This window comes from Peromyscus californicus, unplaced genomic scaffold (assembly GCF_007827085.1).
Source record: "Peromyscus californicus insignis strain IS unplaced genomic scaffold, ASM782708v3 Scaffold_3__1_contigs__length_106647218, whole genome shotgun sequence".
NCBI classification, from domain to species: Eukaryota; Metazoa; Chordata; class Mammalia; order Rodentia; family Cricetidae; genus Peromyscus; species Peromyscus californicus.
The window spans coordinates 38,937,353-39,081,531 of NW_026294551.1; the positions used below are offsets into that span (position 1 = coordinate 38,937,353).

At 47.9% G+C, this 144,179-nt stretch overlaps 1 protein-coding gene across 5 annotated transcripts; it reads right to left on the minus strand.

Moving 5' to 3' along the window:
* Positions 1-19,955: 19,955 nt before the first annotated feature.
* Hnf1b (HNF1 homeobox B) lies at positions 19,956-73,664 on the minus strand. Of its 5 annotated transcripts, none has more exons than XM_052757344.1 (9): positions 73,321-73,664; positions 68,480-68,679; positions 63,091-63,277; positions 61,153-61,388; positions 43,092-43,252; positions 36,661-36,793; positions 32,329-32,523; positions 29,800-29,918; positions 19,956-20,890 (listed from the first exon to the last, which is right to left on the minus strand). In XM_052757344.1, the coding sequence occupies exons 1-9, from the start codon at positions 73,662-73,664 to the stop codon at positions 20,870-20,872; spliced, it is 1,596 nt and encodes a 531-aa protein (XP_052613304.1). In that variant the 3' UTR covers positions 19,956-20,869. The 5 variants fall into 5 exon arrangements, with proteins under 5 accessions (XP_052613304.1, XP_052613303.1, XP_052613302.1 ...); XM_052757343.1 differs by having other exon boundaries at positions 36,661-36,796; XM_052757342.1 differs by having other exon boundaries at positions 63,091-63,355.
* Positions 73,665-144,179: the final 70,515 nt, after the last annotated feature.

Sequence of the window (144,179 nt, forward strand, 5' to 3'; positions counted from 1 at the left end):
TATAAAGCTGTCCTTGCTACCCTTGGTGGGAATTTATATCCTTTGCCCCTCTGTTCCTGTTACCCTGTGTGTATGTGCTATATTTTCCACAGGCCTTTATGAGACAATTTTTATGGAGTAGGAATTGGAAGAAGCAAAGGATTTGGGGTAGGGTGTCAAACAGATTCAGATTAGGATCTCACTCAGTTCTTCTACTCAGTAGCTATGTGTGGCCTGTGTCAGTTTCTTTTAAGGTTTTTATTTTTATTCTTAATTATGTGTATATGTACACCTGTCTTTGTGTGGGTTTTTGCATGTGAGTGCAGTGCCCATGGAGGCCAGAAGAGGGTACAGATTGTTGCGTGCAGTTTGTGAACAGCCAGATGTGGGTTCTACAGACAGAACTCAGGTCCTCTGCAAGAACAGAGGAGCACTTCAGGCTGAGCCTCTTCCCACCCACCTGGGTTAGCTTCTTAACCTCTCTGTCTTAGTTTCCTGCTTAGTAAATTGGGGATCAAAGCTCCTATGTGTGGGAAGTCGTGAGGGTTAACAGTAATAAGGTTTGTCAGTTGCTTTATTAGTCTTTCTTATCTGGTGCTGTACCAGGTGATTATTTTAAAGTGAAGAAAACAGCATTCATCAGGGCTAAATACCTTAAGTACTTGGTAAGTTGGAGGAAGCATCACACTAGACTTCAGAATTCTGGAGTCATGCCTGCCTCATCCATGTTCCTTTCCTACCCTTAACTGCTTACACAGTCTTGAGCCAGGGAGCTGGAGAGATGGCTCAGTGGTTATGAGCACTTCCTGCTTTTCCACAGAACCCAAGGTTCACTCCCAGCTACACACCGGGCAGCTCACAACCACCTGGAATTCCAGCTTCAGGGGATCTGACACCCTCTTCTAGCAGCGTAGGTTCGTCTATGTATACACACACATACACATAAATAAAAATAAATCTTAAAAATAAAATTCTGAAGCAGTGATTTAATTTTTCCTCAACCTTTGTTTCTTGTGAGAGGGAATGATCACTAATCAGGACACTAACCACCTCACTGTTTATTATGACGGACCAAGATGAGGCGGTGTGTGGGAAGTGCTCTGCACGGAACACACTCTGAACATATGGGCAGTCACTCGAGTAGCCAGGATAGGATTTGGATCTAAAGTGCCAAAGCACTTGCTAGGATGCCATTATTAGCATCATTTTATACCAAGCCGGAAATCTGAGTTACGGTAGACGCTGTGAACACTTGAAAGGTTTTTGTCAAGTGTAATAATGTGAGTTGACTTTCTTGTTTTGATGACTGCTTTATGCTTATTCACAAACTATCTGTGTATATGCATAATCTTGAACTTTTTAATAACAGACTATTATACATATAAGAACAGCATATATAAATAAATACACCCAAGCTTCATAGAAGGCTAGCCGGGATTGCAAAGGAGCAATATTACTGACTTCACCCAGAGAGATACTTCAAAACATTTGTTTTTCAAAGAAATCATCGCCCCAGGGACAACATTACAGCATTGCAAGGAACAGGATCAAAGCTGGTTTGTGGAAAGAAATCCAAGGAACAAGGAAAAGCAAGAGCTGGCTCTCATCCTCCCAGCAAGCCCTCCTTGGGATGCAGCCTCTCCTCAACCCCAGGAGGGTCGAGCATGGGGTCAAGGAGTGGTGACCAGGTTAGCAACAAGGACAGCAGAGGGAGGGGACAAAAGAGCAGCGAGTAGACGCTGAGGGCCCAATGCCTGAGCATGTTTCTTTGCTGCAAGAGAATGGCCGGACAACGGCTCAAACTGTGAGAGAGGAGGGTGGAAAGGGAAGGGGGACAGCTAATGGATGAGGTGGCCCAGCAGGGGTCAGAGGTCATGAGGGCACCACAGTGAACTAATTGGCCACTCTGCATATTCACTTTCTGCATCTAGCCTACAGCTGGGTCCCGGGAGAAAGGCCCGGGAAGAGGCTGGCTTTATTATTTATGCTCCAGATGTGAGGCCAGCTCAACTGGTGCCCAGCAACCCTGGTGGAAAAGGGAGGCGGGAAGCCTTTCCTCCTCTCAGCACATGCTTTTCTGAGAGGGAGATGCTAACATCCCACTTCCTTCACCCTTTCATCCGTCATCATCATCACCACCTCCATAGGCCAGTTGGATGCCCCGAGAAACGTGGTAGTAGTACAGACCAGACAGGGGTATTGATCTTTTTTTTACTTGGAAGCTAGATGACCAGAGGTAAAACATACTGGATTTGAAAACTTGTGCAGACTGGTGTCATCAGACTCTAGCTGAGAGAGAGAGCCTGAGCTAGAATTTCAGCTATTAGCTCTGGAGCCTCAGAATAGTGCTTTGATTTTAATTTTTTAAATACCAGTTTTTTCTACTGTTTAAAAAAACAGGATTGTTTTGTGCATTAAGTGAGACAAATACACATAAAGTTAGAACACACTTCAATACGTGCTATCTCTTGCTGTTGCTTTAGAGCCCAATGAGATAAACCTTGGCAAAGGGAATATCAATTGTCTTGCCTTATATTGTCTGTGAACTGCCTGTCCCAAGGCAAAATCTCCATTCTTATTTCACAAGACTCCTGAGACTAGGAGAGAAACCTCAGAGTCCTTTCTAGGGTTTTGTGCGAACTTCATATAGACCAAACCATTTGGAACAGACCTTTTTTTTAACGAGGAATCGCTACAAGCCAAGAACTTAAAACTGGACCAGATGCATAGGTAGCAATGAGGAGCGGTGAGAAGTCCTTTGCTATTGTAGGGACTCAGCCATAAGGTCAGCTTACACTCAGTTAGGGATGGAGAGTGATCATAGGTCAGATAGAGGTTAGACAAGATGAGGTCTGAGTCTAAGAAGTTTTTAGCTGCTGTTCAACTTAATAAAACAGACTACCCATCTCTTCACAGAGACTACAAGCAGTTGTCCCTCAAGATCCACTGCCCACCAACTCTGAATACAGAGAGACAGAAATACAGAGACGTGCCAGCATGGCCATGAACATGGATCTCTATGGACCTCTTACTCATTATCCTCTATCACAGACATCATAGGTTCACAGAATGGAAACCCTAAGTTCCTACCTAACATTTAATTTGGAAGTTGCTTTTTGTCACAAGTTCTTCCCACTTCCCTTTGTTTACTTAATCATTCACTCATCACTCATTTATTTATTCTTGATGTCTACTTTCTTTTAACTTTTAAAAATGCCTATCTATCTATCTATCTATCTATCTATCTATCTATCTATCTATCTGTCTGTCTGTCTGTCTATGTGTATGAGTTTTTGTCTGCATGTATTCACTGGGGCCCATGGAGACCAGAAAAAGGTGCTGGATCCCTTGGAACTGGAGGTATAGACAGTTGTGGACCACCATGTGAGTGCTGGGTCCTCTGCAAGAGCAGAAAGTCCTCTTAATTATGGAGTCTTCTCTCTGGCCTTCTTTTTACTTTAAAAAAAATATAATAGAGTCCAATTTATGCTGTCCCTGTACTCGTGCTTACAGGGCCATACACTGGAGCGTGGCTGACCTTTTCTTTATGGGCTACACCCTTAAAGAAAACGGATTCCACATCCTCCAGAAGCCGTCAACTGTCACTAGTTCCTCAGGAGTAGGGACTGGCGAGCCCCTCCTCCTTCCACACTAGGACATTGACTGTGTGTGTGTGTGTGTGTGTGTGTGTGTGTGTGTGTGTGTGTGTGTGTGTGTATGCATACCTACAGGTATGTTCGTACCATAGTCCACATGTGGGCGTCAATTCTTTTGAGCCGGTTCTCTCTGACACCTTGTGTCATCAGAGGGTCCAGGGATTGAGCTCAGGTCATCGGCAAGAGCAGCTAAGTGCCCTTAACCACTGAGCCATCTCTTCAGCCCTTGTCTTTTAGGTAATACTACTTTTATCATAAGTTTTCACGTCATAAGCCAAATGTCATCTCCCTCCTTTTCCAAAACTGTCTTTGCTATTCTTTTGTTGTTGTTTGAGACAGAGCCTCACTATGTAGCTTTGGCTGGCCTGGAACTCACTAGATCAGGCTAGCCTCAAACTCAGAGATCAGCCTGCCTCTGCCTCTCTACCTCCCAAATGCCAGGATTAAAAGCAGGTGCCACCATGCCTGGCTTGTCTTTGGAATTCTTGTTCCCTTTTTTGTTTCATATTTTAAGATTAACTTGTAAGTTTTCTATATGCTGAAATCTCCAAGCTGAGATTTCTATTAGAATTACATTGAATTTATAAATTAATTTGTTTTTATAATAATGGATTGCTCCCCTTTTAAAAAGCCTTTTTATTAAATGTCCTTCAGTCAAGTTTTATAATTTTCTCAATTTCAGTGAACTCTTCTCTTAGTGGACCCAATGCTAACAACTTTCAGTCTTTGTGTATATAGTGGCAGGAAATTACAAAGATTACATTTTCTGCTTGTTTTGCTTAAGACTCCTTTGGATTTGGGGGAGAGGGATACTGTTCCTCAACTCAGCAGCCTTGCGCAACTGTTTTAATGGTTTTGATAGTTTGCCTATATATAACTCTTTGGTTCTGGGCAGAGATCTACAATATCTAGAACTCAGAGGATGCCAGAAGCTTACTAGGAAACAGCTGCTTGGCCAGGGGCTCGTGAGGTTAGGACTGCTGTCCCAGGACTGAGTAAATGGTCCTCCAGTCTCAGAACACTGTTTCTTTGAGAATTTTTACTGTGGAGTTGAAATTCAATTCCTTGCATGAAGGAATAAGAAGTCTCACGATCTTTTCGAACCTTAGCTGATGATGGAAAAGCCCTAAGAAGGGATCACAGACGACAACAGGGGGTAATGTTTCCCTCAGCTCAGCTTACGCACTCCTCGTTTAGTGGGGGTGGTCTTCTACCTTCTGCTGAATTGGCACAAAGCAACTCCCAGATGCCTCTGAGGCAGAGATTCCAGCTACCCCTATATTTATGACCCCTGCCTGTCTCACAAGGCATCCCTGCAGACCTAGGAACATTCCCCGACTCTGTCACGTGTTCTCAACATTTGCCCAATGCTTGTAATTCTGCCCGTGCCTTGTAGCGTTTATAAGAGCGGCGCTGTAGATATCTAGTTTGAGAATTCAATAGTAAGAGTTATAAACACTCACGTGGCACTGTGTGTCACACAGAGCACTTCCGAGCCTTTATCTGTGTTAATCCATCTCATTGTAACCATAGTTCTCTGTGGTTGATGCTGTGATGAGCTGTAGGTAAGAGAATGAGGTACATTGATAGTAATTAGTGAAGAGCACAAGCTAAAAGTGCCAGGGTCCAGCCTCAGTCCCTGGGCTCTTAGCCATTATGCTATGCTACCTCTAGTTGGGAAGTCTGCAACAGTGAATGTCCTCCGTGTGGGGTCTGCAGCCCTAGACCTGGTGACTCTAAGAAATATTCTTTATCATCTTGTTATAATTGTCATCTCGCCAGCCAGTGGTGGTGCACGCCTTTAATCCCAGCACTCGGGAGGCAAAGCCTGGTCTACAGAGTGAGTTCCAGGACAACCAGGGATGCACAGAGAAATCCTGTCTCAAACAAAATTTGTCATCTTAGAATTATCACATTTTTTTGTATTTTTGTTTTTATTGTTGCTTACTTTTTGAGACAGGCTCTCATGTAACCCATGCTGGCTTTGACTTCACCGTGTGAGATTGGCCTTGAACTCCTAGTCTCCTTGAACTCCTGCCTCTACTTCCCAGTGTTAGGATCATAACTGTGCCCTGGTTAAGAACAGTTCTTTTCCCTGAGGGCAGGGTCTTCTAGAAAGTTCTATTTCTTTAAAGATGAAGAAACAGACTTAGAATGTTAATGCTCTTGGCGTCACCTGGGGAGTGACTGTTCCAAGGTAGGAATCCATTTTCTGAGTGACCCTGTGACCATAAGCTTCATGCTCCCTATCACACACTTCCTCCTTCCTGAGCACATCTTTACAAGGGGCTGGGACACTCTTAGTGCTTTTTGCATGGGGTGGTGAAGGCACAGAAATTGAAGGTCCCTCTTTAGGGAAAAATTACATCATTACAGTCATGTAGCTGCATGCTAAGTCTAGAGCTGTTTTTCTTCTTCCTCTCTCTCTCTCTCTCTCTCTCTCTCTCTCTCTCTCTCTCTCTTTTCTTCCTTTCGTGTGTGTGTGTGTGTGTGTGTGTGTGTGTATCTCACGTGCATCAGATCCCCTGGAACTTACAGGCAGTTGTGAGTTATCCAGTGTGAGTGCTGGGAATCAAACTCAGGTCCTCTGGAAGAGCAGCAAGAGCTCTTAACTGCTGAGCCATCTCTCCAGCCACTAGGGCTGCTTTCAGTCCTTAAAATAAGAGTTCCTGAAAGGATGTATGTTTCATCAGCTGCTCAGGAGAAGTAGCTGGAGGGTAAGTATGGCTCTTGTCTGTCCTAAAACACATGCTTCTCTCTCTCTCTCTCTCTCTCTCTCTCTCTCTCTCTCTCTCTCTCTCTCTCTCTCTCTCCACCTCTCTTAAAGATTTATTATGTGTATGTGGCTGTATGAGTTTATGTGTACCATATGAGCTCAGGGACTGGAGTCATAGGCAGGTATAAGCTGCCTTATATGGGTGCTGGCAATTGAACCCAGGTGTCCTCTGGAAGAGCAGTGAGTGTCCTTAACCACTCAGCCATCTCTTCAGGATCTGTGCTGTTCTGCCACACCTTTCTCTGGCCTTTGCTTTTAGACCAAGCATCCATATTTGCTTTCAGAATAGAAGAGCACAATGTGGCTTCTGGAATGACCGGAATATGCAGGTTCTCATGCATGCTCACTTGTAGAACTCACAGACACCTGGCACATACGTTGTCATGTCCTGGGGAGTCCCTGCAAACGAGGGATCAGCAAGTGCATGCTGTAGTCACCATGTCTGGGTGTATTGGCAAGACCAGTCACACGTTACTTTGGAGGCAGGAGTTGCCTGTTCTCTCTGTCCTGAGCTCTGACTAGAGCAGTCTTCGCTAAGGTGTGGAGTCACATTTCCCATCAGGCCTGTCTCACACATTCCCCTGTCCTTGGATCAGCAGTGCAGGCTGCCGGGAATGCCTACCTCAGAGCAGGATTCCATGCTCAGGTCTGGCCTCCTGGCCAGCAGTCCTCCAGCAATGATGCCGGGGATGCTTTCTCAGGTCAAAAGGGAAAGCATTGTTGCTGCGCTGTGGCCAGGCAAACACATGGTTGACTTTGAAGTCTCAGGGGGGATTTGCTCAGGCTGGAGTTGGGAATCTGAAGGAGAGGCCTTGCTGTGTTTGTTAACTCCAACAACACGTGAGGCCTAGTGTGTTTGATGTCTCCGAAGAGCAGGAGGAGGGAGGTACACCCTGGGAGTCCTCTTAGAGGACTCTTTCCCTTGTGCTGAGCCTGCAGCCCCACCTAAGAGTGGGACACAGAGGAGGTCCAAGTCCAGAAGGGTTAATGGCAGACCTTTACTAGAAGGAATAATGGTTCCCTTCCTTCAAGCTGGTCTGTAGGAGTGTGGCTCAGGGTGAATGGCTGCTTTCCTTGGGCTCTGGAGGCATGAAGTGAGGAGAAGGATTAAGGGGAGACCTGAAATCAGGGAGGCCTCAGGCGGCAGCTGGGGCCATCAGGGGACAGACAGGGATCCGCTTTACTTGGAGGTCCGCACTTTTCAATCTCCTCTCTTTTCCCACCCCCTACCATTAGCCTCTCTGACTGTAGTGTCCCACTCCCTCTCTGCCATCATCATGGCAGCCTGAGTGGGGAGTTCACCCTTTTGCAGGACCTATCTTCAGTTTTCCTGCCCCACAAGGGCTAGGTAATGACCAGAAGCACTGCCAACAGCATTTAAATCAACAATAAGTAGGAGCCGGGCCAGAACAATGCTCCCACGGCTCTCTGGGCTTGTCCTAGGATTTCACCAGGTGCCAAAGCATGTTTACCACCTTTGCTTGTGGGAATGGGGCGAGAAGGAAAGCATTGTTATGAACGAGTTCAATGTCCCATACAGCAATTTAGCCAGGAATATCTCCACCCCCCTCCAACCCTCCCACCTGTGCATCCTAACCGTACACATTGCTACCAGATTCTCCCTCCCGCCCCCAATTCCAGGCTGCGCCCACCTGCCTACCCCTTTACCCAGATGCTGCAATTGAGAAAGGATTGTTTATGATAAGGCCTTGAGATCAGGAGTTATAAATCCTGTCCCGGACAGCTGCCCTATCTCTGTACTAAGTCTTGCCGAAAGGAGGCTCACCTGCTTGTGACCCATTCCCTGTTAACCGTGGTGCGCCCCCCCCCCCCCCAAAGCTCCCTGCAGCTCCTCTGCAAACACAGGACAATGGACAAATGGGAGTTAACCTGTCTCAACAGGTGTCATCTGGGCCTCACTTTCCTACAGGGTGATGGGAGGGTCATCCTCAGCCCACCCACCGTGGGCATTCCTGTGATTGTGAAGATCTATCTTCGAGCATGGTCTCTCCTCCTCCTGATATCTTTAGCCACAGGAGACTGAGTCCACCTCAGTAGATTTAAGGGTCCTCGCTTTGGCTACTGAATCTGAGTGAGCAGACAGCTACTGTGCTGTTTGTTACAGAAGCGACTCTGCTGTGGCACTTTTGCCATGGGGACTGGGTAGTGCCCACTACGGTGCATGTTTTCTGCATTAGCCTTCCCTACTAAGCTACAGGTTTCCTGAAGACATAAAGTCCAGTGTGTGTGTGTGTGTGTGTGTGTGTGTGTGTGTGTGTGTGTGTGTTTTTTGCTGAGGTCAAACCCAGAGTCTTGAGCATGCTAAGCAAGTGTTTCACCACTGAGCCATATCCCCCCAGCCTTAGACTATTTCTTATTCATTACTGAGTCCCTCTGCCCAGTGGACTGCACAGAATATAATTATATAAATGCTTATGACCAGGTGAATGCTGTTGTCTCGTTACCTGCAAGTGTTTGCTGAAGGCCTCTTCTGTGTAGGGACTCCACTAAACAGTAGGGACACACAGGTTAATGAGATACTGTTTTCATCCTCAAGGAGACCCTGTGGTACTTTATCTGCCTCAAGAGGAGGGAGCTGCCTGGGCCTGGGGGACCCGGGGAATCTGCTTTGATGGTCAGAAGCCTGGAGACTTGAGAACGTTGGCCTTTGAGTGAACTAACTTAGAGAAGATGCCCTCGAGTCAGAGACCTATTTACTCATCCCCAACCTCAGAACATACCAGAGTAGAGTTGATTTCAATATCATCTTCTCAAAAGTGTGCATAAAAGTCATTTCTGGGGATAGGAAAACGGCTCAGTGGTAAGAGCACTTTCTCTGCAAGCGTGAGGACCTGAGTTTGAATCTCCAGCACCCGTGTAAAACCTGGGGCATGGCTGTGTGTGTCAGTATCCTCAGCGCTGGAAAGCAGAGACTCACAGATCCCGGAGCTCCCCCTAGCTTCCCTGGATGAACCCCAGGTATAGTGAAAGATGAATTTCAAGGGAATACAGTGAAGGGTGACAGAGGAAGACATTCAACACCCTCCTCTGGCCTCTACACACACACACACACACACACACACACACACACACACACACGCGCGCGCGCGCGCACACGCACGCACGCACGCACACACACACCCTGAGTCATTTCTAATGTCTCTACTTGGGAAGAAATTGTCCAGTCTTTCCATCCAGGGAACAAAATAAGCGCCAGCCTGGTCTATATAGTTAGACTGTGTCTTAAACAGCAACAGCAACAACAAAAACAGAAACAACCCTCTGCAAACACACACAAACAGAAGAAACTAAATAAATAAAATTTGCTCCCCTGGGCTCTGGTTGCCACTGTCCCTGTCATTTGTGCCCATGTTGCCTTGTTTGGGCTTCCTGTTACTCGGAGGCCTTGGGAAGAAGGAAGAGGGAGGTGTCTCTCTGGAGCTCAGACCATCCCAAGGCATGCTTACCTCGCGTCTCATCAATGCGGAGAGTTGCTCTGGCCACTGAGAAGAGGGTGTATGTGACATTCCACCTGAGAACCTTGGAGGAAGAGGAAAGCAGCAGCCCCCCCAGGTGATGGAGAGCTGTCGCTGTACCAATGCCATCACTGCCCTGGGGGGACCTTTACAGTGTGAGGGGAAGCCTAGTGGTAGATCACATTTTCTGTGTGGCTCCTGAGGGAATGCCTACTTTTCAATGGGCCAAGACTCTAGGCCCTAGCGCCTTGGAAAACTGCAAACAAAATTTCTTTGAAGCTTTGTTGAATTTAAAGTGAATTTAAACTTTGGGTCTTCTACCATAATCCATCAGCTTGCTTTTACTTAAAAATACAGTTAATGACGACTTCGCTCTGGATCAAATGGGTGTTAGAGGAAGGGAAGCTGCTTTTCCTGTGACTTCTGTTTGGTTTTGTTTTGTTTTGGAGACAGGGTTTCTCTGTGTAGCCCTGGTTGTCCTGGAACTTGCTCTGTAGACCAGGCTGGCCTCCAACTCAGAGATCCACCTGCCTCTGCCTCCTGAGTGCTGGGATCAATTCCTGTGGCTTCTTGGAGCCCTTGGCTCACTGCCCTGTACCCTAGCTTGAGAATCTTGCCATTAGTGACATCAGGGCCAAGTCACATGCAGTATGTGTAGGAGTGGCACTCTCACGTGGGCCTCTAACAACCTGCATGGTCTGCACCTCTGCTCTCAAACCACTCTGAGACTTGGCCTGTGTCATCGTGGCCACACACTCCTCCAGCTGAAAACTACAGGAGTGTCTCTCTACCCGTGGGCTTATCCTGGTACGTTTAGCAGGGTATAGGAATCACGTGGCCAGGAACTCCATTCTCCAAAGGCCTGAGACAGTGACTCTAATCATTTTGGCTGGCTGGGTATGGTGGCACATGCCCGTAACCCCACCTATGCAGGAAGCTGAGACAGGAGGATCCCTTGAGCCCAAGAGTTCAACAACAGCTTAGGTAGCCTTATGAGACCTGCCTCAGTACATAATGAGTGAATGAATGAATGAATGAATGAAGAATGAATGAATGAACCTTTTTGGGGTCCTTTACAAGGAACGAGTAGGGCAGGTCAACAGCAAGTTGAGATCCAGAGGAGAGTTGAAACAGCTAAAGTGGATTCTGAATGGGATAATTTTCAAAAGGGTCTTGGGCTAGGGCTTGTCCCTGCAGCTACCTTGGTGGGCTTCTTTTTGTTGTTGTTGCTGTGTTTCGTGTTGTTTTGATTTTTGAGAGTTTGCCTGTGCAGCCTCTGCCTCTCCAGGGATGGAATTAAAGGCAGGCTGCCACCAGGCCTGGCTCCTCAGTAGGCTTCTTAACGCACCACTTTGTTTTTCCTGACATGACAGCTTTATATAGAGAAGGAAACTAGGAATCGAAACAGCATGCTTGCTCGGTTCTGAGGAAGTTTGCTATGGATTTAGTATTAATACATTTTTTGAAATACTAAATACTCATATGTGCATACAACCCATTCATTTATTAATTGACTCACTAATGCATATGCCTATCTGCTCAACAAGTCTCCACAGAGAACCTACTATGCAGCAGGCACCATGAGGTTGGAGAGGTAGTAAAAATGCCATGCTGTGGGGCTGGGGAGATGGCTCAGCGGTTAGAGCACTTGTTCCTCTTGCAGAGAACCTAGGTTCAATTCCCAGCACCCACATGATGGCTCACAGCTATCCCTAATTCCAGTTCCAGGGGATCCAATGCCTTCTTCTGACTTCAGTAGATACCAGGCACACATGTGGTACATATACATTATCTGCAGGCAAAACACTCATTCACATAAAATAAAAATAAGTAAATCTAAAAAAAAAGGTATGGTTTATATTCCCCTAAAAGTTTTAAGAGGCAGAATGAAATGGGTGGTCTCCAGGGAAATAGACAAAACTTTAGGCCACTGCTCCTGCCCCTGGCTATTCTGCTTAATAACATGGGTGCGCAGTGTGTAGGTCCCAGACTAAGTCAGGGGGAATGATAAGTGGTCCATGATTAACTGTACAAAGATTAAAAAAAAAAAAGTAAAGTTTCCTCCGAAGTTCCTCTGCCACCCCAGAGACCTTCAGTGTGTCTACACCCTTACAAATGAGACTTGTCTTTCCATTTTATTCTCTGTCAGAGCCAGGAAGCACCACAGTGCCCTCCACATCATACATAAAGAGCGTGGAGCCGGAGAGACGTGAGGACAGAGATGGAGTCTGAAAACAAGGGTGAGGACATGAGTCTTGACTCTACAGAAGGGCGCTGGGCTTCAGGCTGCCAGACAGACCCCTGTGGTTCTGGAGACTCTGGTCACCATCTCTTATCTCTCCTCCCTGTAGCGTGTGTAGATTGGACATCTTCAGGTGGTGAAACCTCTGGACTCTGGAACTCAGCTATGGACTTGCAAGACCGATGGGACAATGGAGGCAGAGGCTTTGGAATGTTTCCAAACAATCCACACCCTGTCCCCCTTTCCCCGAAACTACCAAGCTGACCAGTGACTTCCAAACCAGGGACTGGCATTGTTTGTATCTGCCTGATAAAGGATTGCCCACTCTGGCACACTTTACTTCATCTAAGCCCCTACTGTACTAAAGGAAATGCAACTGAATTTGGACTGAGTTTGGTTACCTGGCTACTTATGTGGAGAGTCACCTTCCTATGACATTAAGGCCTCCAGGAGGGCCACTGCAGTCCGTGCAGTCTGCTAATTCTACTGCAAGAAGGAATGTGTTTATTCTTCCAAGAGGTAAAGATTCCCCCACTCAAAATGACGCGGCCACATTGTGCAACCAGGAACCTTGGCTGTTGCTGATGTAAACAAGTGACCAGGGCAGGCTCACCCAGGGTCGGGTTCTACTTTTCCCAGAGGTGTTTCTTATGAATGGCTGTGTCCAGTGAAGCAATTTCCTGCCTTGTAAACTTCTGCCCACCAAACCACATCTCCTATCTATCACTGCCTGGCTCAGGGTCATAAAACAATTCCCCTCAAACCAATCAGAGCTTGATCGAGAGTCCTTGAATAGCAGGAAAATTACCTCTCCATCTGCACATGTAATGACACTTTGCAAGCGAGTGCTCTGCAGTTTCTGAATGTAAATATCATGCACCTTACACCAGGCCCTGACTCTGCTCACTTGAGATGTGGGGCCCATGATTCTCAGCCCTCGCTTGGGTTCACTCCACCAAGGCACCGGCTGGCTAGTGACCCATTCATTACCTTGACCTGAGGACCCCACAGCTGGGACAACACATTTCACTGTGTCAGATCATGATTTACAAGAGAAGTTCATGTAGGGGTACCAGGTCCATGGGGGTGGCTGTCAATATGGACATAAGAAAACAGGTCAAAACAATTTCAGGAGCCCTTTGGTTTGGACACGCACTTTGTAGCCTGTGATTCCTCAACCTGGAATGTCTCCACCATCCCTTGTCTTCCTGGTGGATTGTCACTCACTCTTCATGACACAGTCCATAATCTACCAAGGAACATTTTCTGCTTCCACCTAGGCAGGGCTTCCTCCAGTATGCCGCCACTGTACTTTCTAAAGTCTACACCTTCGCTCACTTGCCTGCTTCTCCAGCCAGCCTGGGATCTCCTTCAGAGCATCTTGGAATCGTCTGCTTCTACTGTAGTGCCTACTGGCTCAGAGTGAGTGGGCACAGCAGGGTCACAGAACGAGTGTGTGAATGAGCACCTAGGTAATTTGCATATTGAAGAGATATAGAGAATCTGCTATAGTCAGGGAATTAAGACCTGGGTTAAGCCGGGCGGTGGTGGCGCACGCCTTTAATCCCAGCACTCGGGAGGCAGAGCCAGGCGGATCTCTGTGAGTTCGAGGCCAGCCTGGGCTACCAAGTGAGTCCCAGGAAAGGCGCAAAACTACACAGAGAAACCCTGTCTCGAAAAACCAAAAAAAAAAAAAAAAAAAAAAAAAGACCTGGGTTAGGCTTGTAAACAAGGCATGACAGGCCCTCTTTCTTTAAGAGGTCTGGGATCTAGGGGCTGAAGAAATGGCTGGGTAGTTAAAGAGTACTTGCTGCTCTTCCAGAGGACCTGAGTTTGGTTCCCAGCACCCACATGGTGGCTCACCTTCTGCACATTTAAGCACGCAGGCAAAACAATCATATACAGATGAAATAAAATAAATATCTTAAAAAAAATTTTTAAAAGAAACCTGAGACCTAATCATCTTTTTGGAAATGGTAGCAATATTGGAAGGTGGAATTCAGAGAGAGGACCTGAGTAGGCGGAATCCTCCTTCTCCCCCTCCTCCCCCTCCTCCTTTTCCTCCTCTGAATTGCCTGAACCTCAAGGACCTGAGTAGGTGGAATCCTCTTTTTTCCCCTCCTCCCCCTCTTCTGCCTTCTTCCCCTCCCCCTTTTCCTCCTCTGAATTGCCTGAGCCTCAGGCTTAGAAGCTGATATGGATCTGAAAGAGGCCCATTTTTCTCTTTCGTTCTCTCCCTGGTTTTGACTTTCACTTTTGGAAGGTTGTAAGTAAGTCAGTTATTAATTGTCACAACTACAGTCGCCACCAAGTACCACCTAGTGCCACCATTTTCCTTTATCCTGTCTCCTCATCCCCATCTACAGAGCTAACCAGTGACCGACCGGCTCCTTGCTTTGACTCTCAGAAGCCCCTAGAGATTAGGGGGTGAGGATGTGTATTTGAGTCAGACTTCACGACAAACTTACACAAACACATTCAAAAGACTACCGCGTGCTGCTTACCATGTCCCAGGTGCCAGATGCCGGTGGCAAAAATGAACGAAACAGCACGTCTCTGCCTCACTGAGCTTGGATTCTAGCAGGGAAAGACACTGTGTGTGTGTGTGTGTGTGTGTGTGTGTGTGTGTGTGTGTGTGTGTGTGTGCAAATAGGGCCTAGCCATCACGACACCTCCCTTGGTCCTTAAAGTGCAATGGGATGCAAGAGCATATTCCAGGACACTTTCCTGTGATCCTGGAAATGAGTTTTATGCACTTGCATCTCATTTAATCTGCAGCCAACTCCCTTTTTCAGATGTTCAGCTGCCGCCCAGTGATCCCTTGGCTAATAAGTAACTCCCTAGCCTGAGATTATATATTTATATCTTTGGAACCGTTAGAGGTCAGATCCAGGGCCTAGTGCCCATTAGGCCAGCACCAACTACTGGACTACTCCAGAACAAGACTCAGCTCTATCATTGCCAGGCGGCATGCTTTTAATCCCAGCACTCAGGAGGCAGAGGCAGGCAGATCTCTGTGAGGTCAAGGCCAGCCTGGGCTACAGAGTGAGTTCTAGGACAGGCACAAAGCTACACAGAGAAACCCTGTCTCAAAAAACCAAAAAAAAAAAAAAAAAAAAAAAAAAAGCCTCAGCTCTCCGTGGCAGCAGTAAATGTTACCTAGAGGAACAGATGAGATGAATGGTTAACCCTAACCACTGCGACTGTCTGTTGTTCTGTCTCCATGATACAAACATGAGCAACGTCCTTGAGTTTTTCATTTACTTACTGATTTGAGCCACTTTCAAGTATTTTTGGCTCCTGAAAGATTCTTATAAAGATTAGGAAACAAGCATTTTTTCTTGTTATCAACCACGTTTTCTGAGGGAAAAAAAAAGTGAATCGTAAAACGTTTTACAAAAGAAATGAGCACCTTAGATTCTATTTCTGAGTTTGGAATTAAAATCTTTGAATGGGACTGACCTCCAAAAGCAGTGGCTTATAAACCTTGGACCTTTTTGAGTGCTAAGAAGAAAAAGGGTCTTTGCAAATGTGGTTAAGAAAGCTTAGCTCAGATAATATTATGAACCCCAAATATACTCAGATATATATATTTAAAATATGGAAGGAGGGAGATTGGACACAGAGGAGAAAGCAAGGTAATCACCGTGGGAGACTGGAGTTATGTGACCACAAGCCAAGGAATGCCAACAAGCCACTAGGCCCTGGAAGAGCATGGAATGGCGGCTTGCTTTGAGGGCCTCTGGGGAGAGAGGATGCCAGCCCAGCAGCTCTGATGTTGGACTTCCTGCCTCCACGTGGCTCACTCCCTGAGAGATGTGGGCACATGGTACGAGTTTGTAATCCCAGCTGCTCAGGAGCTAGAGGCGGTCAGATCACAAATTCGGCCCATTTTAGGTGACACAGTGAGACTTCATCTCAACAACAAACAACAATAACAAAACCCCCAAACTCAGGGACTGGGGATATAATTCAGTGCAGAGTGCTTGCCTTGAGTGCACAAGGCCCTAGGCTGGAGTCCCAGCAGAGCACCCCTTCCACCTAAAATGGTCTCCCCCGCCCCCCAAATGTGAGAGCAAAACTTTCTTTTTTCTTTTTTCTTTCTTTCTCTCTTTCTTCTTTCTTTCTTTCTTTCTTTCTTTCTTTCTTTCTTTCTTTCTTTCTTTCTTTCTTTCTTTCTTTCTTTCTTTCTTTTCTTTCCAAGCCATCATTTCACCTTTTTTGAAGCCATTGTTCTAATCCCTTGGAGGAGAAAGGGACAGGGGACACATCTTCAGCTGTCCCTTCAGCTGATCCTTTATTATCGTTTAATTTGTTTATTTATTGCATGGGTGTGCAAAACGGTCAGAGGAAAATTTTCAAGAGTTGGTTCTCTCCTTCAACCAGGTGGGTCCCAGGGGATTGAACTCAGGTCATCAGGCTTGGCGGCACGCACCCTTTCTGGCCGGGCCGCCTCACCAGCTATGCATGTGATTCTGAAGCACACACACAGAGCTCTCTCCCTGGTTGGATGGCCGGTGACGCCTATGTTGGAAGACAAAGGTAAAGAAAGTCCCATTCAGAAGTGGATTGCTCTCCTTTCTTTCTCAGCCGCCTTTCTTCTTTGACGTTATATGAAATATGTATATTTATTATGTTGATTATTCAGTTATTGTTGGCTCCGTCCCAGTCAAATGGAAGCTCCAGGGAGAAGTGGCCTTTGAGTGTGTTTGCGTGGACCTATGTGCAAGTGCCAGAAGACAGGGTCTCTTTCATAGCCTTGACTGTCCTGGAACTCACTATGTAGACCAGGGTGGCTTCAGATTCAGAGGTCTACATATCTCTGCCTCCCACATGCTTGGATTAAAGGTGTGTACCACCACACTGGGCTCCATTTTTTTTTAAAGATTATTTTTGTTTTATGTATATGTTTTGCCTACCTATATTTCTGTGCACTATGTTTGTGCCATTGGATCCCCTGGAACTGGAGCTACAGATGGTTGTGAGCTGCTATGTGGGCACTGGGAATTGAACTTGGGTCCTCTGGAAGAACAGCCAGTGCTCTTAACTGCTGAGCCATCTCTCTAGCTCCCATTTTATGAATTTGGAATACCTTGTATTATTTTATTACAGATGTGAGGACAATAGGACACAGGACAGAAATCTTCCTTTGGGAATTTAACAGTACATATAATGTGAGAAAAGAAAATACAATAGAAACATCTTTGACTTCTGTGGTGTGTTGGCATAAAAATACACAGGAAAGCCTTAGGAGACCAGCTTGGGTGACTCCGCTTTTGACATGGTCCCCTCTGTGTTTGCTCTGCTTGCTCTCCCTTAGAAAGTGTTTTTTCTCTCTACACCCAAGAAAAAGAGTTCATCCAGGTGTGTGTGTGAAGTCCTGCACACGCCAAGGATTCAGTTATAAAACAGTCATGTTGTAAGTCTCGGTAGACACCAGTATTTGCACAGTGGAATGACCCCTGCTCGCAGGAGGCAGAGGAGGGGACGAGAGAGGCAGAGACAGAAAGGGGGAGGGCGGAGACAGGGAGGATTAGTTTGGCTGATTGCTGTTTGTTACCAACAGCAGCCCTGTGGCGGGTTGGGAGGAACTGGGTCTCTGTCACCCTCCCTGCACAGTCTGCTCCTGACAATCGCTCATTTTCCAGAGTGGCTTTGGAGTCACTTAATCCCCGATTCAAAGGGCGCTATCGGCCAGCTTTGCCTCTAGCACAGCTGGCTCCTGCCTCCTCCTGACTTTGCCCCTTCCCGGCCCCCCACCCCATTTAAGGAATAGGGACAAGTTCCAGCCTCCTGGGGCTCTCCAGAGCCTCCCCTGTGTCCCATTTTATCTTCTTTCCCTGTGGGAGACGAAGACTTCCTGGTCAAGCCCTCTCTCCTTAGATTTGCTCTTCCTAAGCCTCACTTTACCACTTCATTTGCCTTATACCATAGAAACAAAAGCATTGGACCAAATACCCAGCACCACACAGGTGATTAGGAAATTTTGATTGACATCTGGAAGCATCAGCCCAGCCCAGGAAACTCTAGGAAGAAAGAATGCATACCAATGCATACCAATACAGTATGCACAGGTTTCAGAATCCCAGGACATTGACATTAGCCCTGTCACTCCTCAAAGGACCTTAAAAATCAGGCATGATTATTACCATTGCGGTTTTACATATGTCCATGCTGCTGATCTTAATCAAGGTATCTGGACTCCAAGAAGTATATCAAAGGCCTCCCCCCAGCTGTGAGTGGAAGGCTCAGGCTTTCAACTGCATTGTATTCTTATCCACCTGAATTCCGCAGCAAACAGGACAAGCTATCTGTACTTTGGGGGTGGGGGGGTGGGGTGGGGGAAGAGACGAGACAACCAGCTCAGAACACTTCAGTAGACTCCCAGGCAGGTTTTCATTTTCTACCTATGGATGTTAAAATGAAGAGGGTCTAACTCAGGATGCTCCCTAGTCCATGAGCGGGTCCTGGGAGAAAAAGAACCATCTGTGCTTGGTGGGTAAAGACAGAGAATGCTAGTACGTAAGGAAGGGATGTATGAGGTTTCTTCACATCTTCAGAGTGGACAGCTTCCACCTGGACCCCCATACAGTGGGTACCTTTCTCCCTCTTTCAGCTGGTGAAGGGGTGTTGGGAAGGGCCTGCTAGTGTTCCGGGGACTGTCAGTTGCCTGGGTGTCCCTTCTATATAGCTTGATTAATATAGGGTTTGGTTAAGAAAAGTTAAGACTGTGCCTAACTACACTCCCTCTTTCTCCTTATACAGATGACCTCCTGGATCAGTGTTCCCCAGACAGTGGGATCTGCCTACAGGGCTCCAGCCAAGGTTGAGGCTTCATGCCTTTATTCCTGGCTCTTTCTGGAACTGGACATGCCCTCTAAAAACTTTTTTTAAAAAGGTTTTATTTATGCGCGTGTACCTGCTTGTCTGTACATGCACGCAGTGCCCTCTGAGGTAAGAAGAGGGTGTTGAATCCCCTGGAGTTGTAGTTACAGGTGGTTGTGAGCAGCTTGATGCAGGAGCTAGGAACTGAAAGCCAGGCCCTCTGCATGAGCAGCAAGGGCTCTTAACAGCTGAGCCAGACCCTGGACATGTCCTTTTAGGTCACCTCGAGTAGTGCAAGGGAATCTTTGTTATCGATGTGTGTGCCCTGGCTTTGAACACACAGTAGGTCCTCAGCAAATTTCCCCAGCTCTCTGAGAACGGCCATCTTCTACTATATTGGGATATATGGAAACCCGCACCCAGGGACTGTCATCATAGTTTTCTTGCCTATACTTTCTCTGGGAAATACTTTGCTGGAAAGTAGAAAAAGCACAGGCCAGCAGGAATTGCTATAGGCAGACCTGAGGCCAGGGCAGGGTCCTTCCTCCCAAGTCAGCATTGAATTCCTTAGTATCCTCAACAGAGAAAGGACCAGGGAAGTGGAAGCATCCACAAGAGCCCCTTCTCCTGGGCCCAGATGGTCCTATGGGAGGGCAAGAAGCCTGGAATTAATGCTTAAAATGAAAATTTAGAAGTTCATCACTACATTTTTCTCCCTTTTTGTCTTTCTGACCACAAGTGACCCAGAATTGGCTCGATGACCTTGTCCCTGTGATGTCTTCATGGCCCAATGGCTGTTTCCCACATGAAGCATGAGAAAGCTAACATGAACACTCGAAGAAGACACAAGTGCAGGCCAACCCAGCAGATACACACTGTGTCTCCAGTGGACTCACTGGAAAATCTCAGAGACCAGGCCAGCGGTCCTGGGTGAAACCATAGCAGGGGAGGAGGTATGAGAAATGCGAGACTCTGCACAGTGACAAAATAAATCGCTTTAATGGGAGGCTTCCTGAGATGGCTGCCAGCCAGCTAGTGCCCCTGCCCTCAGATTTCTTGGAGGATCCACTGGCTGAGCCCCAGACCCACAGGAAGCTAGGGCATCATGCTGCCGCTACGTCCCACCCCTCTAGAGATCCAGAGGTGTGTCTTAACATCAGGAGAGCAGAGCTAGCTGGCAGTCTGTCCAAAGTATGCCATCCCTGTGGCCGGAGGGGTGGTGAAGAGATTCATTTCCCACTGTGGGTGTTTTCCCATGGTGGGGGGTGGAGTTGGGGGGGGGGACAAGTTACTCTTGGAATTTCAACTCTGACCTTTACAAAGAAAAGTGATAGACACTTTAGTATTATATACAGGGTGGGGGTAGATACCTGGAAGGGAAATTGCACTTAATTACAATAGTTTATAGTTTACACCCATTGGACAAATTTACTTCTTTAGAAGAAATCTTGAGATCATCTGGGACGGGAGAGGGATTCTGTCAGTATTTACAGGGTCTGGCTCAGTTCAATAGCACACATCCTCCTCGGTCCTCCTCGTCTCATTTCAGTAACAGATTCAAGTTTTTGCATCAGTTTGTTCGATGAAGGATTGCAGCGTAGACGCCACCGTTTTCTCACGTCCTGTTGCACCGTTTTGCACCAGCCACCACCTCTGGGAGAGACGAGAGCACTCGGCATCTCGGGAGAGGCATCGTGACAATACTGCAGAGAAGGGAAGCTAGGCTTCGGGCTGCACCGCTAGAGAGCAGGTTGTTCAAGGTGCCTGCAGGGTGTCAGGTAAGCAGGGACCTCTCCGGGGCTCCCTGGTGCTCGTCAGGTCACTGGGTCTTTCTATGACAGCTGCCCAGGGAGACTTGATGGTGTGGAAAATGGGGTCCTTGTTGCTGCACACAAAGTGAGTGGTTATGCAGGCATCACCAGGCTTGTAGTGGACACTGCAGAGGAAGAGAGAGAGAGAGAGAGGAGAAAGAGCTTAGCTGTGTGCATGCAGGCCATCAGTTTAGCTTCTCCAAGGGAGCTGACACCCAACTCAGCCAGCCAAGTCCCTGGAGGTGAGGGGCTGGAATGGGGTGGGCACTCAGCTGCATTGTGGTTGCTGAAGCATGTTCCCCTTAGGAAAGCTTTCCTGGGCACTTCTGAGGAAAGAAGCGCACAGCTGGAGACCCTGACATTGTCCTGATCTGCCGATGACCTTACCTCTGAAGTGGGGTTTTGTGAGAACGACATTTATACAGTGCTCAGGGAGATCACAAAGTAGCAGGGTGGTGAGCTCTAGGCCTCTTGTGGAAGTCTCTTCCTAAGACCTCTAAGAGCATGGCACCCTAGACCGCTACTTCCCAAACCTGGATGAACAACCAGGACAAGGATCCTGCTAATACATAGATCCATTTCTGGTTCTTAGGCCTGGGTTAGGCCTAGGAGTTTGCATTCGTAGTTTAAAAATTATTGACCTTTATTTGTTTGTGTGTGCATGCACTCACTGTGCACATGTGGAGGTCAGAGGACAACTTGCCTCAGTCAGTGCTCCCCTTCCACTATGTGAGTTCCATGATCAAACCCAGGCTGATGGGCTTGGTGGCAAGCTCCCTCACTGGCTGAGCCACCTTACCTGCCCCAGGAGTGAGCATTTCTAAGACACTCCTCGGGCTCTGCTGACACTGCTGATCTACCAGAAGCAGTAAGGCCATAAAGCAAGTGAGGAAATGCCCCTTTACTCAGAGTTTCCACCAGGGAGAGGGCTTTGGAAAGCCTAAGAACTTTCAAGGGTTGTTCCCATTAGGAAACGATACCAGAGGACTGGAAAAAGAAGCCACGCTGAGGGTGTTTGCTGCCACACATCTGGGTGGGCCTGGGAAGGCGACCCCAGAGCCGCCCTCTGGGAGGAGCCACAGGACCCATGTGAGGTAGCCTCCCCTTCCGGAGCTCAGGGCTTCCTTCCCTGGGATTATTTCAGAAAAGCACAGCTCTCCTTCCAGAGTCTGCCTTGGTCTCCTTCTCACCCTTTCGCTTTTGTTAGCACTGAAGGTTCTCCTCTCAGCCTAGCAGACCGTTCTCTCAGGATGCTCCCTTCAAACATGCATCACACTCGTGAACTCGTAGACACACAGGCCTATTACCCCATTCTTTTCTTACTAATCAGTGCTCTCAACGATCACCCCCATGAGGTCATCGCAATATCAGGACAGATTTTTTTTTAAAAAAAGCAAGGTTCAGAGTGAGCTGGGATGGTCCAATGGTTCAGAACCAGGAAGCCTGGAGCCAGCGCCTCGGGTTGCTTTTGGGTGACCTCCAGCATGTGTCAGGGGCTGAGAGCATTCTTCCTACTTAGCCTTTGTTCTCAGTCAAACAGCTCTTTGAGCTCCAGTTTCTTCCTCTGCAGAAGGGAAGCTACAGTGGGCTTGGCTGCGCTAGTGCAGGTGAAGCTGCCTCAGAGGTGTCTGCATGGTCGTTATTAATAATGTCCAGCGCGGGCCCCTTCCCTCAGTTCATGCTGCTCTTGAGGGCTCGTAAGAGTGGGCCTGAGCTATGCATTTGTGTGCGGAGCTGGTTTTCTGGTCCTCCTACATTCTTGAGGCCTTGGTCAGGATCTTCTGATACCCTTTGCCTCCTCCTCTTGCCTCTGCCCAACCCCCACTCTCCAGTCTCTTTACTTCCCACTCTCAGGTCCTCCCCTTTTCCTTCCAATTTTCAGATTTCAGGGGGAAGAGAGAGAAAATGGCTTGTGACCTCGCAGGTTTCAATAGAAGAGCAAACAAGAAGGGTAGATAAGGAGACGCCAGTGAGATTCTATGGCCTGTCATTAGGGATGGACTTCCCAGCTATCAGATGTTTGCTCACATAATAAAATGGTGGCAGAGCCCTAAATGTTGTCAAGGGAACTGGAATTATTTGCTCCCCTCAGAGTCTAAACATAAACATCTGATAAGGTGTGCACTGGGGTCCTAGCACACCCAGTTCCATGGGGGGCCTGGCCCAGAGGATCATTCTATGACCCTCTGTCTGAAAGGTGTGGTAGCTGAGGCCTTCATCTTCAGACGATTTGTTACATAATGGTGGTAGCTAATGCATACTGAGGTCCCATTGTGTGCAGACACTATATTTAGGGCTTTGCACACACAAACTTCTATCATCATTTTTTTTTAAACATTTATTTATTGCAAGTGTGCAGACATTCACAAGCCACAGCTTGTGTGTGTGGAGGTCAGAGGACACCTTGCAAAAGTCAGTTCTCCCTTTCTACCATGTGGGGATCTACTCAGGTCACTGGTCTTTGCCTACTGAGCCATCTTGATGGCCTCCAACTACCCTTCGAGGTAGGTGGCTGTTATTTATTCATTCAACCCATTACTGAGTGCCTGCTGTGTGTCCGGGGCACGCAACTGTGAACAGCACTGGCCTGTAATTTCACACAGTTTACATTCTAGTGAGTTTGAACAATATGCCACTAGACATCACATTATATCCTATGTCACCAGCTTTTAGGTGGAGATAAATACTCTTAGAAAACAAGCCTGGTAAGTCAGGCTGACTCGAGGGAAAGGGGGACATCATTTAGAGAGGTAGTGACATCTGAATTGAATCAAATGAGGGGACAGCATGTAAAGTCCCACAGGTTGTGTTCCAGGCAGAAGAGGCCAAATGCACAATACTGAGTGTGGTCACTTTCTGGCTGTTGTGAGTCCCTGGTTCCACTAAAGCCCAGTGAGCAAAGGAGGAGCAGAAAGAAGTATGGAGATAGTAGTAGTAGTAGTAGTAGTAGCAGTAGTAGTAGTAGTAGTAGCAGCAGCAGCAGCAGCAGCCTAATCACCCAGAGCCTTGTTGCAAGGAAAGCTATTGGGGAGTTTTGACAGGGGAAGGACATGCTTGATTTGTCTCCTGAAGAGATCCTCTGGCTGCTGCAATGAGACCACAGTGTTGTGTCCAAGAGTAGAAGTAGGCGTCAAGGGCCACTGAAAGAAATCAGCTAGAGACAGGAGAAGCCTGAGCTTGGGCTAAGATGGTGCCCACGGGAGTGGTGAGGAGTGTCAGATTTGGGATTTGCTCTAAAGGACTCCTAGTAGAACTTAACTAATGGGCAGGATGTGGAGTATGGAGAAAAGAATTAAGGTCTCTTATAAGAAAGGAGGGCAGTGGTTTTAGAAAGGGAATTGCAAAACAAAGAAGTAATCTGGGTAAGGAGAAATGGGGGCAAATGAAGAGTTCCTACTTTAGGTGGGCTCAATTTGAGAGGTGTGCTGCACATATTAGGCATGTATGCATCTCACTAAAGATAACACTGTCACCACACCCTCAGTGGGCAGGACTGCCTTGGAGAGAGATCACAGGTGCCATCAGTACATGCACTTGGCCCAAAGTCATGGCATTGGTGGTGTGAGCATTGATAAGAGGCCAAAGAGTGATCCTTGAGCTGCCCCCTCCCCAGTGCTCCAATGTTGAGAAGATGAGATGCCAGCTAAGGGCAGGAGAAGCACTGAGTGCTGCACGATGAGATGGTACCCCAAAACCCAAAGGGAAAAGGAGGGAGTGATGGGTTGTATATGGTATGGTACATGAAAGCAGCCACTGGATCCACAACATGGAGGTGGTAGTGATCTGGACATACTGGAGTATGAGGTTAGAAGCCATCCTGCACTGGTCTCAAGACTGAATTGGGAGTAAAGGGAGAGAGAAGATTGGTGATAACAAACAGCTCACTTCTATTGTTAATTTCCGTCAGGTTAATGTAGCTCTATTCAGGGAAAGTATTAATTATATTTACAGTTTTAGAGATGTGAGAACTACAGTCTACTTTGACGATAAGTAAAATGCATAAGGACTTACAATGGCAAAGCTTGCACATTTAGTCATGAGGTAAGATCACCGCCTCGGGGCTAGAGAGCTAGCTCAGAGGTTAACCTCAATTGCTGCTCTCACAAAGGACTGGAGTTCAGTTCCCAGTACCCACATGGCACTCATAACTATCTATAACTCCAGTCACAGGGAGATTAACACCTCTTTCTGGCCTCCTTGGGCACTATCTGTGCATGGTGCAGATACACACAGGCAAAACTCTAATACACATCAAACAAAAATAGATACACCTTTATAAAAAACAATCTGAGTGAGACTATAGGGGGAAATAAATGTTCTTGGTCATTTATAAACCTCTTTCTCATACTCTGGAGACATCCAGGGTCACTAGCAGGAGAAACCACATGTGACCCAGCTTCCATGGACTGGATGCTCCCTTGGGTCAAACACGGAGGGATACATTCTGCTGGGGTCTTCTTGTAGTCAGTCTTCATGATGATCCCACAAAAGAGATTTCACTGTATACAGAAGGAAACTGAGGCTTGACATACTCCCTGAGGGCATATGGGTAGAAGGCAGTAGAATCTTGAGTCTGGATCTGGCCAACTCCCAGGCTTAGCACTCCTAGCCACCAGAGCACTTTGCTTCCCTCACCCCAACAATGGAGAAGGTTTGACGAGAAGGGACAGTTGCAGAGAACTCAAAAGGAAGCGGCCCACCTTCCCTTGCCAGCACCTCTGGGGGCTTCTCTTGACCTCTCCATGAACTGGGAAGTCAGAGAGTGGGTAAAGAGAGCTATGGGAGCAGGAGTCAGCTCACAGCCTGCACACCCTGGGTGTGACTGAAGCCATTGCTTGTGTCGTCTCTGCTATACAGGAGCTCAGACACAAACCCTCTCAGAGCAGAATTCACAACACTCAAGAGTTGAAGAGGAAGAGACAGATCCTCTGGAAAGGACAGGTGGCAGAAGATGGCAGGGGCTAGAGAAGGACTCTGGGCAGCCTAGGATTCCTGAAACTCCATCCTGGAGGACCCCGAGGCAGGTCTGTAGTAGCAACAGTAAGTATTGGAATCAGACAGCTCCAAGTTCACAGTCGAGATTTAGCCTTATACATGCATAACCCTACGTGATTATTACGGTGCTTAAGCATGCATAGCTATCAGAAGCCAAGCATGGTGGCACATGCCTGTACACAGCACTTGGGGAGCAGAGGAAGGAAGATCGCTATAAAATTGATGCCAGACTTGTCAGTACAGCAACTTCCAAGGCAGTCGAAGATCCTTCCTCTTGGATCTAGGTTCCTAATCACTGTTCCCTTTCTGTGAACACATACACATGCTCTCTCCCATCTTCCAGGAGAACAGCAATTGGTTCAGAGTCCACCCAAAGCACTCGAACCATCATCTCATAATAAATAAATAAATAAATAAATAAATAAATAAATAAATAAATAAATAAATAGATCTTGGGGGTGAGTGCTGTAGAGTTATAATAAATTATTCATCTCCCTCTTCATCTTCGAGCCTTAGTTTTCTACATAAAAACATCTACCTTGCAGAAGGAGTAGGCGGGCTGGCGAGACAACACATGGTAGAACAGCAGCTTGAATGTTTGCTGGAAATTGGAGGTACTAAAAAGTACCAGTTCTGCATACATTCCCTCTTTTATCTATCTATCCATCCATCCATCCGTCTACCCATCCACTCACTGAACATTCACCAGGGCCCAAGCATTTGACAAAACACAAAAGGCTCAGGTACTCCTGAACCACTTGCGTTTTTTGCTAGAAGGTGGGAGAGAGAAAGGACCCATCTGTTAGCAGTGAGGGAAACGGTGATCTGGAGCCTAGACCCAGGAGGATGAACCTTCAGCAGAGATGGCCATAGTCTTGAGATATGTTGCTGCCAGGGCCTCCTATGACCACATATCGACCAAACACTGAGGTGGAGGCTGAAGAAGGCAGAAGGGGAGACAATGGCCTCATAAGGGAGCACAGAGAGAAGAAGAAATATAGAGGGAGATTCCCTCTGCACCTGACTATGCCCCTGACACCTTGCTAGGCACTTGTGAGACAGGGTAGGGCTTCCCCATTTATAAAGCAAGCAAAAGTCTTAGTGGGAAAAAACTGCCCAAGCCTGCACAGCAGGAGCTGGTAGAGTCAGAATTAACTCAGGTGTCCTGGCTTTTCCTACCACTATACAATACCTGTAGAACAGCACTGTCCAGGGTGTATCCCCATGACCCAGGCACGGCATGCCCTAGTTGCTAGTTCCACACACACATCAGCACATGGACTGTTCTGAGAAGCCTTCCCAGCAGCCTCTGTTTAACCTAGCAGTTCTTGTAACATGCTCGACCAAGGACCCATTCTCTCCCACATCTCACATGCCCTAACCCCTAGCAATGGTTCTGAAACCATCTCTCTCCTTTCTATATTCCTTCTTCTGCCAGTGCTCCTTTACAAGACCACTGTCTCCTCATGGAGAACAATACTTTAACACGAAGAAGGAAGAAAAGCCACCCAGGTCCCTGGTGCCTCAGGAACAGGGAGGGTGCAGACCATCATCGCTTCAGTCTGCCCTTTTCCATCCTTCCTTCTGCTTTGGTTTGAAGGAAGTGTTCTGTTTGGAACTAAGCACACATGTTTAATTTCTGCTCTGGTTCCTAACCACTTACAACCACAAAAGCATTGATGATGACTATGGGCATTTTCAAGAGAGAGGGCAGGGGTTTAAACAGAAACAGGATTTGGAGTCAAAGACTGAAGTCTGAGGGCTAAGTTCATCTGCATGACCTTGGGTAGTCACTTTCCATTCTGGGTTTCAGTTTATGTCTCTGAACTTAGAAGACCACAACAGAATGAAAATGATGAGATAATGTTCACCATAGAGAGGTATAAACCATAAAGCCATTACATTTTTCTTTTGAGACAATGCTCCTCCTGTCTCAGCCTGCTGTGTCCTGCTATTACAAGCATGGTACCATCATGCCCACCTGAGTATTTTTTAAAAATTCTTATTAGCATAATAAACATCTTCAACGTTGCAGAGACGAAGGTCTGGTCACTAATGGGATGTCCTGAAATATAGAGACAACTTCATAATAGGTCAAGGAAGCTGCTCATGCAACTTCAAGGTTGACTAGCCACTCTGCCCAGTGGAGGGCAGAAGCCACGTGGGGGCTGACGGCAGCATCTCTGGGAGCTTCTTGAAGCAGGTTAAGAGACTATTTCCTGGATCCAGAGGACTCGTTTCAACAAGCAAGCATCAAAGTCAATGTGGGAAAGACAGGGATAATTAATCACTGCCCTGTCTAGGGCTGCCCAAGCGGTAGATGGATTGATAAACCTTTAAAAGAGGAAGGTATTCCCAAGGAGGGCTGCTGCGCCTGGCTGCCCCCTGACTGAGATTGGTGAGCACAGATAAATGTTTTCCCTGATGGCTACAAGGAGTGGGAAATGGCACGGGAGTCAGGAGTCGAAGGGCAGGGCAACGGAGGGTTGTCTTTTAATCTTCTATTGGGTGAGAGAAGAGCGGCAGAGTGGGTCCCACACACCTCTCTTTCTACTTCCAATTCTGGAGCCCAGTGACCCAAGCTATGTGCTTAGCATCCAAGATATGCCAGGCACTCAATACACAGGACCTCGCCAAATCCTTGAAGGTACCACTGTCATTTTCAAGATGAAGAAATGAAAGCTCAAAGGAACCGGTAGAACGTGCCCTACTTCACTCTAGGGCAGTGGTTCTCAACCTTCCTAATGCTGTGGTGACCCTTGACTACAGTTCATGTTGTGGTGACCCCCAACCATAAAATCATTTCATTACTACCTCGTAACTGCACTTTTGCTACTGTTATGAACTGTAATATAAATATCTGAGACACAGGATATCTGATATGCGATCCCATTGAAAGGGTCATTCAACTCCCAAAGAGGTCGTGACCCACAGGTTGAGAACCACTGCTCTAGGGCTAGATGAAGATGAGGCAAGGAAAGAGTCAAGACTCCTGAGCCCATAAAAGAACACAATCAGACGCTTATAACAGTGGGTGAGGTGTGACTTATGGGGCTCAGGGGTGGGTGGGGGGGAGACGATCAACAAGATTAAACCTTGATGAGTGCTTCTGACATGAAGTTCAAGGTTGTCGCCTCCTTATCTAGCAATCGATGGAGGCCAAACAGTTCCCACAGTACACAGATCCTGGCTGCTGAAAGGTCTTATTGTGTTACTCTGGAATCTGCAACTGTGTTCAGACATCTTGTCCTGTTTACTAGTTCTCGGTGTCCCATCCAGCTGTCTGAGCTACAGCTCTCCCTATTGGCTGGTTGTCTTTAGTACTCCATCACCTCTTTGGGAGGTGGGAATTACTCATCCTCTGGGGTGATGACTAAACTGCCGGATCTCCCCACTTTCTGTGCACCAGGAAGTTGAATTTAAGTTTCTTAATAAATCATCAAATGGGCACAGACCTCTGAAAGAGTCACACTGTCTACTGGGGAACCCCCAAAGGGTTAGCACAATTCAGGTTAGTCCTCAGGCTTACAGTGCCTGGGGGTGGTACGGGCCCTAGATCAAGAGAATCAGTCCCAAGACCCCCGATTCACTTTTCTCTTTCCCCACTGACCACCTTTGCAAAGCTGGCCACTCAGTAGACATCCTGACCTTCCCATCCCATCCTGGAAAAACCCTTTCCATGGATCATCAACCATCCCAGTCAGGAATGCTCAATTCCGGTGTCTAACAGCGCTATGTCATCCAGACTCCAGTGACCCATCCAACTTCAGTCTTCACTTAATACTCTTGTTGGGGAGCAATGAGTCCTTTTGGCCTGTGGCCCATCTGCTTTGCCCTCTGACCTCAGGGATTCTCTTTAGCAGGTAACTGAAGAAGAATCTCCTAAGAATGAAACCACGGCTGAGTATATACTCACTCCTTTGGTACCTTGACAGTCTGAATCATCACATGTGCGTGCGCGCACACACACACACACACACACACACACACACACACACACACACACACACTCACCCTGGCCCCATCCTGTTGGCATTACCTGTTTACTGGAAGACATGCTGGTGAGGGTATTGATGCTACCGGTATCTGTGACCACCATCGCAGATGGAAACCGGGAGGTGTGAGAATACTGAGGGGGTTCCTGTTTATGTGCATACACTGGAGAGACAGAGAGAAGACAAACTCAATGTATACACACAGTCACAATGCCGCCATAAGCCACACTGCCGCTCCCATGTCTCCTATGGAGAAATCCTGGTTCTTTAATCAAGGTACATAATCTTGGCATTGTCTCCTCCCTCGTAAAATAAGGGTGATATCTATTGTAGGAAAACAATCATATTTAGACTGCTTTGAACTAAATATATATAGCCTTGTGCACACTTCTGTTTCCCTGACTTTGGGTGAAATACTAATAACCTAAGCCTCAACAAGCGACCGTGTGTATATGGAGTACACCGGGTGGCCAACACGAAGCATCTGCCCGGGGTGTGCTTACTGTTTCTGCCACAATTCAAACTCCAGGTTTCCTCCCAGAGTAGTAGACTGATGAACAAGAGTAATTAGATGCACATGTAATTAACTGTATAATTCTGGGCTATGCCAGCTTCACTACAATGATACCAAAGCCTTATGATGTCACAGAAATATGAAGGATAAACAAAAGGAGACTCGACTCAGTAAGACCTCCAGGAGCACGTGACCCGATATTTAGTTGTTTTAGTGCTTGCCCATCACATCTGGAACCTTGTGACTCATGTTGGCTATCTTTAAGAATCATGTGGATCCTAGGTCACCTGACTAATGAAAACATGTGGCATGCTTGGCCACGAGGGAGGGACCAGCATGTTCCCAAAACACGGACCCTACCAAGGAGGCCTCCCGTATGAAATGGAGGTGAAGGTCACTGGCTGCTGGTTATTTCCTGGTCTAGCCCCCTGGGCTCTCACTTCATGGCGAATCAGGTCTGCTGGGTCTGAGCAACCCCACGGGTCATGGTGAGCACCGTGATACTGTCCCACCCAGGCCTGTGAGGTGAGGAGGGAGCATACTGCCAGACTCTAGAGGAAGAAGAGGGAGGCACGTGTGGGTCCCAGACTCTGCTGCAGGCTGTGGCAGAGTTTTAAAAGCCAAAGAGATGTGATTGGAATGCAAGGTGCTGTTTAGAAACCAGCCCTGCAGGCCTGAGTCAGGACTGAGTCCCCAGGAGAGAAGGCTGAACTGCCATTCAACTTCAGACCGGTCACTTGTCAGCGGCAGCTGGAGGAACAGCTCAGATCCCCTTTGTCCTCCTTGCCTCTTAAGAGTGATTTAGTAAACACACTTGCATTTCTGCAATGCTTTATGCTTGTGAAAGGTAGGCCACCCAGATTTTTACTTCATGTTCATAATTACTCCATAAACACACTATTCCTGTTTTATGCATGAAGAAAATGAGATTCAGAGTAGCCAGTGGCTACACAGTTGTTTAAGACTAGTCTAGACTGGGTACTTCCTGAAGAAGGCAAGATGTCCATCTCCACTTCCATAATGTCTTCCTTAACTTGAAAACGGGGGCAATAGCCAGGCTTGGCCAGAATAGTGGATGCCTGAGATCAGCATGGAAGATGGGGGTTATGTAAATGTAGGGAGGCATAAAAGCCGAATGTGGGGACCCTCTGTGCAAAGGGCAGAGGCTCTAGGCTCCTTGACTTGGTAGAGGACAGATAATACTTTCCATGTCAGTTGATGGCTTTAGTGTTGGGTTTTTATGTTGTGTATATGCTCATGTATGTGTGGGTGTATACGCATATATGGGTGTGTGGGCATGTGTATATAGGCCAGAGGGTGATCTCAGTTATTGCTCCTCTGGTATGATCCATGTTGTTTCTTTGTGACAGGGTCTTTCACTGGCCTGAACTCACCAAGTATGCTAAGCTGTTGTCTAGTGAGCCCCAGGGATCTACCTGTCCCCACTCCCCAGAGTTGGGATTGTAGGCACATGTCACCATACCCAGACTTTTCACTTCTGGAGATCCAAGCTCAGGTTCTCATGCTTGTTCAACAAGCGCTTTACTGACTGAGCATTCTCTCTAGCCCTTGTCTGTTTTGTCCCCAACGCCAGGGATTGAACTCAGGACCTCATGCCTGTTAGGTGAGGGCTCTAGCACCGAGCTGTATCTCCACCCCAAGCTTCATGGTTTTCAATTAGAGATTTCCAGAGTGTGTAGGCTATGGGCACTTAAGACTCCAGAGAATCCATCTGTTTCAGACAGGCAAATAGACCACAAGCTGTATGCCAGCTCTGACCATCTGGGGATGCCTGCAAAGGTGATGCTTCAGGAACCCACTGTGGCTGATTGGTGAGATTTTTCAAGGGGCTAGGATGAGAAACTGCTCTGTGTGCTCCATGTGCTTTGCCAACTTCGATTGTAGGTCTACATTTTCCTCTGCAAACTTCCCCCTTAGAGTCTTGTGGCCAGAGAAGAGGACAGAAAAGTAAGAACACCACCCTAAGACCTGAGCTTGAGAAATTGCCTTCATTGCTGATAGATAAGGAAAACCAAGCTTGGCACGCTTGTGTCCTTACTGTGGGAGTTCTGTAGCTGAGTCACCGCAGCCATGAAGGGCTGCTGGGCCATGTGGCTGCCTGGGCTCTGCTGCATGAGGGGCTGCTGGTGAGGACTGTGCAGCTGTTGGGAGAACTGGACAGGCTGGAGAGCCGCCAGGCTGCTGGCCACACTGTTGATGACCGGAACACTCTGGGCTTGGGAGGTGTTGAGGCCTGTAGGAGCGAGAGAGAAAAGTCAGGAGTGGTACCAGGGATGAACAGACGTGACTGGGCAGCATCAGCTACAGATGGAGCCCTGCTCAGGGTGTATGTCACTGGGCTGAGCTTGTTAGAGAAGAGACTGTACGGAAAATGACTCTACAAACAAGGGAACTGAAACTTGGAGGGAGAAAACTTTCTGAAGCCTGAGAGTCTCTCCAAATCAGCCTATGACCTCCCAAATTCAGCTCCTTTGAGGTCACCAGAGCCCTGGGAAAGCTGACTTTGTTGGCCGGCTCCACCCATGCTGGACTATGAAAGGCCTGCCCTGGTGTCCTCTGGCACAGTTAAGGAGGTCCACGTTAGGTTATGGCTTATTACCCAGATCTGTCTTTCCAGTAGAGGGCAGCAGCATGCAGCAGCCCCCTCTGTCCTGCACATCCTGCTTCCCACCCCCTTCCTCCACCCCCACCACCTCAAGTCAAAGGAAACCAAACCTTCTTCACAGTCCTGGAAGGAAGGGGTCTAGGATATACAGTAGAGCCTGCAAGGCCCCTGGAAGAAATTGGACTGACTCTGTCGACAGCAGAGAGGGGAAGAAAACACCAGAACTTAGCCTGTCTCTGAAGTGGACATATGCTAGGGCTTTTGGTACTTGAAGAACTAGGTTGGAGGAGGAGGAAGCAGTAAGTTAAAATGTGACGGTAGGCCAGGCGGCGGTGGCGCATGCCTTTAATCCCAGCACTCGGAAGGCAGAGCCAGGTGGATCTCTGTGAGCTTGAGGCCAGCCTGGTCTACAGAGCGAGATCCAGGACAGGCACCAAAACTACACAGAGAAACCCTGTCTCAAAAAACAAAAAACAAAACAAAAAAGTGACAGTAGACCTGGCCTTCCTCTGTTCTGGGGACATGAGAACCTCTGTGCTTTGGTATCAGGTCTATATCCTGAGACCTCTTTTGAACTCCAGCCACTACTGCAAGGCCTGGGTCTCCTCGTCGCCATACTCTAGTTGTTCCCTGGCATGACTCTGGAGAAGACAAGACAGGATCGGAGTAGACACCAGAGGAGGAGGAGAGAGATCCCCGAGTCTCTGTCCCAGAGCTGCCAAAATTCCTTAGTCCTTACTTTCTGGGAAGTCCAGGGGTCAGGGGAATTGATGAAGAAGGGGATCCAGAAAAAGGCCTGTTGTAGGTAAGTGCAGAGGGGAGGTCTGGAGAGCCTTCCTGTTAGGGAGAACACTTGGAAAGCTTAAGCAAGATTGTGGGAAGTCCTCCAGGGAGACAGCACAGCCTTCAACAATTGCCCACTTGGAGCTCTAGCAGATATTGTTATCAGAAAGTTAAAAGGTGAGACCCTTGAGCAGAAAGGAAGAATAGATAACCCTCTTCCTGGCTCCCTGGGTGGGACTTGATGAGGCAAGGAATCTTCTGACCACCCTCAGAGTATCACTAGAATATTACTTCCTTGGAGGACTCAGCTTCTCCTCAAGTGTGCATATCACCTGAAACTCTGATACTCTATTTCAATTTCCCTCCTCTTATTGATGGCCTCTGGTTCCCAGGAAACCCAGTGAATTTTCTGTTTATCCAGGAGCCCATGCCTGCTCCTCTTGTAGGGAAATCTCTGCCCAGAAAAGAATATTAACCCATCTAGACTGGATGACATTGGAGGGCGCAGTTCAGAAACATGCCTAAGCCGTAGACCCAGAAAACCTCTTTAAGAAATATACATTCTTGCCGGGCGGTGGTGGCGCACGTCTTTAATCCCAGCACTTGGGAGGCAGAGCCAGGCGGATCTCTGTGAGTTCGAGGCCAGCCTGGGCTACCAAGGGAGTTCAAGGAAAGGCGCAAAGCTACACAGAGAAACCCTGTCTCAAAAAACCAAAAAAAAAAAAAAAAAAAAGAAATATACATTCTTGAGCCCCGCCCGAGACTCAAATGAGTCAGAACCTGCAGAGGTGGGGCCCAAGAATCTCATTTTCAACAGTCTGAGATCCCGCGTGCTTCTGTTTCAAGTCCGAGGACCTCTGAGGTCATCCTAGCTCCCCCAGTGTGTGTGACTCGTGGCCTTTTTATCCAGAAGAAGCAAAGATAACGAGGATTTGGCAGTGACAAGTCACTTGTCCAGAGTCCTGCAGTGCTGAAGGAGGGAACCTGTCCACACAAGAAAACAAGAAACCTCTCTCTAACTGGCTCTCCCTTAGAGGAGGGCACTGGGGCTCGGCCAAACTTCCTGGCAATCCTCACCCTGCTTTATGCTCTGTCTACCCCAGTGTACATGCGCACATGTGACTGAGGTCAGTGTGAACCCTGTCCACATGCTGCAGGAGGCACTGTGAGGAAGCTGAGATGCATGGGTGCACATGATGGGAAGGACCAACGTGGAAAACACAGAATGGCCCTAGGGAATGCTTTAGTTCAGACAGCACCCGAACTAATACAGTTGAGTGTGTGTCGTAGTCAAAGCTCGGTATGGGAAGAAAGAAAGTGGGGCAATTTGTGTATTATTTTGCTTGAAGAAATAAGGGAATAGATAGCTTACCCATTAAGCCTTTTTCTTTTCATGGTGTGTGTGTGTATGTGTGTGTGTGCATGTACATCTATAGGTCAGAGGACAATTTGCAGGAGTTGGTTCTCTCTACCTTTATGTGGGCTCTGGGGATTAAATTCAGACTTGGTGGCACACGAGCACTTGGACCTGCTGAGCCATCTCCCCCAAGCCCATGAACGCTTTAGGAAGGTAAGCAAGCTGGTTTTAGGCATCTCACTCTTTATCCAAGTCCTGGTGTTAGTCTGGTTGCCACAGTCCATGTACCAGAAGGGCCAGTGAAATGGAAGTGAAGTAATTTTTAACTTTGGAAATCTCCCATTTCCCTTCTGCAACAGTAAATGCAGAGTGTGCTTCCATCCCAGCAGCTAAGGACGGGGTGAGAGCTGCACACAAGTCATTCAATAAATCCCTGTGCTTTCGACGGTCCCTGCCCTGCTCTGCCCTCAAAGGAGGCGTAAGTCATTCTCTTACATGAGTCCAGCTCTTAGGAGACAGGAGGGGAGGGAAGCAAAATGCAGGAACAAGGTGAGGAAGGAGTCAGCATGGGGCCCTAAACACTGGGATGCCAAGAGGACCACAGGTCAGTGCAAAGTTAAAAAATTATGGCCGACATGCCACCTGCAGGTATCTCTGGATCCATCTGAGGATGATCTCCTCAGGTCACAAAGATGATTCTGAGAAGCAATGACTTTGCCGGAGTGGTCACAGTGAAGTGGAAAATGTCTAAACCCTCAGATATTCAGCAACAGTGAAGCTGAAGGGTTCAAACCCTCTGTTTTACAGCCTGCCTTCCCACAGCCAGCAACGGCCCACCTCTGACGGGGCAAGGCAAGGCTGGCTGCAGAACAAGAGCCTCCTTGAGCTAGAAGACCCCCCCCCCCATCTTCAGGCATGTGTTCAACAACCCACTTCTCTTTAAAATTCTGAAAGCTCAGAGATACTAGGTCAGTGGCCCCCTCTGGGTCCTCTGTATTTTTACAGGACTTGTCTATGACATGAAAGGACTTCTTCAGACACTCATCAAAGCCTTGCTCCATCCTCACCAACCCCAAGAGTTTCCTAGACAATACTCAGGGATAGGAATGGACAGGAAACACACGTAGAAGCCACAGTTATGAGAGGCCTTGCTTTCTAGATTTACAAGCATGTCTATATTCCTTATCACTGAATAATGTTAACAGCTCATTTTATAGATGAGGAAATCCAACCCCAGAAAGGTTTAGCAATTTGAACCAGCTGCCCATCTAGTAAAACGTGACCTGGGTTCAAAGCCATTGGAAAAATAGCTCCTGTGGGATAAATGTGGGAGAGACAGCGTAGAGGACAGAGAAAGAGCCACAGAAGTCAAATCAAATCTACAAGGGTGCTGAGCACAATTGAGCACATCTGTGACCCCAGCCATGAGGGAGAGTGAGGACGATGGCTACAGGTTCAAGGCCAGCTTGATAGTGATGCCCTGTCTTAGCCACCAGACCCTGAAAATCTTCTAAGGGGCGGAGGGGGGTGTCTCACAGGGGCCCTTGGTGCCTGTTCCTGTCGTGCTGATTTGTTTTTCATTTTTGTCCCTGCTCCCAGGTCTACTGGCCAAGAGTGGAACTTACTCTGTGCAATGGCCATGACTCCAGACAAGGGCGTCATGATGAGGTTTTGAGATTGCTGGGGATTGTGGTGGGAGAGGCTGTGGATATTCGTCAAGGTGCTGACGGGGGGCAGTCCTCCTCCTGAGACAGTGATCTGCTGGAGAGGGAAAAAGAAGATCGTCGTGAGTGTAGTTAAACCATGAAGGGCCGTTTCCGGAATGCATAACAACAAAAGTTAAGCAGCGGGGCAGACTGTTCTAGAAGCTGAGGGCAGAGCAGTGACAGTCAGGGCTCTGTCCTCATGGCGACTGTATTTGTCCTTTCTTTTGAGCTGCCAGCTTGCTTCAGGAATTCTTCTGTTCAAGTGTTACAGGACTGTTACCTGCTCACGATTCAGGTGCCCTCCGTCCTGGTTTCCTACCTTTTATGTCATTGAGGCTAGAGATGGGTGACTGCTAAAAATAAAACTGAGGCAATGCGCTAGGACTCCCCAGTGAGGGTAGACTAGGAACCAGGAAGGAGCACAGAGCACTCCCTCTGAACCCTGGTCATGCATCAGCTCACTGCAGTCCCAGGAGTTCTGACATGCCCATTTCCCAGATGAAAAACTGAGACCAAGACGAGATATGCAGACCTGCCTGAGATCCTGAAGCTAGGAAATGGTACACCTGTTCTTCAAGTCAGGATCAGTCTGACCTAGGATCCATTTTTTAAACTATTTTATAGGAGAATCTACTTCTGCCTCTCCCCACACTAATTAATTACTAAGAGTAGAGGGAGTTAAGATTTTTGTTTTTCCCCCAAATCTTCACCGTACTTTAAAATTGTTCTCCCCCTTCCTCCTCCTCCTCCATCTCCAGTCAAAGGGCCGATACCACTAACGGCAAGACAACCAAACCGCTCTCCATTGTCTTTCACCGTTACATTTTAAAGACAGATTCAGAGGTGAAAGGGACCAATTCTTGCATATGTATCTGCACATGACTGCTGTTTTTAATTCTTCTATTTGTCCCTACTAATATCTTCTCCTACTTTTCATCTTTCCAGGGGTTTCATTGTATAACAAGCATCAAATCCTACCAGGGGCTTGTCCTTGCTTTAACAAACGTGTCTAGAAGCTCACTGACGGGAACTTTCTCAATAGAACTAAATAAAAACCACTGCAAAAATGTGTTGTTTTGCAGGGTGGTGGTGGTGGCACATGCCTTTAATTTCAGCACTCGGGAGGCAGAGGCAGATGGATCTCAGTGAGTTCAAGGCCAGCCTGGTCTACAAAGTGAGTTCCAGGACAGCCAGGACTGTTACACAGAGAAACCCTGCCTAGAAAAACCAAAAAGTGTTGTTTTGACCCCGATATTAATCAGAAATATTTCTAATGTCCTCTTACTAGTTATAATCATATATAAAAATCAGTTTTACATACATACTTTTTCGTACTAGTTTACCATTCACAGTTTTGAAATAATTTCTAATTTTTGTTTGTGTCGAGATAAGGTTTTTCTACATAGCCCTGGCTGTCCTCGAACTCAGAGATCTGCCTGCCTCTGCCTCTCAAGTGCTAGGATTAAAGGCGTGAGCCACGACTGTCCAGCTCTAATTTTTTTTCTTAAGAAAAGACCATCTCTCCTCCTAAGCAGACCCAGGTATTGCTAGAGCACTAGGAAACCTGAAGATGGTCCATCACACACTCAGCTCCCTTACTTACATCTTTCTGTTTCCTAGAGTCCTTCAGATTCTAGGTCTCACACTAGTGCCTGGGAAGATGACAGCTCCTGCCCTGTCCTTCTGGCCAACCCTACACTTTCCAAGGTTAACTTGAAAAAGGAAGGAAGCAGGGTGAGTGGGATCTTGAACAGGTTTGTTTGTGTTTTTAAAATTAACATCAAGAAATAAGTTAGAGGTCACATGACCAACAAGGAATTTTGACCACATCAAACAAGAGAGAACCAGCCTGTTTGCTGGACTTGTTTTTCAAAATGTCAGAGTCATTAAAAAAAAAAAAAATCTGTGACCTGCCCTCAGACCAAATCCCTTGGGTAATACGGATTTTTGGAGAAAGTCATGGGACATAGGTCATCTCTGCCGCTGCACTTCAGTTTGATGGTGCCACACAAATGTGGGCGTCAGTGACAAGAAATGATTAGGTGTATAGCTTTACTATTGGTGAGCCACTTTCCCAGAAGTCCTCAGTCCATAATGACACAAACAGGGCAAGCATTATGATTTCTGTCCCGGGGTTACACATTAAGAAACTGGCCCTCAGAAGAGACATACAGATGAGCTGTGTGTCACTGGATAGTGAGCAAGGGAGCCGAGTTCAGTTACGTCTGGCTGGATTTTCAATCTCATCCACTTACTGTGCTTGGCAATCTTGGTCAAGTGACTTCCCACTCTAAGAAGCAGCCATTACTTTCCACTTGCTTCCAGGATGGACGGAAGCCAGAGGGTTGCCAAAGATACCATGATGACCCTTGACACAACAATATGGAGAGCCTGGATTATATAACACCTTTGGATATGGTAATTTCTTTATATGCCTGTAACATGTGAGGTTAGGTCTATCAGCCCTATCTTGCAGAGAAAGAAGGTAAAATTTAGAGAGTTTAAGAAATGTCTCTAAACTTTTTTTTTTAATAAAAAGAAACACCATAGCTGAACACAGGTGATCTGCTTCCAAGGTCTGACTTAATACTGCCAAAGTATTGTATGAGTTAAAATTAAAAAAAAAAAATCAGCATATACAAATTACAGCCTTGACTACTGAGGCTATTTTGGCACGGGGGAGGGCTCACTCCCAAACAGAGCTGTAAGCAATCTTTACACCAAGTCCGTCACACAGCATTATTTTTCCCATTTTGCAAGTGAAGACACTGGAGCTAAGCAATTCTTTGGACCCTACCATTGGTACATGTCAGAGCCAAGACTGCGCATTTGGAGTCCCTTGCCCATGCTCCTGTTTTATTCTCTCTCTCTCTCTCTCTCTCTCTCTCTCTCTCTCTCTCTCTCTCTCTCTCTCACACACACACACACACACACACACACACACACACACACACACACACAACACACACACACACACACACACACACACACACACACACATCCCGTGTTTGTGTATGTGTGCATGTATGTGTGGTGCCACTTGGTGTGACTTCAAGCACACACTCCACAGTGCAATTAATGTGTGTGGTCAGAGGACAACTTCAGACAATGGTTCTTGCCTTCTGCCTTGTTGGAGACAGGGTCTCCTGATGTTTGCCATTCTAACGCCAGGCTAGCTAGTTTGTCTGGCCTGCAAGCTTCCAGGGACTCTCTTGTTCCCTAACCCCATCTCCCTCCTGTCCTACTGTGTCCAGTGTTATGTGGGTCCTGGGGATCCACACTCGAGTCTTTATGCTTCTGCAGCAAGTGTGCCACCCTCTGAACCATCTCTCCAGTCCCATCACATCCTTTTCAGGCCATATTCCACTCTTGCATTGGTGGAACACGATCTGGGATGCACTCGTTATACATTAACAGAGAACAGGCTCTTGAGTTTGGGCACCCAGAAACAGTGACATAACATCTGAGCCAGGGTGTCGGAGACAAGTGAGAAGCTGGTCCCTGCAAACAAACTTGCAGATATTTGTTAACACTGAGGTGTGCTGTCTTGGTCAATCATCAATCTGATAGCACATTGCCCAGTGAGGCCAACGCGGGAAAAAAGCACAAGAACGTGTCTGCAGGCTGTATATGGAGCAGCCTGGACCTGGGCAGTATAGCTTTGCCTTAAGGAAGAGCAAGAGAGCTCAAAGAGAGACTCCAAAGACCTTTAAGTAGTACAAGATAAGACTTGGAATTGTATTTTATTTCGCTTTCTCAGTGCTAGGGACCTCATTCTTCTAGACAAAGCACCTCTACCATTGAGACATCCCCAACCCAGAACCTGGGAGTTTATTATTATTATTTTATTCTCTGTATATGAATATTTTGCCTGTATGTCTGTCTGTTCATCACATGAGTGCCTAGTGCCCATGGAGACCAGAAGATGGCATCAAATCCCATAGAACTGGGGTTACAGACAGTTGTGAGCCATTGTGTGGATGCTAGGACTTGAACTCTGGTACTCTGAAGAACAGCCAGTACTCTTAACCACTGAGTCGCCTGTCCAGCCCCACCTAGGAGCTCTTCGTCCATGGAGAGTAAAGACCTCTTCTGCAAACCTCCTCTTGCCGGGAAGCCTGTGTAATGCTTTAACCCTAACTTGTTTGTGTTTTTACAGGACTGTTAAGAAAGCATGAAGACTGAGGGCTGGAAAGATGGCTCAGGGGTTAAGAGCACTGGCTACTCTTCCAGGAGACCTGGGTTCAATTCCCAGCACCCACATGGCAGCTCACAACTGTCTGTAACTCCAGTCCTGGGGGTCCAATACACACATGGGTAGGCATTCACATAAAATAAAAATAAGGATTAAAAACATCAAAAGAGGGGTGGCCGTGGCACACGCCTTTAATCCCAGCACTCAGAAGGCAGAGCCAGGTAGATCTCTTGTGGGTTCGAGGTCAGCCTGGTCTAAAGAGCGAGATCCAGGACAGGCACCAAAACTACACAGAGAAACTCTGTCTTGAAAAACCATAAAACAAAACAAAACAAAACAAAAACAAAACCCAAAAAAACCACCACCACCTCCAACAACAACAACAAAACATCAAAAGAGAAAAGAAACTATAAAGACTTATATATATGCCTCTTATAAGCTAGCAGACACAAATTGTTGGGAGGGAGGGAGGGTCTCTCTTAGGGGGTGGGGAAGAGCACAGGAGGGCTGAGAAATGTTTCCCATCAGGTTGCCTCATCCTTTTTGTTTACAAAGACTCCCACTAGAGGCCAGCTCAGGTCTCCTGAAACTGGAGTTGTCCAGACCCGGGCCCCCCTTTCAAGACCTTCATGTTGTTTTTCTTCCAAGGAACTGGAGACTTGGTCAGCTGTGACTCACTCCTCCTGTGTTGCCTACACAGCACACACACGCCAAGGACTAAAACGGCAAGTGCTCCCTGCCACCCTCCAGCCCCCACCGGCCACGGGCCATGAGAGGTGGGGGTGGGGCAGACACCTTGCGGGAATGTGTGTAGCTCCACCTGCAGTGTGGAAGTCAGGGGCCCTAGCTCCTCCCTCCCAGGAAACAGAGCATGACCCAGAGAATAAAGTTTTCCATTTCCTACCCCCACAGTCGGTGTTGTAATATTCCTGTTGTCTCAAAAGCCCTCTTCCATGTCCTGTGTTGCCAAAGACATGAATTGGGGGGGAAATGGGTCTAGGAAGGCAGGGTGGGGGGGTATAAAGAGGGGTTCAGAGAAGATGGGGGGTGACAGGAATCAGAATACACTCTATACATGTATGAAATTGTCAAAGAACAAATTCATTAAAAGTTAAATTTATTAAAAAAAATTAGACCCGGGCGGTGGTGGCACACGCCTTTAATCCCAGCACTCGGGAGGCAGAGGCAGGCGGATCTCTGTGAGTTCGAGGCCAGCCTGGTCTACAGCGCGAGATCCAGGAAAGGCGCAAAGCTACACAGAGAAACCCTGTCTCGAAAAACAAAACAAAAAAAAAATTAGAATCTTGGAAATTCAAATGAACCCTACTGAGCAGGATACCGGCTCATCCAGGTGTGGGGCTGTGGCTAGAGCACAGAAAACTTCAATGAAAATGGTGTTCACACTGAAGGAACAGCACTACTATTCATGAAATATTTACGATGCTGAGTGTTTTCCTATGAGTTATCACACTTCCTCCACAACACTATTGCTGTTACCCCCATTTTATAGATGAGGAAAAGTGAGCCAAAGCAGTTCCGTAGTTTGCCCAAGGCTACACCACTATGAAGTGCCAGAGCTGAGATCTGAGAGGAGGCAATTGTACCTGTGGAGTCACTGTTTCTTACTCCAGGCACCACCCCACAGCACCTGCACCATTCTGTCTTCCTCTCCCTTCAGGAAACGTCTCCTGCTATCCACTACAACCTGATACTGTCCTCATCAGGACCAAAGGAGTTGGGGAAGGAGTCTGGGGGCTTGTTTCAAAGTGAGGTGCTCTCTGGGTTAAAAAAAAAAAATCTGGTTCTGGAGGCCTTGGAGGGAAGGATGAATGAACATTTTATCAACACGAATGTCATTTGGCAGCCCCAAAACAAACAGTGTCCCACCCGGCTCGCTCCTTTATGAGGCATTCAATCAATAAAATGAGAGCAGAGCTCTGTCAGATTTATTGGCTGGGTTCAAACTGAACACCTCTTCTACCCGCCAAAGGCTGGGTCACCAGTCTACCTTTCCGTTCCTGCTCTGGACAGCCCCCATTTTTCCCCCCGTGGGGCTACAATGGTTCATTGTTTGAGGCAGGCCTTGTGAGAAGTTGTATTTGTTTTGTCTCTTATCTTATCGGCTCCAGCGCTACAATGGCCCAGGTGTACTTACCATTTTACCATCAGGTGAGAGGAGACTGTGGCCTGGGTCCAGGCTGCCCGGGGAGACTTGCTGTAAAACTGACTGGCTGGTCACCATGGCACTGTTGCCATGGTGACTGATGGTTGAAGAGGAAGTGACCTCATTGTTCCCCTGCTGGCTGTAGCGCACTCCTGAAAACAACATGAACCCAACAGGAAACATTAGTGTCACCAGGGCCCCTGGACACTAAATCAGGGCCTCTTGTTTTCAGTGGTGGGTGACAAGAAAACAAAATTGTCTTCTCCTCCCCATCCACTCACAAGAACTCTCAGCTACCTTCCTCTGGGGCAAGGGTGGTGTGGCCTCTACTGTAACTATAGAATATAAAATCTCTGAAGGGAGGATGTTTTATCTTTTTGGTGATGAGCCTTAGCCTGTAATGGTTGAGCTGTCTCTCCAGCCCAGGGTAGGACACGTTGATTTATTTTGTTTTGTTCTTTGTTCAATTCCAGTGTTTTAGCAATGGACAGTCATTCAGTCAACTTCTGTTGGAGCATGGAAGGATAGAAAGGATGGATGGGTGGATGGAACGCAGGAGAAAGAGGGCTGAGCCTTCTCAAGAGCTGACCCTCTGAAGGCAGAGGCAGATCAGTCAAGGGTGGGACAGATTCCCTATCAATACAAGGAAGTTTTCTAACAAGAAGGGGCAGACTTTAGGGTGTAGAAACAGACACATGAGGGTTCAAATCCTGTCTGGGCTCTGCCCCTCTACCTCCTCTCATGAAATAGAATGCTTCCACTCCAGGGCTATTAGAGGATCGAAGACAACCTCTCTCCACCTCCCAGCATAATGCCAAACACCCGGGGACTGAGGTCAAAGATGTTTGGCAGGGTGAAGGGGGTAGTAGGATAGATCTCAAGACATGGATAAGAAGATTCTTGAATTCTGAGACTCCTAAGGTCAGACTCTAAGCACGGATGGAATGTTCTGGTAAAGAGCAGCTTCTAGAGGTTCCTGCTTTGGCAGACTGATTGATGCATCGCCCAGGAAGCAACTTGGCAGGAGGCCTGGCTGTCACTCTGCTGCTCTTTCCTTCTGAAGCATCTGGACTTCACTCCTATTCCACCTGCATGTTTTGACTCCCCGACCAGCTATTTACCTCCCCAAGATGCCCTGCTCCCGAGAGAGCGGTGATAACCCTGGGAGTCAGGTGTGTGCTCACCTCCCAGCCTGTCCTCATCATCGATTGGGTCTCAAGTCAAACAGTCCCTGGACTTAGCCTATTTAATTTGGCTGAAGGAAAAGGGCCAGCCCTCTGATGATCAAATATGGGTCACAGGGAGGCTTCTCCCCTACCACAAGCCACACAATTATTTATTTAAAAATAATTAACTAAGGATATCCATGGGAAACAAAAGCCTTCACAAGGGGTACCGTAAGAGCCCAGAGCTTCCCCTCAGAGGCTAGGCAGCACAGCCCAAGGTGGCAGCAGCTCACAGGCTTTAATTTTCCCCAAAGAACTTTGTTGTGTTGTAGCAGCTGTGCTAAGCACAGATGGGTCTCAGCACTTCCCTTTTAAGAGCTCTAGCTCTCCAAACTGGGAGTTAGAGGATCCCTGTTTTGATCACAGCTTTACCATCTCTGTCCTGGGTGAGCTCCAGCTTCCTTATCTAGAAGCTGGAGGATGATGTGCTACCCCAGGAGGGGACTGTCATCAGTGCAGGATGGAGGGAATTAGGCGAGAGGCTTGGTCAGCTCTGGGTCCATCTGTATCCCTTCCCCACTGATGCTTCTCTCATAGACATGACAGTCACTGGAGTTATCTTACAGGGGAAGGGGCAGGGGTGGGCAAGTATCATGTAATTGTCCACAGGTCACACACCAGGAATAGATGGCTCTTATTAGAGAAAAAAAAAAAAGACCCCTTGTCTTCGTATATTTCATGAATTTGGAAGAACATTTGAAATGGTAACGAAGGAGAAATGCAAAGTGTACAGGTTCTGGAGCTTGGTGACGTGGGCTTAAATCTTGGTTCCACCATGCCATAGCCATGGGGAGGTGATGTGCTCTCCCTGGACTTCAGTTTCCATACTGTTGACAATATCCACCCCACCCCCGTTAGGTCCCGGGCAAAGCACACAATGAATTAGTGGATGTGCAAGTCCTCCGGTCATGCTGGGCATAAAACGGTTGCTCCAAGTATCTCGCTCTCTACTTTTGGACCCTCTTCATCCAAATATCTGTAGGATGGCTGAGGTCACACAACTTTACTGAGCACCTATTCATCACTTAAACACTGTGCTGGGAAGCTTCATTAAGAAGTGAATGATCTTTCCTTCTTCCTTCAGTCACCATCCCTAGCTCTGGACATGGAGAGAGACGACAAGGCCTCTGGGTTAACCCTGAATTACTGAAGACACCAGATGAAGTGTCACAAAAGACCCAGATGAGAAATGGCTATGGCAGATCATGGCCACATGCCCTTCACTCACTACCTGGCCCAAGTCACTGATTAGTCATGTCCTCATCATGGACCCTATAAGCCACAGAAAGTAGGTCCAACAGCCAAGGTATCCATGCAAGGTATCAGGGTCCTGGATGCCACTGTTCCCTGGGCATCATGGGTTATTGCTGAATTCCCAACAACCTACAAAACAGACAGGTCACCTGGTTTCCACTCAGCAAGGCTGGCTAGAAGTGTCAAAAGCACGGAGGGTATATATAGCTCTTCACCTAGCTGTACCCCAAGATTTTTTTTTTCATGTGCGTGTGCGTGTACAAGCGGAAGCCAGAGGATCACCTTGAGTGACCTTGAGTATTTGTCCTCAGGCACCAACCAATCTTTTTTTTTTTTTTGAGAAGGTCTCTCACTAACCTGGATTGCATCAGGCATGCTGGGTTAGTCAGTCAGCAAGCCCCAGGAAGCTGCCCACCTCTGCTTCCCCAGCACTGGGATTACATGCCTGTATCACCATGCTCAGTTTTTGTATGGGGTCAGGGGAGGTAACTGGGAATAAAACTCAGGTCTTCATACTTGCAAGGCAAGTACTTCATGGACCACGTTACCTCTCTAGCCTCTCTGCTCAGACGACCCCTTGCTGGTTTCTGAAGGAACCCTAATACCCGTGACTAGCGTAATGGTCTTGTGTCTGCACTCTGCCTTATTTGAAATACATCATCCCTCACCACACTTCATGCAGTCATCTCAGGTCAGGTGGCTCTGCACTGCCTCTGTGCCTCGCCTATGCTGTTCCCTCTGTTTGGACAGTTTTTTTTTCCTGTAGTGTCTCTGGGACAATGTTCTTCCTTCACCCTATTACTTAGTGGTCCCAACCTCTGTGCTTCCAAGGCTCTAGGGAAGTGGTTCTCAGCCTTCCTATTGCTTTGACCCTTTAATACAGTTCCTCATGTTGTGGTGACCCCCAGACATAAAATAATTTTCGTGGCTACTTCATAACTGCAATTTTGCTACTGTTATGAATCGTAATGATATGCAGGATATCTGATACTCGATCCCTGTGAAAGGGTCATTGGGCCCCTAGAGGGGTCATGACCCAGAACTGATGCTCTGGAGATTCGACATCAGGAGCCGGCCTCGCTGTACTCTGATGTGTTTACTTTTCTCTCCCTCTCAAAGGAAGAGATGCCATACTCACTGTAGCTTCCTCAGGCTAGCAGAGCACTTGGCATTGTGCCTATTTACAGAATGAAGCAACGAAACCTCAGCTACTTTGAGGATCCATGTCCCAGATTAAGGAACAAGCAGAAAGAGAAAGTCGGGGCAGTTCTGTATTGATAGTGTAATTCTGTCCCAGGTCTGTTGGTAGGGGATCGCTGAAAAGTCACACAAATTTCACAGTTGAGAAGCACCAGATGAATTCAGAAATTTGCAGAAGGCTAAATGGGACCACACTGAATACAATAAAGAGCCCTGTGCATGCACACACGCCCCTCGAACATCTGCCAGCCGCCTTGGTCAGTCGAGAGCTGTAAGCCACATCCGTGCCCATCAGGAATCATAGTTCCCCCTGACTGCAGACAATCCTCTGTCCACCACTTCAGGATAATGACCTGCAACTCTTCTGACAGCCACTTCCTTAGGCAAACGTCAGGACCCTTTCCAAGCTCAAGTGCCACATTTATTGTTGGACAGCATTCGCGATCCTTTAACCATCCAGCGGCTGTAAAACTGCTAATGTTTCAATGGGAGGCTTATCGTTTTAAAATGTGTCACTGACGGTTTGATTTTTCCCACCAGCCCTGTCATGGTTCTTGTGCAATCTAGTGTGTGGTGTTTTTAGATGTCTGTGTTGGTTTACACAGGGCCAGCTGTGCCTTGTGTGTTCAGAGCCAACCCTGACTGCCTTACAGGAGACTCCACAGAAGAGCTGTTCAGGGTGTCCCTGACTACATAGGTGTGTCAGAAATCTATTTCAGGGCTCCCTCTCTATAGTAGCCCACCTCTCTAAGACCCTCAAAAAACAGCAAAGACTTCATTATGATTTTGGATCAATCAACTTTCTAGGCTTTGATTTTTTTTTTTTTTTTTTTTTTACTTTTTTTCCCCTGTAAAATGGACATAAAGACTTCCTCCCTCTGGTGACAGATAGTGGATTAATAAAATAATGTAAAAGAAGCACTGGGCTTTGCTAGGGGAACAAAATGAACAGAAGAGTAATGCCAACCAGGAAATCATGTCTGGAATTTTTCTTGTATTAGGAGAGAGAGGAGAGTGGGGACTCTTGGGTAATATGGGCTCAGCTTGTCTCTCGCATGGCCTTTGGCACTGAAGCCTGGGGGCTCCCTTTCCTGGGAGCTGTAAGCTGTACCCAGCACCTGATGGGATGCCTTCACCCTTGACATTTCATTCTGAAGCCAGCTCCTATTTGTGATAATGCAGGAATGTTCCTCCAGTTGGTGGACCTAGGCCAGCTCGAGTGAGCGCCCCAGCCACCAACAGAGTAAACATTACTCAACTGGCCAGGGCTCTGTCACACACATTTTTCCTCTGTGTTCCTAACCTCATGCAGAGCACAGCCCAAACCCATCGGGTCTGAAAACTAGATATCTGAACCGGGGTAGGAGGGAGCATGAGAAGGAGAGAGTTCTTCCAAAATGAAGCCATTATGTCCATAAATCATGCGCAGACAGAACTGAGTTTCTTACGCAGCCCCAACCTTGTACTGGGAAGGGGGAAGGGGGATGTTAAGCTAGTCTTAGTGGTCCAGCCCTGTGTCCTCATACCCCCCTCCCCCCACCTAAGCACCATTCACTTTTTCTGAGGACAGAGACAGAGAGATGGGCAGTCTGGTGAATTCCTCAGACACTCGTTTGCCATTAAAAGAATGTGAACAATTCCTGGGCTTAAAGTCAGGGACCCCAGAAACCAAAGCTTCCAAATGAATTAGCACTGCTGCCTCTGTTTCTCCATGGGCAGCAGCTGCCTCAGTTTCTCCGTGGGCAGCACAGGACTTTTACTGTTCTGAGTACTATCCCTAAGGATAAAGACCTGGGTTTGCACAGAGTTTAGGAGACTGAAATTCTGAAAGCCTACGAAGAGGAAACTGATGGAAAAGGCAAGCAATTTAAACACTAGGGCGGTCTCAGTTCTGGATCCTAAAGGCCTCAGGTAGGAGCCCCATTCATGGCATGAGAAACGCAGACAGGCCTGTGAGGACGGCAAACATTCTTGACTCAAGGGGTAAAACGTTGAGTGACACTTCAGGGAAGCCCACAAACTGGTTTTCTTATAAAAAAAAAAATCAAAGTAAATGCAAGCAGCAGGGAAAGAAAGAAAAGAAAGCGGCCAAGAGCGGGTACTCATGTGCATGGTGTCTTCAGACATAACCTACAGGTAAGGAGGGAAGAGGAATGGACACCCAAGTCCTTCCTTCCACAGGGTTGGCCTTAGGAGGTACGTCCCCACATCCTTGCCATATAGCTGGTTTCTACAAGCAAACACCAGGTGCTTTGCAAGATCACTTCAGCCTGGAGTCCAAGGCCACAGCCAAAAGAGCCTCCCTGGCACTGGAGCATTGATTGTCTCAGGCCTCATCCAGGAGAGTGTTTTATACCAGGCTTCTCAGTGGGCCACAGATGCCCATGGGACACAGAGGACAGCAGTTCTGAGGTGGTCACCTAGCTAGTCTCACATTCTGAAGCTGACCCCCTTTCCTCTTCCTTTTAATGCCCAAATGGATTCCTGATATGTTAAGTCACTTTATCATGACCCATGGATACTTTGAAACAATTTTATGGGTTGGCAGCCTTGTTTCTTGGCTGCATCTCTCATGAGAATGTATGTACCAGAGGGTAGGCTCTCGGCGTGGCGCCTGGCCTGTACCAGGTACCCAAGGATTTGCAGAAGTCAGTGAAAAACAATGACCTGACAGAGGGCTCCGTGAGAAGCCACTGCAGTATATCTGTATCCTCCAAGTCTCCTCCTTTTTCTGTAGTGAAGAAAGGCATATTGTTTAAGGACAGCAAAGGACAGGGAAGAAAAAATGAAAACACAATCCAAATAGAGGAAACATGACTGAGAGATATGAGCAATTTCATGTCAGAAGGCATCGGAGAGGAGTGGAGAGGGGTGTGTGGGATGCAGCAGGCTGCCTCTGCACCTGAGATCTCACCCTGGGCTTTATTTTGTGCTGAAATGGATGGGGTGTGTGTGTGTGTGTGTGTGTGTGTGTTGGGGACGGGGGGTCACTCCCTAGTCTTGCAGCCCAAGCATAACATCTGTTCTAAGGGGATGAGAGAAAGTGCTTTCACAATATAGCTTGACTGTTTCTAAAGTGAGGCTTAAAAGTGGTAACACATGCCCCGGGTCATCTTACTGCTTAGCAAGGAAGATTCGTGGGCCTTGTAGAGCTGTGAGATGACTATGTGTACACTTACCAAGTTAGAAATCCATCTGTGGTCCACTGGGTTGGTTTTTTGAGGTAAGGAAAAGGATCGGTTAATGGGCACTTACTGTGGCAACGTGAGTAATTTAAACACCCTTTTAAAAAAAGAAACTAAGGCAAAAAACCTAAGAAGGGTTAATGATGGACATCGTTAGTCTAATGCCGGGGGTTGGGGGGGCAGACAGTGTCCTGCTGCAGTCTGGCTCCTGGGGTCCCTGTTTTTTCTGAGAGGCTGCCTTTGCAGGCAGGGGTAATATGACTGCAACAAAGGCCCCCAGGTTTGGCTGACAGGGAGAATGCTGATGCTCCTAGTGGGCTGGGCAATGTGAGGAAGGCTATAAAGCCATCAGAAGACTGAGCCCCTGGGTGTCCACACAAAGTAAGGACCTATAAACAGACATCTGCATTGTGACTGAAGGGCTAATAAAGTTGCCTTAGAAAAGAGAGGTTTTTCCACTGTGGCCTATTCATAAGCAATCCCCCCCACTAGGAGGGAATACCCAGGGACAAGATCCTTTGAGGCCTGACAAGTTCTAGAGCTGCCTCCTTAATGGGGGTTTGCCCGGTCAAGCCCCAGCCTCTTCATCACTATCATTGAAACAGCTCCATCAGCAGCAGCAGCAGCACCACCATCACCATCATCATCATCATCACTATTATCATCATCAGCATCATGACCGATCAACGATGCTGATCACCCAGTAAACTTATGAGTGGATGCTGGATCCAGGGAGCACCAGGTATCAGACACTGAGACTTTGGCAGGTGGATGATGACTGGCTTCTAGCCTGCTCGGAGAAGAGGAGCACCAGGTGAGCACCTGGGGAACACCATCAGAGAATGGACAGTTGCTCAGGGCCTGGCAGATTTTCTTCTGTCTCTTCAGGCAGCTCAGGTGTACAGAGTCTAGGCCTCAGGTCACTCAGTGGAAACTCAGAAAGACCCAGTCTCACACTTTTCTTGTCCAAGGAATATTGGTTATAAAAGCATCTAAGTCAGTAGACCATGAAACTAACTAGTACAACTAAACTAAGTGAGTGGTCTAAATCAGTAGAAACCAAGCTAGGAGAATATGAAGGAGAAAGCCAGGCTGTGTTCTTCGAGAAGTTTCTGGAAACATTTAATGTTGGCACTATTTTGTGAACTGTAAATCTGAGATAAGAGATGGAGCATCAGGACATTGTTTTCAGAAAAAGGGAAGCTGGGCTTTAAATAATATTTACAGATGCCATAGGAAAACGAATGTTACGCTCAATTTAACTACAACGTGGAATAACAAACTTACAAGGCAGAACATTTATGCATTAAGCATTTGGTCAGGAACCTCTCCATAACAGATATATTCGATGCATAAGTAAGTAGAATGGTTTACCATGGTGCCAGGTCTAGCAGGGGGACAGTGAAGAGTCCAGTAGGGGCTTAGGTAGGGCTCAGCTCGGGGTGGGTTGGTTCCACCGCTCAGGCCTCCCTTTACTATGGGAACAAGGCAGAGCCTCTTGTGTTTTTCTTTGACAGGAAGGGATGCGAGCCCTAGAGTAGAATTCTACACAACAAAGAGGATAAGCTGCTCATTTCTGTTCCCATCTGTAAAATACCCAGAGCTCAAGGAAGTACTTACTTCGGCCCACTATACACACTGCAAGTATTGTCTGGAGAGTTCCTGTCCTGGCTGCACAAGTGTTCACCCAGGCTTCATGGCTGGCAGAGTCCAACAGTGTTGACCAAGAAGAGGATCCTGCCATGGACAAGGTTCCAAGGCACGGGCCTACAGACTGCCACTCAAAGGCCCCGGAAGCGTTAACCTCTGGCAGTTATAGGTGTCTTGTTTATACCCAGTATAAATCTGTTTATTGTGACTGGCCCCACCCAATCTGCTGATGTTGTAAAGCCCTAATGGTCCCTAATAAAGGTGGAAGGCTTCTAACAGCACAGAGTTCCTGAAACAGGGATGGAGTGAGGGAGAGAAAAAAAAAGAGGGAGGGAGACAGATGATGAGCCTAACAATAAAGCACCACAGTGGCAAAGCTCTCTCTGTATTTCAAACAGTAGAGTCTGTGGCCTCAATACTGGAAGTAACACACAGTCTCCAAGTCATGACAGGTTAGAATCCTCAATACATGTAATGATTTTCTTTCCAGCATTACTCCTGTTTGTTATCGGTTCTGGTCTCCTGCATCCAGGGCTCCTGACCCCAGGTGCCTCTTCTCTTCCAGTTGAGCAATGAACCACTGGATCACTGTCAACCCTTCAGAATGCTCCTGTTCTGTCTAGCCGAGTGACAGCCAACCCCTGGCTGTGCACCCAAGTGTCTTGGGCCATGTGTCACCCAAGTAGCACAGCACCTCAGCAATTTTGATTCTATAGGTTGTGTGTGAAGCTACCATGTCTATGTTTAATGAGCTCCCCAGATTACTGGGATGGGCTCTAGGAAGGAGATTTGAGAACCCCAGATTTTGCCGGTGTTTCAGTTTCATGGTTTTGGATGTCCAAAATGAAGACCAAAGTTTATAAAAACTGCAAAGCCACACCTTATCAAGAACCCAAGGAGATCTAGAGTTCTCCCTTGGTCAGCTCAGGAGCTCTACAAGGGCCCTGAATCTTCCTTGCCAAGCAGTAACATGACTTGGGGTATGTACTATCACTTTGAAGGCTCACAACAGCACTGTGTGGCATTAGGATCCCTATTGGGCCAAAGAAGCCAAGGAACTTATTTGAGAACACACTGCCAGGGAATGACAGTCAGTTCACATGAACTCTGTTGAGAGCTACACCTGGCTTCTAGGTCCATCCATCTCAGTGTGGTCCTAAGGAGGGGCTGTCTGCAAGCAGACAACCTCACGGCACCCCACATCACACAGACTCCTCTTGGAAAAGCCATTAAAGGCCTAGGCCATCTCCAAGATGTGCCTCCAACATGCAGAATATGCTACCCAAGAAACCTTGCTCTTGACATCTGTCCCCAGAGTACTAGAAGGATAAGGTCCTCCCAGCTGAGGACTCTGTAGCGACCAAAACTACTCACTGAGCTACTGTGGGAGCTGCTGAGTCAGAGCCCAGGGAAAGAGTGAGCTGGTGCTCAAGGTGAGTAAAGTGAGGCTTCCTGTGCTCACTGCGGGCTGGCGTCCACCCTCCCTTTCCTGCACTGCCTCTGCCTGAAGTTGGAGTCAGCTCCCCTTCTGGGAACAGAGGGCAGCAAGCTTCTCAGACACAGCCTCCCCTAGGAAAGCACCATCCCCTCCCTCAGGCTAGCAGCTTCCATAGCCTAATTACACACAAGCAATGCACACAAGTAGGGTGCTCACATCTGCTTTCATTAAAAGAGAAAGACGCCCCTGCTAGATACAGGAACCTTTTGGTCATCTGCTGCCCCTGACCTCCTAATGCACGGTCCTGAGCCCTTGTCCCACCATCTGTCCATGCACATCACAACCTCTTCTTGTTGATACTAAATGCCCATGAGGCTGAATACATCTTACAGATGTCACCCAACAGTCCTAGGGGAGATGAGACATTGTCTTACACCCACTATGTCACAAGAAACCAGCCTGAGTCGATTACAGACACCAAGATGAGCATCCAGTTTGGAAATACCCAAATTCTCTAAAAATCAAGATTGAACAAGATCTTCACTAGAGACAGGGAAATAAGAGGACCCCTCCCAAATAACAACAAACAAATCTTCTTTCGGATAAAGCCAGTCTCTGTGGGGAATAACAATAGCCACCATTTATACACCCTGCTATGTTGGGGTGTTTTGCCTATATACACATGCATCATACCGTTTCCTCCTCCAGCGCTTGTAGGTGGCTGTGCCCACTGTACACTGAGAAACTGAGGCTCAGATTCCAGAAGCTTGCCTAGGGTCACACAGAAATAAGTGACTAAGGTGAGGTTGGAATTTGGGTCTCCTCTGTGACCCATGGTTCTGTTGGGCCCACTGAATTTAGAAGAACTTGTAAAGATGTGTTAAACAGGATGGGTGGTGGTGGTGGTCAGTCAAAGGGAGGTTGGGAAACAGAGGGAGATGAGCTGCTAATGGAGTAGCACCAAGCTGCTCACTACAGGCAGTGAGGCCCCTGAGCCATCCCCTCTGCCAGCACCAAAATACAGAAACTTATCCCCCCCCCTTCCACCACCTGAGCCCCATTCGGAATATGCATTTTGACACATTCCAGGTAACAGACATGCACTTTAACATGGAGAAGCTTTAGAGCTGGTTTTCAACTCTTGGTGGCATACTGGGCTCACCTGGAAGGTTTTAGTAACTACTGAAGCCTGGCCTAGTTCCCTAGAGAATCTGACATAAAGGTGGTATTTGAGAGTTTGGTTGACCCAAGCAGCCTGCGTTCATATGATGTGTGAACCAAGAATGATATGTATATATGTGTGTACATATGTATACATCTACATATATGTGTGTATATATGTACAAATACACACACACATTTTTTTTTTAAATTATGTGTGTGAGTTTGTGAACCTGCCCACAGAGACCAGAAGTGTTGGATGCCCCTGGAGCTAGGGTTACAAGTGGCCATAAGCTGACTAACATGAGTCCTGGGAACTTAACTCAGGTCCTCTGGAAGAGTAGTACTCACTCTTAACCACTGAGCCATCTCTCCAGCCCTTGTTTTTTATGTTTTTAAATAGTTGAGGGAAAATCCAAAGGAGACTATGTCATGATATGTGAAAATAACATGAATTCAAATTTCAGATCCCATAAGGCTGTGTCGGGAGACAGTCACACACTCACTTGTGCACAGCCTATGGGTGCTTTTGTGCTACACAGGCAGGGTTGAGCGGCTGTGACTGAGGCCATATCGCTCGAGAAGCCTAAACCATTCACTTTTGGCTCTTTACTGAAAAAGTTGCCTGACTGTTCTAGGGGACCTGTGAACAGCCTGGGATCATTAGGAGTGAATGCTTCATTTGACTTTATTTTATTTATTCTATTAATATATAATATAAATATTATATGTAAATGTACACATATATGCTCACATATTTATGCACATTATGATATATGTACACACACACACACACACACACACACACACACATGCGCGTGCGCGCACATGCTTCCCCCGCTTGCTTCCACATTTGTGTTTTCACTTCCTGTTGAAAAGTGGGCAGAGGCATAAGGCCAGCTCTTATGCCTTCTCTTAAGCAGGTGCCTTCAAAGGCCCCTGCCCAGACCTCTGGCTCTCTCTGTACCTCTAGTACTTCATTCTCTCCAAGTTTCTGTTACTTCCCATCAAACATTTTACAAACAGATTCCAAGAGCACTTCTCCCAGAAGCCGCAGGCTGGACTCCATGCTTCCTGGCAGCTTCCTTCCTCTTCAGAGGGGATGGGAGTGGAAGGGGGTGGGGGTAGGGGAGGTAGCAAGGAGTCCTCAAATCCTCTGAGGATCCTTCGGAGGGATTAGACTTAGCCAGCGGGCTGCCTCAGTGGGTGATAGGAGTTCATCATCAGCTGGGGGTCCCTTTGTGCTGAGGCCAGAACCCACCAGTGCCTTGCCCTGTGTCTTTGTATGCAGACCAGGACTGGCCCCCTAGGGGGCTGACAGCAGAATGCCTGTAAGACTAGGCCTCTTAATCTCATTAATATCCTGATTGTCTTCCCCAATCTAGTGGTAGTTGATGGGGTGGTACCCACAAGGTAAAATGACCTTCAAATTCAGGAGATAAAATGACAGCTAGGGATTAAGTCCCTACGAAGCAGAACGTTGGGGCCCTGTCCACCTCTGAACCACTGGAGCGAGCCAGGATTCCAGGCAAGTCTCTCTCGGACTAAGGGACAATAGGGCTGCTTCATTCACTCTGGGAACCTTTGCTGCTGAGATGAATATTTTTTACAGCTGCCCTCATAAACCCCCCACCTCTTGTCTGCTGCCCAGGGAGGGGGTGGAGCTCCCAGAGGTGAGCTGAGGTGCCTACCCTGTCTCACAGGCCCCATTAAGTTGTTAAAGCTTTTAGTGCCCCAGACAGGGCCGAATGCAAGGGCAGTTCAAATCCCCACACAGATAGAGATGGGCTTGGGAAAGAGAGGCCAGCATTTCTTTCCACAGAATTCACCTTGTTCAGGGGCAGCAGCTGGGGAAGAAACAGTGAACCAGCTTGGCTCTCAGTCCTCGCCTTACCTCACCTTGGTGATCAGATGGGAATAGCAGACGTACAGAAGAAGGGTGTGTGTGTGTGTGTGTGTGTGTGTGTGTGTGTGTGTGTGTGTGTGTGTTCGTTCTCATGTTTAAAAGTTTTTAGTGTCTGCATAGAACAAATAAAGACAGATGGGCAGTGTACTACAGGTCAAAACCTGTCCCTGTCCCCTGCTGACTAACTCTATGAACTTGGGCAAATTACTCACATTCTAAACATTTTCACTTCCCTTAGTTGACAAACGGGGATATCAATCCAGACAGCACCCATCCTCCTATATTTTGGGGAAAGTTAAATGGGACAAAGCACTCAGGTGCCAGCCCAGGGTCTGGGACCAAGGAAGTGCTGAATCCACAGAGAACGTGATTTCTCATCTTCAGTCTTTCTTCTCTTGGGTATGGCTGAGGTCTCCTTGGGTAGGGTATCTTTTTGTGCCATGGAGAAGTGCAGCTATCCAGGCCATTTTTACCTTGACCAGGAATGAATCTGTTTTGCCTAAGCCATGGGTTAGAGTCCCACAGCCACTGGGGGATGCTGCAATGGGGGACTAAGAGAGAGACTGGAGGCACGACTCTGTGTTTCCAAGTTCTGACATATGTCACGGAAGTCTGGTCTGCTGGGCTGGGAAAGGAAGGGATAGAGTTCAAAGGCAGGAGAAAACAGCAGCCATGGAAACAGTATGTCCTTTCAGGCTGTGGCCCAGAGGCCCAAACTTATCCTAGGGAGGTGTCTTCTCCCTTCTGTGACTCACTGACTTCGTTGAAGAACAAGTACTCATTTCCTCCTGAAAAGATCATTTAGGAGAGAGGACATGTGTGGGAGAGCAAAGGCTGATGGGGACCGTGTGTCCCTCCCTTGCTTCCTTGCGGAGGTAGCCAGGTGACTTAAGACTGAACAAAGCCACCCAGATCAGGCTACAGATACCAGTCCTGGGCCAAGGCTAGCCCAGTTCCCATCCCACAACCACTTCCTCCTCCTCCGAGCCAATCAATACAAGTACCAGTCTCCAACCAGCTCCTTTTTCTTGCCACAGCCCTGCCCTCTGACCTTTTAGGGGCCTTTTCCTTGATTCAGCTCCAGAATGGAGGTAGAGGCCATCACTCCGGGTCTGCTCAATGGCCCCAGAATGGGTTGTCACAGGATCCTATAACCAGGGACAGCTCCTGCTGGCCAGAGCTGGAATGGGGAGGGCGACAGATAAAGGCCTTCCAGTCTGAAGATAAATGGCTGCCTGCAGCCCTGCTACAGTAACTTTAGGCCCCCAAGAAGAAGAGACAAAGGTTGCCCCTGTGACACTCACTGGAAAGACGAAGGCCCAGCAGCAGCAGCCAGGCTGGTTCAAAGCCCCAGCTTAATTGTCAATTAAGCATGCATAAGGGAGACAAAGCCGTGACAACCCCTGGCTGCATGCTGGTGTGTGATTGTAAAGGCCAAGAGGGGCAAGGCTGGAAACAGCTGATTCTGCTGACTATGTTTGCAGGGTACCTTGTAACCAACCGGCCGCTGACAGAGGCAAAGTGCCCCTCCTGCCATCCCTATTGTGTGGGACATTCCAGGACCAGGGTCACACTGTGGTCACCGTGGGCAAGTGGGGCACATGCAGTAAGCATGGCTGGGAAGGAAAGGGCTTGCTTAGGAAGAGGAGGCTCAGCTCTCCGGGAAGAGGATTCTGGGGGAAGTTTCCTCCTCTCTCTGGTGCTGCCAGACCTCCTCCTGGCTCAGGCGCTGAGGTTCAGAGAAGAGACAGTGCAGAGCAGGGTTCTGGGACCTTGAGGTCTGGTCCCTCCCCAGCTCAGCCTTGGAGACAGCCAGTGTCAGGGGCTGGGGAGATGGCTCAGGGGTAAAAATAAAGACCAGCGTTCGGAGCCCCAGCACCCACGTGAATGCTGGGCGGGCATAGGGTTTGTCTATCATTCTGCACATTGAGAGATGGATACAGGGATTCCTCAGAGTAAGAAAGCTACCTAGAGCAAATCTTACTAGTAAATCTAGCGAGCTCCGTGTTCAAGTGAGAGACCCTGCCTTACTACATAAGGTGGAGAGCCATCAAGAAAGACACTGGCCATCAACCTCCTGCTTCTCTCTTAGCCTCCTTTGTACTACATCTCAGGGGCTTAGGAGAATGTCTAACCCCATGGCTTAGACACCACACACACACACACACACACACACACACACACACACACACACACACACAGTGTTTATGCCCATACATATGTGATTACGCATACACACATATATGTACACACCATACACGTACATGCACATGAGCATGTGAGCAAGAGAGTAAGATATAGATAGATAGATAGATAGATAGATAGATAGATAGATAGATAGATAGACAGACAGATAGACAGATAGACAAACAGATAACCAGTGCTGATACTGGGTGTTGATTCCAAGTTTTAGGTTCCAAGTCAGCTACGGTTTTGGTGTGAGCAGGGACTGGGGAGGCCCCACTGTGGGGAGGGTACTGTGAGGGTCTGCAGCCCAGATTTGAGCACTGCTGTCTGATCAGCCCTGGGGGAAGTCCCAAGAGCCATTCTGACAGCCTCAGAAGGCCATGGAGGCTTCTAACTCCACCATCGCAGAGCACTGGTTACTTCTCTGCCAGTCCCAGGGTGAGAACGCATCTCACTACCTCTTAGGATTAATGTCCATGTGTGTGAAATTAAAAAGAAACCAGGTTCTTTTTGCCTGCCCTTGTTCCACTGCCTCATTTATCCTCTGCAATACTGAGATGCCGGGAGTGCTCTCACTGTGGTTTGCTGGGAAAGGTGGCTATTTACAGGTCCACCCATCTAATCCTCGCATGCACCCAGCATCCATTTGACGCACAGGAAACTCGAGACTTATGTGAATTAGTCACACGCATCACCTGTCTACTTAGAACTGAGGTTCAAAATGACACCCAGAGAATCCAGTACCTGGGCAGTCAAGGACTACCATGATGGACCTTGAGTGAAAAATGAAGGCCTAAACAGCCACTGAAAATATCCAGTGTCCTGTAAGAATACTACACCTGCCCCACATGACAGCCGTAGGATCTTTCTCTCCCTAGAAAAGACCCCCATGTCCCCAGGGATAACCTTGAATCCAAGCTGATACTGGAGACTCCATGTTGGTGAGAGGTCCTCCCTACAGGGTATAAATTCTAAGGATGCAGGGCCCTGTGTCCCAGTATTTTCCTTTCCCTCCCTGTTTAAACATACTGGCTAGGCACATACTCCATCACGGAGCTACGTCCCCAATTCATATTGCCAGGACCTGGTTAGCACTTAATGCATATTTATGTTGCAAGAACCAACAGGCTAGATGTCTATCTCTTTCTGGGCCTCAGTTTCTTTCTTTGAAGTTCTCCTGGGTTCTATCCTTCTCATAATTTTCACAAAGGTCCAGACTTTCGGGGCAGCCCAGAGACTCCATTTTCAGTGGACTGTACCCTTCGCAGATGCCCATCTGAGGCTGTCTCCTGCCCTTGTCCCCACCTCTGCTCTGTTTCTAATGCCCGGCCATGCTGCCCTAGCTCTCTGGCTCTCCAGCCAGGGCACAGAGAGCCTAAGCTACCGACCCTGTGGTGACCTTGGCACAACCCCAGCTTGTCAGAAAGCTGCTGGGCCTTTGTTTGGTTTGCGGGCTCCCTGACTTTGGTGTGGAGATCACAGGTCCCAGCACAATAGCCATTGTCTCCTCAACAATGATCCTTGCCCCCGACCACGCCCCCCACAGCTTCCAGATTTAGCTCCGCGGATCACCATGGTGGGCGAATGCTCCAGCCCTGCTCAGTACCGGCCATAAGCCATCCACCACCTACCCGCTGAACCTTGCTGTATTGCTGTAAAGGGGTTAAGTGACTCTGTGGTCAGGCCAACCCTTGCTCTCCTCACTGCCGCCAGCTTCTCTGCCTCTCATGAATAAGCCAATTTTCTTTTGGGGGTATCTGAGCCCTTCCTTACACTCAGAGCAGGGCCTAGAGAAACTCCAGCAAGGTCCCAGGTTCACGCTGGTCAATTTCAGGTCTCAAACTGTATCTCCTGTAAGTGGCAGGCTGGGAATAAATGTCTGCATATCACCCAGTTGGTACTCAGACCCTGACCTCATGATTTGGATTACCCAACATATGGGCCAGCTCCCAGCCCTTGGGCCTTTCCCATCAAAAAGGTAACTAGCAAGAGAGGGGAGGAAGGGACTTCAGAGGACAGTAGATTGTGACAATGGCTGGCTTTCCTTTCTCAAGCCTTTCCCCAGATCAGAAAGCAGCATTGTTTGGTAGGCATGGGTACCAAACAATTGTCTAGAAGCACCTCCTCGTTTCTGGTTAAGATGACTTTCTTAGGAGAATTAAGGCCCAGGAGAAGAAGGCATGGCTGACACTGCTTGGCAGATAGGAGTCCTTTCCCACGTGAGGATATAGGCTTCTAACTCAATACATTCAAACCCCACAGCAGAGACATTCTGATCTGGGCCAACATGGCACAACCTCTTTAGCCAGTCATCACAGAAGACCTCAAATGACAGACCCATCTTACTCCTGGCTCAGCACAACAGAGACTGCCATCTAAGTGGCCTTTCCCTACCAACCACTAGACTCCTCCTGTTGAAACTAGAGTGCCAGACAGGATACGGCCTGGCATGGCAGAGGATGGCCAGAATGCCGTTCTCCGTCATACTGACCAGTGATATGGCACTATGATCTCCCTGCCTGCAGCTTGGACCTGGCACTCCCAAAAGGCAGCCTCTTCTGGGGACAATCTGTGCGGCTGAGTCAGCAGCCACCCAGGGAGAATGAAGACAGAGACAGAAAGGGCAAAGGGCTCTTTGAGGGCCAAGCAGCTGAGCAAGGAGTGGGAGGAAACCTGACCAGAGGCACGCACTTCTCTTTCATGAGAATGTTCTAGCGATGGGAGGAAAGTGGGTCTGCGCCATCTCAAAGTTATAGGCTCCTCCGAAACACCAGGAACAGAACGAAGTTGTCGAGGACAGCAACAGTTGGTTCTGAGGCAGTGAGAGGCACTGTTCTCCACTTACCTGACAGCTTGTTGGGAGGAGAGGAGCTGGGCTGGTGGTGAGGGGAGCCATGGGTGAGCAGGGGGTTCAGGTTATGCGTCTGGTTGGAGCTATAGGCATCCATGGCCAGCTTCTGCCGGAATGCTTCCTCCTTCCGGCGGTTTGCGAACCAGTTGTAGACACGGACCTCTGTGACCAAGTTGGAGCCTAGGCCGTGGGCTTTGGAGGGGGAGACCCCTCGCTGCAAACATTCTGCCCTGCAAAGAACAGAGGGGAAGGACGGTGAGTGAGGGTGGCTGGGGGATTGCATGTGCTGGGCCCCAAACACACAGTCATAGTAGAGGCTGGGGAGAAGCCTGTCCAGAGAAAGGCCATCCTCACAGTATCTGAGAGGGCTGGAGGGAAGCTTTAGTGCAGGCTGTGAGCAAGCTATGTTACCTAGAAGTCTGAGCATAGGCCCCCTGTGTGTGGATGGGGCAGGCCAAGGATCAGCAATTTCAACAGAAGGCCCAGTGATCGGCGTCCTGACATCTTTACAGCCTCACAACAGAAGAGTTCTTCACTGACTCTGAGTCTCTTCCAGGCACTGTGAGAGACATCTGGGCTTTTGGGGGTTTGGATAACGCCCAAAGCAAAGGGTGCAGAGAACCTGATTCCACATTCATATTCTGGGGCAAAGAGCTAGCAGAGAGGGGCGGGGTCATTAAGGAGGCAGCCAGAGAGGGCAGGTCTCCGATTATGAGGGCCGATGAAACCCCCCCAGCACACTGTGAGCTACGCTCTTAGACACCACTTGATGGAAGAGCTTGTGTCAACCCAGGCTGCTTCCACACTGGGCTTCCCTGGCTCTGTCTTTTCACTGCCAAAGCTACTCAGCAGAGAGGCATAGCAAAGGCCCCACAGGCTTCTGCCAGAGCAAGGAGTGCATGTTCTAGAGAGTCAAAACTGGAATGAAAGAGAATAGAGAAAGAATGAAACCAAAAGGATTCTCTAAGGACTTCCAGTGCTTGCTTTAAAAAACAAACAAACAAACAAACAAACATACATCGTTGAGAAACAGAAAGGAGTCTGTTGGGTCTGTGTAGATGGAGCCGGCCAAAGAGATCCAACCAGCTCTTACTCTTCCGCTAAATTTCCTTAATTGTGTGCTTGAGACAGGGTCTCACTCTGAAGCCCGGATGGGCCTCAAACTCTCCATCTTCCTCCCTTTGCTTCCAGAGTGCTGGGATTACAGGTGTGTGCCACTATGGCAGTCATTCTCACAAAACCTATGTCAGGTCCCAGTTTCTTTCCAGTCGCATGGGGATATAATTAGTAGAGGCCAGAGCTAAGTGACAGTTTGGTGTTGACTGTATGGAGTGGAAACATCTCTCTCCAGCATCATATTTCCTGTCAGAGCTTTTAGAATATCTCCCCCAAAATAACCACTCATGGGAACAATGATTTAGTATTTCACAGAGGTGAGACTCCATGATTGACAAGTAACAATGCTATACAGGCCCCTTAAATGCTGGGTGTCTTGGATCTTTCTCTTTCTTCTTTTAAACATTCATTTGTGTGTGTGTGTGTGTGTGTGTGTGTGTGTGTGTGTGTGTGTTTGCATGCACACACTCACACCATAGGACATATGCTGAATTTAGAGGACATTTTGCAAGATTTGGTTCTCTCTCCATCATGTGGATTCTGGGGATCAAACTCAGGCAGTCAGGTTTGGCAGCAAATGCCTTTAACCCTCTGAGCCATCTTGCCAGTCCTCAGAGCTTTTAATATACTAAAATAAGCTGTGACTCCCGTGATGTGTCTCAAGCCTACTTATTAATAAGCTGAATTTGGGGTTCTGGAGAGCACACCCTGGGAGACCTTGATTTAGCCACACTTGGCTTGATAACTGATATCTCAGCGTCGCAGGACTGAGGGGATGAGCCTCCCCCGATGACTCCAGTGGGCTCCTGGCATTACCTGTTGCACTCCTCCACTAAGGCCTCCCTCTCCTCCTTGCTGGGATTCTTTTGCCGGTCGTAGGCCTGGTACAAAATTTGCTGGGATGCGGGCCCCCATTTGAACCGGTTACGGCGCATCTTCTTGTTGGCGGGCTCAGAGCAGGCATCCTCGGACTGCCCAGGCCCCTGGTTCTGTTGACTGAACTCTGGAAAGAGAAACAGCAGCTGATCCTGACTGCTTTTGTCTGTCATATTTCCAGAGCTCTGGACTGTCTGGTTGAACTCTGAAATGAGAAAGGAGTAGATTTGATAGAGCCTGCAGCCTTCACTCCACAGTCAGACAGACAGACAGACAGACAGACACAGACAGATGGGCCAAGGGACAAAGACCCCTTGATTCTTCTCCCTTAAGCTTTACAATCTGCTCTAATTTTATGTGGGAATAGAAAGGGGACACCTTATGGCGGACTCCTCCCTGCTCGTCTTGTGTGTGTTCCCAGCAAAGCCACCCTTTCCTTTCTTGAACAGAGTTTAGATGTAGACAAGACAGTGCTTTGACTCATTGACCTTCTGACATTAAGTGACACTCTGAGTCCTGAATGCTTGCATTTTTATTATCTATCTATCTATCTATCTATCTATCTATCTATCTATCTATCTATCTATTTTGAGAGAGGATTTCTCTGTGCGTCCCTGGCTGTCCTGGAACTCACTCTGTAGACCAGGCTGGCCTCAAACTCAGAGATTCTCCTGCCTCTGCTTCCATAGTGCTGGGATTAAAGGCATGTGCCACCAAGGCCCAGCTCTGAATGCTTGTATTTTGATGACAAGGGGATGATCCTAGTCAAGTCTCAGGCCTAGGGGGAGACTGTTCAAAGGTGTAATTTACACTTACCTATCATATTTAGAGGCAGTGTGTAGCCCTCCTGCTCTTTACTCTTATCTATCCTGGGCACCTGTATTCTAACAGTAGGTTCTTTGAAAACCATGAAACCCCAAACCTTTAAAATCATGCTTGGAAATAAACAGGGAGCTTTGTAACTTCAAAAGATGTTCCTTAGACTTCTAGCATGATTGCAAAGGCAATAATGTGTGTGTGTGTGTGTGTGTGTGTGTGTGTGTGTGTGTGTGTGTGTGTGTTGGGTGGTGTATGTGATATGTGTGTGTCGTGTGTATGTGATATGAGTGTCCTGTGTGTGTGGTGTATGCGTGTCCCAGGGAACCTTTAATGAGGGAGGTGGCTTGAGATGTGCCCACATAATTTGAAAGATGGAAGTGCAGAGTCCAAAACAGAGGCCCTTTCTAGGAATGACGCTGAAGGGGCTGGAGAAAGGTGGAAGGAAACACCAGGTTGTTACTTTCCAGGCCTGGACAGAGTAACCTTCAATCCATCTTCATCAAATGAGTGAAAGGTGGAGACAGCCTGGCCCGGTGGCAACATGTTGGCTTATATGGTTGGGATGAGGTTTGATATCTGTTTTATAAGAAGGGAACTATGTTGTCCTCTACCTCCTATCTGCATGGAGCAGGGTTCACAGAAGCGGGGGATATATAACAAATTCATTTTCTAGCCCCTACTCCCCATCTTCTGGACCTTGATGCTTTCCTTTCTCAGTTCCCAGGGTCCCTCGGAGTTCTCAGAGTGTCCAGCTACAACCTCTGGAGCTCTACAGTAACACCTCTGGGTGCACCATAATCTCAGACAACTGAACCACAGATCCACACTATTACACTACTTGGAACCCCCCCCCCCCCCCCACACACACACACAAAAACCCATCCTAGCATCTCCCTGTGTACCTGGGATTTTATGGCCGTGGGCTTCACTTCTATTTTGGCCCATCCCAAGGAAGTGGTGGGCATCTACCCAGCCTGGATTTAGGATCCCAGCTGCAGGTGGGGCTGCCTTTGCTTAGCCCGTGGCCAATGGCCAATTCAGAAGCAGCCTCCTAGGTGGGTGGATGGCTTCTGTCACAGAGCCTTTGATTTGAGATGGTCCTGGAGTCACCTTAGGGCTCTGTTTACACTGATGCCCACTGTGTTTCCAGAAACCAGAAACAGCCTCTGCTAAACATAGAAGCAGAAAATCACCAGCTTCCCTGGGATGATGTGGGAAGATGGTAGCTCTTCCCACGGCCAGATGCTTCCAGGGGTTTGCAGCCCTTACATCACTCACTCTTCACAGCAGCTCTCTATGTGCTGTTACTTAAGGGTGAAGGTGGAGACAGAAGTCCCCTGTGCACTGGGGGAGGGGACTATTTAATGTCTCCCCTGCTCCTCATGGGCTCTGGACCACCTCTGTAGACTCCCCTATGAGTAACGGGCAAAACCAGTGAGGATGACCCCAAGTGTCTGGGATCCATTTGAGATTTTTTCATTAGAAATGAACAGATGTCCCTGCTGTTCACAGGGAGTGGGCCACCTCTACAACGCAACACCCTCTACCTGTAACCCTCCACCTAATTCTCGCAGCCTTTCTAAGGGAGAGAGTGTCATTGCTTCCGACAGCAGATAAAGAAACTGGAGTTCAGAGTGGTTAGTGATGGGTCCAAAGTCACACGAGCCTAGGATGCTCTAGTGTTCCTAGCCACTAGTCTACGAATCCCCCAAACAGCAATGCTCCCCAAATCTGACTTAGGTGGAGGAGGCTTTTGCTACACACATGCCCCAATATGAAGCTGATCTTTGGGGAGACAGCAGCTGGCACAAGGTCTGAACCCAGAACATTTGTGGGCCAGTCAGGGCCTACAGGCCTCAGGGACCTGTCCTAGCCATATCAGTGTTGGAAGATCGAGACCCTGCAGGCCCTCCAGCTACCGACAACTCCCCTCCTCTTTCTTTCGAACTGAATGGAATAGAAAAGGTTTGGTACCCATTAAAATGACATCGGAATGTCATCCTAGGCTTGGGAGCTAGTCCAGCAAGTTCTATATGTATAGACAAGCCCTTGAATGGTACCATTCATTAGTTTAGTTTTTCATGGAACTTCTATGTACCATCTTATTTCCTTCTCCTCTTTCTCTTTCCACTCAACTCATTCATTTGATCTTCCTTTTATGTATCTCCCCAAGTTTTGTCTTATGCTGGTGTGTCTTTATCCTTTCAGACTTGATAAGAATGCTACCTCCTCCAGTAAGTCCTCCAGGATTTATTTCTCCAGGTGATATTGCAATCGCTCCACTGCCCAGTGCATGCCTTTTAAAGAGCACTTGGAAAAACAGCTGTCATTAATTACTCAAGCTTCTCAACTCCTTCAGGGGAGTATAAGTCCCCAGAGGCAAGACCTGTGTGCCTTACAGCCGACCATAGTGCCTGGGACATGACATGCATGATAATTATAGGGGGAGGGATATATCCTTAGGTTCTGCCTCCTGTAACTTCAAGGCAAAAACAACGATAACACGGAATAAAAGTGTCCCTTGCAGGTTGCCATCCACTTTAGTCAATGACCCCTTCTTGAGCATCCCGAAACTCTTTCTGGGACTTCCATCTTATTAGACAGTCCAGTGTCTTTTGTGTCACCCTGTCTGTCCTGGGGGAGCTGAATGAATACCACCCTGACTGCTGAGCCATCCCAGGGCTGTCTGGCCTTTGGAGACTGTGGCTCCTGAGAATGTTCTGGGGCCATGCAGGAACTGAAGAGCTGCTTCATGTCAGGAGGTCAATTCCTTAAATATCACCACCATGGAGTGGGGGGTGGTCAACCCATACTTTAAAGGACTGACTCCTCTATGCTGCAAACCGCATCTCTGTGGCTTCTACTCTGTCCACACAATGTTCCACCTCGAGAGTTAACCTCAGCCGGAGACAAGAGCCCCCAAACCTTCCCTTCCACTGATGGCCTTTCTGCCCACAGACACTGGCACAGTAAACACAGACATGATCATTTGGGAGCAGTGTGGGGAAAACACAAATCCAAAAGCAATTTGAAAAGTAACTGGGTAGCAAGAGGGAAGACACTCCTACCCAGAAAATGATGGAAATGAACATGTTGGCAAAGGCACAGAAGCTCATAGTCTGGGGAGAGGGGGCGGGGTGGGGGAGGGGGCGGGGGTGGGGGAGAGTGAGTTGGGGATGGCAGCAGCAGCTGAAACTGTTCTACAGAATGAGCTGGGTCCAAATAGTTCAAGTGTCATGGCCAAGTATGATCTCTCCAAATAAAAACAGCTCAAGGTTCAAACTCCCCTTAGCTTAAACACCTGAGCTCCTCAGCATTCTTGGGTGGAAAGAATTTTGGGACAGAAAAGAGACCTTGTTAAGAATTGAAATAAACCTGGCATAGTGGTGCACGCATTTGATCTCAGCACTGGGAAGCAAAGGCAGGTGGGATCTCTGAGTTCCAGGCCAGCCTGGTCTACAGAGTGAGTTCCAGGACAGCCAGGACTACATGAAAAACCCTGTCTCAAAAAACTAAAATAAAATCCCAAATAAACAAAAACCCTGAAGCGATGAGAATTGGATCAGCAAACCACCATGTGTCACCCTGCACTAAGATAGTCCTCTACAAACATTCTTATTGGGATAGTTGATGACGTTTGAACAAAATCTGAGTTTTAGATGGCAGTAGTGCTTCATAGGTAATCTGGCAAATTTGGTAGGTGCATGAAGCATGTATGTGTTGGGTAACCCGTTGGTACAACACGCAAAATATACGGGGCTGGATTATGTAGGCAACTCGCTGCAAAGTGAAACTCTCTTCCTATTTTCATTTAATAATCTATTCCAAACTTAAAACAACTAAAAGTAAGTCTGTAAAACAAACCAACCAACTGGTGGGTGGGCTAGAGTTCCAAGTGCAGACAACTATAACTGCATCCCGCCTCAGGCAGAAAGGCCGTCTTCACTAGATGGAATCACTCCCAGCTGAGCCCAGATTCTGATCTTGGTAAATGTGAGTAAGCACTTTAAATCGTTTCTGGACTTAGCCCTCACTCCCTCCACCCCTGCCACCACTTCCAAAAATCAGGGTCAGGTTCTGGTTGTCTATACAGACACCTTAGCCGTTTATACTTTTTCCAGAGGGGAGGAGAATAACAGTAATGGTCATCGATATTGTTGACCCCTGTGCAATGTCATCTTTGGTAACTCAGACCTGTGGTCATATGTCAACCAGAGACAAAGAAAGGGATGTTGGGAAGAAGGACTAAAAACACTCAGGGCACCCTGCCTGCACTGAAGGGTCTACAGAGCAACTAACTGTGTAGCCAGGGGCTGTGTGAGAGAGAAACGATAGGAGATAATCCACTGTGCAGCATCTGTAAGGCCACCATCTACCTGCCAGCTTCGTACACTGGCCAACTCCTTTAAAAGACCTTCCCGATGGAGGGGAAACCGAGGCAGCCCACGGGGGTCCGAGTGAGGGCAAAAGTCACTGTGGGTTGAAGCAGAGGCAGGTTTAAAACACTTACGTCGGAGGATCTCCCGTTGCTTTCTGACATACCAGGTGTACAGGGCAGCTCGCTTCTGGGTCTTCATGGGGGTGCCCTTGTTGAGGTGCTGGGAGAGGTGGGATTGGTTCAGGCCTGTGACGTCAACCACCTCCCTCTGGGGGATGTTGTGTTGCTGCATGTAGCCCTTGATCATTTTGGCGGCTCTCCAAGGGTCCTCGCTAGACAGATAAGCAGACGGTCAGGGTGCTGGTGGGAAACGCCCAGGGAAAAATAGTCACCTGCTAGGTACAAAACTCACCCTAACATATCTCTCCACCTGTCCAAACTACAACCTGGAGCGAGGTGTACGGCTAAAAGAAGACAAAATGGGAGAGGAGTAGATGCCTCCCCCATTGTGTGCTCAGGACATAGCTTGTCCTTCTGAGATAGGCACAGGAGAATGCCCACCCCTACCCCTATTACACTCCCCATCCCCTCATGCCCTGGAAGAAAAAACTCTTGCTTTATTCTGCTTTCCTTGGATTTCAAGAGACTAAAAAGCAAGAGTCCTACCGGAAAGTGGAGGTGCCTAGGGCCTGATTCTACACCTAGCCAAATGAGTTTTTCAATCCACCCTGTTTCCGCCTAACCTCCCCAGCGTTTCTTCTCCTTCTAAAAAGGAGGCCCCAGTCTGTTAAAAGAGGGGTGGGCCGGTGTGACCACCTCCTGGGACACAAGGAGTCTTCCAAAGAGTGCCTGGATGTTTAAAAAAAAAAAAAAGTATTTTTGTTTGGTGTGTTTAGAAACCTCCTGCAAACCTCAAACTGAGATATTTCATAAACGTCTGTATAGCTGTGATTCCTTTTGTATTCAAATATTACATTGTTCTTGGAATTTTAGGAAAGTGTTCTCAGATATAATGGCAACACTCCCCCAGGTTGAAGAATCAGGACACTTGCAAAGCAGGTAAAGTTGTGTTTTTTTTTTCTGTTGTTGTTCTTTGTTGTTGTTGTTGTTGTTTTAATTATCCACAGCCCCACCTCCCAAATAAATCCTACTGAGGAAGAGTAATTTCAGTTTTGGGAGTAAGACATTAATGATCCCAAATGCTCCGTTTGCCTGTGTGATTGCATCTCTCCGATAGGCTACCAGGGAGAGGACAGATCTGTAGATTTCAAGTTTGGACTGAGAATGTAGTCAGGCTTCTGCGTCTCACAAACACAGGTACAGCTTGTCATTTTAAACAAGGCACAGGGCTTTTTTTTTTTTTTCTTTTACAATGTTTCCAACTTCCGTTGTTACTTTTTCTTGCTTGTTAAATGGAATACTTAGAATGAGAATTGTCATTTAAATTAAAAGACTCAGAAAATAAAACAAGGTACATACAGATCAAAAGTATAAAAGGTACAAGTATGTGTACAATTTTTTAAATGCAGTTATAGAAACAATCCTCCACTACATGTTGATATATATAAGCACGTGTGTGTGTGTGTGTGTGTGTGTGTGTGTGTGTGTGTGTGCATGCGTAGTAGAACCTGAAAATTAGGTTCAGATGAAATAATAAAAATTGGTGCTAAAGCGGGGGACCAAATTAGACACAGTAGTAAAACAATTATATTTCAATGGTGCCCGTAAAAATCAATTAATTTGTTTAATGTATTAAAAATCTCCAGCAATCAAGGGAGATATTTTATAGGCATTCGAATTGTGATATTTCAACAAGCTTTGACTATTGGATTCGTGAGAAGCCAGGCTTTAAAAAAGATGTTCTTGAGAAATGTAAACTTTCACATTAATTATACCTAAGTTAACAAATTTCTCAAGCATTTATAAAGGCACATAAAGTAAAACAACATAATGAAGTAATAAGAACAAAGGCAGAGGAAACGCGTTCCAGTGTCATACCTGGAGAATTCACCGTGAGCAAGAGGAAAACACAAAACACGGCAATCAACATTTTAGACATAACCATGTAAATACCAGCGGGTCGTCTAAATGCTCGTTGCTGGCTAACATTTCCAAAGATATTTTTAGGGTGGAAAAACATTTCTAACAGGTACGAACAATAGCTTCAAAAGCTAGAGAGAACAGTATTTGAGTTTTAAAAGTTAATACTGTATCGCTTTAACAGATCATTTGGACATTTTCCCTTTGTTTAACTGCTTTACCTGTTACTCTGCCTGCCTAAGAAACCTAGCGAAATAGTGTTGTGGTCTAAGTGTGAATGGTTCTGTGAAAACGGGGCATTAACTCAACAATGAGACGATTAAGAAAGAAAGAAAAACAAAACAAAATAAACCCCCCCCCCCCCCCCCCCCCGCACAAAAACCGTTGAGAAAAAAAAAAAAACCTTCAGGCCCGGAATGAAAAGATTTGAACTGGGGGTAAGATGGCGTAGTTACACCTTTTTTTTTTTTTAAACCTCTCAGACCCCTTAATGTCTGTCTCGCGTGTTCCCTGGGCCCCGGTAAGGAGTTATTGGGAAATACAGTTTCCTCACCAGGATAAACTCGGGATCGCAAGTTGAGGTTGGCTTTCTTAGAGCCAGCGCAGGTGTCAAATGCCAGCCCGCGGTGGCCACATTGTCCTCCTGGCCGTCTCCTTCCTCAACAATGACTTTGCTGTCCCGGAGCAGAGAAGCCCTGGGCCCCAGCCGCGCGGGCCAGGGGCCTCGGTCCCTACTTTCTAGGTGGCGGCCGGCTCTCCTAAGCACCCCGGACGCACTAGCTTCTGGGCCGGCAGCCGGGGACTCCGCAGTTTGCAACCTTTCTCCCTGGCTAAGCTCGTCCAGCCAGGGTGAAGGCGTCCAGGCGCACCACCCAGTGACTTCCTCCCCCCGCACACCTTTCTTTTCTTTCTGACTTACAGGGGAACAAGAAGGATGGGGGGGGGCGGTGGAGTGGGCAAAAGAGAGTGCCTGGTACCCTGCAACTGGCTGTGCAGTGACCTGAGAGCCGCTAGCAATTTCTTGAAAAATTACTTTAATAAACTCGGAAGCTCCAGGAGGCCCAGGGGAGGGAAGGCGGCACCAGCTTGTGAAAGGGACAAAAACCTCAGGGTATATCCTGGGTCCTCACCCCGGCTAGAGTCTGGACTCCCCTCCTTTTCCTCCCCACCAGCTCAGGGGAGGGAAGAAGACCCAGGTCCAGACAGGCTCTGTGCCTGCGGGGCCCTGTGGGTATTGGCTTCCCGGAGTGGCAGAGGGACCTGGGGGGCGCGCCCTGCGGCGCAGTGCGTGTGCCGTGCCAGCGCCCCGCGAGCACCCCCTCCTGCGTTTTGATTTCCTTTCCTTTCTAAGCCGAGTTTACAACTTCACCAATGAATAACCCGCCTCTCTTTTCAACCTAATCACGCTCTTTGTGTACTTTCTGTTGATGATTTATAGGAATAAATTAATAACACCCCAACTCCACGTGCTGCAGTTTATGTTACACCTCCTCTGTCCATCATAGCGTGGGGACCACACTAGAGAGGCGCACTAGGCCTCCAAAGCTTCCCTAGGTCGGCTCCGAGGCAAACTAGACAGCGTAGCCCAAGGCAGTCGGGAGTAAGGGCCTAGGCCCCAGGGGGTGACGATGAGATACTTGGGTAGCTGAACCAGGCTCAGGACAACCTCCCTGCCACCCTACCACCCCAGATGCTCGGAGGGGGCTCAGCTCCCTACTCTGTACCGTGTACACCTGATACCACCCAGGCCCCTAAACCCGACTGGAGAGAAATCACCGTCACATAGACAAACAGCCAGGGAAGAAACCCAAGCTTGTGAATTAAAACAAAATAAATAAAATTAGGGAATTAAAAAAAATAAAACAAAAGTCCTCCAGATTGCCTTGACTAGAGGGCAAGCGGCCGGGTCCCCAAAGCGCAAATTCAAATGCAAGGTCATATCCCACCTCAACCCTGCGCTGCGGGAGAGGGAGCCGAGGCGCGGAGGCCCGGCATTCACTCCGGACTCTGAAACTTTGAAGCGGCAGGGCTTGAGAGTCACAGGCCACGCGCGAGGGGCTCCTTCCTGAAGCCAAGTGGCTCCGGAGCGACGTGTGGTTTAAGAGAATCACTTGGCTCCTTGGATAATTAGTAACTAGCTGTCAAAGTGTAGGCCAGGGAGAGAGGACCGGCAAGTGATCCCAGCCACCGGATAGACCGCCAGCCTGTCCCCGGGTCCCCCCAGGATCGCCGGGGTGTCTCTAGTGAGATGCGTACACGCCCACCTTTCCACATTGGGACCAGGTGCTCTACAAAGTGGGGCGGGGGTGTCTGAGGAGCACGATGTACTCCACCTATTCTCTCTTCCTTTCATTCCTGGTTTCTTTTGCCCGGCACGGGTCCATCGTGACACTACAGCAAACTTTCCGCTTTACAAATCTAAACCCGGAGCTCACACTCGCTGCAGAAACCAGGACCCAAAGAACTTGCCTCCCAGGCCTCAGCCACCATTGCTGCCAGACCCTCTCTGCAAAGAGCTGCAGGCCTCTGGAAGAAATGGCGTGGTTTGAGGTTTTGGAAGTGGTTGAGGGCGCAAGTCTGAGGTCCTAGGAGAATCACAGTTGTTTCCCTGCACCCACCTGCACCCCTGTGATCTAAGGATCCGCACCCTCAGTTCTCGCGCCTGGGTACCACAACAAGGTGCTTGAGTCCAGGGCGCCCTCCTAGGTGGAGGCAGATGAAGCCTCGGTTTCCAGGTTACCCGGTTGAGGGACTGGTTCAATTGTTAACAGGGAAGCGGAGCACCCCCGGGGGATTTTTCCCTTAAGAAAGGGACTTGCGGGGAAAACAGTCTGCACCACAATCTTCCAGCGCGGGGGCCAGGAACTGACTCCAGGGACCCGCGGGGTTGGGGGGTGGTCCAGGGAGTATCCAGCACCTTTCTTGCAGCCTACCTGAGCATCCGGTCCACCTCGGCCCGCTGCTCCGCGGCCTCTTCGGTGTTGAGTGCCTGTAGCTCCTTGAGGATGGGAGGGGTGTCATAGTCGTCTCCGTCCTCCGAACCCTCGTCCCCAGACAAGCGGCCCTTGGCGTGGCCATTGGTCAGAGTATGGAAAACCGGCTTGGTGTCGAGATCCGTCCCGCTCCCTGGGGACAAGGGCAGCGTCTCCAGTTTCACCCCAAAGTTCGGGGACGGCAGTAACTCCTCTAAGGCCTGGATCAACACTTCCTTGGTGACTCCAGAGCTCAGAAGGGCGCTCAGGAGTTCTTGCTGGAGCGAAGTGAGCTTGGACACCATTTTCCAAGTACGAAAAAGAAGAGGGTGAGGGGATGGGTAGGTGTGAGAGAGGAGGGTGGAGGGGAGTTTTACAAGAGAACCCCAAGTCCTGGAACCCCTCCACCCTTTAGACTCCAGACACCTGTTACTCCCCCGGGTCCCGGAGTCTCCTCCGAGAGGAGTCAGAAAACTTCTAACTTGCCATGATCGCCACCATTAAGCCATATAAGATATGCAAATGAGTGGGAAGGGCTCGGCTTTCGGCAAGATGCAAATGGTGGTGGGGAGGGGGAAAAACCGAAAGAGTGGGAGAGCCGTAGGGACAGTCCAACGGAGCCGGAGACTCGGGCCGGGATCGGGACTTGCCAGAGCCCATTGTACTCACCCTTGGGGGGGCTCCAAATCTTCTCTACCGAGTCTGTTTATCAGCCAAACTTTAGCTGACCTTTGGACTTGTTAAGCAAGTGGCTTGCAGCCTAGGCTGGGTGGGGGTGGGGGTGGGCTTTTCCACTGGCGGCCGGTTCAACTTTAGTCCAGAAAGAAGAAACTGCGCTTCTGGGGTTCAGGTGAGAGAGCTGGAGAAAGATGGGGTGCCTGAGAAGAGGGAAGTCGGGGGCAGGGGAGGATGAGGAGAGCAGAGAGTCTCCAAGGTGTCCGCAGGTAGTAAACCTGGAAATGGAGCAGGGCGGTGGAGAGTCCGATCCTCTGGGAATGAGCGCCAGGAAGAAGACAGTGGCTCTAGGCACGGTTAGAACGAATTGGAGGGACTCGGTTTATTTTTTTACCTCGGTTGCTGCTCTCCAGGACCTTCTCAGCCAGGCCGGGTAGCTTGGATTCTCAGACCGCGTAGTTAGGGTGCTAGAGGCCTTTAGGACCCTTGAAAGGAGGCGCCCGGCAGACTAATTTATGGCCGGAGGGAGTAGCGAAAGTGGAGCTTCGCTGCTTCAGGGCTGCACTAACCCCTCCAAGCCAGGGGCGAGCAGGACACCTGGGCCGCTCTCTCTAAACAGGGAACATAAATGTGCCTGGGCTTTGCAGGCAAAACTAGGGCTGCAGGGACCCCGCTGAGTGCTTAGCTTGGCCTGTGGCTGGAACAGCTGTTGCAGCTCCGGGTTACCCACTTTTTCTGGTTCTTAGATCTAGAACGTCTGCGGTAGTATCGGTGCCGGGAGTTAGAGACGCGCTCTAGTAAACTCAAGTTCACTGTGGCGGTGGTCTTGCGTGCCACCTGAAGCAGGCACCACCAAAGCCATTGAAGAAACTTTTTTTTTTTTTTCCTCACCCAGGTCTGGCCCGGAAGGAAGCCATGAGCCTTTCGGCAGGGCAGGAGTTTCTGCCACATCTCCCCTGGGACCCGGAGAGGAAGGAAGGAGGCGCAGGCCGCACCCAGACCTCCAGGCTGGGACCTGGCCTGCTGGGGAAGAGACTGCTCAGATCCACACACAGCAGTAGTAGCTCCCGGGGCAGAGGCCATTTTGAACCTCGGTTCCCTCATTTGTGAAATATACTCCTTAATAGCCAGGATGCAGGGAAGGTGTAAACACTGAGGAGGACCACCTGTGCAAAGCTGGCTAACACTTGTGTTCTTTTCAGTCCGTGAAGATGGGAGGCCAGTTCCCAGTGGTAAAGTCTAGCCCCGTGGAAGCTTAGGGTTCTCAGAACCAGGGACAGTGAGTTTGGAAGAACTGGACAAAGAAGGACAAACGTCAGAACCAAATCGGGAGAGCGAAGGAACTTCTAAGCACATTCTCTTAACGGCTTGCACTTTCAAACACAACAGATGAGGAGGAAATCGCGGTTGGGTCAGAGGTAGAGATGAACAGTCACAAGGGAGAAGAGAGGCCCGCAGCCCTCATCTGCGAGGCACAGGGTCAGACCTCCTGGAGAGCAGACTCCTGGTGATTCTGAGTCAGGCTGCAAAAGTCAAGTTTCTGTGAAAGGCAGAGCCGTGGTGTGGCCGGTACCGGATCACCTGTGCTCAGAGTCTGGGAGAAGGAAGGGGTGGGTACATGCATGGGATCCCACCCAAGGATAAACACCTATCACTGTTTATCTGAGAAAGGGGTTATAAGTTCACAGAAGGGGGGGGGTCTTCCTTTCACCTTCTTGCTTTCTAGTTTGTTGTGACATGTGACAGATCCTTGCCTCTTGTGATTCTGCCCAGTAGAAAGAACTCTGCCTCCCAGCTCCACTCGGGCAGAATAATGAAGTGTTCAGAGTAAATGTCTCTGACTGAAAGCCTTGTTTTCCCCTGTCTCTTACTCAATATCGTAAGTATAATGGGCGTCGGTTTCTGTCTTAAGCCAGGAAAACCCATTAAAAAGGCCACTATCGCCATCACTGTCCACCTATCAACACAGCTTTGATTTGCAGGTCTAGGTGTTGTGTGCCACCAGACCCCCAAACCTCCCTCCCTCGAAACTCAGGTGTTAACACATTCTTACCACCACCCTGCCTCACACACACACTAGCTACTACCCATGTGAATATGTAGAAAGCCATACCTAGAGTGCAGGGAACAGTTCCCGTGTGTGTGCAGGTAGGTCTCCCAGGTAACCTGGCTATTCATACCCTGAAATTATCCTACCCAGAACTACAGTTTACTTGCTACTCCAGGCAATCAGTATAGGTGAATATCAAGTAACTGCAATTACAGATGTGTGAGCAGATTTTATAGCCATGAACATGTATTGATTATTTTATATTTATGTGAAGGAGTGTTTTGCTTGCATGTATGTGTGTATGTGCACCATGTGTGTGCCTGATGTCCTTGGAGGCCACAAGAGGGTGTTGGATCCCCTGGAACTGGAGTTACAGACAGTTCTGAGCTGACATGTGGGTGCTAGGAATTGAACCCAGATCCTCTGTAAGGGTAACAAGTGCCCTTAGCCACTGAGCCATCTCTTCAGCCCTGTCATGGAAATTTAAAAAGAAAAATACAAGTAGAACCTCATGGCTAAATGAGCCGCCTCATGAAAGTTTTACTCTACAGTAAAACTCCTCCCTAAGAGAGAGAAGGCTCCCTAGCCTTCATTGCTTTCAGAGATGAGAAGGTGAAGCGAGGGTGGGGGTGGGGTCCTACAGGTGGAAGCTGGAGGTTACTCCATAGGGATGGAGGACAGGCTTTGGAGTCACAGACCTGTGAGTACATCATGATGAAGATTCAGCATTGTGATTTATTTGTGAGTCCTATGACATGGGATTCCTTAGAGGTCTTAAGTTCCTGAGACGTCCACTTCCAGATCTTTAGGCAGGTGGTCAAAGATCCGAGGCCAGTTCTCTGTATAGTGGGAGACATGGGATTTTTCAGTGGTCCATGAGAAACTGCACCACAGAGAATTAGATACAGAGGGACAAGACCTTCTGGCCTCTTCCTCGCCATTGCCTGGAGAGCTGCTGAGATTCGCAGTTGCTCAGTAAGATATCTGTGGAGAGAACGAACAAGAGGGCACCTCTGAAGGTACCATGAAGAATGATTGTGGCAACTTGTCAAATTTTCCTGGCCATCAGCAATGAAATTGTGGACTAAAAATAATAACATTCTTAGGCACAGACAGATATATGCTATGTGGTCCATTTGCATTCTGTTAACTAGGAAAGCAAACCCATAGTGATGTAGGTTACTGGTGTAGTAGGAAGATTCTATGTTTTTTTTATGTTTGCTTATTATTTTAAATGATAATTTGTTTTTATTGTTTTATATTTAAAATTAACTTGTTGTTTTATGTCTATGATTGTTTTTGCTTGCATGTATGTCTGTACCCATGGAGGCCAGAACAGGCATCAATCCCCTGGATCTGGAGTTACAAATGAATGTGAGCTGTCATGTGGGTGCTGGGAATAGAGCCGGGAACCTGGGTTCTCTGGAAGAACAGCCAGTGCTCTTAACCACTGAACCATCTCTCCGTGTTTATTTTTAATGTGTATGGGTGTGCCTGAATGTCTGTGTACCATGTGCATGCAGTGTCTAAGGAGGCCAGAAGAGGGCATCTGATTTTGGAGCTGAGTTACAGGTGGTTGTGAGTTCCCAGGTGGGTGCCAGAACTGAATTCAGGTCCTCTGCAAGAGCAGCAGGTGCTCTTAAAAACTAAACCATCTCTCCAGTTCCCAATTTTAAAAAAAAAGCTTATTTTTATTTTATGTGTAAAAGTGTCTTAATTGCGTGTATGTCTGTGCACCATGTGTGTCCTTGGTACCTATAGAGCCAGAAGTGGGCAGCAGATCCAGGAGTTAACAAACAGTTGTGAGCCACCATATGTGTGTTCAGAATCAAGCTGGGTCTCCTGCAAGAGCAACAAGTGCTTTTAACTGCTGAGGCATCTCTTGAGCCCCTGAAGAGTCTACATCTCTGTTTTTGGCCTGGAACTCACTACAAAGGCCAGGCTGGCCTTGAACTCCTAAGGATCCACCTGACTCTGTTTCCCTCATGCTGCAATTGAAGGTGGTCCTATGTTGTGATGGACTCGGGGTGCATCTCTAGGACCTGTGCACATTGCTCTGTGTATTTGTGCACATTCCTGGACATAAGTTATAACTTAATTACAAAAATGAAATCTATTCCAAAGTTGTGTGTGGTGGCACTTTGGAGGTAGAAGCAGGAGCATCAGTAGTTCAAGGCCAGTTTGGGAGAGTTCAAGGCTTGCCTGAGCTATATGATTCCCTGTCTCAAACAACAACATAAAAGCAGTTCCAATGTATAAAATGTAAATAGTGGTGGTCATTAACTTACCCACCAACTGTTTACAGTTGGTATGTAGTCTTCTAGAATATCCTTCCTTCCTTCCTTTTTTTTTTTTGAGACAGGGTTTCTCTGTGTAGCCCTGGCTGTCCTGGAACTTGCTTTGTAGACCAGGCTGGCCTCGAATTCAGAGATCCGCCTGCCTCTGCCTCCTGAGTGCTGGGATTAAAGGTGTGAGCCACTACACCCAATTTAGAATCTTTTCTATTTACCACATATATCATTTATTATCATTAAAATCTATAGGCTGGCAAGATGGGGTGACACATGCCTCTAATCTCAGCAGGCTAAGCAGGAGTTCCAGGACAGTTTGGACAACACAGCAAAACCTTGTCTTAAAAAACAGAACCCTAGCCGGGCGGTGGTGGCGCACGCCTTTAATCCCAGCACTCGGGAGGCAGAGCCAGGCGGATCTCTGTGAGTTCGAGGCCAGCCTGGTCTCCAAAGCGAGTTCCAGGAAAGGCGCAAAGCTACACAGAGAAACCCTGTCTTGAAAAAACAAAAAAAAAAAAAAAAAAAAACAGAACCCTAGACATTAGTAAGTGCTAATAGTAACAATCCTAAGTGGTCTTATGGGCTGTGGCATGGTGGCCCATGCCTTTAATCCCAGCACTCAGAGGCAGGAGGCCAGCCTGGTCTACAAAGCAAGTTCCAGGACAGCTAGGACTGTTACACAGAGAAACCCTGTCTGGTGTGTGTGGCGGGGGAGGGGAAGTGGTCTTATGTCCTTTGTTCCCTCCTGGGGAAATAAGTAAAGAAATAAGCAGATATCTTATTTGGAAGAAGAAATGACTTTCCCAAGAAACACAACCCAGGATATCAGGAAGTCAGTTTTGGAGTTAAGTGGAGCAAGGGCTTTCTGGGAATGTCTAGTTTGACTTTGGACAAGTTACTCCATTTCTTCTAGTTTTTATATCATGAGCATGTGTAAATGTTAATCGATGCCTCGTTAGATTGTTGGAAGAGTTAAATGACATAACTCAGAAAAATATCTCGAATGGGTCAGCACAAGCAGGACTCAAATCAAGTGCTTGCTCAGTCATAACATGTGGTTCCGGAGCCCCTTCCCTCCCTCCCTCTCCCTCTCCCTCTCTCCTTCCCTTCCTCCATTTCTCTCCCTCCTTTCTAACTACCCAGCATACAGGTAAACTCGCTACCGAACACTGTAAGTATTCAGTGTGCGAAGCCGTTGGAAGGAATCACCAAATCCCAAGCCCTCACCTCTCTAGAAATCACTTCCAGCTCCAAGTCTTTATTTATTCCCTATGAGATCACTTAGCCAGGGAAACTCCTAAGGGCAGATCGTTCTTGTCTTTTGATTCAACAACCCACATCCTCCGCTGGGTCATTTTTAGAAATAGGGTGTTTCCAGCAGCTTGTAAAAGATTAAATTAAAAAACCGGCAGCCTAGTGTGATATTAAACTAATAAATACTACACCTAGATCGAGGACCTTCATTGCAGAACAGCCGCCCACACTGCTTCCTTCCTCTACGACACCTGTGAGAAGTGAGACGGGTGGTGGGCACAGGACACGGGGGACAGTCCTCGGATGTCCACAGAACATATCACAGGCTCCCTGTACAGTAGGTCTGGCATGAATGTTTACGGGTAAGTGATAGGAGATAGACCAAAGTGTACAGAAAAAAAAAAAAAAAACAACCTGTAACTTCTATTAACATTTCCTGGAATCTGTCCTCAGATTCATATTAAAATGAGTTCTGAGAGCCTGCTTGGAGGGTCTAGCAGGCAAATGCCCCTACTCTTATACTCTTGCCCCACAAATTGTTCCCTAGTAGGGGAAGGTTGTCTCCTCTTCCGGCCTGGATGCAGGGAGGCTCATGGAGTGGTGAGGGAGGAAGGCGACAGCTGCCTCGCCAGCCAGATCAGCCACTCAAACCTGGTGATCAATGGGGTGACATGTCACAGGCAGATGGCCCTCACACACCCAAATGGGATATGATTTTGTGTATGTGTTTTCATTTGAAAGTTGCTTTTGTTTGTTTGTTTGTTGTTTTTGGAGACAGAGTTTCTCTGGGTAGTTTTGGTGCCTGTCCTGGAACTCACTCTGTAGACCAGGCTGGCCACAAACTCACCGAGATCCGCCTGCCTCTGCCTCCTGAGTGCTGGGATTAAAGGCGTGTGCCACTGCTGCTGCCTGGCTCACTTGAAAGTTTTTAATATTAAAGTTTATCAAAATGCATATAAGCTGAATCGCAGAGCAAATAAAGTAAGTTCTGGGCTGGTGAGGTGGCTCAGTGGGTGAAGGCACCTGCCACAGAGCCTGACGACGTAAGTTTGACCCACTCCTGAGTGAAAGAAGAAAAGCTGCTTCCTGCAGGTTGTCCTGTGACCTCCACACTCAGGCTGTCCCAACACACACACACACACACACACACACACACACACACACACACACACACACACACGAACACATACACACACACAAAATAAAACATTTAATAAAAAAGTGCTAATGAGATGGATTGTTATGCCACCCCACACTTTTCCTTCTCATGAACTTACCAAGTTGGACGTACCATTCTCACTTTAACAGGGAGGAAATAGAAGCCCCAAGGGGGTAAGATTGGACCCTAGAGCCTACACACGGCTAAGGACTGGAACCTACAATTTGAACTGAGGACCATCAGTGACCCCCTTAAGTATTATTTTTTTCCTAACAACAGTCTATATGACAGGTTGAGCAAAAGGCACAGCCTAGGTGTAGGAACAAGGTCTCTGAACAAGACACAGAAATGCCCATTTCACTCCTGATGCCATGCTCTAGAAAGAGAATAGCTCTTTTTATTTCTTCTCCAAAAATATGCCAGGAAAGTGTCCATTCTATGAGTCAGGAATCTCCACACCCATTCAGCATTACCCTGTGTTTCCCTCAGTGAAGTCTCTTTGCTTCATCCCTGAAGTTCTTAGTCCTGAGCAGTGGGCGCTGCCTCTATACCCTGCCTACAGGGCCCTTTGAGGGCTCTGGCCACGATTTGTCCCCTGCACACAAGTGTGGCCACTCAGCCTTGCGCTAAGGGATGGGCAAGGTACCCTTTTGTGTCCTCGTGACCAGATGCAGACTCAGCTCCCAGGCCTGGGGGTAAAGAGCTTCTGGGGATGCTGAGTCAGCGAAGCAAGCATTTCCTAAGCATGAGTCACATGCTGGGCAGAGTGTTAGGGGTCTGGCATTATTGGGACAAATTAGATTCAATTCCTGCTGTAATGAGTTGGAATGAGAGATCCAGACATGTGTGTATCTTTCTCTACTGCTAGATAGGAGCAGGCAGGCTTTACAGTGTGCATCAGACATCCATTTATTCTTAGGGCAGTATTATTATTCCTTTTTCTAGTTTTTGTTTTATTTTGTTTTCTTTCTTTCTTTTTGTTTGTTTGTTTTATTGAGACAGTATTTCTCTGTGTAGATCAGGCTGGCCTCGAACTCAGAACTCAGACACCTGTCTGCCTTTGCCTTCTGAGTGCTGGGATTAAAGGTGTGTGCCACCACTCCCTGGTGCTTTTTGTTTTGTTTCTCTCTCTCTCTCTCTCTCTCTCTCTCTCTCTCTCTCTCTCTCCATTAAAAATTTTTGTTTGTTTGTTTGTTTGTTTGTTTGTTTGTTTGAGACAAGGTTTCTCTGTGTAGCCTTGGCTATCCTGGAACTCACTAGACCAGGCTGGATTCAGACTCATAGACATCACCTGCCTCTGCCTCCTCAAGTGCTAGGATTAAAGGTGCATGCCACCACCACCCGGGCAGTTTTCTTAACGGATGCTCAGAGAGCTTGAGTTACAGGGAACTTCTCTTACTGAGTTGAGATTCAAAAGCAGTTCCTTCTGGCTTCAGTTTCCACACCAGCCAAGAGGCAGGTGCCTGTCTCTGCTGCCTCCTAGACCGGCCTCTGAGAAGCTTGCCACTCTGAACCTTGGCTTCTTCATCTATAAAATGGACACTATAGGCCGGGCGGTGGTGGCGCACGCCTTTAATCCCAGCACTCGGGAGGCAGAGCCAGGCGGATCTCTGTGAGTTCGAGGCCAGCCTGGGCTACCAAGTGAGTTCCAGGACAGGCGCAAAGCTACACAGAGAAACCCTGTCTCAAAAAAAAACCAAAAAAAAAAAAAAAAAAAAAAAATGGACACTATAGAAATCAGCAGGGCACATGCTGTGTGCAAACCGCCTGGCACAATCGGTAAACAGAAGGAAATCTTAATAAAAATAGGGGAAGCAGGACCTGGGCTGCTCAGTCAGCAAGGCTCTCCCTATGCCAGCATCAGGACCTGAATCCAAGCTCTAGCTGGAGTTGTTGCCTGTAATTCTGATGCTGAGGAGGTGGAGACAGGAAGTCACTGGGGCTGGCTGGGCAGCATGTCTTGTCTAATGGGTGAGCCCTACGTTCAATGAGAGGTTCTATTTCAAAAATAAATTAAAAATACTCTTTATTGTAGAGAATAGAGGAAGACAGTCCACATCAGCCTCTGTCCTCCATGTGCACATACACACAGGCATGTGCACACACATGTACCATGGGTACACATGTACACACACACACACACATACACGCACCACACGCACACATATATGCATGTGTACACACACACATGCAAGCGAATGCACACACACACACACACACACACACACACACACACACACACACACTGGGGGAAGCTGCTGGGCTTTGGGAAGACCCTGAAAGATGAAGCAGGATTCTAGCACTGAAGAGAAGCTACGTAGAGGCTTAGCTGGGAAAGTAGGCAAGGAGGTGACGGGTGTGGGGCTGGCTGGCTGTGTGGACCAGGGAGACACTGGGAGCTCAAGGCAGAGCTCCTACTGACTGACACTGGCTGCCAGGCTGTGGTTCCCTCATTAGAGCTGGGCATGGCAACACACACCTGTAATTCCAGCACTTGGGAGATGGAGACTGGCAGATCAGGAGTTCAGGGCCAGCTTTGGCTACAGAGAGTTTGAGGTTAGCCTGGGTTACAAGTCCCTTATAACGTCAGTAACTGTAGAACTGACTGTCCCATGCCTCCACCACTGCGCTAAGATTTGCTCCGTTGTCTTAGGGGAGCCTTACGATGACCTGTGGTTCCCCCTACAAAATCAGGATGACAGAACAGGGAAATGATGTCTGGTCTAGAGTCAGAAATATCAGGATTCAGACTTCAGATTCACTAACGTCCTATGGGAACTCTACTTAACCTCTCTGGGCCTCAGCGTTTCCGTCTTTAAAATGGGGGTGCAGTGATGGCTCTGCTGGTAAAGTGGACTAGCCTAAGGGCCCGAGTTTTGATCCCCAGCACCCAAGTAAAAATCTGGATATGAAGGTGGGCATTTGTCATCACAGCACCAGGGAGCTCCCTGGCCAGCTAGCCTAGCCAATCCCTGAACTCCAGGGCCAACGAGATACTCTGTCTCAAAACCGGAGAGTGCTCGAGGAAGTCACCTGACACCAAGCTCTAACCCCACACGCTTGACCCCCCCCCCCCCACACACACACACAAGCACACAGGTGTATATACATGCCACACAAAAAGTCCTAACAAAAACTTGAAAATTGACCAGGCTGTCCAAGGCGGCAGGGTACATCTTCAGGCAGAGGGACCCAGGGACTTCTTAGATGAAGAATATCCAGGGACCTTCTGCCCTTCCTCAGGCAGGAGGTGGCGAAGGTCTGTTGGCAGAGTGGGTGCAGCTAGAAAGGAGAAAGCATCTGGACACCCTTCCCTGGTGTTGCTACTAATTAACCCACATCACATGCCACTGCACCGAGCTTTTATGTATAAAACTAACATAAAAATAAAGGTGTTGTCAAACATGAAGGAGGTAAGATTTCCTCACGTCTCTTTTGTACAACATCTTGCACATTCCAGCTTGGGGGGTCCCTATTCTCATGCACAAAATTGGCGAAGGTTAGTGTTCTTGATACTCATTTTTTTTTTTTCAGGTTAGCATACAAAGCAATGGGCTTCACTGTGGCTTTTTCATACACAGGTGTCATCACAAATTTTCTTTTACTTTCAAAGATTTTTATTTTATTTTATGTGCATGCGTGTTTGTTTGCATGTATATGCATCACCTGACTGCCTGGTATCCCCTCAGGAGGTCAGAAAAGGACATCGGATCCCCTGGAACTGTAGGTACAGACAGGTGTGAGCCACCATGCTGGTTCTGAGAACTGAACCTGGGTCCTCTGAAAGAGCAACCGGTGCTCTTCACCACTGAGCCATCTCTCCAGTCCCCTTGTTTTACTTTGAGATAAACAGAAACCTAGATAGACGTTATCAGATAGCTGCTTCTCAAGAATCTTGTAAGATTTGAAGGGGAAAAAAAAGTGTGTGTGTGTGTGTGTGTGTGTGTGTGTGTGTGTGTGTGTGTGTGTGGAATTGCTTAACAATATGGGGTAAGAGAAGCAGGGAGGGGGAGGAAGACACTGAGAAAGAGATAAAAGTGAGAGATTAGGGAGGAAAGAGAAAGGATTAACAGAAAGGAAGAGAGGAGAAAGATAGGGGGAGGGGAGAAAGTAGGAGAGAGGGGGGAGAATGAAGAGAGGAAAGGGGAGGGGAGGAGAGCAGAGGAGGAGAGGGGAGGGGGAGGGGAGGGAGGGGAGGGGAGGGAAGAGGAGAGGAGAGGAGAGCAGAGGAGGAGAGGAGAGGGGAGGGGAGGGAGGGGAGGGGAGGGAAGAGGAGAGGAGAGCAGAGGAGGAGAGATGCCCCTGGGGTCGCCACTGTTTCGAGACAGCTGTCCCTTTAGGGGCTAGCCTTTGCTCCCAGCCCTCATCTTTGCAGGAATGCGGGTCACAGTCTATAGGCTGGACCTTGGCCCCTTTCCACATGCTCAGAACCACCCGCTAATGAAGTGGACACTGCTTTCTGGTCCGCATCTCTTCTCTTCTAGCTAGTTCCCCTCCGTGGCCTTTCCTGGCGGTTGTGTCAGCAGCGATGGAGAACTTGACCTTTCCCATCCTTGTCCCACACACCTCATTAATTTCTCCATGCACCTGGAGCTGGCCACACTGGAGCAGAGAAGCTGCCGGGTCCGCAGAGAGAGGAGCAGTGACTAGGTTCCCAGAAGCTTGACCTGAGACTTCACTGGAGTTATAGAGTCATGTGCTCCAGGCTCCTAGGACCTTTGAAATTAGATCTTTGTTTAGAAAAACAGTAAGAGAAGTCCCATCGATGCAGAGTGACCGACTCTACAAACAGAAAAGAAAATAATGCAAAAAAAAAAATGCTACATAAAATAACGACATGAAAACACACTCGGTGCTCGTTGGATGAAATTTTCTTATTTTGGATTTCATGGAGCCCTGGACTGAACTATGGGGACTGAATTACCAAAAGGTGAAATTTTACAATAATATTGTGACATACGATGTAGGCAGTGTCACCAGGCCTGGTGGCTTAGGCCTATAATCCCAGCTACTTGGGAGGCTGAGGCGGCAGGACCATCATGAGTTCAATGCCTGCCTCGGCTTCAGAGTTGCGTTGAGGTTAGGCTGGGCAATTTACTGAAACTGTCTCAGATACCATAAACAAACAGCTGGGCATGTCTCCTAACGGCAGAGAGAATCTCCGGCACGTGCAAGGCTCCGGGCGGACAGTGTCCCTGAGGAAGTGGGGAGACTGAGGCAATGGGGCTCTAGAATTTACCGTGGTCACGTAGTGGGTATGCGGTGCCAGCCTGTCCTCTGCTGTCACCACTGCTCTGCTCCTATGTGTCCCTTTTGTTTCGCCTAGGAAGCTTTGTCACTAGCCTACGTGTTCTTGTGAAGTTCCTCCTTTTAGACCACGGAGTCCAGTGCCTGCTCATGAAGGACCTACGGGAAGACAGGCATGGGGCTGGGCACGGGGCAGACCCCTGTCCTCTGGACACTCGCAATCTAGCAAGCCTGCCCCGAGCTCCGAATCTGTCACTGTCACCACTGTTCTCTTGTCTCACGACAGAATGCTTCTCTAGTCTGCGAGCCCTCATGTAAGAAACAAACAACAAAAACAAACAAACAAAAAAACCTTAAAAATTTACAAATGTCGGTCTAGAGACCGCTCAGTGGTTAGAGCTCTTTCTGCTCTTCAGGGTTTGGATCCCAGCATTCACGTCAGAGAGCTCACAGCTACCTCTCCAGCTCCAGTGGATTTGACAACCCTGGCCTCCATACACACACACACACACACACACACACACACACACACACACACACACACACACGACATCCACAAAGAGAGTCACACACATACACATAAGTAAAACTCAATGTAAATATGAAAAATCACAAATGTAATAAAGCATAGAGGAGATATTCACTCACCCATGGTTCATAGTTGCCTTATTCATACGGGGCTGAAATGTGGAAGTATGCCAATGACGCATCTTCAGACAAAGGGTCGGATAAAATGAAGCATATGTCTGTGATCAATCAGCCTCAGAGGGGAGTGGAATTCACACACACACACACACACACACACACACACACACACACACACACACACACACACACCTGACTTTAGCCACAACAAAAATTCACCATTTTTTTGAGGTTTTTTTTTTTTTTTAGGTTTTTTTTTTTTTCTTTTTTTTTCTTTGAAAGACTGCTTTGAGGAAGAAGTCAGCTTGAGTTTGTTTTTTCTCTCTGATCCCTGCTGACTAACCAAGGACTTCAGGCTGTTTACACGTGAGAGCTTTAGATATGGTTATTTGTGTGGCATTGTATCGGGGCCTTCAAATATTTGCCGGGAGGTTTGGTGGAAAATGTCTAGACCAGTGCAAACACTGCAGGCCCCAGAGAAATCCCAGAAGCTCGAGGGGGCCATTCAAGACCCCTGCTCTATCCGACTGTCCTCACAAGGAAGCCCTCAGATCCCTGTCAGATACAGTGAGCCCATCAAAGGGTCCAAGTCCACTCCACCCCCACTCCCCACCCCCAGAAATCTTGATTGCCGGCTAACCAGCTCACTCATTCCTTAACCCCGTGAGGGTGCACTGGAGAGCCATGCCCCAAGAGTCAGGAGCACTAAATACTAACTCTCGATTGCCTCCCACCCACTGGGTCACTAGGGCATGCAAACGGCCCTCTCTGAGTTCTGGTTTTCTTGGCTTTAATGAAGGCAGTTGAGAAAAATGACCTCTAAGACCCCTTCCTTTGATCCAATCTATCTATCCCTTAAGCACCTCTCAGACAGGGTAAAGAAAACAGGCTCACTGTGGAAGATTAAAACAATGGGACAAGATGGAGTCCCTTGTCTGAAGAAAGCTTGATTTGTTGTTTAAACTTTTCATTGTGTTCCTCTTTGAGCAACTTCTTCGGTGTGCAAAACCTACAGAGTGGCCTTTAATCCCAGCACTCGGGAGGCAGAGCCAGGAGGATCTCTGTGAGTTTGAGGTCAGCCTGGTCTACAGAGCAAGATCCAGGACACGTACCAAAACTACACAGAGAAACTCTGTCTCAACAAACAAACAAACAAACAAACACAACAACAACAACCCTACAGAGTGTAGGGCAGCCAGAGGCGGGTATGTAATAAATCACTTATTGGTGTCATATTCATTGCCGGGTAGAAATCTGTCACTTACGTCTCTAGGCTTGTTGGCCACCTGAATTCCTGTACAGGCGCTCACATACATTAAATAAACATATCACAGCAAGCCAGGCACTCTATATGTGATAAGCACTGTATGTAACGATCTCGTCTCGTGGACCCAAGCTTGAGCTGTCAGTCTGGTGAGGCGGGAGGTTTTTACCAGACACCATGAAGCTAACAAGAGACTCCAGCCCAGCCTGTGCTTCTGTCCTGGGATCTGAGGTCTGTCCGCTGTGCCTCCGCTTCTGGGTGTTGCATTTTTCAAAGCCCAGAACTGCAGAGTTTGAAGTTGAGTCGGTGGAAGCACAGAGCCCAGAGATAATGTACCCCAAATCCCTCGGTGAGAGCGAGCAGAATGTGGGACTGGAAACCAGGTGTTCTCAATCAAAAAATTAGGACCCCCCCCTCCGCCCCTGCCCCCTTACCGCGTTGCGTGGGCAGCACGCTGGGGCTGACTCTTTTGTTTGATGATTAGTTTACTTATTTTTGTGCTGGGACGGAACCCTAGCCTCCCTATCCCGCCTCTCATCCTAAGTGGATCCTAACACTGAGCTGCTCCACCCCGCCTCGCCAGCATGTATTTGTACGTAACAGTTTTGAACCCTCAGACAGACCTATCAATCTGGGTCCCCTTGCTCCCTTGCTTGAACACAGCCTTGTTTCTTTCCTCACACACCCGTTTCTCATGCAGCCTTTGCTGGCCCCCATTAACAATTCCAAATCTTACTAGATGCTCATCGTCCCCACATAGGGGACCCTTACAAAATGTTTAATTAAATTTATTTTTTATTTTGTGTTTTTTGGGGTGGGGCGCGGGGCGCGGCGCGGCGGCTCATGCCATAGCACACTTGTGGAGATGAGGAGAACAACTTTCAGGAGTTGGTTCTCTCCTTCTATCAGATGGATCCCAGGGAGCAAAACTCAGGTCGGCAGGCTTGGTAGCAAGCACCTTTACCCTTGGAGCCATCTTGCCGGCCCCCTGCAGCAAATCCTATTGGCTCTTTCTTGGGTATAGGCTCAAGGTCTGGCTATTCTTCAGCACCTCATCCTCCTAGTCACGCCAGTTATATCCACAACCGTCTGTTATCACATCCGGTCCTTCTTCTTCCCTTTCCACCTGCAAGGTGCAGGAGTCTGAGGGATTGTGTTAAATCAACATTGGATCATGCATGGCTGATAAATATTCTAATGGCTTCCCAAGTTACTCAGAGCAAAAGCCCTGTGTGATGTGTGGACTCTGGCCTCATGGCCTCCTTGCTATTCTTGGAACACGCAAGACACATGTCTGCTCCAGGGCCTTGGCATCTGCCATTTCTCTGACCTTGGGCACTGTTCCCTAGTAGCCTGAATGGTCCCCTCTTCAACTCTACAAATTTGTCATCACCTCCGTGAGGAATTTCCTTCCTACCCTTTTTTAAAATTTCAGCTTATTGCCTCAATGTTTTAGTTTCATGCTCCATTTTTTTTATTTTGAAAGCATTTATCACCACCAGCCAAAGTACGAATTGAACCAGCTAATTTTGCGTGTGTTCTGTTCCCCTGACTATAGCACATAAGCACCACCTAGACAGGGTGAAGTGGCAAGTGTTGTGGCTTCGAGTTGTTCTAACCCCACCTCTAGAGTAGTGCCACATGTAGTAGGGTTCAGCAAATGTTTGTTGACTGATTATTGAATGAAACTTCTCTGGCTTGGCAGGTATCTGAGTTTTGGCCTCTCTTCCAGGTCTGCAAACAGATGTTTCCATCTCAGCCCCACAGCCACTCCCCTGAGGCTGAGGCCACTTGCTCTGCACCAGATCCACCTCCTACCATAGGCACCCTCCAGAGAAACACGGGTGATCAGCCGCAGAAGGCGACTCCCAACTGCCCTGCCTTCTGGGATTCCTCCTGGACCTCCACACAGGCATCACGCCCAGCTCCTGGAGACCAGTCCCTACCTTCCCAGACCTCACTCTCAGTTCAGGAGACCACCGACTGTTAAAGGCCAACCATTCAGTGTGCTGAATATTGGTTATTCAAATTGCATCTCCTTGTGTGCGAAGCACACAGTCTCAAAGAGGTGAAAATGAATCATGGTGAGACAGAAAGACCAGCAAACACCCCCATCTTCCTCCCGATACAGCCACACACGCCCTCTAATGATCCCCTGGGATTCTGGGGGCAAAGAGAGGACTGGGGTTAGCTTTGTAATTTGCAAAGAAGGGTTATTTATTCAAGTGTCTGCCTGAGACATCTAACAATTCTTATTATTTTATTTATTTGTTTGTTTGTTTTGTGTGTGTGTGTTTGCACACATGTACTGTGGCACGTGTTTGTGGAGATCAGGGTACATTTTGAAGGAGTCAGTTTTCCTCTTCTACTGTGTGGCAACCTTGGTAGCTGTTGCCTTTCCCCACCAAGCCATCGCCCTAGCTGTGCTTGAGACATTTAGTTACAGAGTTAGATGAGAGTGCTTTGGGGCCGAGGGTAATACTGCTGATGGAGAACAAACATGTCCTCCTCTTTTTTTGTGATGGAGGACACAAACACACGGAAAGACAGTGATTGTCCAAGGAGAACAATGCCCCAGTGGATTCTCTCCTTCGTGTAAGGGACAGTCATGTTCGGCTTCATCCACCTGAGTTCCCTGGTGACCTCCGCAGGACCGCGTCATCATGAAAGTTCCCACAGTTGAAAGGACAAGAGAGAGAGAGAGAGAACCGAAACTCAGCAGCCACTCTAGCCCCAAACAATGTTGAGTCAGGATGGGAGTACTTTAGAAGTGGCATGGGTGTCCCAGATGAACAATCCTCAGAGGTTATTTGGAGCAACCTTCGAGGCCATCTTCACTCAGAGACACTGAGCCACAGACAGGATGCATGACTCCGGGGTCACCACCCACGAGGAGCCAGAATCCTCACTGCGAGCCTCTATCGGGTGCTGTGCCCAGGGTCCTTGAAAGACCTCGGTGACCCCGCTGCTCTGTCACCCTCTTGTTTCAGATGAGAGAACAGAGATGCATCGGGCTGGAAGGGCAGTGAGGCCAAGGTGGACTTCAGAGGCCCGAGAATCTACTTCAAACAGACCTTTGCCCTCTGCCTCCCTTGCGTCGGCTTGAGTGGGCCTCCAGTTCTCTCTCTGCATCTTCCCTCAGCATCAAGAGTCACTTATACATCAGTTTCATCCTGTCCCTCGGGAAATGGTCTTGTGAACTTGAAAAAAAAACAAAACCCACATGGCCTGAGAGCACTCAACCAAGTTAATTTCTTGTACTGTCCCTTCTGTTCCATGCCAGTGTTTCTGTCCAGGGCTAGGGTCAGTTTGGTCAGAGTCAACATATTCTCCCAGAGCTGGGGTTTAGACTCAGAGCAGAGGGTCACCCAGGGCAGCCTCTCCAAAGCCACCTGCAGCAAATGCTCTGCGAATGGGAACCTGGCGGCTTCGTCACACACCATGCTGGAAGACGGGTAGGCTATCGGTTTCACCGCAGACCCACGGTCAGGCGTCTCGACCCAGCCACTGTTGGGGTCGAGTTCTAGCGGGAATTGTGCACACCTCAAAACACGTGTTTGTGTCCCCCAGGCTTTGTCCCGAGGGCCTCGGAACTTCATCAGGAAGCCAGTGCTGTCGCCCACGACACACGCTGAACAACATATGAGACTCCAACCTCCATGGAGCCAAAGCAATGGCAAACCCTCTTCATTCTCATGGGAATTCGACAGGGGACAGCCACACTTGTCTCTCTTTGAGCAGTTACCATGGTGATTACCGGCAACGCACTAGGACCTTCACAGTTACTGTCTTGTCCAAGTCCTCCGGTCAGCACTAACAGTAGTCCTTGCCCAAGGTCACGTGGCTAGAGGGGTAGAGGTGGAATTTTAAGCCATCCCACCCTACCCTCTAGGCCCACTCCAAAGTCACAAGCTTTCACTTTGTCGCCCACAGCTCAGCCTTCTGCCCCACGCTAATCCTGCGTCCATGGTTTCTCAAATCAGGACTCTACCTTTTAAACCGTTCCTTCCCATCCTCTGGTCAGCAGGTTTGGGTCCAGGGCCGTGGCTCTCAACGACTGTTGTCACCTCCCCTATAATAGAGGGCTGAGATGAATGACAGATAAAGTGGACCTTCTCATGACCTGTCACCCATTTGCCTTCCACCCCAGCTGGAAGTGAGAAGGGCAGTGATTCTGTCCCAGCATCTTAAATTGGGTGGAAAGGGATTGATGAGACATTGCCTGTGGCTCTCTCCCCACGGGCATACGCTCTTTCTGAGGCTAATCTTGCTTTCCTGAGTCCACCTTAAATGCTAGGAATGAATCCCCTCAAAAGATCTGGTAGCCAGCTCTTCCTAACAGATCAAGGAGGAGTTCCCTATTTCCCTGGGGCTCTTCCCACTTCCTAACCTAGCCATTTTCCCCCAGAGGAGGGTTCAGGTACCATGAGCTCCAAAGCCCTGCCCCACCTTGTGGTGGTGTTTGGGAATTGCAACCACCATGTTCATAAGGCCAAGCTGGGTAAGTCCTCTCTGAGGATTTGAATACAGGTCCTACTCCCATTCTGACTCCCAGAATAGAGTCATGCTAAACTGCAAAGATTAGAGGGTACCGTCATCCGGGTACTACTACATACTACAACTCCCTCTCCTGATGCTGCAGCTACAGAAGTCTCACTGTGTGCTTGGCTTGTAGCAGCATGACCTGAAAGTTGGAAGCATCATTACGTCTGTTTTACAGATGAGACAATGAAGACTCGGAGAACCCCATGAATTGTCAGAGGTCCCCCTGCTGGTAAGAAGTGGACTGAGAGGTGAATTCAAAGTGACAATGACTTTGAATCACAATTTGGGTGATGAGGTTAGCATCTCCATTGACCTAAGTTCATTTTTGGAGGTTTCTACTTGCACATCTAGGTTCTTCTGAGTATTGAATGAGACGATGATGTCTATAAAACACACAACAGAAAGGCTGCAGTATTCTCATCCTTATTCCTACAGAGCCCACACCACTTTTTTTTTTCTTTTTTCTTCTGTGTGTTTGTTTGGGCATGTTTCTGTGTGTGCATAGGTGTGGAGGTCACGGGTCAATGTCAGATGTCTCCCTCCATCACTCTCCACCTTGTTTTTTTGAGACAGGGTCTCTCACTGAACCTGGAGCTCACCAGCAAGTCCCTGGGTTTCTTCTGGCTCTACCTCCCCAGTTACGGGGTTACAGGTGTGCACCCCTGCCCCGCACCCCACTTTTGATTTGGGTTCTGGGCATTAAGCTCAGGTCCTCATGCTTGCATAGCAAGCCCTTCGCTGACGGAGGCTTCTGCCCAGCCTCAAGCTTCCAGGCAGTGTGGCTTAGCACCCACCTCCTCCTCTGTAAGGTTGAGCCTCTTTCCGCTCAGGCCTCATGCTGCCGCCGCCTAACCCTTTACTCATTCATTCACTAATTAAAATCAAGATTTGTTTATTTTAGGTGTGGGTGTTTGGTCTGCATGTATGGAAGTGCATTGTGTGTGTGCGCGCCTGGTGCCCATGGAGGGCAGAAGAGGGCACAGGATCCCTGTAAATGGAGTTATGAACTGTTGTAAGTCACCATGTAGGTTCTGGGGACCAAACCCAGCTCCTCTGCAAGAGCAGTAAGTGCTCGGAACCATCGGGCCATCTCTCCTGCCCTTCATTCACTCATTAAAAATTATTTATTTTTAAGATGTGTGTGTGTGTGTGTGTGTGTGTGTGTGTGTGTATGTGAGAGAGAGAGAGAGAGAGAGAGAGAGAGAGAGAGAGAGAGAGAGAGAGAGAGAGAGAGAGAGAATGAATTCAGATGCCCTCAGAGTCCAGAAGAGAGTCAGGTCCCCTGGTGCTGGGGACCTCTAACTGAGGAAGTTGTGAGTTATAGGTGCTGGGAACCAAACTCAGGTCCTCTTCAGGAGCAGCAAGCACCCCTAGCCATGGAGTTACCATTCCTTCATTCACTCATTTATTGAACACCCTACAGTAGGTCAAAGGTACTGAATGGGCCTTTGGAACTCAAGCAATTAAGGCTTATGTCAGTTTGTTCTGGAGAAAAGAAAGGAAGGAAAGTGGAGTGGCTTTGTGGAGTGTAGAAAATCCTCCTGGCATTTTCTTGTCAGCTGTCCTAGATACAAGGGACAGTGTGGAAAATCAAAGCACACCACATGGTGTGCCCTAGGAAAGGAACGCAAAACCAGGGCATCAATGAGGATTTAGATAAATGTGTTTAGATTCAGGTGGTCAGAAGACAGAGAATGCCCTCCCTTCAAAGTAAAGTGAAATCTCATTGGTGAATGGGTCAGACAAAGGCTGGTAGCAATATGATGGAAGGAAGTGGCCAAGGGTAGTGGCCTGGAGGCGCATCCCAGTACCCAGTGCCTGTTGCTGAACTGCTCAGTCTTATTTTGCTGCTCACAGACCCTTCATAGACCTTAGAGGTTCTTCTACAAGTATAACTAAGTGCAAAAGCTCTTGTTAGAGCCAAGTACTGTGTTAGATCCCAGTTTTCACCCTTGACAGTGGGTCCCCATTTTCCTGATGAGAATCTTGAGGCCAAGGCTATCCATGACTCAGTTAAAACATGACTCCTAAATACAGAAATCAGAAAACAAGCCTGGCTAGCTTGACCTCCAAGGGACACATTCTTTCTATCACAGGTCATGGTAACTTTTTTTTCCCCAGTAACAAAGGTCATGAGGGAGGGCTGGCTAGTGGTGGGGGGAGGTGTAACAACACTTGGTGTTTAAATATGATGATCTGATTTGAATCCCCAGCACCCATCTAAGAAGCAGAGCATGGATCCATGTGTCTGTCTGTCACCCCAGAATTCGGAGGCAAAGACAGGCAGATACCCCAATAGCTCGCTTGCCAGCCAGCCTAGCCGTAAGGGCAGCTTCAAGGTCAGTGAGAGACCCTGTCTCAAAGCCACAGGTGGAAAGTAGAGAGCAATGGAGGAATAGTATGTCCTACTCCGGCCTCTGTACATATGTCCAAGAGTGTGTACACTCACACACACACACATGCAGTCACCATATGTACACCACACAAGCACACACACACACACACACACACACACCCTATCTATCTATCTGTCTGTCTGTCTGTCTGCCTGCCTGCCGATCTATCTATCTATCTATCCATCCATTTAAAAAAGGCAGAAGGCCTAGTGAGCTTTGAATCCCCTATCTCCTATCTACCTATCTGTCTATCTATCTATCTATCTATCTATCTATCTATCTATCTATCTATCTATCTATCTCTATCTATCTATCTATCTCTATCTATCTATTAATTATCTATCTATCATCTATCTATCATCATCTGTCTATCCATTTCGAAAGGCAGAAGGCCTAGTGAGCTTTCCTTCACATCTAGGCACACCGGTGATGGGCTTCATCGTCCACATCAAGATGGCAGCCTTAAGTGTCACACATGGTACTGAGAGGAACAGACAGGCCTTTGGGGCATTTGACGTCATGAGAGGCTGCAGACCTGAGCTTGAATCTGTGCCTGGCAAGTGTTTAATATCTTTTCAATTCTTAATTTGCTCATCTGCAAGCCAATAAATAGTATCTACCAGGATTATCCATAAGAGTTGAGTTAGCAGATACAGGAGGAGTTCCACACAGTGCAGGTATACAGTAAGTACTCAATGCATAATAGTATCAGCATATCAGCACTTTTTTTTTTTTTTTTTTTTTTTGGCCAGGAGAAAGTTCCTTCGTCTAGAGGCTGACAAAGTCCTGACCTTGGTACCCCTAACCTATAGGGCCAAGTGTGTGTTTGTGAGCTTATGAATTTTTATGAGGTTCTATTTTTACAATTTCAGGTAATGCTCCAGTGCTGGTGGACACGTCAGCACCTGACCTTTCACCTAGCCAGGCACTTCCCCAACATGGAGCCCCAAAGCCATGGGTTTTCTCCTGGCTGGTGAGGTCCCCCCCCCCCCCCCCCCCCCCCCGCCACCATTTGCATTGTGTCATTATTTCACTCTCCACCAGCCTCTACTGAGAATGACCTGGCTGTGATTCCCTCCTAGGCACTCAGCAATCCCCAGTCGGGGAGTTGTGGTTTCCACCAAGGTGCAGGCATCACGAAACCGAGAGAGAAGTGGCAGAGCAGAGAAGTTACTCAAAGGTAGGAGAGAGAAAAACCACACGTGTGCTTTTAGTAAGTGCAGACCACATCAGCCTTCTCCCTCTACTTAAAAAAAAAAACCTTGCTGTCGAGACTTCGTTACAACCACATTTAAGGAAATAAAAGCACAATAAAGCCCCTACCCTTCCCCTGCCTTCCAAAATGCTTGCCCAGCAATTTCCCTTTGTGAGTACTTTCAGTTTTTAAAGGTACTTTCATGAAAATGACAGACAACTACTTAATCCAGATCCATCTCTTGCCCCCAAACACTTAGATACTGCCATGTCTCCTCTACACTTGCCACTGCAGCGTCTGTGGAGACCACAGTCTCCAACCAATCCCAGGGGTCGGGGGAGATGGAACCATCAGAGACATCGAAGGTCACTAAGCTGTGGGTTCAAGCCCTGTGTCTGCCATTTGCTGTTCATGCGACATTGGCACAGTAACTGCCTTCATGTTTGCAACCTCAGTTTCCCAACTGTGAAGCAGAGATGCTGCAGACATGAGACCACAGTTGAGAGGGTTAGATGTTGATCCTGTATACACTGGCTGAGCATGTCAGTGACTCACAGCTGCCGTTGGAGATGAGCTGTCTCTAAGAATGCCACGATGGGGGGCTGAAGAGATGGCTCAGAGGTTAAGAGCACTGGCTGCTCTTCCAGAGGACCTGGGTTCAATTCCCAGCACCCACATGGCAGCTCACAATTGTCTGTGACTCCAGTTCCAGGGGATCTGATGCCCTCACACAGACATGCATACAGCCAAAATACCAATGCACACAAAATAAGGATAAATAAATCATTTTTTTTTAAAAAAAAAAAAAAAAAAGAATGCCGGCCGGGCCCTGGTGGCACACGCCTTTAATCCCAGCACTCGGGAGGCAGAGCCAGGTGGATCTCTGTGAGTTCGAGGCCAACCTGGGCTACCAAGTGAGTCCCAGGAAAGGCGCAAAGCTACACAGAGAAACCCTGTCTCGAAAAACGAAAAAAAAAAACAAAAAAAAAACAAAAAAAAAGAATGCCATGATGGGCACCTTCTACAACATTTCTTCTCCTTTGATATTCTTGTTGGGAGAAGAGGCCCAGGAGTGGCATGATTGAGCTCAGGGGCGTAGACATTTTTGTGGTTTTTTTAGGATGCATTGCCTCTGCCATCTAAACATTCAGATAGTCCTTGACAGTGTGTGGAATATTTGATCCAAAGTTAGTGGACTTGAGAGGAGACCCATTATAATACAGACTCTGTGAAGACAAACAGGGTCTTCAGAATCGAGGACGCAGCAGCAGATGGAAGCAGAGGTTTGAGGTCATCAGGGAAGTAATAGCTGCTGGGTGCATGGGAATCCATATACACCATCTGGGCCTTTATGTGTCTGATACTAAGACACAGCTCTTCCCAAGTTGATCTCTGCTATTAGCCCATGATGGAATTTGCCCAAGTCTTGAGTTTACAGCAAATTTTCTCCCTTCATTCATTTCTTTCTTTTCTTGAGGAATTTGGTAACCTGTAAAACCAAGTTTCCAGTCAGATGTAGTGTGGCCCAGGCCTGAGACCTCAGCACTTGAGAAGTTGAGGCAGGAGGATCATGAGTTCAAAGCTATTGTGGGCTACACAGTGACCCTGTCTCAAACAAAGAAAGGTTTGGGATGTGATGCTGTAGGAGAGCACTTGTCCTAAATCTAGAACACTCTGGGTTCAATCCCAGCTCTGAAAACAACAAGTCCTCCAAACATCTCATCTCGATTCTTTGTTTTCTGAGACAAGGTCACTCTACACAGCCCTTGGCTGTCCTGGAACTCACTCTGTAGACAAGGCTGGCCTTGAACTCACAGAGATCCACCTGCCTCGGCCTCCTGAGTGCACCACTGCTCTAATCTTCATTCTTATAATACATTGAAACTTGGCTTCTCCAGTCTACCAGTGTGCTTGCTTTTTTGTGTTACTTAGTCACTCAGTAAGTCTTGGTGCACAACTCCCATGTTCCGCTTTCGGGTGTGGAGTGGGGACTGTACTGTTCTCACGTATGTGTTGGTATTCAAGGTGCAACTCGGCAGGTGAGTAGAGAAGCCCTGGGCAGGCACTTGTGTGATCTGGGTTCAGGGATGGATCTTTCATCACTTCACGCGTAACAAAGGGTGATCTACTATTTTTGCAGATTCTGAGTCCTCTGAGTGGGGACCCCATACTGGGTGGCCACATTCCTAGTGACAGATGGTTTATGGCTTTTGAGCTCTTATGAATCAGTTCTTAAGTTCTCGTAATATATACCAGACAGATTTTAATAAAATAATCCATCTTTCAATAGATGCATTTATGGGCCAGAGAGATGGTTCACTGGATAAAGGCATCTGCTACCAAGCCTGAGGACCTGAGTTCGATCCCCAGAACCCATGTGATTCTTCAATCACGTGAGAACTGACTCCCACAAGTTGTCCTCTGATCCAAACACACGCTGTAAAAATAAACAAATAAATGTACTTAAAGCACTCTAAGGGTATCTGCACGGAAGGTACGCTTCCCCTCCCTTTGCCCCCATGCTAACGTCAGGGTTGCTATAGCTCTGCCATGCTGACCACCGTTTTCCTTCTGACCTTGTATTTGGGATCTGTGGATTAGAGCTCCACTTAGCTTAGCTTTTTATCCCATTCACCTTCCAGAAAGGAGAGATTAAATACATAGAACCCTATAAGCTAACAAAGTTTGGCTGGACAGCCCTCTGGAGAAATTCCTTCTCATTTTTGTTCTCTTTCTTAGACCAACTTCCAGGAGCTATTTGGGGATCTCGTGGGTAGACTGGGTGTGCCCACCCCACCAGGGACCCATGTAGGTTCTGCACAGTTCTGAGCTCTCAAGGGACCTAATCAGGAAGTGATTGCAGGTTCCAGACAGAATCTGAAGACCACATTTATTGCTAGTGAGAGAAAAATCCCTAGGGCAGTCTAGTCAAATACAGACGAAACTATTGTAAAACATTTTTTTTTAAACTCTTTAAGATAAAAACAAACTGGTTCATGGTGTCACAGTAGCACATGGAGAGAGGTCTTCGCTGGGACACTACAGCTTTCAGGCATGACAGCTCACAAAGACTCAGCTTTCCCGGCTAGCTCCTCGTAATTCCTCTCCGTTTCAACACCATCCCAAGAGTTCAGGCACTGACAGCTTTTACAGAATGGCTTTTCAAGCAAGGGAGCTTGGAGGGCCCAGGCTCCTTTTCAATGGCTCACCCAGGAAAAACGACCTGCTCTTCCTTTTGGAGGGTGTTTAGGATGCTATATATGGAGAAGAGGTCTCTGTTATCGCCATACCTGTGTTCAGCCTGCATTCTCCTGAAGCCTCTTGAATTCTAAGCTTTGAGAGTCTGGATCGTTCTAAATTTTGCTGCTCTTTTCTACCTATCACTCCCAACACTCCCACTGTCTCTGCACCTACCGCAGTTTGGCTTGCATTGGACCACCGCTGGTCTGGGTATGGTCTGTGGTCATGGCACCAGCATCATCTGGGAGCTTGTTAGATGCACATGCAGATCATCAGGCCCCACCTAGACTCAGGCAGGGTCCGTGTTTCACCAAGCTCTCCAGGGGAGGAGGTAGCTCGTTAAAAGTGTGAGAAGCACTGAATTAGGGAACTGGTATTTGAGGAGTGTAAAGGACAGCTCAACAAGAGGCATGGCTCATCCAGCAGCTACCACCATCTAGCCACAAGACTGAGCAAGCCACTGAATGGCATTAGGCCTTGCATTTTTCCATGTTGACACGAGGTATTTGGACTGCACCAAATGATACAAAAGTAAGTTTTGACCCTCTATAAAAGATGAACCAGCATGAGCCCTACCTTCAAAGAGCTTACAATCTGGGAGTAGAAATAAGGGAGATATACAGGCAATGATAATAGAAGGTGAAAAATGGAAGTGGCCCAGGAGAAGAGCCACAGTGGTGCTCCAGGACTCGGGAAGGGAAGAGGCCCTGTCAGCTCACCCTGAAGTCCTGCTCAGAAAAACAGATTCGTGTGGAACATGCGCTTGGGACCTCTAACTGCTGACCAGGCTGAATGTCTAAGGACCACAGAAATTGTAGTGGGACTGATCGAAGGGCATTTTTTAGGTTCATGTCACAGATTCTAATGGGGTGAGTAACTGGAAATACAAAGAAAAATGAAAGCTCATAAAAACTTTCACTTTCTACCCATGTTTGATAACATCCAAACTGCAGGTACTGTGAGGGCAGAGGCCTCCTCCTCCCTGCTCATCTCCATGACCCCAGGGTGTGGCACAGGACAGGAAGATCCAATAAGACCTCAAGTCGGTGTGTGCAGAATGGGACCAAACTGGGATCGGAATGCATCTCTCTGGTGGTAGGGTGCTTGCCTGTGGGAGACCTGGATTCAATCTCTAGTGCCATAAACAACAACAACAAATCTCCCCAAAGAATGGACCCCAACAGATGGTTTTTATGGGCAAGCCTGTGTACTTAGGGAACATGGGATCTCGAGCAATTTCAAGACGGTGTGAACAAAATCCTACAGTGTAGCAAACGGTTATCTTGTCTTCAGTTTAGCAAGCACATCTTCAGTCTCTCAAGCACGGGTTTGAGTTTTCTGAGGACCATCTTTCAGCCCTCTCCAGTGGTCTAGCGCATTTCTAAAGCCCATAAAAACTAGCCGGGGGTGGAGGGGATGATGTTGGACTGCTAGCATTGTTGGAGAGAAATCATAAGGCACAAAACTTTCATGTGTAAAGTTCTTTTAAAAAGTTTCTTGGTTCTCCTTGGCACAGTCTATGTCCATTGCCCCCAAAATACAGCTGGAGAGGAGCTTGGTCTGTGGTGTTTATAACACTGCCCTCCAGTCATGAGAGTTCACCAGAGTCACTGGACCATCCAAGTTTCCTCAGGAAGAACAATGTGGAAAAGCCAGGCGGCTTTGGGATTTCTATTTCTGATGTTAAGCTGCTTTTTCGCACACAAGAAAAATCAGACTGCAGAACTAGAAAGAAACTTGTATATTAGCAAATATCTGGAGACTTCTGTGCTTACTTGTGTTATAAAAATCTGGATTAAGGAAAACAATACAAGATTTTCTTTTTCAAACACATTATTAAATGAGAAGGAAGGTGGGTCACAGATACAGTGATAGGTCATGGGAGTTAAGTCTTTAAAAATTATTATTATGGCCGGGCGGTGGTGGCGCACGCCTTTAATCCCAGCACTCGGGAGGCAGAGCCAGGCGGATCTCTGTGAGTTCGAGGCCAGCCTGGGCTACCAAGTGAGTCCCAGGAAAGGCGCAAAGCTACACAGAGAAACCCTGTCTCGAAAAACCAAAAAAAAAAAAAAAAAAAAAAAAATTATTATTATTATTGTGTGTGTGTGTGTGTGTGTGTGTGTGTGTGTGTGTGTGTGTGTGTGTGTGTTGGTAATGGTGTCAGTGTGTGGGATGTGTCTATGGAAGCCAAAGGAGTCTGGTTCCCCTTGAAGCTGGGGTTACGGGTGATTGTGAGCTGACAGACATGGATGCTGGGAACTGAACTCGGCTCCTCTGCAAAATCAGTACACACCTGCTCAGTACATGACCTGCTGAGTTATCTTTCCAGCCCTATAAATTTAGTTTTAAATACTCAATAGGGGCACAGAAGACAAACCCTGAGGACAGAGAGAAGGGGAGATGAGAGCTGGATTACAAGGTTGGGACCGGAAAACTGCTCCAGCATAGGGAACATACAAGAAACCTTGATGCTCGGGACTCAAGTAGAAAAACACACTGAGCAAAAAAAGTCTACCTTGACTCATCTAATTCTAAGACATGACATTTGAATCACAATTGCCAGGTGGGGTAGTAAAGCAACTAGTTCATCTGTCTAAACTCCCCAGGGCCCATGAATCGGTGAAACAGCACTGAGCGTGCCTGCTGAAGAAGAACCCACAGAAAATCACAAACTGAGCTGAGCTGGAAGGGTAGCTCAGGGGTAGAGCATGTTCTCTCTCTCTCTCTCTCTCTCTCTCTCTCTCTCTCTCTCTCTCTCTCTCTCTCTCTGTCCTTTCTCTCTCGTTACAAAATACATCAGGAAAAACTCTTGACCGTGGGGAGTCAGCAGAGCATCAGTGTTGACAGAACTGCAGAAACAGAGTATTCCAAAGGAGATTAGGAAATGTATGTGTTTCAAATATTGAAAACACGTCACGAACAGAATAGTAAAAATGAACAAACATGGAAAAAGGGAACATTTTAAAGTGAAAATATAGCTATTGAAACTCTAAACTTAATAGAGGAGCAAGATGATGAATAGCTACAAATGAAGGAAGAGTTGGTGAGACTTTGTTGGATGTGGTAGACATGCCTATAATCCCAGCCCTGAGGAGGCTGAGGCTGGAGGGTTTCAAACACCGGACTTTTGTGTGAAGTAACTTTCCCTAGGGAGATGCAACACAAGGGCTCCAGATAGGGAGCCCACACCAGACCAAAGTATGGATACCACCAAAGTCCAATTTGGTAAACCATGAGTTTTAATTGGGTTTACTTACAGGAATAGGGTGTAGGGTTATTGATAGGAGCAGAAATAACTTAAAGACAGCTACATCACCAAGGCCCACCCCAGCACAGGTGACAGCTCACAGAGCTGGAAATCTGGAGCACACTGCACAGCCTGCAGGCAGCTCAACAGGTTGGAGAGAGAATCCTTTCTAAGTGACCCTGGTCTAAACCTCTTCCTGGCAGCTCGGCTGGCTTCTGCTCCCTCCAGGCAGCTGCTCTGATCTCAGTACCTGCAGCATGGCTCCCCTAGGAGTCTTCTTTGCAGTTTGGCTCCCCTGAGGGTCTTGCTGGAGGCTTTCTCCCCCCAGTCTCTAAGGGATTCTAAACTTTTCTTGCTGACTCGGACAGGGAGCGGCCTAGGAATTCTGGTCAGTTTCAGGGACTTCCTGAAGCTATTTTGAGTTGTTTACCTTCTGGTTTAAGGAGCTACCCTGTAGGAAAGAATGTTTCAGTCTCAAAGGAAACTGTTACACAACACAGGCCAACCTAGGCTACAAGGCCCTATCTCAAAAACAAAAAACCGGCCGGTGGTGGCGCACGCCTTTAATCCCAGCACTCGGGAGGCAGAGCCAGGCGGATCTCTGTGAGTTCGAGGCCAGCCTGGGCTACCAAGTGAGTCCCAGGAAAGGCGCAAAGCTGCACAGAGAAACCCTGTCTCGAAAAACCAAAAAAAAAAAAAAAACAAACAAACAAACAAACAAAAAACCCAAGATGAAACAAGTTTTTGTTTCATTTTGTTTTTCAAGACAGGGTTTCTTTGTGTAGTCTTGGCTGGCCTGTAACTAGCTCTATAGATCAGGCTGGCCTTGAACTCACAGAGATTTTCACCTGCCTCTGCCACCAGGTGCTGGGGTTAAAGGCATGTGTCAGCACTGCCTGGCAACAAAACACTTTTTTTTTTTAAAGTGTGTCTGGTGGTAAAGGTCTGTAATGCCAACACCTGAAGAGGTTAAGGCAGAAGGATTGAAAGTTCAAGACCTGCTTGAGCTACAGAATGAGCTCAAGAGTGGCCCAGGCAACTTGATGAGATTCTGCCTCAAAACAACAACTGGGCCTAAAGGATGGCTCAGTGGCTAAGATGGTGTACTGATTTTGCAGACCTGAGTTCTATCCATGTCTGAGTGGCTTATAATCTCTTCTGACTCCATCTGATGCCCCCTTCTGGCCTCCTTTGGCATCTGCACTCACATGCACATATACACACATGGTCACACACGCATACACACATTTTTTTTTAATCTAAGAAAAAGTATAAAACACCATTGCAAGAATTGGTGATATAAAGTATGAACCTGAAGAAGTCATCTCACATGAAACATGGATGATTAAAGAGGAGAACCTCAGGAAAAGGTTAGGAGATAGGAAGGACTGAGACGGTCCCGCAAGCTTCTGACAGATGTTCCAAGAGACAACATAGAGAAAATGTACAGATGACAATATTAAAGAAACTCTGGCGTCTATACTAAAAAAAGAAAAAAAGAAAAAAAAAAGAAAAATGATGTGAGAGACTCAGGTAAAGAAATTTACTGAGTCCCATGCAAGAAAAATAAAAACAACTTTATAGTTGGACACAGCACAATAAAGCAGCAAAAACAACAGAGACAAAACAAAAACCCTAAAAACTGATGGTTCATGTTTATAATCCCAGCACCTAAGAGGCTGAGGTAGGAGGGTTGCCTTGAGCTCAAGACCAGCTTGTGCTATGTAGAGAATATATATATATATATATATATATATATGTGTGTGTGTGTGTGTGTGTGTGTGTGTGTGTGTGTGTGTGTGTGTGTGTATATAAAATTTTTTTTCAAGACAGGGTTTCTCTGTGTAGCCCTGGCTGTTCTGGAACTCACTCTGTAGACCAGGCTGGCCTTGAACTCAGACATCTGCCTGCCTCTGCCTTCCAAGTGCTGATTAAAGGCGTGCACCACCACCCAGCTAGAATTTCAATATGTATATTTTTGAGGTAGGCTCTCACTGAGTAGCCTTGGCCGACCTAGAACTCTCTCTATAGGCCAGGCTGGCCTTAAATCACAGAGATCTACTTGCCTGTTTCCTGAGTGCTTGGATAAAAAGTGTGCCCACCACACTCAGTCTTTAAACACATTTCTTATACAGCAATGTCAGACTGACAGCAGATTTATCAACTATCAAAGATGCTAGAAGCCAGTGGGAGTGATCTTTAAAATGCACAAGAAGAATAGTCATTAATGTACAAATTCATGCCTAACTAAGATATTAGTCAAGAGTGAGGACATAGAATGACATTTTTCAGATTAAGAAGAGATTATCTGTCATAATCCCTCAATGAGAGGATTACTAAAGGGCGTGCTTCAAGACGTCAACTGAACCTATATGGAGTGGCCCTGTAAGAAGTAACACAAGCAAAAATAAATAAAATGAATATATAATCATACATTTATATTCAAATAATATTGACTATAAAATGATTCCACACAATAATGTTGTTGAATATAAAAATAAGATGAAGCTGAAGAACCAAGACATGGTACAGACGGGAATGACTAAAGTATTCTCAGGTTTTTATGTTTTGGGGGAAAGAGTTGGAGATATCAACTTTAGACTCATTAAGCATTTATGTTAATATTTCAAGGGTTCCTACCTTGGGAAATAAAAACTAGAAATAGAATGTAGAGTTTCCAAACCAAAGGGAAATAAAGGAAATAGGATTCATTTGCTAAAGTGGAAAGAGAGACGTAGACCAAAGAAGTGAAGATGTTAAAAGATAAGATAAACAGAGACTGGAGCACGGCTCAGTGGTTAAGAGTGATGGCTGCCCTTCCAGAGGACAAAGTTTGATTCCCAGCACCCACAGGGTGGCTCACAAAGGTCTTTAACTCCAGCCACACCCTCTTCTGGCCTCCTTGGGACCTAGGCACAAATACGGTGCACAGACATACATGCAGGCAAAGCAAAGCACTCCTACACATAAGATAAATAAAAAATAAAATGGGCACCACTAATGGAGACGATTCTAATCGGATGAAACCTGACATTTCTGAGCGCACGTTCAATGTCAGACCCTGTGCTGGAATAAAAGAGGTAAACAGCTTCTTCGGTCTCTGTCTAGCTATCGACAATTAGAAGTGATTTAGGCTAGGTCACGAAAAGGGAAGGAGCGCCCTGAGGCTAAGGGGCGGGGCATAGGCAGAGGACCAAGGATGGCTTTCTGACGATGGTGACCCCTTCGCTGAGGTGACCCCTGAAGGATGAGTGAGAAAACAGGAGAAATAGAACATACCAGGCCAGGGTGACAGCTCAGCTTGTGCAGAGGCACAGAACAGGGCCCAATCTGGTCACAGTCTTCTTTTGTTACGGATGAGGAGTTCGAAGCCCCAAAAAGGTAAGGAGAATGCCCCCACGGTCACCCAGCTAATTAGTAGCAGAACTGGAATCTGTCCTAAGATCCCGTTCTTCACACACACACCCTCAGTGAGCCCCAGCGCCTCAGGTTTGCTCCAGAAGGGCCAGAGATTGCATGTCTTTGAGGTTCCAGACGACTTTGAGAAGGTACTGCCTGTGGGTGTGGGAGCTGGATCTGTCTCTGGCCTGTGCCAAGCTGGAGCTGAGCCAGGAACCCGGGCAGTTTCCAAGACAGAGCTGCCTGGCTCACCCCGAGGAAGCTTCAGCCTCCAGCCACAGCACCAACGCTGGGTTTAATCATTAACTCTGGGTTCACAGGACTGGAGTGCACAGGATCTGGGGAGCAGTCTGAGCCTCTAGGGAGCCGGGAGAAAGATGGTTCTGGAGGTAAAAGGGACAAAGTTTAGAATGGGCTTGCTCATCCCTGAATGGACGCACCCTGAGCACAGGGACGAGGGTTCTGGCTGAGACTGTTTTGCTGGAGTTTATACATTGTGTTGTTAGCTTGATTGCAGGATGTCCTTTCAATGTTCATAGTAGGTTGTACTTTTGTCTGCCACGGCTCTCATCCAATAGGATAAGGATTTACCTATCCAGTTGCCCCACTCAGTGTAGCCCATGGAGGGCACGACTCCATCTTTCTTCCCAGCAGCCTCAGTGCCTGGCACAACCAGGAATATAATTAGTGCTGATTAACTATTTGCTGATTGAATGAAGCTCCAACTCTGCCTGAAAATGTCTTTAAAATGTCCCCTTTTAAAAAAGAAATGGAAACTAATTTTAATTTTTGTATTATTATTGAGATAAAGCCTGACTCTGTAACCCAGGCTGGCATGGAATTCAAAACAAATCCACCTGCTTCAGCCTTCCAAGCACTGGATTACAGTTGTGAAGCATCACCCCAGCTTGGTTTTATTATTTTTATCTTATTATTTATTTATTTATTTATTTATTTTGAGGCAGAGCGTCACTATGAAGCCCAGGCTGCATTCAAACCTGTTATTCTCCTGCTTCAGTCTCTTGAGTGCTGGGATTCCATGTTTGCACCACCAAGCCAAACAGCTGATTTTATTTAAAAATTCCAATAGAGCGAGACATGGTGGAGCATTCTGTTCATCCTAGGACTCAGGCAAAGGCAGGTGGATCTCTAGGAGTTCAAGGCCAGCCTAGTCTACATAGAAAGTTCCAGGCCAGGCAGGGGCCACAGTGAGGCCCTGTCTTAAACAGAACAAAACCCAGCAGCAACAATAAAAATTCCAACACAAGTGTGCAAATATCTCTTGTACAGTAGCAGATCCTGGGTGAAGTCCCCTGGTCTCAAATAGATGTCAGTCTTCTCCCCTGTGTCCCTGACTTCTGAGCAAAGGCAGCGTATGTCTGAAGTTGCTTTGGCATTCTCCAGACACGGGTGTCATTCAAGCATGGGGCCACAGTTGATTGAGGAAACAAAAGCGCCGTAGGGATAATAGAGGTGACTGCCCCTCATAGTTTCTGCGATCTTGCAATAGGAGGAACTGGTGGCGGTGGTGTTGCTACATCCTGGGGATGCAATCCCAGGTATTTCTGTATCCTGGGAAAACACAAGTGCAAAAGCAGACAGACAAACACCCTCTTCCGCCTGGGCAGTCAGATGCAGGAGGTAGCAAGACTTCTATCTCCTGCTGATTTACCCACTTCCTGGTGGGTAGAGATAGTCATGTCTTCTTCACAAGGTATTTGTGAGGAGTTAAGGACCAGATGGCATGGGAAGTCCTCGGCAGCTAGAAGATGCTCACACATGGTGCGAATACCCGTCTCTTAAAAGTAAGATTCCTTCCCATCATAGAGCCTGATGTGGAGATACAGACTGCACCTAGAGGCCACGTGAGCTGTGGGCATCGGTTCAGAGCCCAGGTGCCAGGGAAAGGCTCACTCGGCTGATATTGGCTTCAAGTGTAAACATCGGTTGGTAGTGTGGCTGTAGGGAATACTGGGAGAAGAAATTCCCTTTTCAGGAATAGTCACTGTCCTGGAAGAGCCAGCTTGCCTTTTTGGAGCTGGGCCAAGGAGGCTGACTGTCCTCCCTAGCAAAAGCTGTATCAGGCCCAGGTCCCAGACAGTGGGGTCAACTGGCCAATGTCGGGGAGCCCCCATTAGTACCACCTCTGGGTGTTTTACGTTTGCAGGGTGGTGGCAATACACCGTACAACCGATTTGCCTTCACCTCATTCTATGACTGGTCTTTCCCCAGAGTTCTGAAAGTCTTTTAAGGTTCTAGTCTTCCTTCATGGTAGTCGCATCAGGAGGTGAATCTGCTCAGAAAGGACCCCAGCATCCTGCTTGCCTTCGTCTCAGCACCAAACACAGTCTTTAAGTCTCACTCACTTTCCCTAGAATCTGAGATGAAATGAAAAGTAAATTGCCAAGGGAGGTCCTCTCCTGGGGCAGAGTTCCTGTCTTGCTTATGAGCGCGGAGACCCTGAGTGGGGAGGCCAGTGGCAGGGCACTCTCCCAGAACCAGCCCTGGGGTGACAGGTGTATTAGCGATCAACCCCTTCAATGGTGGGGGAGGAGGAATTTAAAAAAAAAAGAGGAGGAAGAAAGATCCTAAGGGCAGCCCCTGTTTTTCTCTATGCCACCCAACTCGAAACTGCCTCCAGGAGCAGAGAGAGAGAGAGAGAGAGAGAGAGAGAGAGAGAGAGAGAGAGAGAGAGAGAGAGAGAGAGAGGTGGGAGTGGGGGTAGGAGAAAGAGACAGGGAGGGGGAAATCAAAGAAAATTGCAAAAGTCAATGGCCTGGAACCAAAGACAGCCTCAGCAACTGCAGTGTGACTTTGATTCTCCTATCATAACCCTGAATTAAAAATTCAGGCAATTATCTGCATGGCTTCCTTCTGATTAGAATGAGCCAGAGCCTCATTAATGCATCGGCACAGAGGAAAACCATTAGGGTCTGTGAAATGGAATGTTTCTCTGAGAACAGGTTCCGCTTGATGTGAAATGCCCAGCAAAAAGAAATTTCACACATTTTTGAGCTCAGAGTCACAGGACGGCACCCTGCTTCAGGGCTACAGACCATGCCACAGCCATCCCCTCTCAGCTGGCTCTGGGTGAAAGCCACCTTTGTCTCCCAGCCTTTCTCTGGTGCCTCCACGAATGCCGTTGTGTGCAGGCAGGTGAGGGTCCTGAGACACCGACTCAACCTGGATCCCCGAGTCTCCAGGACCCTGAACCGTGACGAGTGCCTGAACTGTCTGGGAACTTAGTGTCCTTTGCAGAAGAACGGAGAAGCCTGCCCAGGACAGTGAAGGTTCTAGACTCCAGAAAAGATCAAAATATCAGCATAACCCCAACCATGTCGGTATTTTCTTGATCCTTGTGGTGACCTGGGCATCCCAAAGTAACCCATGCAGGATCTGGTGAAGCTGAGTTAGCCTTGGAGGCTGGTTGATTGAGAGAGGGTGAAGGGTTGGAGGTAAGGAAGGTATCCTTGTTCATCTCTCAGGCTGTACGGACCAAACATTTGGATACGCACAATTCTACTTCCTGGTGCCCTGTGGGTAGTTATCGTTTAGTCTTTAGAATGGAAAACAAACAAACAAACAAACAAAAAACTTAAAAAAAAAAGATATGGTCTAGTGTATGCCAGGTTGGCTTGAACTCACTAATAGCCAAGGATAATCCTGAACTTCTAATAACCTCTGTCTCCACCTCCTGAGTACTGAGATTCTAGGCAAGCATTACTATATCTGGCTTATGAAATGCTGAGGATCAACCTCTACACTCTCTCCCAAACAACCCATTTGTTCAAAACACTTCTGTGCATTTCTAGGGGCAGCTTTCTTCCCCTGGATTATAGGTGAACCCAAGAGCACTTTTCTCAATGTTTTCCTTTGCAGCCCTCCTGAGGTCATTTGGAAGGGGTGGATTTGATCCTACTGTGTCTAGACTGCCTTCGGGCTAGCGAGTGGGACTTGCGTTCCCTCACTCCAGATAGGCCAACATTCCAACCTGAGGATTCTTAGGACAGCAAACGTTTGTCCTTGAGACAAATAACAGATAACTTCTTCAGGAGCCTGGCCAATCCTGTGGCAAAGTTCAAAATAATCATGAGACAATTTTGTAGAAAGAGAGCTAGCACCAGGAAAGAGGATGCCAACCAGGAAAAGATTACTCTTCAGACTGAGAGAGCCACATTCTTCGGGCACAACTGCTCATTACTTAGTAGAATCGGGACTTGCGCCCTACAGTCTGCAGTCTCTGTAATGGAGTCAACGGGTAACTGATACACTTTGTATCAACAGTGCCCCCTACCGCCCATCTGCGCAATGAGACAAGCGCTGATCATTTGTGGGTTTGTTTTGTTTTGTTTTTAAAAAGCATTTTCAGCTAACTCCCATCTTAGAGGGGTACATTCCTGGTCACCGGGAGTTTTTTTTTTTTTTAATGAAGCGTGTTTTCAATGCTGCAGACAGTTTTATGGGTGAAGGCTCCCATAGTTTATCTCACTGTCCAACACAAATAACAAACTTGGTGATTTAATCATGCCCCCCCCCAAAGCTCTGAGCCACACATCTGTCTAACATTTTACTGGACCAATATGCAACACAACTGGATGCACCTGAGAGCTCCCAGTGACTTCTGATGATCCCCATGTCAAGGGCCAACTTCCAGGCACCCGAAGTCTAGGGTGGTGGTTGGGGGTTGTCTCTTTGGGCTCACCAGTTGGAACTAAAATGAAAGGAGCCAGCCAATGGTCAGGAATGTGGGCCTTCCAGACAAGGCAGTCCCTCCCCAGCTCCGCAGAGCAGCCTCACTTCTGCCTCTGGAAACCAGAACCTCAGCCTGTCCGTACACTGTGTCTCTCGCAGTTAGACACGGTCCCTGTTCCATTCGGATTGTTCTTTGCTTCTCCGGAGGGCTTACTTTCGACTCCGGGACAAATGTATCAGGCATTGTGCTGTGAGCAAACGCAGCCGGAAAAGGAGCCCAGAGTGAAGATGGAGGCTGCCTTACGAAGGGGCTGTGGGAAGACCCTCTGGAAAAACCTCTCTCATACACTCCAGCAACTCACCTTTCTTTCTCAACTTCCAAGCATGGATTGCATCTTTGACTAAAAGCGCTCCAATTACCTCTCATCCCTGCCTTGACTTACCCTTTAGCTAGCTTCTCTCTTCCCACCCTCCATCTTGTACGCATTCACAGTCATAGCTTTGATTATAATTTTGAGGACAAGGATCCTGTCTTTATTATGTGACACTGGGATGCCAGGAAAGGAAACAAGCATGCTACAAGTATGAGCCCATCAGTTTGTTGAATCCCCACAAAATTCCTGCAGACTCAGTATTATTGCCCTGCTTCATGAAGGAAAGGAAGGCTTTGTTTATCCATACAATGCCAAGTGGTGGGACTGGGTCTGGTCCTCTGGGCATCATCTACTCCTTCCATATGACAGTGAGTGTGCGTTAAGGTCCATCAGTGAGTCAGGAGTACGAGGAAGCGGACGAGCTCAAGAACAGCCACACAAAAGAAGTAAGTGACTAAGCATCCCCTTCTCTCTGATTTCCCTTCTGCCGCAAATCAGTGACTGCTAACCCTTCGTTCATCTCGTTTCTGGGCTCATGATCCTTCTCTGTAAACCGAGGTTAGATGGGATGATTTTCCAGGAGGTTTCTAGCTTTCTAAGGAATACATCTCATGTGAGCTAGGCGTCGAGCGGGTTCTGCAAGCCAGGCCCCTAAGCAGTAATGGCTGGAGTGTTGTGCCTGAAGTAGCACGCCGCCGTTTGTTCTCTGGGAGTTTTTGGGGTGACAGCGTGCTGCTGTGGGTCTGAGAACAGACGGCAGGGGGTGGGAGGGATGCCTCAGCCCAGAAGTTTCCCTCTAGCATAACACAGCAGCCAGCGAAATGAACACACATCTTTCTAGGAGATATGGAACAAAGGGACAGTTATTAGACCTTAGGACGGGAACAGGAGAAAACATAGCCTGGGGGGACATGGTGCCCGGAACCAGGAAATGGAGAGCATGTCTCACGGTTGCTGTAAGCAGGAAGTGGCTGGAATTAGCCAAACCAAAGCTCGTTGGGGACTTCTGCTTCCTTCACTGCTCTGTCCTGTCCACCTAGGTCAGGACACAGCAATCAGTCAACAGTAGGTGGCTGAATGATAGTTGGTGGCAGCTCTGGCCTGAGTCTTTGATTTTCAGACCTCATTGTGCCTCTTCCTATCTCTGCAAACCTCTACTTTCTCTTTGCCTCATCTGTAAAATGGGGGATAAAAATGGTGCTAACTTCTTACTGAGATAGATGTATGTGACCCACTTCATGCTCTAGCTGTCCATGCTGCTGCCCCCACCCTGACCCAGCATCTCCTCTACCCGACTCAGATTTAGATGTCACCTTTGAAGAAAAAAAATGGGGCTCCCACTGCAGCACAACAGGGACCTGGTCGAAATTAAGCTGAGGCCTTTAAAACACTGTGTGTGTGTGTGTGTGTGTGTGTGTGTGTGTGTGTGTGTGTGTGTGTGTGTGTGTGGTGTATATTTGTGTGTGGGTATAGAATCCAAAAGCCAATCTCAGGTATCATACCTCAGGAGCTGTCCATCTTGTTTTTGAGACAGAGTCTCTCAGTGGGACCTGGTGCTCACTGATTAGGGTAGGCTGGTTGTCCAATGAGCTCCTAGGGAGCCACAAGGCTCCACCTCCCCAAGGCTGAGATCACAAGACTCCCCCCCCCCCCCCCCCCCCGGGTTTTGGGGATTGAGCCCAAGAGCTCATGCTTGTGAGATGTGATAGTGTTAATTACCAACTTGAGGGAGTGCAGACTCACCTGGGAGGTGGGCCTCTGGGCAGGCCTGTAGGTGAGGGGTTATCTCTATGTTAATAGATGTGGAAAGACCCACTCCCTGGGCAGGGGATCCTGGACGGTATGAAATGGAGAAAGCAAACTGGACTCTTGACATGCATCATTACTTCCGATTTCCCATCCTGGATTCAACGTGACCAGTTGTTCCAGGTCCCTGCAGCCTTGACTTCCTTGAACCCTGAGCCAGAATTAACTCTCTTCCCCTTAAGTCGCTTTTGTCAGGGAATTTTATCATAGCAACAGGAAAAGAAGCTAAGACACGGTCAGCGCTTTACCTAATCCTTTGAAACAAAACACTCACTCAATTTTGCACAATCGATTTTGTGTGATGTTCATATCCTGCAAGATAAGCCAGGTATCCCTGGGGGAGCCTTGCTAACGTTTAAAATTAAGCATCCTTCGTTCTCCCTACCAGGCATGTTTACATACAGGACAATGTACCTGTCACCTGCTCGATTTTCTAGGAAGCCAAGTTCTCGGGTGAGCTGTCACTTGCAAGTCTGTTTACAAAGAGTTGAGCCCACAGGCAGGGAGGCAAAGGTAAAGAAATCCACCCTTTCCATGCTCCCTGAGGTGAGTTCGACATAGAGTTGTATTTCTTGTTAACGTGGGACTTCCTGAAGGCGAGTGGTGATATTTAGATTTTTTTCCCATTAGCTTTTTATTTGAAAATATCAATCTGCACTTACCTTGATTCACTGTGATCTAAATACCATTAGGGTAAACAGTATCCTATTTGCCTGGCGTTGTCCTTGTCTGAGCACGGAAACCCCCACTTCCTGGGAAACCGGGCAATCTAAGTTTCCTGGGCAAACTAAGATGCCTCAACTGTCCTGGATCACTCTATCTGTCATTCAGGGGGACCTGGAAGTCCCAGGGGTGCTGGGAGAGGGGCTCTCCTTGGAAATCAGAAGAGTGCACTGTCTAGGGCAGGAAGACAAATTATATCAGTCTTCTCCATGCATTCCCCATCTTCCAGGTTTGGCAGGCCTGGCCCCAAGGAGTCCAAATTCAGGGTATCTCTGTAGGGAACACTTTAGTCCTTAATGAAGAAATGGGAGGCAGGTGAGAAGAGGATGGTCTCAAACAGGATCCTGTGAACAGCCTGCCACACCCATCACAGCCTTCCCAGAGAAGTCCTTTGCTTTGAGTCAGGCTCCGGGTCCCACATCAAACCCCAGTCACTTCCCTGAATCTGTCTGCCTGGGTAGGGGCCCTGAGATTTGTCTCCGGGCAAACACACAGCCCTCCACACAGAGGTTCCTCTCTGCACACTCACAGTGTCCATCTAAAAACCTGTGTACCTACTTCCTCAGGACCTAAGGGTCTTGCACATGTGTGATGTCCTCAGACCTCCCCAGTGGGTGTGCTGCGTGAGAAGTTTCTGATCACAGAGAATGCAGCCCAGGCTGATCTGCTTCATGGCCCTAGGAGAGCCCCAGCCATATGGGCAGTGTGAAATTTGAGGTTGGATTTGTAAGGCTGTGGGGTTGTTTCCACAGGCCAAGCCTGGGCAGCCAGCTTCTCTACTGGCTGGGATGGAGCCTTGGCTTCTTGCTGCAACCCTGAGCATCATCCAGACACAGCAGAGAGGAAAGTCCTACCCTTCCTTTCCTGGAAACCACAGGGGACACTCCATTCACACTCACAGGTTAAAAAAAAAGAAACCTTGATGCCGTTAGGAACTTGTGCTCCATAGGTGAAATGAGCAGGCTGGACTGCATAGCATGTGAGGCTGAGTCTAAGAAGAAAAAGCCAGGGCGAAGAGTGACTCAGTTTGCTGTGCAAAACCAGGTGACAAGCTGGACCCAGTAGAGTACACCTGTGATCCCAGCACTCCTGAGGGAGAAAGCGAGCCCTGGACTGGAGAGTGGGCCGGAAGCTTGAGGACCAGCTAGCCTGGAGTACATAGTACATCAGCACAAACGACAAGAGACCCTGCCTCAAAACAAGGCGGAAGGCGAGAGCTGGTTACTGAAAAGTTGTCCTCTAAGCTACACACGCACCATGTGTGATCACATACACACACACACACACACACACACACACACACACACACACACACACCACACACACCCACTGGCCAGACAGGGGGAATGTGCTGCTACTCACAGTTCTGCTGAAACAGGGAGGCTGTGAATTTGAGGCTAGCCTGAGCTACATAGTAACAACTTGTCTCAAAAAGAAAAATAATATATTTTAAGTCAACAAATACCACAAATATCATGAAATACAGAGACACTGCAATTTAAAATATTAGCCAATTGTACATATCTATGAAATACATTCTTATGTAAACTTTGATAGTCTTTGTGAGCCTGGGTCTTGTACAACCCAGGCTGGCCTCACTCTCTGTGTAGCTGAGCTGGCCTTAACCTCTTTATCCACTTGCTTGTACCTCCCGAGTGCTGGGATTTCAGGAGTGTTGCCACCACAACACCATGTCCAGCTTTCACCGCATAATTTCTCATCACTGTCCAAAATGACGATGATTTGGATTATTTTCTATTCTTGGACAAGAAAGATCATTCCATTTTAATTAGCATAGCTGATCAAAATTTGGTTTCCACTGAGGGCTTATCTCTCAGCACCATGGGTCACTATCCACCATGTCACCCACACTTTTAAGGTTGTTGTCAAATTTGGGTACCCCTTTCCTGGAAGTGCGGTGGGGGACCTGGCGTTGGGGGACGGTCTCAGGAAGTGGGAGTCACTCAGAGACAACCCTCATCTTCCTGCTCCAGTACTTCCTTAGATTTGTCACACCCTAGGGTGAGTTTCTTCCTTCTCCAGGAGCCCCCTTTGGCCCTGAGAATGTGGCTTAAAAATGAGCCATTGCTACGGATGCAGAGAGAAGAGCCTCTGGACTCAGCGGTGTGACTTTGGGCAAATGACATCATCTCTCTGCGTCGTTTCCTTGTCTCTGCGCTGGGTTTAGGGATGATTGGCCGGATCAAACAGAAGGGCTCTGAGAATTGCCAAGCAATTTCACTAATATGAAGAATTTTTATCTGGCTACTGGGGAATCAGATTGGACACGATCCAGTGTCTGTGAGCATCTCATGCTCTTTGTTCTCGGAGGCCTGAAGGAATTGCAAATTCAAAGTCTGGACTTGAATCAAGTTTGGCCTAAAGACCCAGACAGCAAAGTAAGTCAGTTATTGCCACAAAAAAAAAAAAAAAAAAAAAATAGGTACAGAGCCTAAGCTATTGGCTATAATTTGTAGTCAGGGATAGAGAAGGCGCGAGTCTTGACCTTTGAGGGTGGGGGTGACTTTGGCGAAACCCCAGATTGGCGTTTTGGAGTGTGGGTTCGGCTTCCTCTCAGCTAACTTTACAAACTGGTCATCACTGAGCCTCAGTGGCCCCGCTGACTGTGAAAGGCTCGTGCAGACAAACGGAATTGAGCTCGGCAAATCCTGGAGACTATGCGGACAGGCATCTGATTAGACAGGAGAGGGCCCAGGAAGCCCCCTGCTGAGACCAAGGGGGGCAAACTTTGAAGTGTCTCCCTGGATAGGGAGGCTGCCCCTCTTGTAGGTACCATCACTTATAATGTACTCCTTCATTCGGGCTTTGGAGGCTTTGCTCGTAAATACAGGGCCCCCGTGCAGCCCTGCCCTGTGGAAGGGAAGACTGACAGCGGCTGGAGCCACAGGGGAGGACTCGCTGAATTAAGAAGGTCGCTGGGAGCGAGTGGCCTAATGACATGACCGAGACTCCCAAGTTTCTCTCCTTGGAGCACAAATATTTCCAGCTAAGATCACAGACTCCCTCTCCACAAAAATCAGTGAAACCGCGAGGACAGTGATCTCCCGCATGACTGCCCCACAGCTATCTCAGACAGTCCTTACCCCTCCCGCAGACGCAACTGTGCTGGGTGGGACTCAGGATTTGAAACCCAGGCACTGTGGAGAGATTCTGAAGCTGTGAGGACATCAGGTGGGTTAGTCCACGTCGATCTCGTTTTACTTGCAGAACTGAGCGCAGAAGCCACATTTTGTGAGGGATGGGTGTAGACTCCTTACTGCAACACTTGCTTGGCATTCGAGACCTGAGCTTGCAGGGCATGGTGGTCCATGCCTTCAATCCTAGCCCTCAGGAGGCAGAGGCAGAGGCAGGTGGATCTCTGTGAGTTCAAGGCCAGCCTGGTCTACAGAGTGAGATCCAGGACAGCTAGGGCTGTTACAGAGAGAAACCCTGTCTCAAAAAAAAACAAAAAACAAAAAAAAAACCCAAAAAACAAAACCAAACCAAAACACCAAGAGACCCAGGCTTAGGTTTAATTCCCTCAGTGATTACTGACTTAGTGTTTAGGGCAAAGTAGACATTCTCCAAGGTCAATTTCATGTATACAAAGAAGACAGTTGTGTAAATCCTACCCATCTTATTAAAGAGACAACGAGACCAAAGGACATTTGTCTCTATACATGTGTCTTATAAAGTTCTTGATGCATAGCAGGTTTTATGAAAAGACATTGCTAAAAGATAAAAAATACTTAGAGTGCTCATGTTCCTTCTACAACTCCTTATGCTGGGTCTGGAATTTGAGGGCAGCGTGGCCTTCAGCAAGGAGAGCTTTTGACTTAACTCATGAGAAGAGCGAGTTGGGACATTCAGGTGAGACTGTGGTTAAGCAATGTCCCATGGTCTTCTCGCCACCCCCTCACCCCACCTTCTGTGGTAGCACTCTCTGGCTTCAACCATGTCCTTAGGGTCACAAATACCTATAGTGACTGCAAGTCTCGCATCCTCATGGGATGCCACTCAGGGGAAGAGAGGTCTTCTCTCTCCCTAATAATTTCCTCATAGGAAAGAAACTTCGTTCCCAGACTTAGCTTCTGTTTCAGATTTCAATAGTTCTGTTTACTAGCAGGGGGAGGCTAGACTATCAAAGCCGGGTTCTGGATCTGCAGGCAGGATAGGGATGCCAGCCTAGACACATTTGGAGGTACTTTATCAGAAGGGTAATGCTGGGTTGCAAAGTCCACGTGTATCCTGTACAGTCCACCCATTTTAGCTGGTCCAGATCCGTACCAGAAACATCCCTTCAAAAATGTCCACCTTCTGTAGTCAGCCTATTTCCCCAGAAATAGGGTATAATTCATCTGATGGTGACTCTTGGGGGGACATGTGTCCTCACAAGTGGAGCACATTTTGGTCCTGGGAGGCTAAAGGTTAAATTTAATCACCACCAATGCACTCATTTAATAGTAGTGGAGGAGACACAAGGAAATTGTGGTTAAAAACTCTCCAGGGTACTGGGGGATGGCTCCATTGATGACACACGAGGACCTGAGTTCAGATCTCGAGCACCCATGTAAACGCCGGTCTGGTGCAGTGGCCCACCCATAATCCCAGCACTCAGGAGGCCGAGACAGGGGAACGCCAGAGCCAGCTGGATAGCTAGACTAGTCAAATCAGCGACCCTGGGTTCGAGTGAAAGACTCTGTCTCAAAACATAAGGTGGAGCGTGATCAAGGATGACACTCAAAGTCATCCTCGGCCTCTACGTGCATGTAACACACAAACATACTTGTGTGCCCACATACACCATACACCACACAAATGCCCCCAAACCCCGACCTCATTTGAGAAATGAGACCGTTCACTGTGGTGACTGGATTGCTGCCTACTGTGTTCTGCCAGAAACCACACAGATGTCATGCTCTGCGCGTGAGGACATACATGGCTTCCCCCAAGTCTTCCCCGTAAAAGGCTCCCTTTCCCTGTGGCCCCAGCTTTTCTCTCTAGGAAAATCTTTCCTGTGGATTGTCTTTTATGGGATTAAACAGTGTGCATACCTGGGAGTAAGTCCCCTCCGAATATCATACTATTCTGTTAGGTCTCTCCCTGGGAATGTGAGTTGGGGGTCTGAAATCATTATCACAGACCATTTGTGCCCCAGGCTGCAGGTTTCTTTGGCCAAACGACACTCTTAAAACATTCATGAGATTCTGGCTTTGGGGGCTTCTGGCCAACACTGTAAAGAGTCCTTGGAGTCAGAGATCTTATCACATCCTGGCTTTGAAAGAAGAACCTCCCTGGCCCTGTCTCTCTGCTGGTCGGCCCAGGTGCCCTGGCATTCCCTAACTGTTCCTCGAGCACAATGTTTCTGTCTTGGCCTCTAGTCAAAAATACGCAAAACCATACGCTGGGGTGTGTGTGAAGAGCTCACAACTTCACCCATTTTTCACAATAACCACAAAAATACTGAGGGTGGCATTATCGATCACTCCACGTTGGCTTTCCTTCTCTCAAGCCTCATGACAGCCCCAGGAGGTAGGAAACTGGTGGCGTCGCAGATTGGGAAAACAAGTCACAAAGCAATAAAAAAATCCGAAAACAGAGATTGCATGTCATTGTTCCCAATTCCTTCTGCTCATTTGAACCTGAAGGTAGAGAACACGGCTTTCCCCTCACTCGCAGACAAGTGCAGGACATTGGCAAACAGGCAGCTCTCAGCTGGCTCCCTTGTGTCTTCCTCTCACGCTTTCAAGGCAGCCTGTTTCTGCCTGCTCTTCCCCTTCTCTTTCTGTAGCGCAACTCTAAAATTCAAAACTTTCCTTACCAAATCCTTCACTGTCACAGCCCCAGGAAGCCAGGAAAGGCTTCGTAGACAATTCATTTGTGCACTGCAATGTGACAGAGAATGGCTAAATTCTCATGGACCAACTCTTGTCCTTCTGCTCAAATGCCAGAGCTTGGCCTTGCAACACCCTCCTTCTGATACTAGATCTTGTATTAACCAGGAGTCTTTGGATTTCCACTCAAACGAACTTGAGCAAAAAAGTTTATTAGACAGGCATGGTGGAGTAGCTACTCAGATGGCCGAGGAAGGAGGCTTACTTGAGTACAGGAATTTGAGGCCAGCTTGAGCAATATAAGGAGAGGAGAGAGAGAGGGAAGAAAAGAGAAAAGGAGGCCAGAGACTCATAGGGAGTGGCACTATTTGGAAGGATTAGGAGGTGTGGCCTTGTTGGATTTCTGTGGCCTTATTGGAGGAAGTAGGTCACTGGGGTTAGACTTTGAAGTTTCAAATGCTCAAGCCAGGCCTAGTCTCTTTCTCTTTCTTCTTGTTATCTTCAGATCCAGATGTAGACCTCTCAGATACCTCCCCAACACCGAGTCTGCCTATGTGCCACCATGCTTCCCACCATGGCAGTAATGGACTAAACCTCTGAACCTGTAAGCCAGCCCCAGTGAAATGTTTTCCTTTATAAGAGTTGCCATGACCATGGTGTCTCTTCACAGCAATAGACACCCTAAGACAGACATGGAGAGAAGATGAGTGAATGAATGAATGAATGAATGAATGAATGGAGAGGATGAATGAATGTATTTTATGGCAGGCTACCAGGGGCTTAAAACATTAGCAGGAAGCTAGAGGATGAGGCTGGGAAATCTTACCATGGACCCAAGGAGGGGTTTCTCTTCTCAGTGCTTGTCAGAGTGCCACAGCCAATCCCTGCTTATTTGCCCTTTGCTCAAATCCCAGCCCAAGAAAGGAACATCAGATTGATCAGTCACCTCCCCAATTGCTCAGCCAAAGATCAGAAGGACCCACCAGACCATGCCTGGGGCAGAAGAGGAAAATCCAGTAAAGGTAACAGAGAAGAGGATGGGGAGAAGGCTCGGTCGGTGATGTGCAGACAGGAAGACCTGAGATCAAATTTCCAACACCCACGTAAAAAAACAGATGTGGTAGTCCACATCTGTAATGCCAGCACTAGGAAGGCAGAGACAGAAGGATTTCTGGGGTTGCCGGATGACTAGTCTAGCCAGTCTGAGAGTGAGAGACTCTGTCTCAAGAACTAAGGCCCAGTGTCTGGAGTGATAGTTCCGTGGTGACAGCTCACCTCACGCACAGGACCCAGGTTTGGTTCCCAGCACCCACATGCATGCTCACAACTGTCTGTAACTCCACTTTCAAAAGGATCCAACACCTTTTTCTGGCTTCTGTGGGTATCAGGCCTGCATGAGGTACATATATGCATTTGTAGTAAAAAAAAACTCATACACATAAAATGAAAATGAAAAAAATTGAATTCAATTAAAAAACAAAAAGAAGGTGCAGGTAAGTTGAAGAAGACACTGACCTTGACCTCTGGCCTTCATACCCACATGCACACACATGCATACACACTTGTGCAAACACACTCAGTAGAATTAAAAATAAACAAGGATGTCATTAGATGGCAAGGGGACACAGGGCAGCCAGTCTAAATGTAGCAAAGTCTTCTGGCAGCATGGCTACTATTCCACATCAGCCTTGGTAGGGGCGGGGGGAGTTGCACAGAAGCTTGTAGGACATCAAATAGACTTAGGTTCTTAGCGGGGTTCAGTGTCATAGAGCAACATTTATCTTGTGCTGTCTTTTGCTAGGTATCTAAGGGAATATGGTGGATTCAGCTCCCAGTGTGGCATCAGGTTTTCCACTCACTCACTCCGTGGCTGGAATAAGCAGTTATTTAAGAGTTGAGAGTTTTCTAAGTCCCAGGACCTGGCTAGGTGCTGAGGAGACACAACTGTGCATAATATAATGCGTCCTCAGGTGGCACTGGGTGACAGCAGCCGTAGAAATACTTTAGTCTACTAGCGTGAAGGGCTTTGAAGTCAGACATAGAAAAGTGTAGTGTTGGGTTCAAACCCTGATCATGTGACCCTGAAAAGTCACCCAATCTCTCCAAACCTCATTTTTGCCCTTTCTGTATGAGGGATGGCTCCATATGCAAAGCATTATGTTCTCAAATTGATGGATAAAATGACTATGATTACAACTGAAATATCAGCTTAAAAGCAGTGTGTGTGTGTGTGTATGTGTGTGTTTGCACATGGTGTGTGCACACGTGTATATGTGGGTACATGTGCTTTGACACATGTGGAGACCAGAGGAGGATGTCAGGTCTCTTGCTCTGTCACTCTCTGGCTTATTCCTTTGAGACAGGGACTCTGAATGAACCTGAGTTAGTTGTTTTTTCCATAGGGTGGCAGTCAGCAAACCCGTGACCCTCCCCTTTCTGCTGTCCTCCCATTCCCCAAACGCTGGGATTACAGGAGCAGGTGGCCACTCCCAATTTTGTATGTGAGTGCTGGGGATTTGAATTCAAGAGATCTTACCTGCTGAGCCATCTCTCCAGCTCCCTGAACATCCTTTTAATAAATATATTTTGATGAACACATGCACACATGTGATATTTACTCAAGAACAGAATTGCTTTTTAAAAAAGATTTATTTATTATGTATACAGTGTTCTGCCTGCATGTATGCCTACCGGCTGGAAGAGGGCACTAGATCTCATTATAGATGATTGTGAGCCACCATGTGGTTGCTGAGAATTGAACTCAGGACCTCTGGAAGAGCAGCCAGTGCTCTTAACCTCTGAGCCATCTCTCCAGCCCAAAGACAAACTTGCGAAGTCATAGAATATGTGTGTGTTCTACTATAATGTCTACTTCCAAAGGGACTGATAAATACACATTCTACCATCGCTTAGAAGAATTCTAGAATCCCCCCCCCCCCCCCGCCTCCTTTTGCAATACCGGAGATTGAATCCAGGGCCTTGAACACGCTAGGCGAGTACTCTACCACAGAGCCACCTCCCCAGCTCTTGAGCACTGTTTTTACATGGATAGCTTCTCTTGTGTGGTGTCTGCTCAAGTCTCTGGCTGGTGTTTCTACTGGGAAGTCTTCGTTGACGGCCTTTTTCTTATTAATTGTGAAAAGTGCCCTGTATATTTTAAAGACCAGCATCTGTGTCACATGTTACATAATTAGGCATCTTCCTTTTACTCATCTAATGTCTTTAAATCAACATGAAATTTTAATTTAATCTAGTCTGGCTCATTAAGTTTTGTCTTAATGGTTTATATTTTTTTGTGTCTCGATTAAGATTCAGCCATCCTACATGGTCATGAAGACTACTTATATTTTATTTAGAATATTTAGAATAGTTTCTTTTACATTTAGAATGAGGCGTTTGGATTCATTTTCAGGGATAGTGTGAGGTAGGAATTTGAAATTTTATGTTGTTAGATTTTTTTTTTGTTTACATGAATAGAGAAAAAAAGGTGAGACTGTGAATTTGGTTTCCTTTTTTAAAAAAAAATTATTTATTATGTATACAATGTTCTGTCTGCACATATCCCTGCAGGTCAAAAGAGGGCACCAGATCTCATTACAGATGGTTTTGAGCCACCATGTGGTTGCTGGGAATTGAACTCAAGACCATTTGGAAGAACAAGCAGTGTGCTCTTAACCTCTGAGCCATCTCTCCAGCCCCTTGGTTTCCTTTTTTAAAAGGACCAGTTTCCTCTTAAATCATTCCCAGAAAATCCTAATCAGATTTAACTTTAGTTTAAATTAGTTTTAAAATTCACACCTGTTATTTGCTAATTTATCTCAGTTGGTATATTAGTGACTTTTTTTTTTTTGTCATTGCGACAATATACCTGATGCAGCAACCTAAGGGAGGAAGGAATTATTTTCGCTCACAGTTTGAAGGGACACAGTCCAGGGACAGAGCAGCCGCAGCGGTAGGAGCCGCTCAGTCTGTGTTGGTTGGGGTGAGTGGCAGGGCGGCTGTGTAGATCTTGGCTGACCAGGAAGCAGAGCTGGGATGTCACCTTGAAGGATTGCCTCCAATCACCTTCATCCACCTAAGATTCCACAGCCTCCTCAGGCAGTCCCAGCAGCTGGGATCGAGGGTTCAGCCCATGAACGTGGGGACTTTTTCAGGTTCAAGACACACCACTCTGCCTGTGGCACCCATAGGCTCATGGCCGTCTCATAACACAAGATACATTCAATCCCCCTTAAGGAGTCTCCACAGATGTGACAGTCCCAGAACTGGTCCAAAGTCCACAGCTCGACGCTCTGCTGAAAGACTCAAAACTCTTAGCTGTGAGTCTCTCTAAAATTAAAAACAAACAAACAACAAACAAAAACACCTCACCAAGATATTTATCTCTAATACACAATGGCACAGAGAGAGGGATTCTCGTCCAAACAGGAAGAATGGGAACTAAAGCCCTGACTAACGCAAGACTGAAAGAACCCAGCAGGGCAAACAGCCTGTAGCTCCATGTCTGCCATCTGTGGCACAGGATGGCCGGATGAAAGCTCCACCTCTGGGGCTCTGCCACCTACAACAGTGCCTGGCCTCTCTCTCGGGCCAGGTCCGCTGGTGCCTGCAGCTGTCCCTGCTCCTGGGATTTCCAACACCTCCAAGGTTCCACTACAACTCCGGTCTCACCTTCAGGGCTTTACACGCAGGGCCCTCTGGGTCTGCGGCCACATCCTGCTGCACATCACCTAAGGGCAGTGTCTGGCTGTACTGGTGTGTGTTTGTAAATCCCAGTATGCAGCGGGTGGAGGCAGGAGTTCCTGACTGAGGCTAACCTAGGCTACACAGGGAGACCTCGATTCAGAAAGAACAAAAGCGCCTGAGGACTAACTAAAGACGGTTCAAGAATTCAGAAATTTCACCTATAAAGCAGAGATGGGAGCTAATGCAGGGGGACAGTGAAGCCAGATGCCACCATACAACAGCTCATAGCCCTGGAGAACCGCTGGAGGGGGATGGGAGCACAGCTGGAGCAGGTGTGGGAGATGTTATTGAATATTATCATTTCTGCTTCCATAGCCTCCAATCCACCTCCAATCCATTTCTCACAATGTGGCTCCGATGAACGGAGGTCACATTTTAGAAGACCTCCCTTGTCCTCTTCATCTATAACCCCTAAGTGGCTCCTTGTGGGCTTCAAAATAAAATCTAATCTTCGGTGTGTATGAAAGGCCCTTTGTTGCTGCTTCCTCTCACCTCCCGCCTCTGGTGGAGCCTCCTCGGCCTGTCTGTATTCCTCATCTCTACTGCTGATACAGCTTCCCTTAATTATCGACTCCTTTATCTGTTCTCACTAGGTTAGGATCTCCTTGAAAAAAGGGTCTGAATTCGAATTGTCATGGAAGTCAGCCTGCTGAGGTTAAAGTCCCACTGCCTCTCCAGCCTGTCTTCCCACTAGCAAAACGGTCTGGCCTTTTTATCTGCGGCACGTGGCACAGAATAGGTGCTCCACAGTGTATGCAGAGTGAGTCTGTGCTGATCGGCTGAGTTCCCAGGACAGGAAGGGACTTCGCAGAGGGGAGTGTGGACAGGCTGCTCCAGTCTGTCTTGATGGTCACGCCACTTCCCTGAGCAGGGGTGCTCTCTGTCTGCCGGGGCTGTGTGCCTTGAGAGTTGTGAGGAAGATCTGGAAACTATTGGCCCTGTCCCCTCTCATGTTTATCCATGCGTTCCTATAAGGAATACAGACATTTGTTTATCTGTGTGTGTGTGGGGGGGGGGGGGGGAGGACAGGCATGTCACAGAGTGTGTGTGAAGGTCAGAGGGACAACTTGCAGGAGTCAGCCCTCTCCTTCTACCCTGTGGGTCCTGGGGACTGAACTCAGGTCATCAGGCATGGCAGCAAGTGCCTTTACTCACAAAGCCACCTTGCTGGTTCCCTCAATGACCATCCTCATGAGGCTGTCAAACAGAGTATTCGTTTTTCTCTAAGTGAGAGTATATCAATTAATATTCCCTGAGAGGGGAATGGGGGTGTAGTTCATAGTAGAGCACTTGCTGAGCATGTGAAAGGCCCTGGGTTTGGATCCCAGCTCAAAAAAAAAAAAAAAAAAAAAAAGAAAGAAAGAAAAAAGGAGGAAGGAAGGAAGGGAGGGAGGGAGGGAGGAAGGGAGGAAGGGAGGGAGGGAGGGAGGGAGGAAGGGAGGGAGGAAGGAAGGAAGGAAGCAGGCTAGGGAAGCACAGGGACATGCACCCATTCTGCAGGTGGAAACCTCGTGATCCTCTCTAAATTCCCCAGAACCTGAAAACGTACACAGCTTGTCAGAAATCTACCAAGAGGTCCCTGCCCCCCAAGCACCCCGTCCCCTTGTCAAACGGACGTTGTCTTTCTTTTTGTCCTGATAGTGCAGCGGCATCCTATGGGGCTGTCCTACTTCGGACGAGTTTCAGGACAACAAGTGAGTGGGTTCCTCTCAACGTGTCAGCAGAAGTGTGGGGGAAGGGATGGGTGCTCTGCCATGCATCCCGCAGGAAGGCAGGGATAGTGACTTGAGGCTGAGGCCTCTGGCCCTCAGGCCTTCCTCTTCCTCAGAGGACAGCAGTCCTGCAGCAGAGTGGGTGTGACTGGGTGACCTCCAAGGCCCTTTTCTCAACTCCCTGCCTCTGTCTTCTTTTTTTTTTTTTTTTTTTTTTTTTTTGGTTTTTCGAGACAGGGTTTCTCTGTGTAGCTTTTGCGCCTTTCCTGGAACTCACTTGGTAGTCCAGGCTGGCCTCGAACTCACAGAGATCCGCCTGGCTCTGCCTCCCGAGTGCTGGGATTAAAGGCGTGCGCCACCACCGCCCGGCCCTCTGTCTTCTTCTTATCTCCCCAGGGACGTTGTAGTCACACAGGTAGAGTCACAGACCACAGCTGGTGTCACAGCCACGGCATGGTTGTGTGGGCAATATAGTGAGTGTGACCCTGATTCGGGGTGTGGTGCTGCGAATTTGAGGCTGTGTTGCAGCTTTGGTCTTTTCTAAAGACCCTGTAGGGATCCTATGGTCAAGCAGGGAGAGAGGCTAATGCCTGTGGAGAGAGAGCCCCGGATTCAGGTCACTTTCCTGCTTTCCTCTCCCCACCCAAAACAATGTTAAACTTGAGGCTGCCCAGGAGACGCCAGCTAAGGCAGGGGTGGGACAGAAAGATTTACATCGTGTGCCATTTACATTTTGATCACCATACAAACCTTTTCGTACACATGGCCTGCATATATGCTGTCCTGTCAAAATGAACGCTGAGGTTCCGGGCCTCACACTAGTGCGGGAGGTGTGAGGTAAATCACACCGAGCCATTGCCAAAGAAAGCAAAGGAGGTCAGTGGAGCGTTCCAGACCTTTGTCTTGATTATACAAGAGATGTGGTCAGGGCAGGGGCATGGTGACAGGAGGCAAGCCAGGGAGTGGAGGGGTAGGGTATGCTAAGGCTCTGGGGCACTCCAAATGTCACACAGTAGTTGTGGCTGCATTGTCATAATTGCTGGCTGACTCATGTCACTCTGAATGTTTTTCAACCGTGCCATACCCAAATCCCAGTACGGGAAAAAGCTAACAGCTATTTACACCCATAAGTCACCAGCTGAATTCGAACGTCAATGACCATTGAGTCATTTTTTTTAAGTATACATGAGTTCTGCATTACATTTTGTTTAATTATAATTTAAAGGGGAGTCGTATATTTTCATTTGCTAAATCTGGTGCACAGCACCCCCCCCCCGTCCCCCGTCCCCCCCCCCCCCGTCCCCTGTCCCCGTCCCCCGTCCCCCGTCCCCCCCCCCCCTCCATTGACTTCTAGTATTGAAAAGTGACCAAAGGAGTCCCACGGAGGGCTAGCTTTTGGAACGTGCACCCCCTAGTGGCTACAGGATCCAGGAGGTGCGCAAGCGACCCCAAACCAACTATAAGCAGCAACGGAGAAGTTAAGAAGAAACAATTACTCTTTAATTAAAAACAATTTTTTCACATTCTTCTTTACTTCCTTCTTCGGAGAAATATTTTTCTTTCTGTATTATAGTTTTATTCATTCATTTATTTTTAAGACAAGGTCTCACTCTGTAGCCCGGGCTGGTCTAGAATTTTCTATGTGAACCAAGCAGGCCTCGAACTCACAGAGGTCCACTGGCCTCTGCCTCCTGAGAGAGCTGAGATCAAAGGCGTGCACCACCTTATCTGGTTTTGGATGATGAGGTCAACCACTTGGATAGAGCAGTGAATGTGCAAATCCCTTATGGGCCAAGCGTTTGAACAGCCCAAGGCCTTGGGCTCTTCTATTAGCACATAAAGGCCTTGCGCTTGTTCTACCAGGGTCCCTGGAGTTCTGAGTGATTATCTTGTAAGAAGTATATGATGTGTCTGCTGCAGCTGCTGCATACTGTGCCAGGCAAGTGTGATGTTATTAAAGTCATGGAGGAGCCCGGGAGGGACACAGAGGAAGCAAGTATTTCCAGTTTACTGTCTTGCTGGGCTGGCATGGAGTTCAGTGGCAAAGGTCTTGTCTCTGGCTCATAATTATTATCACCAAGGCTGGGGAAATAAAGGCTGGGAATTACCCCGGAGACAGTGATGTCATTGATTTTCACATTTAGAGTGTGAAAAATCTTCCTTTCTTCCTTCCCTTTTTTGTTTGTTTTGTTTTGGGTAGTGTTTCTCTACGTAGCTCTGGTTATCCCGGAATTCAATATATAGACCAAAATATTGAACTCACAGAAATCTGCCCGCCTTGGAGTGCTGGGATTGAACGCATACACCACCATGCTGGCTTCTTTCTTTCTTTTTAAAAAGGCTTCCCAGAAATGAAACCAGGGTTGAATGGTTCTACTAGTGAAGTGTCACTGTATGAAAAAGAGGTGTGATCTTTGAACAAGTTACTCACCCTCCCAAGTCGCCATTTTCTCATTTCACTCACCCGCCAAGGTCTTTGGTGGTAGCTGTGCTCAGTAGTTAGCCTGAGAGCACAGGGCAGACTCTCAGAAAGTGTGGCTGTGCTCTTCACACTGTAGGTGAAGGGGTAGATTCCTCCAGGAAGCCAGCCCTGCTGAGGCAGAAGTGAGAACTGCCTTCTGCAGCCAGGAGGGGGAACTGGGATGTGACTGAGGATCGGAAGTATCGGGAAACTGAAGTTTGGCTGCATGTCTATCCAGCCAACGATAGAATCTGCGAACAGCCTGCTAAGGAATCCAGTCCCAGTCACCAGAGGCATTTCAGCAGCATGTCACGGATGGCATAGAAATTCTGCAAAAATGGGAGGGTGGTTTAGAAACAACAACCACCAACTGTCTACTTCCTGAGTTAACCTCAAGGTTTGCCGAGTGAGTTCGGCAAAGCCAAAGCATGATGGGTGGTCTCTACAGACCAAGGGGAGAGAGGGTTTGATCCTTAAGGATGAGTCAAATCCAGAAAGCAGGCAGAAGACAACTTTAAACATCTGGGTATTTGTGGAGAAGTACCATTGGTAGATTCCGGTAAAACCAACCTGGCCAACCTGGCTTCTGGAATTCTGCCTGTGACACATCATCCTCGATTTTCTGGAAACATCCAATATTATCTAGATGCTTTTCACAAGGGATGGCCAGGGCTTGCCCTCACAGCTGCTTCCTCTTTCTCAGCTTTCTCTTCCTGTTTAAACCATGAGCATTTCCACATATTTACGGTGTTGTTTCATGCAATGTTGAAGACATAAGAAATGAACATTGAGGAACTGGAGAGACTCAGGGTTAAGAGTACTGGCTGCTCTTCCAGAGGACCTGGGTTTGATTCCCAGCACTCATGTGGCAGCTCACATCTGTAACTCCAGTTCCAGAGGGTTTGACACCCTCACACAGACATACATGTAGGCAAAACACCAATGCAGATAAAAATAAAAATAAATCAGCCGGGCTGTGGTGGCGCATGCCTTTAATCCCAGCACTCGGGAGGCAGAGGCAGGTGGATCTCTGTGAGTTCAAGGCCAGCCTGGTCTACAGAGTGAGATCCAGGACAGGCACCAAAACTACACAGAGAAACTCTGTCTCAAATACTAAATAAATAAACAAACAAACAAATAAATAAATTAATTAATTAATTAAAAACTATAGAAAAAGAAATGAACAGATTTTTGCTTTGAAACTTTAAGTATTTGAGTGTCAAAAAAACCTCTCACTCCCACCATCTCCACTAAGACCAGCAGTATCTGTCTCATTTGCGTTTTTTGAGACAGAATTTCACTGTGTGACCCTGGCTGTCCTGGAACTCACTCTGTAGACCAGACTGGCCTCGAACTCACAGAGATCTGTCTACCTCTACCTCCCGAGCGCTGGGATTAAAGGTGTGCGCCACCACCACCCAGCAATTATTTAACTTTTGAGACAGTCTCTTGTAGCTCTGGAAATGGCTATGTAGCCAAAGATGACCTTGAACTTCTGATCCTCCTGCACCTACCTCCCTGGGGTTATAGTGTCCACCTTACTTACGCAGTGGTGGGAGCCAGCCCAGGGCTTCGTGAATGCTCGACAAGCCCTCCCTACTGAAATACACTTTTGGCCTCATTTTGTTTTATAGACAAGGGTAAAAGGCAGAATGGTTTTGATACCTAAAACTCAGCCCTGTTAGTTTTGGGCTTTTCTTATAATTTACTCAGTACAAAACATTCCAGAAACTCCATTTGCCATTTAGTCCAGGATTTAAAAAAAAAAAAAAATCTCAAATTTTTTTTCTGAGTAGGTTTTATAGTAAATTAGAGAGGGCTTAACATTTTTTTTATTATGCTTTCATTTAGTTTGTGTGTATATGTGAGGCACAGTGCTGGTGTGGAGGCCAGAGGACAACCTCCTCCTGCCCTGTGGGCCCTGGTGATTGAACTCAGGTCATCAGGCTTGGCAGCAAGCACCCTTGCCCACTGAGCCATCTTGCCGGCCCCAGGGAGGGTTTGCTTTGACAGAGATTTATTTTTAGTTTGGATTTGTGTTTTGAGACAGGATTTTGCTACATGGCTGAGACTGACCTAGAACTCTCTATTGCCGCCCAGGTTGGTCTTGAATTCATGATTCTCCTGTAGGAGTAGACCACCGTGCCCAGCATGGAAATTTATTTTTAAATGATCCAAACGTGGCGACAATGATGAGAAATATGTCCAGAGCATACTGAGTCTCTTACTTGGCCAACATTGGTTAGGATGATTTTTATACATTTTCTTTCTCTCTCTCTCTCTCTCTCTCTCTCTCTCTCTCTCTCTCTCTCTCTCTCTCTCTCTCCTCTCTCTCTCTCTTTCTCTCTCTGTTTCTCTCTCCCCCCCAGAGGCAGGGTCCTTTCTATGTAGCCATGGCTGTGCACAAGATGAATGCATGAGTCTTTAATTGACAGATACGTGTGAGTTGACACTCATTCTTGTTCCCCTTATTGTTTCTTTGGTGTGATGCTGGGCTGCTCCAGCCCTCCCTCTTGGTCTCTGTAGAACTGGGAGGTTGGCTCCAGCCATAGTTAGGCCTATTCCCCTTTCCATTCTCAGTTTATGCACTATGAAATGATCCCAGCTCCCCTCCAAGTCCAGTGACTGCCACAGCCTGGGGTCCCTTTTCCTCCGTATCAGTCCAGGCTGCTGTATTTACGTGAGACCCTCTCTACCCCCATCTCATTTCACAAGGGAAACAAGCCCCAGAATGCTACAACATGGCTCCCCACCTCCAGGGACCCGGTGAGCATCCCAGGGTGGCAGCACCCAAGATTAGGACCCTTGTCTTGGCTGTCTCCACACCCCTGCTGACACAGCACAAAGGCCAGAGTGAGGAGGGTCACAGACAGATCCACATCCGCACGCAGTGCACCACAGTGGAGACTCTTTCACCCCAAGGGACTGTTTTGGTTCAGCAGCTCCTGTGGCTCGAAGAAGTTAATCACTGATGACAGGGGATTAATTTATAACTGGACAGCAGACAAGATAGTTCAGGTCTCAGCGGGCGGCACTGAACTGTGGCGGGCCATGGCTCAGAAAACACCTGGGTGTGCAGCCCGGTGCTGAGGCTGGGAGCTCCCAGATCTTCACTGTTTCCTCACAGGCACCTGTTGAGGCCTCTCCCTTCCTCTCTCCCCAGTGTGGCTGTTTGTCTTAGAAAACCTGTCCAGGCAATAGTCAAGCCTGCTAGGTTGGCATGCTAGCCCAGCCAGGCCTGGGGGCCACTTGTGTGGGACTGGATGTGGGGTGTGGGGGAAGAAAGGAGGTGATTAGAAGATGCGTAGGGAGGACTGGGAGGCAGACAGCTTGTAGAATCCCCAGGGAAGCAGGTTTTTGAGGACATGCATCCCCACCCCGCAGGCCTCCTCTGTCACTCTCTGCCTCAGCTGCCTTAGTCTGGCTTCCCCAAAGACAGAAGTGAGACTAGATGTGCAGGTCCATCTGTGGCCTGCTCTCATATCGAATAAAATGACTCTTCCTGCTGCACAGGAGCTGTGTGGCTGTGGGTGACCGCCACGCTGCCAGCGGGAGCCATCTCAGAGTCACTCACTATACAGGCCGGGCTGACCTCCAACTCACAGAGATCCGCCTGCCTCTGTCTGCCTTCTGTGTGCTGGGATTAAAGGCGTGCGCCACCACACCTGGTGGGTTGGGGATTTTTAAATCAGGCTTGAACCTGTAATGAGGGCCCCAGGTCAGCCTGGGCCAGGGGGCCAGACTGAGCCTTGAGTGAGAGGGAGCTCTTCTGGCATCTACATGGGAGGCATGGGAGGAGAGTGAACCCCTTGAGGCAACCAAGACCAATTTTCAAACATGCATCTCCTGGTATCCCCTCTCCCCGCCACCCACCCCCAGCCTGTGCTTCCTCATTCCCGCTCTCTGCTCTGCTTCAAGCCTTTGGGAAACAGGATGTATATAAGTAAGCAAAGACCCATTGCTCCTTGCCGGAGCAGCCTGTTAGCACACGTCGGTGCCCCTGATGAGTTCCACCTGGACCTCCCTCTGATGGACAGAAGGAGGCACGGGTCTTGGCCAGTGGATTCTAGTCCCCACTCATGTTCTCCAACCTGCTCCCCCCAGCCAGGCACCCCTGTGTAGTGGACAATGCAGACAGCCTCTGTGGTGCCTCTGATGAGACCCCTCTTAAGCAGAGCGGGTTGTCTCTCAGCCCTTCCCCACTGCCGGAGAGGTTCCTTTATCCTAAAATGACACAATTACATCTTCTACGGACGTAAATCGGTTTGGCTATTGGGAGAGGCATTTGTGTGTATTTTTCCGAAGAACTAGTTGTTTTTCTTAACTAAGTGGAAGTGATGATTCTTTTAAATAGGGTCCAGCTAAGTTCTTTCATATGGTAATTCATACACATGCAGGCTGATAAGCCTTAGACTTGGCATAAGGTTCAAAGCAGAAATTGAGTTCAGATGAGGAAGGGGGATTCTTTTAGCCACTGGCATCGGGGCCAATCTGGTCTCTGTGGTAGGTGCAGGGTTGGGGGATGGAAAACCTGGTAAAAGCGGATCTTGTGGAAGAGAACTCCAAACACAGTACATAGAAAGCGTTGTACTCTATGAGGAGGAGGCGTTGCTGTTTGGGAGCCCTGGGAAAGGAAACATTGATTGTCTGGAGAAAGAGGACATTCCTCATGGGGTCACCAAATCTGAGGCGTCACTAGAGTGGCCCTCAGGAGACACCTCTTCCAGACCCATCTATCTAACGGCGAAGAAACTGGGGCTCCGTGAGAAAGGACTTGGCTTAGGTCACAGGGTGAGGGGAGAACTGGGCAGCGGCTTGCTTCTACATCTGAATTTCGTGCTGGTAGTTTCTTCAGAGAGAGGCCATGGTGCCCATCACAAGGGTGGTGAGAGCTAAGGGAGTGATGGCTTATCAGTCTCAGGGTGGCATCAGGGACAGAGTGGCCACTGGGAGGGAGGGAGGGAAAGACAGAGGTTATGCTCACAGAGCATCTGGGAGTTATATGCTGCAAATCATCCCTATTTCCCAAGAGACTGGGATAATTGAGTTTGGGCTGTCAGAGGATTGGGGGAGTCAAGATGAAAGCCATCCTTGGGTACTATTCATTTCTCTTTTGGACACCTGGAGAAGCAGCTTCAGTGATGTGCCAGCACCTGGCACCTAGGGGTACTTGGTAAACAGTAGCCTCTCTCCAGAGACCCTGTTAAGGAAAGGGACAGAGGAGGGGAGTTGATATAATAGTCGTCTCAATGGTGCTTTAAAAAGTAGCATTTCCCATATCTCACAGGGGAGCGGACAGGGCAAAGCCTCTGTCTAAAGTCAACCTGCCTCTCCTGGTGCCCTGCCATTTCTCTAGGGCCAGACCAGTGTCTTTTAGAGTCAACTCCTGATTGCCACTCCCAGGGGATCTACACACATTTGGATAAAAGAGTGGGTCAGTTGCCCAGGTGGCTCCGGTATTTAAGAATGCTGGACATGGGAGCACCTTTCTTAAAGCTGTGGGGCCCAGGAACATTGTAGGGCAGCATCCAGCCATGCATTTAGTTTACACCAAGGCCATCCTGAGCCAGGACCCTTTCTGGGTCATGCTTTGAAGCCAGTGTAGGGATTGAGGGAGTGGCTCGGGGGTAGAGTTCTTGTCTACACTGCCCAGGGCCCTGGGTCCAATGTCCAGGACCACACACAGCAACCTCCAAGTCAGCACAGTCTTCTTCGAGGCTGCTTCCTGTGGGTAAATGACACTGTTCTTTGTAGCTGGCCTCTTCCTTCCCTTGCCTCCTGGTTACTGTTACGTCCCAGGGAGGGGCAGCTTCAAGGGAAGGCCGCTAAACTTTCTCCAGAAAGCTGCCTGATAGACAAGACAAGGCCATTTCACCAGTTGACCCTAAAGCCTGGCATGCAACATTTCCAGTCTGGTTAAGTGTGCACGTGGGCATGGGCAGACCAGTGCAGAGGTCTAACCCCGAAGAAGGACGCAGGCAGCAGCATTGCTGTCTAGGAGGGAAGAGACTGGCCTGGTGGGCTTGATTCAGCTAATTGTTTATAACTTCTCGGGGCTCAATGCCTGCTAAGGATCCTGCTTGTACAAATACAAACACTGCCAGAATCTTTTCAATAATCCAGTTCCTTTGTGATACCATGTTTGAGAATTCCCTACTCATTTTTGTTTGTTTGTTCGCTCATTTTTGTTTGTTTGTTTTAGGGCACTATGCTCTCTGTATGCCCTGGAACTCCCTTTGTAGACCAGACTAGCCTTGAACTCCGTTTGCCTCTGCTTCCCTCATGCTGGGATTAAAGGCCATTATGCCAGCCAGTCTTAGGATCTTTTTCTTCTTCTTCTTCTTCTTCTTCTTCTTCTTCTTCTTCTTCTTCTTCTTCTTCTTCTTCTTCTTCTTCTTCTTCTCCTCCTCCTCCTCCTCCTCCTCCTCCTCCTCCTCCTCCTCCCCCTCCTCCTCCCCCTCCTCCTCCTTCTCCTCCTCCTCCTCCTTCTTCTTCTCCTTCTTCTTCTCCTTCTCCTTCTCCTCCTCCTCCTCCTCCTCCTCCTCCTCCTCCTCCTCCTCCTCCTTCTTCTTCTTCCTCCTTCTCCTCCTCCTCCTTCTCTTTCTTCTTCTTTTTTTTGGTTTTTCGAGACAGGGTTTCTCTGTGTAGCTTTGCGCCTTTCCTGGAACTCACGCTGTAGACCAGGCTGGCCTCAAACTCACAGAGGTCCACCTGCCTCTGCCTCCCAAATGCTGAGATTAAAGGTGTGCGCCATTACTGCCCAGCAGGATCTTCTTTGGATTGGAATAGAACATATAAAACAATGACTTCTTCCTAACCATGGCCCCGAGCCTGAGGGAGGCTGATGGACTGCAAACTCACAAGCATTTCACACTGTAAAAGGATCTCCCATTTGATTCAAGTCAAACCCTGCAGATGCAGAGGGGCAGCACCTCTGAACCGGAGAGCTGACCCATGTCATCAGATGCTCCATCACTTTAATCTACCAACCTGGAGGCTCAGAGTTAAGGAAAGAGGCCCTCAAAATCCAGGAACCAGTGAGACAGACCTGGAGAGTCTCACAGAGAAGTCAACCCCTGCCGTGTCCCATGCCTCCTGACTGTAATTACTTCTCTGCATAAGCAAGATGTGACTGGAGGGACAAAGGATGGCAGAAACACAGTCCAGCCAAATAGACCTTGCCACGCGTGAGCAGAGGCCCCAAGACTTTGATTTGCATTTTCAGTTTAACACATGTCTTCGAATAGCGATGTGGACACTTGATTTGCATTTCCTGGAACCACCAGGTGAGCAACTGTGAAACAGATTTAAAAAGAATCGTCAAGGCTGAACGCACATGGAGGTTTCCATGCGCCTCACTCAGCAGGTTCAGGTATGACCCCTACGGAGCGTGGACTCTGGACAGCCCTGGCATTCTCTGCGCTCAGTGACCATTCTGCACAATGAATTCATCTGTGCAATTGTGCTTAGCTGACCCGGGATTAACTATGTTTGCATGAAGATCAAAATGCTTACTTTTTAAAAGTTTGGTTGTCTTCAATGTCTGTCTTATCTGGGAAGGCATTCCTGCCTGGAATTTCCTGGGCTTTTTTTTTTTTTTTTTAATCTCTTGGAAGGATGGAGAATGTGAGGGCAGGGATGTAGGGGAGGGCTGCTTTCACTCTTATGGTTCTGGGTTTTTTGTTTGTTTGTTTGTTTATTTCCCCAAAACAACAATTGTCAATTATTTTTCACTCTCTTGGTGTTCTCTGGATAGTTGGGCTCTTACAGTGGTCATAGCTCTCTTGCTTGACCTAACCCAACTCCAGCTTTGCTTAGAATATGGCCTTGATTCTGCCTTTATGTTTTTCTTTTGAATTATGATTTGCACACATAAAAAGTTCATCCACACAGCATTCACGTGGAGGACAGAAGACAACTTGTGGAGGGGGTCAGTTCTTGCCTTCCAGCACATGGATCCTGAAGCTCGAACTCAGGCCCTATGGTTTGGTAGCAAGTGTCTTTACTCAGTGAGCTATGCCACTGGCCCATGACACATATATTACTGCTTCGAATGTGTCTTCAAGTTCATAGCTACCTGCTCTGGGATTTTCCAAGGGTTGGCACAGGCTAGGGAGGAGGTAGACATTCCATATGGCATGGCAGTAGCATGAAGCCAATCTGAAGGGCTTACTGTCTACTGTCACCTCACCTGTACTCCAGCATTGGGAAAACGCTGGCAGGTGCGTGGTACTTGGGTTCTCCTGGTGGCGCTCTGTAGGGAACGGTGAGCTATTGAATGGGCTGGAGGGTTTCTACTTAATCATTACACTGCTGACATCAATGAAAAGCAAGGAATGCGAGTCCCCAGCATAGGACCCACGATGAGTGGAAAGAAGGACAGATTCTGAGTAAGGGGGGGCGGGGCAGAGGCTGGAGAAGCAGTGTGGCGTGAACCACAGCCGTCCCTGCAATCGTCTGTCACGGTTAAAGGTTGCCAGTGGCCCTGGCTATTTCAAAACCCCAGCAGGTGAGCAGAGGTGTGCTTCCCACCGTCCTAGAGGGTGAGCAGGACTCAAGTCAGCCTTGAGAGCAAACACGTCTTTCCTCCAACTAGGAAGCCAGCTATTTACTTATGCTTACAGAATGCTATAAAAGGGCTGTATAAGCGGAGTCATGGCTCCTGATCTTTGGACTGACCCTTAGATATGTTTCCAGAGGAAGGAAGGAGAATGCTGGGCTCTTGGGTTGAGTGCTAGCCCAACTAGTTAAGCGGAAGCGGCTCAGCAAATACCACCAAGACAGCTTTCTTACGGGGGTGATAAGTACATTTGGGGGCCTGGAAAACTTCAAAATTACCAGTCTGAAGCAGCCCAGGCAAAGTAGAGGCTACTATAATCTAGCTTCAAATTTCATTTTGTGACATGTTAAAAACCAGACAAGGGGGCTGGAGAGATGGCTCAGTGGTGACGAGCACTGGTTGCTCTTCTAGAGTATCAGGGTCAATTCCCAGCACCCATATGGTGGCTCACAATGGTCTATAACTCCAGTTCCAGGAAATCCAGTGTCCTCTTCTGACCTCCGAGGGCACCAACATGCACTTGGTGCACAGACATACATGCAGGCAAAACATTATGAAAAAAAAAAAAAAAGCTGGGCAGTAGCACCCAGGAGGCAGAGGCAGGTGGATCTCTGTGAGTGCAAGGCCAGTCTGGTCTACAAATCCAGTTCCAGGACAGCCAGGGCACTTAAACACACAAACCCTGTCTCGGGAAACAAAACAGGGTGGTGGGGTGGTGGTGGGGTGGTGGTGGGGTGGTGGTGGGGTGGTGGTGGGGTGGTGGGGTGATGTTGGGGTGATGGTGGGGTGGTGGTGAGGTGGTGTGGGGTGATGGTGGGGTGGTGGTGAGGTGGTGTGGGGTGATGGTGGGGTGGTGGTGGGGTGATGGTGGGGTGGTGGTGAGGTGGTGGTGGGGTGGGGTGGTGGTGAGGTGGTGTGGGGTGGTGGTGGGGTGATGTTGGGGTGGTGGTGAGGTGGTGTGGGGTGGTGGTGGGGTGATGTTGGGGTGGTGGTGAGGTGGTGTGGGGTGGTGGTGGGGTGATGTTGGGGTGGTGGTGGGGTGATGTTGGGGTGATGTTGGGGTGATGTTGGGGTGGTGGTGAGGTGGTGTGGGGTGGTGGTGAGGTGGTGTGGGGTGGTGTGGGGTGGTGGTGGGGTGGTGTGGGGTGGTGGTGAGGTGGTGGTGAGGTGGTGGTGGGGTGGTAGTGGGGTGGTGTGGGGTGGTGGTGGGGTGGTGGTGGGGTGGTGGTGGGGTGATGTTGGGGTGGTGGTGGGGTGGTAAGGGGAGGAAAGCAGGAGCAGCCAAGACGGCTCAGTGGATGAAGCACTTGTTGCCAAGCCTGACAACTTGAGTTCAATCCCTGGGCCCTACATGCTGGAAGGAGAGAATGACTCCTCCAGGCTGTCACTGGACTTATACCTGCCCCTCCCCAAAGAACACTACATACATAATAAATAAAATAGAATCTAAGAAAACGTAACAAGCAGAACACTAGCATGGGCAGGATCCTCAATATAAAACTATTTATTCAGCCGGGCGGTGGTGGCGCACACCTGTAATCTCAGCACTAGGGAGGCAGAGGCAGGCGGATCTCTGTGAGTTCAAGGCCAGCCTGGTCTATGTAGTAAGTTCCAGGACAGCCAGGACTGTTACACAGAGAAACCCTGTCTCAAAAACCAAACCAACCAAAACAACAAAAACTGAAAACTATTTATTCAGCCAACAACACTCAACGGGACATGGCAATGTGAGGTGCCTAGGGATGTGCAGTGTGGTGGCATAAGGGCCCACAGTTGAGAACTCAAAGTGAGAGCAGCCAGCACAGATCTTGTTCAGCAACACGGTGAGGTGTGAGGGGAGAGTAAGGCTTAACCAGGATTGTGCACTGTGCTGAAGAAAAAGGCTGGAGGGTTGAAACCTGACACCCAAAAGATGTGATCTGACCTCCACATGTGTCAAATATCACACATAGGAAGAAAGGAGGGAGGGAGGGAGGAAGGAAGGGTGATCATGGTGTTTAAAAGTAACCTTTATCCTTTTTTAATTTTATAAGTCTTGTGTGTGTGTGTGTGTGTGTGTGTGTGTGTGTGTGTGTGTGTGTGTGTGTGTGGTGTGCCCTCATGTCACAAGTTTTGTGTGTGGAGGTCAGAGGACAATTTGCAGGAGTCATTTCTCTCCTACTGGGTCATCAGGCTGGGCAGCAAGCGCCTTTACCCACTGAGCCATCTGGTCGACCTTAACCTCTTTTTTTTTTTTTTTTTTTCTTTTTAAATGAGCACCAGTCTTGCATTCTGGTCCTTGCATGGCTGCTTCTCAGAAGTCAGAAGAGAGGCCAGTCCTGCTTCCTCTTGGTCCTCCATCCTCTCTTTAAGATGAAGGGCCTGGAACACAGGGAAAGAGATGGTCTGTGTGGATCTGTCCAGATGAGTGCTACAGAGTCCCTCCCTCTGCTGAAGTCAATGTGTCTGCGATTCTTCTTAGGGTCCCCACAGCTGGGTGGACATGTCCCTGAAGTGTCAAGAACCTGAAGAGAAACACACCCAGGACATCTGGTCTTTGCTGTGTGCCTCAGATCTCAGTTTTTGATCTTGTAGGTTGAAAGGTGTAAAAAGGACTCCTCGGCTGGCTAAGGAGGAAGGAAGACATCAGACCGGGAATTAGACCTGGGTTCTAACCCAACCAGGGTCACCAATCTTCCCTCTCAGTTGTCAGTTCCCTCATCTGTGTGCAGGGTGGATGCACTCAGATTAAAAAAACAATATTTATTTTATGTGTATGTGAGCGTGTGCCTGAGTGTGATATGTGAATCGCATATGTGCAAGAGTCTACAGATGTCAGAAGAAGCATTGGATCCCTGAAATTGGGGATAAAGATGGTTGTGAGTCACCATGTCGGTGTTGGGCACCAAACCTGTGTCCTCTGCAGCATCAGTAAGTGCTCTTAGCCACTGCACAACTCTCGAGCCTCTTTTTTTTTTTTAATAACCATTAAAAATTTACTTGTAGGGTTTGGGGATTTAGCTCAGTGGTAGAGCGCTTGCCTAGCAAGCACAAGGCCCTGGGTTCGGTCCTCAGCTCTGAAAAAAAAAAATTTCACTTGTGTAAACTGTGTGTGTGTGTGTGTGTGTGTGTGTGTGTGTGTGTGTGTGTGTGTGTGTATGTGGGTGAGGGTATGCCATGTGTGTAGATGTCTAAGGACAACTTGCACAAGTTCTGTCTTTCCCCCATGTGGGTACCAGGGATTGAACTCAGGGCATCAGGCTTGACTGCAAGCACCTTTACCTGCTGAGCCATTTTGCTGGCCCTCCACTTTGATCTGGCTTTCACTATTTCCCTGAACTGGTGGCTGCCTTTTGTCCTCTTTAACTTGTCCAACCTGTTTCAGACTCAGGACTGGGCACAGGCCTGACAACTTTATGAGTTTACAGACCCCGAAATGTAAACACACGGTGAAGACACTGAAGATGATCGCGGGCATACACCTAGTTCTTGGACAAGGGGGCCCTTTGGGGCTGTAAGGGGAATGGAAAGGTGCTGACAGTAGAAACATCTGTCCCCAAGTTTGAAACCAGGTGGGCAAGTGATTACAGACAGTGAAAGCCACAGGTGCTAGGAACCGCACTCTCCAGGATGCGGGGTTTGCACGGCAGGTGACCAAATCACTAAAAAATAACCCCAAATCTCCAGTGAGGAGCTCAGGTTTTCTGAGCCCTTAGGCGTTTGTGGCTGGGATGAAACGTTTTAGTGGCTCTTACATCCTTACTCATTGGTCTCTTCCTCTCCACAAACACAGGCATGCCTTCTGCAAGAGGGAGGAAACAGGAGCGTGCGTCTGCGCAGAAGCCTTACTTTGTGTTATTTTGTTTTTGTGGTTACTTCTAACTAATGGCAAGTAATATCATCTTTTTATTCCATTTAGAATAGTTTAAAAGTCCTTTTGAATACACATTCAAGTTAAAAACAAAACAAAACAACAAAGTCCTGCTGGGTGGTGGTGGAGTACACCTTTAATCCCTGTACTTGGGAGGCAGAGGCAGGAGGATCTCTGAGTTTGAGGCCAGCCTGGGCTACAGAGTGAGTTCCAGGACAGCCAAGGCTGTTACACAGAGAATAACGAACAAACAGACAAACAAACAAACAAAATCAAAGTCTCTATATAAAAATATTAATAATGTAGGTTCTTCACAGATATGACAACATCCAGCAAATGCTTCCTGGAGTCTGGAAGACAGTAGTGGCGGCACTCCCTAACGTGGGTAGACCAGTTAGCTCCACTGAGTCCTGATACTTCCCAGTAACTCAGCTCTTGATCTTTTAAGATAATTTCCTTATCACTTAGGAATACAGAAAAACATTAGCATACGGAGGAAATTTGGAAAAATATGTAGATGAGAAAGACAAGAACAGGGGCTGGACAGTTGGCTCAGTGGTTAAAAGCACTAAATTAAATTGGGCATAGTGCTGCACACCTTTTATCCCAGCACTTGAGAGGGAAGTACAGGTGGATCTCTGTGAGCCAATCTGGTCTACACAATGAGTTCCAGGCCAGCCAAGGCTACATAATGAGATCCTGTCTGAAAAAAAAAAAACAAAAAAGAGCATTGGCTGCTCTCGCAGAGAACCCGGCATCCACCTGGTGGCTTATGACCACCTGTAGCTCCAGTCCCAGGGCCTCTGATGGTGTCTTTTGGACTTCATGGACTTGCACACAGTGTACATATACACACACAGGCAAACACCCATACACATAACATTTTAAAAAGAAAGACAAAAATCACCCATTGTCTCAGCTCTCAGAAATAACCACTTCTAATATGTTGGGGAAAATCTCTTTGTGTCAGAGTTGTTACTATATGCATGTGAATGTGTGTGTGTGTGTGTGTGTGTGTGTGTGTGTGTGTGTGTGTGTGTGTGTGTGTAGCATGAATCTTAAAAGTTCTTATTAAAAAAATCAAACCTGAGTCAGGTATTGGGGTCAATGCTGGAAGATCAGAGAGACAGAACAGGCCACAGCTACCTCACCTTGCCAGTTCCTCAGCTGATTCTGTTTCCTCAGACTGGAAGCTTCTGAGTTCTCATCCAGAATGAATCTTAGCTGAACTGTGCTGCTCGAAAGCCTGAATTCTTAACCAGCCAAATGCTTCTAGTTTCTGGTCCTCACGCCTTATATATCTTTCTGCTTTCTACCATCACTCCCTGGGATTAAAGGCTCACTTTCTGGGATTAAAGGCGTGAGTCACCATGCTTGGTTGTATCCTTGAACACATGGATTTCTGCCTCTGGAATGCTAGGATTAAAGGCGTGTGCTACCACTGCCTATCCTAAGTATCTGGTGGCTTTTCTGTTCTCTAACCCCAGGTAAGTTTATTAGGGTACACAATATTTCAGGGAACACAATACCACCACATGTGTGTGTGCATGCGCGCACGCGGCTTGTCTATTTCCTTAACACTACAGTCCAAGCATATTCCACATTATTTTCTTAAGTTTGTTTGTTTATTTTATTTAGAGACAGGGTCTATGTAGCCTTGTCTGTCCTAGAATCCACTATGTAGCCCAGGCTAGCCTGTGATTCACCATGTAGCCTATGCTGCTACTGGATTCAGAGATCCTGCCTGCCTCTGCCTCCAGAGTGCTGGGATTTAAGGCATGCACTACCATGCCTGGCAATTTAAAAGCTTTTTTTTTTTCCTAAATAGTTCTAACGTATTTAAAGGAGAGAAACCTTATAAGGAGTTTAACCTTAGCTGTTGGACTGTCTTTGATTTCATGCATTTAAATGTCACGAAGTGTGTGTTCACACAAACATCTCGGTCTTCATTTCTGGAAAATGCTGGAAGAAGTGTTTCTGGGTGAGAAGATGTATTTTTTAAGCATTGGGATGCATGTTGGCAGGCTTTTCTCAGAAGTATGGGACCTGAGGTTCCTCAGCCCTGAAGGTTGTGGTAGGTAGGACACATTCTGTGTGCAGGTGGGGCTGGTGCTGAACAGGCTCAGATCCTGTAGTTTTGGCCGGTCCATCACCTTCACCATCTCCTGCTGGTGCAAAACCAACCTCCCCTTTCTCAGAAGTCCTGGAGTGAGTGTGCTCACTGCTCATGTGCCTGGGTCTCCTGTTCACAGCTGGAAAGTGCATTAGCCACCCGCCACAATCCGGGAAACTTTCCCTTCATGTAAAGGGGTCAAAAGGATCTTCTGGAAAAGAACCTGCCATGGCCCAAGATGCTTCAGTGTTGACTGATGGTGGCGGGGAGGAAAGTTCATTTGAGGGGAAAGGTTCAAAAAGAGCTCACACTAGCTGATGCTCACTGTGCAAGTGTCAGGGGCTGGAGCTGTGCCAACTGCATTCTACTTAGTGGCCTAGCAGTCTCCAAGAAGCACCCCTGCCCTGTGTTACTGAGATAATTATTACCCAGGACATGACTTAGACATCTCAGAGAGACAGAGAGACAGAGGTAAAACAAAGACACACACAGAGAGAAACAGACAGACACAGTCAGACAGACAAACAGACAATGAGAGAGTTGCTTGGAAAAGATTGTGGGTGTGATCCCTTGGATTCACGTGGCAGAAGGAGAGAGCGATCTCCTTTACGTTGTCCTCCGACCTGTGCAGGCATGCTGTGCCCACCTCCCCCCATAGCCAAGTAAAACTGATATTAACAAGCCTTATGATTTAAGAAATAGCCCCGCCCCACGTGTCTGTAATTTACTCCTCATCCAAGCTTCATTCAAGCAGCCGGGGCATTCCCTCCACTTCCCAGTTCCATTTCCACGTGCACTGCCCTCAATGCTAAGCACAAACCACACTTGGAACTTCAAGGTGCTAGCAGTAGGCCTAAGCATTAAGGAGCATGTGTCCCGACAGTGATCCGATAATGTTCCTCAGAAGTTTCCCAATCTGTGAGGCATGGAACAGGAAGGGAATATCCACCCTCCCTGTTAGATTTGTTTTCAGATGACACCTTGTTAGTGGGACTGCCTCACATATAGAAGATAGTCACAAAACACCCCACTAATCCATGAGCATCCCTCCCAGATGACTGTGACTCACTGTCCTGCCTCCCCTACTGTTGTCTTTCTGTGCTTGTGAGGTGGGGCCAAAAGCTCAAGTGATTCTTCTGGTACCTTCTCCAACACCTTATGCACAACACTTGTTCAAGGAATTAAGCTTAACCAAGCCTTTGGACATTGCTCCTTTTCTTCTGTGACACTCATCCCAGGGTGTGGAGATTGCTGAACTCTGTCTCACTGCTCGAGAGACATCTTGACCTACAGGTCTCGTGGCCACCTCAAATCCTGCCTTTCAGAACCAGAGCTCCCTGGG

Coding starts and splice junctions, on each gene's coding strand:
- Hnf1b (XM_052757341.1), bottom strand. CDS start 73,664: ATGGTGTCCAAGCTCACTTCGCTCCAGCAAGAACTCCTGAGCGCCCTT. Junction 32,524..36,660: donor AGTCATGGCCATTGCACAGA/GTAAGTTCCACT, acceptor TCGCTCCTACAG/GCCTCAACACCTCCCAAGCC. Junction 29,919..32,328: donor TCAGCTACAGAACTCCCACA/GTAAGGACACAA, acceptor CTGTCTCTCCAG/TGTATGCACATAAACAGGAA.